At 35.3% G+C, this 144,179-nt stretch overlaps 8 protein-coding genes across 12 annotated transcripts; 4 read left to right on the plus strand and 4 right to left on the minus strand.

The window, feature by feature from the left end:
• Positions 1-1,819: 1,819 nt before the first annotated feature.
• Positions 1,820-5,696, plus strand: LOC128866628 (probable protein phosphatase CG10417). Of its 5 annotated transcripts, none has more exons than XM_054107506.1 (8): positions 1,820-2,262; positions 2,318-2,668; positions 2,731-3,874; positions 3,941-4,009; positions 4,071-4,121; positions 4,182-4,498; positions 4,560-4,757; positions 4,833-5,696. In XM_054107506.1, exons 2-8 carry the CDS (start codon positions 2,558-2,560, stop codon positions 5,325-5,327), a joined length of 2,385 nt encoding a protein of 794 aa, XP_053963481.1. In that variant the 5' UTR covers positions 1,820-2,262; positions 2,318-2,557; the 3' UTR covers positions 5,328-5,696. The 5 variants fall into 5 exon arrangements, with proteins under 5 accessions (XP_053963481.1, XP_053963485.1, XP_053963482.1 ...); XM_054107510.1 differs by having other exon boundaries at positions 4,185-4,498; XM_054107507.1 differs by having other exon boundaries at positions 2,365-2,668.
• A 4,815-nt stretch (positions 5,697-10,511) lies between these two features.
• Positions 10,512-12,761, plus strand: LOC128867564 (BTB/POZ domain-containing adapter for CUL3-mediated RhoA degradation protein 3). Its single transcript, XM_054108925.1, has 2 exons — positions 10,512-11,109; positions 11,243-12,761. The coding sequence occupies exons 1-2, from the start codon at positions 10,944-10,946 to the stop codon at positions 11,962-11,964; spliced, it is 888 nt and encodes a 295-aa protein (XP_053964900.1). The 5' UTR covers positions 10,512-10,943; the 3' UTR covers positions 11,965-12,761.
• A 6,129-nt stretch (positions 12,762-18,890) lies between these two features.
• LOC128865968 (intraflagellar transport protein 20 homolog) lies at positions 18,891-19,573 on the plus strand. Its single transcript, XM_054106415.1, has 2 exons — positions 18,891-19,313; positions 19,378-19,573. Exons 1-2 carry the CDS (start codon positions 19,035-19,037, stop codon positions 19,492-19,494), a joined length of 396 nt encoding a protein of 131 aa, XP_053962390.1. The 5' UTR covers positions 18,891-19,034; the 3' UTR covers positions 19,495-19,573.
• LOC128865967 (INO80 complex subunit B) lies at positions 19,509-20,813 on the minus strand. Its single transcript, XM_054106414.1, has 2 exons — positions 20,623-20,813; positions 19,509-20,573 (listed from the first exon to the last, which is right to left on the minus strand). The coding sequence occupies exons 1-2, from the start codon at positions 20,636-20,638 to the stop codon at positions 19,579-19,581; spliced, it is 1,011 nt and encodes a 336-aa protein (XP_053962389.1). The 5' UTR covers positions 20,639-20,813; the 3' UTR covers positions 19,509-19,578.
• A 776-nt stretch (positions 20,814-21,589) lies between these two features.
• Positions 21,590-22,734, plus strand: LOC128867657 (60S ribosomal protein L18a). Its single transcript, XM_054109078.1, has 2 exons — positions 21,590-21,698; positions 22,120-22,734. The coding sequence occupies exons 1-2, from the start codon at positions 21,681-21,683 to the stop codon at positions 22,633-22,635; spliced, it is 534 nt and encodes a 177-aa protein (XP_053965053.1). The 5' UTR covers positions 21,590-21,680; the 3' UTR covers positions 22,636-22,734.
• Positions 22,735-33,831: 11,097 nt separating this feature from the next.
• Positions 33,832-35,637, minus strand: LOC128868878 (uncharacterized). Its single transcript, XM_054111437.1, has one exon. The coding sequence runs from the start codon at positions 34,759-34,761 to the stop codon at positions 34,081-34,083; it is 681 nt and encodes a 226-aa protein (XP_053967412.1). The 5' UTR covers positions 34,762-35,637; the 3' UTR covers positions 33,832-34,080.
• LOC128867062 (uncharacterized) lies at positions 35,634-42,298 on the minus strand. Its single transcript, XM_054108157.1, has 2 exons — positions 42,106-42,298; positions 35,634-36,226 (listed from the first exon to the last, which is right to left on the minus strand). The coding sequence occupies exons 1-2, from the start codon at positions 42,296-42,298 to the stop codon at positions 35,634-35,636; spliced, it is 786 nt and encodes a 261-aa protein (XP_053964132.1).
• A 4,049-nt stretch (positions 42,299-46,347) lies between these two features.
• On the minus strand, positions 46,348-93,205 carry LOC128867063 (uncharacterized). Its single transcript, XM_054108158.1, has 9 exons — positions 93,196-93,205; positions 89,184-89,631; positions 78,154-78,438; positions 77,511-77,986; positions 64,330-64,514; positions 57,236-57,431; positions 56,936-57,148; positions 50,401-50,631; positions 46,348-48,263 (listed from the first exon to the last, which is right to left on the minus strand). The coding sequence occupies exons 1-9, from the start codon at positions 93,203-93,205 to the stop codon at positions 48,115-48,117; spliced, it is 2,193 nt and encodes a 730-aa protein (XP_053964133.1). The 3' UTR covers positions 46,348-48,114.
• Between the last annotated feature and the right edge of the window lie 50,974 nt (positions 93,206-144,179).

Genomic DNA, 144,179 nt, shown 5'->3' on the forward strand with positions numbered 1-144,179 from the left:
CTCAGACCCATTGTGATACCACTCGCGGACTTAACATTTTCTCTCCTAAAACCATTGTGAATCGTTTAGAAACTTTAGAAAATCTCTGATTTTCATCGTGCTGATATCTCCTAACTCAATTAAAAATTGTCTATCTAAAATGGCGAATCTAAGTCTGGACAGAGTAGGATAATAGCACAGAAGGTGAAAAATCGTCACTTCCCCTTCCTCAACTAGAGAACTTCTGCAAAAGTCATATGTTTGCGCCCCCAAAAGTGATTTGTTTGCATATTAGACGGTGCCTGGTTATAACGGAAATTAGTTTGCTAAGACTATGTTCATGTCTGTAAAGGCCATTGTCTGTGTACTCATTAGTCAGTTTGGTGCCAAGTATCACTAGTTCATCTGCCCTACAGTTCCCAGCGAAGTCGAAATGGCCACGAACCCATGTAAATTTTGGATGAAAGGACTCAGCTACCTTGTTAAGTGATTTCATACTGGCTTTAAAAAATTTCTTGTTGGTGTCAGAGTGGTTTGTGAATGCGAGCTAATCAAGGTTTTTTACGCATAGGGACGTTGTATCTCAATAATATTTATGTCGAATCTAAATGGTATATTTACGTATAGTATATGTATGTCTATAAAACCCTTGTGTACAAATGCGCACGGAAATCATGCAAAGCGAATTTAAACACTGTGATACCTATTCAACGGTATACAGAATCTAAAGGTGGCGCCTTCCAAAAACCACTGCTTTATTTTTCGCGCCATGAGTTGGAATAATACAAAACAACGAAAAGAAGAGAAATTACTTTGTAAATTTTTGACTTTTAAATTAAATTGACGTGTTAAAATGTGAAAGGACAAGTTATAAAAATGGAAGTATTTTGCAGGCTTTTTGCGTTTTTATGCCAATGACGACATGGCGGCAAGAGAATGTTTTTTTTTTTAACCTCAAGGTACACTTCATTTGAGACCACGCACAGTCAGTATTGTCTTAATAAACTGGACTAGCGAAACAACACGCCTTTTTATTAAATTTGCCCTGTGGTAACGTCGTTTATTATACGGCGTTGCCATTCTTTTTTTAGTCTCAGAGACTCAGTAGATTTTGCTCTTGCCCTTTTAGAATTTATTACTTAATATGTTTAATGAATTAAAATGTGTAAGCGCGAAATTCTTAAATGTACTCTAAAAATAATGTTTTAATATTCGATTCACACGATTTTTTTCGAAACGTATTACGTGTATGTATATATGGATGAGTCCAGTTATAATTTTTAATTTAAAGATAAGCAAACAAAGTACCAAATATGTATAACAGAGCTACATCTGCCACTGGAAGAATTTCTCTGTTAAAAATATCGCAACTGTTTATTTATTAAACTTATATAAATTTTACTTTTCAATGCTAACATATTTTTTTTCTTTTAAGAAGCCAGTCGGTCATACTCAATTCAAAAATGGTATAATCCGCACTTTTAACGAATGCTTTCTCCCTCAGCGCCGTTGCACAATACCAGCGGCGTAGCCCTTTGTAATTTTGTAGCGTTACCAGATGAATAAATTATTGCTCGCATAACAATGCCATTTTTTTTATTTGACTACAACTTGATGTATTAAATTATGTATTAAAATGTATTAAATTAGTTAAAATAAACAAAAAAAATATTTCTAATCTACCGTGACCAACTACAGTTATTTGTGAAGCTTGTTGTCGATTTCATTTAGCCAATAAAGCTGGCTACACTAGTACCTCTGGCAACAACATTTATTTTCCACGCTTTTTATGTTTTTTTGATTCGTTTTTCGGGTTGCGGTTCTCTTTCATACTCTTCAATTTTGCCAATTTCATATTCGCCGCCGCCGCTGCCTGCCACTAGTACGTCTGCGTCTGCAGGTCAACGCCTGGAAAAACTTTTAAATATTGTAGAAAAGTACCGAAAATAATTAAAAAAGTAAAGAATTACGTGCCGTGAAGTGCAGATAGTGTTGGTGACAACAAATAACCAGTAAGTTTGACGCTAAATCTTGGAGTGTTTGTGCAATTGGTTGGTGCGAAAAAATAAGAAAAAAACGCCAAAGCAATAAAAAAGAAGAAGAGTGGCTGCAATAAGCATCACAAGGGGACAGCATTGCAAGCGTTGTTGCCAAAAGAAGGCGTTGGATACACACAACGAGGAAAGCAGTCCAAAGCCAAAGGTGAGGAAAGCAAAAAGCCAAGAGCTGGGGCGAAGTAAAGGCGAGAAATAAAATCAATTATTTTGGGAAGGGGTAAAACTGGTAAGTATTTGGTGAAGAAATCGCTCGTAAATTCAGTTTATTAATTAATCGATAGTTATAACAATTTGTTTTCCTTCACATTATATCCACGTGCTATATAAGTTATACCTAGCTGCGTATTTTGTTCCCGCTTTTATTTCGCAACATACCGGTGTTGATAGCTTGTGCACCGACAACTTACATCCGCACCGGCGTTTCAACATTGATTTTTCGAAGCGTTTTTTAGAAAATTTGTATTATTTCGTGTTAGGAAAATTTTGCCGCTAAACTGTTTTGACGAGTTGAGTATTGCAATATGGGTGCGTACCTATCCGAACCGAAAACGGACAAGGTGTCTACGGACGAGTCCAATGATATATTGACTATAGGAGCCAGCTCTATGCAAGGTTGGCGCAATAATCAGGAGGTAAGACAGAAAAAATAACATTTGAAGTTCAAACGTGCCAATATTATTGTATTATATCATAGGATGCTCACAATTCCATTTTAAACTTTGATGTAAATACCTCATTTTTTGCCGTTTACGATGGTCATGGAGGGGCCGAAGTGGCCACCTATTGCGCAGATAAACTACCACAATTTCTCAAAGAGTTATCTTCTTATAAAGATAGTAAATTTGAAGAAGCATTGAAAGAGGCATTTCTGGGTTTTGATAAAACACTGTTAGAACCGCAAGTGGTTGAAATATTAAAAGTACTTGCCGGAGAAAAAGGATTTGATGGCGATGATAGTGATGCCCATGACGATGATGAAGATTTTGAAGACTTGGCTGAATTGCATGAAGAAAGTCATTTACCGTTAGATGAAGTATTGGAAAAGTATAAAGGCGGGCCATCTATGCCATCTTTAAAGAGATTAAAAGATGGTGCATCTGGCGCAAAGCCACAATCACCATATTTACGTGGGAGGCGAGCAGCAGCAGTAATAGCCGATGCCACAAATAAAGCTGTATTGGATCCAGATTCTAAGCCACAAGGCTCATCTACATCAGCTGCGGCTGCAGCATTATCCACTGCAACCGGACCGAGTTCTTCACACAAACTTAGTGCATGCGCTTCTGGAGCTTCATCATCGAAGACAATTTCTATCACTCCAGAATCAGGCCCAAGTCCTTCGATTAGTGGCAATATATCTAAAATGGACACCGAAGAACCGGAAGAAGACTCTACAGTTAGTAGCAGCAGTTCTAGTGGAAGTAAACCCCATAATAATAATAATACAACAGATATAGAAATAAGCAAATCTGAAGACAATGTGGAGAAAACTTCAGCAAACGGACCTATGGCTTCGGCAGCAACCAATATTGATGTTTGCCCAGATTCGTCTCACACCAAAGAGGTTGAGCAGAATGGTAGTGTATCATCCTCAGAGAAAAAAGCAATCAAAAAACAAAATTCTCCCTTTGCTGATATGGACACAACCGTTTCTGGTTCAAATGATGCTGCAAGACGAATACAAAATGGTACCATTGGAAGTACATCATCATCTGCGGGAAACAAACAAATTGCTGGCAGCGCTACAATTACATCCACCAGCAAGGATCCGAAAAAGTCTAAGAAAACGGATGTTAGTGGCGAAGACGAATCCACCGATGATGATGCTGACTATGAAGGTAGTTTAGGTTATTTTGATTAGCCTTAAATATCATAATTTTAATTTATATACTTCATTTCATCAGAAAGTGCAGAAGAAGGTGAAACTAGACATGGCTGGGTTTACTCTTCAGAAGACGAAGAAATTGAAGAAGGTGCACAACATATATATATCTTACAATATAGAGATTACTATTGCTTTTTTATCTTTTTTAGCTGAAAATTCGAGTGCATTTTCGTCGGATGAAGAAAATGAGGAAGAAGAGGGTATGTTATTTAATTGTAGAAAAAAATGTTTAATTCTTTATATATCTTGCCTTCGTTTAGCAGAGGAGGATGAGGAAAGCGCACTTGCCAACGATCAATTCTGTGCAGATATGATAGAGGAACCTGGCAAAGATAGTGGCTGTACTGCTGTAGTTGCACTATTAAACGGTAGGGACCTATATGTAGCGAATGCGGGTGATTCCCGTTGTGTAGTGTGTCGCAATGGAAAGGCAATAGACATGAGCTTGGATCACAAACCAGAAGATGAAGAAGAGTCGGCACGTATCATAAAAGCTGGTGGTCGTGTTACTTTAGACGGACGTGTTAACGGTGGCTTGAATCTTTCACGAGCTATTGGCGATCATGCCTACAAAATGGTAAATTAAAAAATTGGTTTCAGTGGAAATTTTAAATGAATAGCATTCAAAAATTAAATAGAATCTGGAACTGTCCGCGGAAGATCAAATGATATCTGCTTTGCCAGATGTGCGAAAACTTATTATCACACCAGAGGACGAATTTATGGTATTGGCTTGTGATGGCATTTGGAATTATTTATCCAGCGAGGAAGTAGTCGATTTTATTCGTCAACGTTTGAAGGACGATTCCAAAAAGATTTCACAAATATGTGAGGAGGTAAATTGCTAAGAGTTTTCATTTACACATTGTACAGGAACAATTTCTTTAACACTAATTTGTTTAACCCTTTAGCTCTTCGATACATGTTTAGCTCCTAATACCATTGGCGATGGCACGGGCTGTGACAATATGACAGCAGTCATTGTTCGTTTTGAATCTAAAATACTAGACATGCCAACTAAAATTAATCCTGACGAAATAGTGCTTATTAAGGATATTGTCGCTAAAACCTCTCCCATCGATGCCAGTGCACAGCAGAAAGAACAGCAATGTCTTAAACGCGCGGCTTCTCCAACATCCGATGAAAACTCCAGCGAAGCCGATAATGCAAACAAAACCAAACGCTTGAAGACTGACGAGGAAACTTCCTCAACAACAAATGCTATAAACAAGGTCACAGTTGAGACATCCACATCCAGTAATAATGATACCGCAGCTAGCAGCAGCACTTCAGAAGCTGCGGCAGCGGTTGCGAGCATTACGGAGCAAAAGGATTGCGATAGCAACACTACTGCAAGCACCAATGAAGAAGTGGATTCCGACAATATCGCAGAGTCGTCGACGTAAATCTGTAGTATTGCGTTTATTTACAAATGAAATTTGTCAACAACAACAACAAGCAGCAAAAAATTGGACTGTGTAGATCCAATTTTCAATTGGCTCCAATTATTAATATAAAGAAAGAAATTGTATGTTCTATTTTTAAGAAAATCACAAAGCCTCGTCTACAAGAAAGTTCATATATTTCACAATGGCTAATAGTAAGATTTTAAAACGATTTAAGGAAGATTCAATATCCCGTTTACAGTGAATGCGCGTAATACCTTTTGTACGAAAAAATTTACCAATCTCATAGGAACAAGAAAGAGCTGCAACATTTTCTTTCAGCGAAGGATTATTATAATTTATCATAAAAATAGAATATTAATAAACTAAGTTCTCATTAGTGGAATTTCTTTCAGCTCTTAGAGTGAGAAACTTAGTTACGGAAACCGCGTATATTTGATTTGGCATTTTGCACACCTACGAAACCACCGGTAAATAGACCAACAAAACGTCATTACCGCGCTTTGTTGTTGCATATCCGTAAGCAAGGAAAGAATGCACGGACAAGTGTATTTTAGTATGGGTAAAATAAAAACGATGTCGATGCAGCAATGGTTTTCATGAAATACACATATGGCATATTTTGTAAAGCAAACTACAGATAACTCGTACATACATATATACAAGAAGGCATAATTTTAATTAATTTACAAAATTCTATATACAATGAAATGGTAAATAAAATGAAATAAAATATCTAGTATTTAAATAAAGTAAGGTCCCAACAGTTATAATAAAATGTGTATTCCTATAAGTGTTCACTTGGGTTGGAAAGTATTTAAAAGTCTAGAATTTATTAAAACTTGATTTAGGTAAAAACACTTAAAAACTTCTAAATTCAAGTTGTAATGGTACAAGAATTTGTGTTCATGTTGATCTTTGAATTTGTGGTCATTTGATGCTAAATTCAATAGCGGAATGTGCTCTCAACATTTTTAAAAATAATGATTTGAGGTATCAACAGTATAATGCAAATATGAAATTTCGAATTGTGACTACAACACCCGATTCCGAGTGTCTTGGCAACCCAAGACATTGCAAAGTTTTTCTTTTGATAGAACCTCTCAATAATTCCTCTGACTTCGATCACTGGATTGCTAATAAAAGTCACAAACTAATGGCAACACTACTTGCTTGCTTTATTGACTCACACTAAATTTGAGACTGATTACTTTTCGCGCATGCAACTTATAACGGGTGATTTTTTAGCTATTATCTTTTTAAACAGTTGGTTTAAACAGCTGACGCATGTTTCGTGTTTTCTTTCACTGTCAAACATCTTCAGTTTGGTCTATAATTTAACCATGAATCGTCTTACAAACGAACAACGCTTGCAAATCATTGAATTTTATTATAAAAATGCGTGTTCTGTTAAGAAAGTTTAAGATCCACTTTTTTATCGAAAAATTGTTTTCAGCGACGAAACTCATTTTTGGATCAATGGGTATGTAAATATGCAGAATTGCCGATTTTGGAGTGAAGATCAGCCAGAAGAATTACAAGAGCTTCCAATGTATCCAGAAAAAGTCACAGTTTGGTGCGGTTTATGGGCTGGAGGTATCATTGGACCGTACTTCTTCAAAGATGCTGCGAATCGTAACGTAACTGTGAATGGTGAGCGCTACCGTGAAATAATATAAAACTTTCTTTTGCTTTTTATTTTTTGTGGGGCTATGTTAAAGCTTATGTCTATTCAGACAAGCCTGCTTCAATTAACGCATTGAAAGACAACATTAAAGCATTTATACGTGAGGTACCGGCCGAAACATTGGAAAGAGTATGCGAAAATTGGACTAAGCGGGTGGACCATTTGAAGCGCAGTCGCGGTCAACATTTGCATGAAATAATCTTCAGACATTAAATTATACGGACTGTACTATCGATTTAAATAAAAATTTCAGGCATTTTTCTGAACTTTACGTGTGTTTTTTTGAAAAACTTTCATATAGCTCTTAAAAAATCACCTTTTATAACTGTTATTACTCATTAGATGGGTATGTTGTCCCATCAAGTAGCTCATTTCTTAAAATACTGCGGACTTGAAAGTCCTTCCTTGGAATGAATGCAATTCAATAGGTACTCCAAACTTAATCACCCAGCTCTGCACAAAAACCTCACGAATGGTTTTGGCCTGTTGGTTCTGTAGAGCGTACACTTCTGAAGTAGTATTGGGCCACTTGCTGAAGTAGTATTGGGAGAGTAGTTGTAGTATCTTTTGAAAATATCTGAAAAACAGGCAGATCCATTAAAGGTAATTTCTTTTGAACTTTATGTAAAATAATTTAATTATATTTGTCCATTGGCATTTGTCGAGTGCAGAAACCGTAGAAGTCGCGAAACAACAAACAGATTCTTTAAAGGTAAATTATTAATTGTTTTTGCTATTTTATAGTAGATCCTAGCCGAAAGCAGCTCTGAAAGTGCCCAGGCGAATAAAATAATGGCGGAAGCATTAGCCATATTGGGGGTGGAATAAAAACTACCGCGGAAGCATTCAACAATCGAATTAATTCCGCAGCTCCATTTTTTTTATGTGCAAACAAACCAAATGTTTATCTTAGTACCTGGAGTTACTTTAATGTTAAGTAACGTTAACTAAGCCAATTAAAATTTATTGTTTTCGTTTTTAATTATTATTATTATTGAAATACTGAAGTTAAAGACTGAGTTATTATTATTGAATCTGTAGGTAGTTTTATTCTGTAAAAGGTTTTAACAATAAATATGAAAATTTCTTAATTTTATATCCGAGTTTACATAAATGTGTATGAGACAGGATTATAAGCACTAATTGTGTTTATGTCGTTCATAACATTCAACATAAAGGCAAAATTGAGAATTTAATTAACTTCGCTTTTCAGCCGAAATCGCTGTTATTCTGGAACCTCTAAAACGACTGCGAAGCTGAGAAATTAGGTCCTCAGTCAAGTCTGGAATTAAACGAAACTTTCCTGCAGCCGAATGGAAGGGTTTGTTGACATCCCGGAGCCAAGGTCGATCCACTCTTTGAGGGTTCGCTACCTCCCTTCCACGCAATATCCCATTAGCCAAATACTCAAAGGACATATTCGCGTTTTTTAATAAGTTTTTAAGTCGCGTTTTTTTCATTTCAAAATTTTCATTTAAACTACTAATTCTTGTTTTCTCGTTTATTTAACCACAACAAAATTGTTGTCGTTTAGTTTGCGATAATCGGCATGTTAACCAAACACTTGATTTTGACTTATCGATTTTTGTTATGAAATGGGTTGCTGATCGGTAAAATTGTACGTTCCCATAATAAAGTACGTTCACATATGCATTAATCAGCAATAAATCCACAAAATTAATCTACCCGTTCACATATGGCAAATAAGCTGCAAAATTGACAATCAGCTGTCAATACTGTTGTGAAATTGTTTTTCATTGAAATTGCTGAAGTTGCGAAAAATTCTGACAGCAATACGCATTCGAAATTCGATATTACATTTTATAATTAGCAATAACAGGTCAAAGCGTTTATGGACACACGCTTTTTCCTGTGATATGAATGCATAATTAATAATATTTAAGAAACATTTTATTAGAATTAAGTCTACAAACCTGTTTTCTTTGCCGGCGTCAATTTTATTTAGTTTTAACTTAAAGTTTCTCCTTACATTCGTAATAGTGATTATCGATAATACAGGGCTTTATGTAAAAAACTATGGTTATAATCTAAGACTATTTTATAATCTCAGATTTTGGGAGAAAAATTTAGAGAAATACGAAATCCCGTTGGTAGTCACGCACCAACTCATTCGGCTACGGAGGGCGCAAATAGCGAATTAGATTTAGATTTCAGGACCGTGTGATTTACTTTCTTTCTGAAAATTTTATGAACTGAGAATCATGGCTATTATTATATATTTAAAAAATTAAATAAATTAAAAATTTCAGTTTCAAGCACTAGCAGTTGAAGGCCTAAACAATTTTTGTTGTTGAGATATAAAATTCTATCTTACCAAGACCAATTTAGATCAGTATCCCAGTTCATGTTATTATTGAGTATGATCGTAGATGGAGATTCCTTCCTCTTTTGAGGTTAATTCTTAATTCAGTAACTGAAATAAAACAGGATTTGCAACATATTGGGTCACATACTGAAAATTTTTCCGGTCTTCAATCAGCTAATCAAGAATGGATACCGCTAAGCCGCTTTCAATACTTACTTGCAATAGGAAAAGCTGACATTAACTTGTTTGACCAGATGGCAGTCGGTTATATGTACTCAAAAAAATATTAAAAATTCCTCATTTAGATTTAACATAAGTATTATTAAGATCGGATGAAAATCATGCTCACTTATAGCCCAGACAGACGGTGGCATTAATCGTTTTAACAACTTAATTCGGAATTCAATGTGTAAAAGCGAAACGACTCCTCACTTTTCGTTGACTTCTTTAGTCTCTCTAAATATAATATATTTAAAAAATTTATTTGATACATCTGGCAACTACGAAGGAAAAAAGAAACTGACTTAGGGCTATCGTTGCCACTTCAGAATTTTTTTTCTGCCAAAATTGGTCCAGCCTATCAAAATTTGATTTGTATTAAAAGTTTGAGTTAAATAAAAGAAAACATTTTATTAAAACAAAAATTAAATAAACAATCAATTTCATTGACTACATTATTATGGACCTTCAAATGTATTAAATAAGTTTATATTGTATTTGTACAGTATTTGCATAATATTTTAGATATCAAGTTTAAAAACAATTCATTACATTTAATTACCTGTCCATAATTCGCCTTCATTCGCTCCTGGCTGACTTAAGAACGTTTAAAAACGTGCGAACGCCACGAATTCTCGCAGAATTGTAATATTGGGCTTGCCAAATTTCCGTCTTACAAATTATCTTACTTACTTTGACATTTTGTTTTCTTTTTATTACATTTCTTTAAACACAGGACTGTTACATACATAGATATGTTAGAAATTTTCGTGGAGAAAATTCTTAGATTTTAAAAAATAATAATTAATGGCTTTGCCTACCAAAAAAGAAAAAAACAACACAATAAACCAACCAACCTACCAAAACTTAGTTTTAAGAAACCCTTGGTAATGAAACCGAATGGCAACGCAGGCAACGGGACCAATGCGAATTCATTAAGCGAACACATGTGGCAACTACGTACAGGAAGATTTATCAACTTGGTGAATTTTTGGTGTTTTTTTGTACTCCTCGCGGATAAATATTTTAGTTTTCAGCTAAGCAGAAGCATATATTTGAGAGGTGTACGTGTTCCATATCACAAAAGCCTCTATAAGAAGTACCTGCGTGTTAACCAGTGGATGAGTGTAGATTGAAAGCGCTTAAAGAAGTACATGCTAAGCCTTATTCGTTCTTAGATTTCAGTGAGAAGTGTCGCCAGCTCATTTCTCCGGTTTAAACAGTCGCCAAAATTGATTCAGTCGCAATATTAACGTCGAGCACCTGCAACGCCAAAGATAGCGTTTGCAAAAGCTCTAGTGGCGTTAGTTTAGTGCCAAGTGGCAGTGGGGCAGTTGGAAAAGTTCATTTAGTTCCTGGGCCAGGACTAGTAGCAACAAGTAAAATGTCGGGCGATCAGAAAACTATTTTAAAGGGACACTCATCACAGTATGTAAAGCTGAACGTGGGTGGACGATTGTATTACACCACAATCGGAACGTTGACGAAACACGATACGATGCTAAGTGCCATGTTCAGCGGCCGTATGGAAGTGCTTACTGATTCCGAGGGTAAGTGCGAAAAAGGAACAAATGACTCGGTTGAAAGCAAATTTATCTCCCTCTCAATCGAAACTAAATGCTTTGCTTGAGCTTATTCCAACAGTTGTAATTTTAACTACGATTTTAATATCTTCAACTATAGGCTGGATTCTAATCGATCGCTGTGGCAATCATTTTGGTACAATACTGAACTATTTGCGCGACGGATCTGTTCCACTACCAGAATCCCATAAGGAAACATCAGAATTGCTAGCCGAAGCTAAATATTATTGCATTACTGAATTGGCCATGTCATGTGAGCGAGCACTGCTGGCACACCAGGAACCAAAACCTATCTGCCGCATACCCCTAATCACATCGCAAAAAGAGGAGCAACTCCTGATAAGTTCATCGTCAAAACCTGCTGTCATATTGGTAGTGCAGCGTCAAAACAATAAATATTCTTATACAAGCACATCAGACGATAATTTGCTAAAAAATATCGAACTTTTCGACAAATTGTCTTTACGTTTTAATGAACGCATACTATTCATTAAAGATGTCATTGGACCTAGTGAAATTTGTTGCTGGTCATTTTATGGTCATGGCAAAAAAGTAGCTGAGGTGTGTTGCACCTCCATTGTTTACGCCCCAGATCGCAAGCACACTAAAGTAGAATTTCCAGAAGCGCGCATATATGAAGAGACACTACAAGTACTTTTGTATGAAAATCGTAATGCACCCGATCAAGAATTGCTACAAGCAACATCATCAGTACGCGGTGCGGTGGCTGCGCCCGGTATGCAACAGTACACCAGTGACGAAGAAGAAGAACGCACAAGCTTAGCGCGCTTACGTTCAAACAAACGCAATAATCCCACATGATTCATGAAGCAATATGTGGGATGACAACGCGCCGCGCTTCCCTAACTTTGGAGAGATGTAAGCGGTAGTAGTGTGTAAATCGCCAAAGAAAGATAATGTTGTGAGGATCGAAAACATCCCAGCGCTATTAAATGGTTAAAGGCAATGTTAATGAAGATTAGGAAAGTGTGATCACAATAAGATCGCAAGTCAAAAACACAAAAAAAAAAACTGATGCTAAATATGATTTGCATTGCACATATTCTTAAAATATCCAAATTATGTGCTTGTCATGTTTGGCTTGTTATATACAAACATTTTTTTATAAGACAATATTCCGTCACTTATCTCACCACATAAAAACACATTTAGAAATGATGATGTGCTTCTTAACTGTCGTGCACGCTATAGTATTAAATGCATACATAAACATTCTTTAATCAGTTTGTAATTTATAATGATTTTTTTTTTTAATTTCTTATTTATGCAGTTGTTTGATTCCAGTGCAAAATTGTTAAGTTGCTTGGATCAAATGTGAAATAAAACACTTTGTAGATTGTAAAGCATTGCTATTTACGTGCAAATAAATAAATATAGAAGCAACAATGTAACAAAAACAAAAATTATTAATATTTTAATACATCGTTAAATGCAAAAGCGTTAAAGACTATAATGCAATAGATCAAGTGCGAACGAAACTGAAATTATTCTTCGTTGAAGTCTAACCACCATACATACTTAATGTATGGGTTGGTTGAGTCGTGCATGTTTTATTCAATAGCAAAAATTAAATTAACGAAAAAACAATTTGTAATCTGCTACATGTATTAATTATAAATAAAATAAATATACACTATTCAAAAAAAAAAATCTAAATTTTTAAAAATAGTACATCTTGTGGCAAATGTTTCGTATTAATAAATATTCGACTACATGATACTCTAATTTATCATTGCCCATGTCTTTCAAACGTTTGGAAATGGTTTTTTGGGTCACTCCCAACTGCTCTGCCATCATTTCTTGCGTTTGACCATCATCTTCATCCAACAATGCTTGCAATTCGGCGTCCTCAAACTTTTCCGGTGGCCGGTCACGGTCCTCGTTCTCTACGCTAAAATCACCACTTCGGAATTTTTCAAACCACCTGAAGCACTGTGCTCTACTTAGAGCATGTCCACCATAAGCTTCTATAAGCATTTGATGAGCCTGAGAAGCGTTTTTCTTCAGTTGATAACAGAAAATCAACGATGTCCGCAAATCGTAGTTTGAAGACACGAAATTCGATATTTTTAAGAGCGACAAAAATGCATTGCTTTATGAAACGTAACAAACAATGAACTGAATATTGTTGACAGATGACAGACGAAAAAAAATAAGACATTTGGGAAGGTTTAAAAATACTCCCAGCGACATCAATGGACTAATAGCTGAAAGTCTCATTTCATAGGTATCTACCTGGTATATTCGACTACAAACTACTCTAATTTATCAATGAATTTCTAGAAATATTATTTGGGATTGTGATCACATCTGTTTCGATGAATTTAATCGATTCATTATGATTTTCTTTAATCGTCAAATGCAGTTTCAAGGCGCAAAAATGATTTTGAGTTATGGAAATCTATACTTTGACCTTTACGCGCTCTATAGTATCCATTGACTTTTGTTTGTATGCTCCAGCTGGCTACTTCACAAGTTCCAAACGTTGACGTATGACATCATTTGCAAGAATAAATACATATATAATTGGCACTTACACCCTTTGGGCTGTTTGACTGGTCATTGGGCCTGCTCTTTAGCATCGCCTACCGAGGGGCAGCCGCTATTAGAAAAAACTTCCCATCAATTGGTGTTTCATGCACGGGGTTTCATGTAGTCACGCACCAACCCTTTCGGCTTCGGCGGTCGCAAATCTTCCGATAGTGTGATTAATTTCCTACCATCTAGGGTGTCACCTTAGTTGAATTTATCGTGAATGGTGCTACGCAACAATTTCAACTTTTTTGTATGACCTTCTGTTGGTCAAGAAGAAAAAGTCGATTAGCAGATTAGTTTTTTGTTTCTTGTTCTTTTCAATGTCAAAGTGATCTGTTCTTTTGTAGGATTGAAATTGTGGCATTCGAACTACTAAATTGCGAAATCAAAATGTAATACATATGTTCGTGCAACTTTTGTTTTTGTGCTACAGCTATCACCTTGTTCAAATTCGCCTTGATTTTTGGTGTATTCTCATGTATGTGAGAGTAAAGTAAAAAAACATGTATTTGAATTATATTTTGTCATTCGTTTTTGTAAATAATATTAAATAGGCGTAAAAAATTATTTTTGGGGTTTTTAGCGATGGCTGAAAATAAAAAAACAATAGGAGGAAGAAAAGGAACATTGCCAAAAATTTAATTTTTTTGCGAAAGTGTTGTATGACCATTTAATGGAAAAATTTAAAATAAGAATGAATTCTTCTGAAAAGGAGTCTGTTATTATCACTTTAGACGGTTTTATTCCTGAAAAAATAAAGACTTTAGTAGGACACAGTGGTGATAAATGAAATTTAACCTAGCGTTCGCTTGGCTGTGACATTTTTTTAAATTAGATTCTAGTTATTAGAATACGTTGGCCAATTCTAGAACGGGTTTAGCTTGAAAACACTCGTGTTTGGGAGGTTTCCGATGCGCAAATTAAAAAAAAAAATTAATACTCTCAATACAATTTTTTTAAAGTGTCACTTCAATTCAAGATCAAGCGTAATTTTGTAATTTATTTTTCCGACCCGTCTCAAAATTGCGGCCAAGCCCGCTCCGAGTTCATCGTATTCATCTTGGAGAAATTTGTTTGAGACGGCATCTTTTTCGTTATTATCGTTTTCATTTCGCTTCCCAGTGGCGGTTAATGTCGATGCTATTGTATTTTCAATACGAACTTGTGCATTTAGATCCATTTGTTGCTGCAAAACAAAAATATATATTTTTTTCCTTTCCAGACACCATACGCACCACTGTTACAGAATGGATTGATATCGCAACTGCATTTGAATTTTACATGAGATGCAAGTCGCTATTAAAAAAAAAGTAGCTCTGATTACTATGATATAATGGGATATTAGCCAGTGCCAATTATAACTTCATCTACTATATATATTAATACGGAGAGCAAATTTTTGTCGTACCTTTTTTAGTATTTATAGTCAGAGAAAGAAGTTGAAACATATACCAATGGATAGCATATGTGGAGAAGGTTTGCACAATGTATTAAAATAGATATATAAGTGAATAGGTTCAGGTAAAATTAATAATTATAATTCGAAGGTATTGAGGTAAGCCGGTGCGTATGAGTACTGCCCAGAGGTGAGTGCAACTTGCTGAGATGTTACGTATACCACAAGGCAGATTTACATGAGTATGTTTTGGCATAAATTAATAGTTGTTAATGATATCCCAGATTTCATTTTAGAATTATAATGCAAATTCTGCGCGTATTAAGAGACTTACCCGCGCACCAAGAGATTTCAATGAGATATCGAGTTCTATTCCGCTTGACTTTTTGGTGTGAGGAAAGGAGGTTTTGAATTTTTAGATTCACTTTTCGCTTAATACAGGTAAAATGGGATATTTTTCACATTATTTTACTACATCTATTCACATATATCATGTACAAAGTTTCAACATAAGCTATCCATTTATATATGTTTCAACTTTTTTCTATGACTGAAAATACTAAAAAAAGGAATGACTAAATTTTGTTCTCCGTATTTATATAACTTCGAATAACGTCGAAATTTCGACGTACGGGCGATCCTAGTTTATATAAACATAGGCGTTAAAGGATTAGCTTCAAGTGGTGGTATATTTTATGCTTGCAAATTAAATGAATAACTGCAGAATAATCAACTGAATATTCCACATGATCGTGATTATTGATTACAGTTGCTGACGCATTTCCATTATAAACGCATATGCAACAAGAAATTTAAAAAGACTGGAAGTAGATTTTACAATAATTATCGTTTATCTCGATTTAGACGAATTATTGAAAATGTCTTCGTATAGCCTCTGCCAAGGCGAATTGAGTACTATCTTTGAACGTCTGGTAGACTCAGATATTTGAGCCGAACTTTCGAAATTGCTCGAAACAAGTACAAACTATAGTTTCGTATGCGTATATACATATGTTCATAATCTTATCCTTTACCTTGTATATTGATTCAGAACAAATGGAGTCTTTAGACCTGGCGAATAGCATCTTGATTCGCCTGATGTAGGGCCCTTCTCTAAAGTTGAAGCGCATGAACAAATCCATTATTATAAGTAAATGGGTTATGAAAGAAGAACAGAATTTTTCGTTGCTATAGTGGTTTCGTGCAACTATTCATACCAATACTTACAACTTTCATGTTTTCGATGAATGCACATTGTGTCAGTCCACTGGACAAAAAGGACAAATTTTTAGCAAAACGCCACGGCTTCACAGTACATCCAGCACTACCACTTTTCTGTATTTTTCGGATGTTCTTTTGGTATGTTTGCTTCATTGAGCGAAATCTCAACTTTACTTCTTCAGCGGAACAACCAAGCTACTTCGATTAATGTACGTTTCTTCTTTTTGTTGTTCATGTAATCGGCATCACATTTTTTCCACAATAGTGGATAAGCCTGGTGGAGTTCGAATAATATGATATATTTTTTGTCGGTCCATTTCTACTGATATTAATTTTTAAATATTCATACCAATTCGTTTTCATGAACAATAAGTATGTGTATGTACATACATATGTGAGAATACTTACGCCCAACGCGTCTAATTTTTTTTTTCTTTTCCAACATCCATTACAATATTTCACTTGAGTCAAACATAAAATAAAATTTTTTTTTTAAAAATAGACAAAAAATTTAATTTCAATGCTTGAGAGTGAAACTTGAAGCATATGAGAGCTAAGAATACTAGAGAGTATGTAAGAAAACTCTCACACATTGTTAGTATACTCCAACGAAGACGAATTGATACAAAGTGATAGCAGTAGAACAGCTTGCATGTTTTTGTTTTTGTTGTGATTTAGTGGTTTGAATTTCAAATGATCTGTTGTTTTATGTGTTTCTTTTCATTCTGATTGAAAGTTTGATACTCAAACAACCAACTTAATAAACAAAATGCATGTAAATTTTGTATGTATATGTTCTACTGCTATCACCTTGTATGATTCCAATCATGAGGTATGTGAGGTGAGAATGACACTGAATTTCTATTTTCATAGAAATTATTGTCATTTTTATAATACACATATGCATTAATCGCCTATAAATCCACCAAATTAATCTACCCGTTCACATATGGCAGATTACCTGCAAAATCTTCAATCAGCTGTCAATACTGCTTTGAAAGGTTTTTCTTCATAGAAATTATTTTGGTGGAATATATCGGTGTTTTTGGTTTCTTTAATTATTATTAATGATATGAAGAAAATACAAGTAGAAGGAATAGTTAATTTAATTGCGCAATTGGCTGCTAATAATAAACAGTTGAAGGAAATCCGTATGCGACGTTTACTGGGGTTGCAAAAAATTATGCCAGTAATACGCATTCGAAATTCGATATTACATTTTATAGTAAGTAATAAGAGGACAAAACGATTATGGGCACACGCTTTTTTCTGTAAAATTAATCCCTAATTAATAATATTTAACAAAAATTTTATTAGAATTATGTTTACAGACCTGTTTGCTTTGTCGGCATCCATTTCATTTAGTTTTTATTTTGATGTTTCTCCTTACATTCGTAATAATAATTATCGATAACTCAGAAAACACAGGGTTGTATGTCAATAAGTATCGTTATTATCTAGGATTATTTTATAATCTCAGATTTTATGATTTTTTTTTTGTGGATTTTGAGTTAAGCGCGAAGAAGTAGATCATCTACTTATATGTGAACGTATTATTACTCACTTTACGGGAATCAAACAAAGTCCAAGAAATATGTCAAAGTAAACATAACTGTGTACAAACAATTTGACGACGGCAGGCGTCGGTAATATTATATAAAAAAAATGTATAATTAATAGGAATAAATGAAAACCAGCAACAGTAAAAGAATGACTATAGAACAAGAATATGTATACATATGCTCATTCAATATCTTAAGAAACACCAGGTGTTTGCTGATGATAAATGTGGAAAAAGTTTTCAGGTAAAATATATTATTTAATCTTTTTCTTAAGATTCTTCAATGACATTGAACAGCGATATTTTAAATGACTTGTTAATTTTTATTAAATGTATGTATAACAATTTTTACTGAGGTTGGAGACTCATTTAATTTTAAACCCGTAAAGGTTTTACATTGCTTAAATCCATGAAAGAACATTGAATTACGTTTATTTAACATATTTCATTAAAGAACTCAAAGAAAATTGAAAATTTAAGGTACGAATGACGTCACGGTTAGCAGCTATTTTCGGAGACAAGTGGTGGTCACAAAGTGCCACAATTAAATTTTTTCTCTTTGCTGACTAGTATATGTTAACAATAATTTATTTATCAATAATAATTCATTTTAATATTTCTTATGATACTCGCTTTTGTATTTTATTGTAGTGTAGTTAGAACACAATTGCTATTGTAATTTAAATAAAAGTTAGTTTTTATTATATGAAGCTTTAATTTTTTGTTTGATTTTGCTTGAAAGAGTTGGTTATGTATGTAATGGTTTTCACTTCTCTTTTATTTAATAAAATACATTTTAATAAATTAGTTATATATGTATATATTTTATTTAAAATTATATTTTATGTATGAAATAATTTTTAACTGAACATTTTCCCATATTTTTAAATTACATTATTAAAAATAAATAAAAGGTAAATACTATAATTGTACAACTTAATTAAAAACTTCACTTCAAGAGGTGAATGTTGCCATTTCTAGTTGGTAACTGATTTACTAGATTTTACCGCAAGTTCGTAAATGTTCTGTTGCTATGGTAATTAAAGAGAGTAAACAAATGAAAATTAATCGCAAATGAAAAAATATATAAAAAATTAAATAACTCTCCTGCTTCGCAATATGAACAATAACCATTTTTAACAAGAAAAAAAAAAAAAAATGACGGACGAATTACAGAAAGCTGGACTCTACATTGACGATATCTATCGCCTGCGAGTGCAAGATCCAGCCATTGCCAATGAAACTAACGAATTGCGCGAGGAGTGTTTGGAATATGCTAACAAATTGCAAGATTTCAAGAAATATGCTGAAGATTTTCACAAACTCATAAGCGATTTCGCTAAAGATGTGGAAAAAGAGAAATTGAGAGCTATAGGCACACAAAATCTTCTCAAAACAATTGCCAAGGAACGACAGGCCGAGCAGCTGGTCTACCAGGTGAGCAAAATATAATATTTGTGTAGTGCAACGTCTATATGTACTAATATTACTTCTATTTTAGAGTAAAATTCATGAGAAAAACATTGAATTGGAACGACTGCGTAACGAATATCAGTATCTACAACGCATCGAGTCTGAGCAGCAAGAAATTATCAATAATTTTTTATTGAATCAGTGAACGTCATAAATATGTTATTTTTAATTCAAAACTTATTTATTAAATATAAAATAAAATCTTACAATTTGAAGTATTCCTAATCCCCTAACACATTATTTGTCTTATGTTTTGAACGTTCTTGCGATAACAAACGAAACTACATAGCGGCAGATTTGTTTTGGAGCAATTATACACCTTCGGTTTGCCACATCCCACTATTCCGCACAGCTGCACCTTGGGTGGTGAGCGTGCCACTTGTGCTGCCAGTGGAAAATCATGTTCGGCAGGCAACAATATGTATGCACCGTCTAATGTGTTGCGGTATGTAACCATTGGTTGTGTCACTTTAGTTGATTTGTTACGTGTTGCATTGCGCTGTTTACTCTCTTGTTTTTTCAGCAACCTTTCCATGGTTTTCTTCTTATCTTTTTCACGTTTTTCATCTGCCAGTTGTTTCCGTTTCTGTGACTTAAGCTGTGCCTTCTGTATATCCTCTGCTGTTTGTGGTTTTTCTTTCTCTCGATAACCATTCGGCAAGGACATTAGCAGTTCACCGCCTGGTGAGGGCTCTTTGTCCGTATTACGTTCATACATGGCTCGTTGACGTGCCGTCATCAACTTGGGATCTTTCATTTTTTTCAGTTCGTCGTCCATTTCCTCCAATTTGCCGGACTCAATTGCTGTCAACCAGCGCTCTTCTTCGCTGGATGTACTGCTATCGCGTCGTTTCTTCGATTTCTTATTATTCGTAGCATTTGCGCTAGTGTTTGCACTTGTTGATGCTGTTGGTGAACTATTACAACTGGGAACGGTTGTGGCTGGTTGTTTGGATGTAGATTTCTTACCGCTGCTTGAGACGTTTCTACTGCTACTTGTTTTAGGTGGAGAAAGGACAGGAGAGGTAGGTGTAGGAGTGTTCGAAACTTCTTGTTCATGGTCAACAACATCGACTACATCAATCATTTCAGTGTCATATACAATTTCTTCCTTTAGTATGACAGGCGTTGTAGATGGAGAAGACGCCACAGCTGAAGTGTTTGGCGTTTGCGGAGGCTGGATGGCAAGTTTAGGTTTTTTGGCTCGCCTATGCTCTCTGTGGTCTGTAAAAATTTAATGTATTGTAGGAAAAATACAATATTAAAGTACTACCTTCACGTTTCCCCATTTTAAGATAAACAACTCTTTCCTAAAAAATGTACAATTTTTTTTAAGATCACAATGAGCATGCTCGACAGTTGTTTTTTGGAAAAATAAACAGTTTAACAAGGCGAATTTACACAAGGTGATTTCGGTCCATTGACAGCAACATTTTCGTGTATATTTTTATGTAATTTGTTACTTTGAATGTCAATATTACCATGAAATTATTTATAAACAAGCAAGGCAACAATAAAGAAGCAGGGCACTTTGACACTCAAAATAGCAAAAAAAAATAAACAAAACAAAAAAAAACAGCTTATATACCGTGGTCACCTTGTATGGATGCGCCATGCAAACAGCTGTTTGCAGCGCAATCTGCAACGCAGAATGATAATACTCAATTCGCCTTGATCTGTAACCGAGTCGGATTTATTACAAGTGATGAATAACGTACAAAAGATTTGAAGATTTGTCCTGTTTACATTCGTTTGCTTACCTAGCCATATGTGTGCAATTCATAATTTATTGTTGGTTATTCAAATAATATCTAAAGTGAAATATAACAAAAAACATGAAATGTGCGTGTTGGGCTTGAAGTTAAAAGTTAAGCGGGGACGCCTTGCTTTTTGGAGAATCTGATGGGGAACTGGAACAATGTATGCTGATTTTGACGTGATGGAATTCAAAACGCAGAAACAAAACGAACGTACGCTTTTACTTATATACGGATATCATCACAATTTCGTAATGACTGTAACATAATAAATACAATGGCGCAAAATCTGTTTATTGCTCATAATTACGAAAGGAAACATGTAATGATTATAATTATTATTTTACATGCCTTGATAGCAATGGAAAAATGATCAAAAGAAAGTTATATTTTAAAATGAAATAATATATAATTAAAAGAAATATTTTTATTTTGAAGATTGCATTTCTAAATGCAACCCTGGGATTACGCTCTCATGCAACCGTGTGTAGCTATGTGCAACGGTTGCAACCCTACAACTTAAGGCGTGAAGTTGGCTGCGATTTTCTTTTCCTTTTCTCTGAACGCTGCTAAAATGAAAGCCAAGGGACAGGTAAATTTTCCCGAAATTTGTTTAATTTTCGTTGAATAATTAACATTTTGCTTAAAACAAGACACCATAAAACGAAGTTTAAAGTGCTGTGCAAAAGTGCTAACTTGTTAGCGAAATAATAGTTTTTAAAAATGCAATTTTTCTGTTTTGACTTCCAACGTGCTCATACGAGCGGTGAGAAGTGTCAGTTCCAATTCGACACGATACTTTGTAAAATGAATAGTGCAGGTTTTGCAGTAAATTTACTAAGTTGTAAGCGTTAGCAATGTTCAATATTTGTGACTTTAACTCGTTGACAAGAAATCTTACTAAATGAATTTTTATTAGCATTTTAAATTTGGCTGTCAAAAATTCTGATCTAACCTCATTTTTTGTTTATTTCCATAACCAATGTTTGATATTTCTTATTTGTTCATTTCAGTTGAAAGAATACGAAGTGATTGGCCGCAAGTTGCCAACCGAGAAGGAGCCACAAACTCCTCTATACAAAATGCGTATCTTTGCCCCGGATAACATCGTGGCCAAGTCGCGTTTCTGGTATTTCTTGCGCCAACTGAAGAAGTTCAAGAAAACTACTGGTGAAATTGTGTCGCTTAAACAAGTATATGAAACTTCCCCAACCAAAATCAAGAATTTTGGCATTTGGTTGCGTTACGACTCGCGTTCCGGTACACACAACATGTACCGCGAGTACCGTGATTTGACCGTTGGCGGTGCAGTGACACAGTGCTATCGTGATATGGGTGCCCGTCATCGTGCTCGTGCCCATTCAATTCAAATCATAAAGGTTGACTCAATCCGAGCCAGCAAGACTCGTCGTGTGCACGTCAAGCAATTCCACGACTCGAAGATCAAGTTCCCATTGGTGCAAAGAGTACACCACAAGGGCAACAGGAAATTGTTCTCATACAGAAAGCCAAGAACCTACTTCCTGTAAACTATGGGTGACTTATTTTTTAGCTTTTTGATTTAAAATAAAAAGAGAGTCATTAATATCTTGACTGGTGTAAAATAAAGTGAACTTGTTTGTACTGAATATTGTAAGATAGTGTTATTTAAGTAATGCAACGAGGAATACGGTGAACATTCTACGCGTATTTGCATGTTTGCATATTTATAAGAATAGTTGTTGGCTAATTGTAAACATATTATGTATGTAGCGGCATATAATGCATTTGGTTTAAGGGATGGAAGAAGTAGATTTGTCGCGAGCATTTGAAATATTCCTTATAATTGAAATGATACCTGATCTTTAAGGGGTTATACGAAGTTATGAAGCAAATAAAAGACAGGTTGTCAAGGATTTATCCTGAAGAAACTTCAGAATATTTTAATTTGAAAATTTTTGGCGGTTATAAAAGCATCCTTCAAGAACGTAACAAAATTTTTTATTTATGAAAATGTTGATTATAGAGCCCGCTGCAGGCGATTTCTGGAACCTCCTTTTAAAAAAGACGATTTACGGTGTACATCGTAACTCAGGATTGGATTATCTGAAATCAAAAAACCAAACAAATTTTGTTAATATATTAGATTATCTAGTAATTAATCGTTCGGCTAATCAAAATAGTGAATTTTCACAAAATGGCAGCTTTTAAAAGAAATGATTTCGATTTTTACGTTAAAATTTGGCCGTAAATTGATTATAAAATGGAAAATAAGTATCAGATTTACAAAAGGAACGATTAATTACTAGAAAATGTATCTTTAAAGTTTGAGTTCAAACGGTTGACCGACCAAACAAGCCGTTTTCGAGATATCGTGTACACCGACTTGAAAAATGCAGTTTTGAAAAAAACACGTTTAAAGTTTCAATACCTACAGTATCGGACAAAACATTTACAGCTGCAATGATGCCTTCAATTTATTTTTTGTCATAATGTCATTCTTCACTCAATTGCAATTCAATTTCACGCTATGGATACTAGAGCATCTGAGTAATATTTTCCAAAAAATCTTTTCAAGATCCTTTCCTTTTTGTAGCTGTATTTAAAAAAAAAATTAAATTATCTGGCAACTATGAGCAACAAAACAATTGCAACCTTGTGAGCTTAGCTATATAACGGTAAAAATGCTTGAGCTTGGTTTTGTTTTCTAACTGTTCTGAGTTTAGTTTAATCGTGTCAATTTGTGAACATCAGTTTTGTGCAGAATTTGTGGCGATAACACAATTTTTTTGTAAAGTTGAGTTAAATGAAGTAATGGCTCGAAATAAGTTCGGTGAAGTATTACGCGCGCGTGTTGGAGATGAATATAACAAAGGAATGACCCAGAAAGATATATCCATAAAATATAATATTCATAAGTCATCAATTTTTCGAATTATTGCGAACTTTATAAAAAACAAAACTATTGCGGTGGTGCATCGAGGAGGCCGACCAAGAAAAACGGATGAAAGAACTGACAAACTGATAGCGAGAGAGGTAAAAAAATATCCATTTAGAAGTGCCCCCCAATTGGTAAAGGAGCTTGGGTTACCAATCAGCTCAAAAACTGCCAGTCGTCGCCTGGCTGAAGCTGATTTACGGACGTACCGACCAGCAAAGAAGCCGCTTATTAGTAAGCGTAACCAACAAAAACGATTGCAGTTCGCAAGGGATCGCATAGATTGGCCATTAAGCAAGTGGAAAGCTGTTCTTTTCAGCGACGAATCCAAATTTAATTTGGTCGGAAGTGATGGCGTATCCTACGTTCGACGTCCACGTAACAAGCGTCTTCAAAAATCATACTGTGTAAAGACTCTTAAGTATAGTGCTTACATTATGGTCTGGGGATGCTTTTCTGCTGCTGGTTTGGGACCACTCCATCGTATTATGGGCATAATGGACCAGTACGTTTACAGGGACATTATGGAATCGGTAATGCTGCCACATGCTGAGTGGGAAATGCCTTTGAAGTGGGTCTTCCAACAGGATAATGACCCGAAGCATACGGCGAAGGTCCTGAAATCATGGTTCCAGAGGAATAAAGTGGACGTAATGGAGTGGCCCCAACAATCCCCAGATCTTAACCCCATAGAAAACCTATGGGAAATAGTAAAAAAGAGAATTGATCGGACTAATGTGGCAAATACTGACCAATTTTTCCAAAGAATCCTGGAGGCATGGAGAAATATACCAAAAACGATAGTTGACAATTTCCGCGACGATGCAGAGCTGTTATTCAGAGCAGTGATTTTGCCACGAAATACTAAGTTTAATAAAAATAGTTTACTGGTTTCCTTTAGTTGCAATTGTTTTGTCTTATTAGATACAGGTGTTGGACACATTTGATTTTTAAATTTAAGATATGAACTGTTGAATTTGAATAAATTTGTTTTATTTACGTAAATCAACATCTTTTATTACAAATAAAGTGAAATTAACAGGTTCCAAACAAATAACGGCTGAGCAATCGAAAGTTTTCATTGCCCACATTTTAGTTGCAAATGTTTCGTCCGATACTGTACCTTAAAACGTGCCGAGGCATCTCTACATATTTAGGTATAACTCCGAAAGTATTGCTTAGATCTACTTCAAATTTCGTGCGTATACTTTTGAATATATGTACATTACAAAAATGCAATAAAAAAAATCGATTTTTTTTAAAGTCATAACTGCGTATAACCCCTTAAGTGAATACCACTAAAAAACCGCACACTTGGGGTTTTCTTTTCTTGGATCTGAAATTTCATTTATAAAGAAGCTGAGTCAAAACTGCGGGCATTTAGGCAATTGAAAATAACCCTCCTTTAATTTTAAGCTTTTGGGAACCTATAAACTGGTTTCGCCAAGGAAAAGCCGAAGTGCTTATCTGGAAGATTGAAGAAGAAAATAATAACGTAAATTTTTCGAGACTAAATGAAGTTAAAAGCTAAACATTTTGATGTACTAGCTAAAGGGCAATCGGTTGACTGGTGTGGGATGGCTACTTCAAATGCACCGAATAACGTCGTTACCATCTAAAACATTGTGGAACTGGGAGATAATGGAGCCCGTTAAACTCACTGGTAGGCAAATTATATTGCTCCCTACATTTTTCAGCTTTTATTATACCGTAGATACAAAGTACTGACATTGGCAAAACTACTTGTTGAATATTGTAACTCTTACCTAACCAGACATCGCTTCCGACATTCTGTTCTCAGCATATGTCTCTCTTAAATCTAACATCGATTTTCCTTCGGTCCAAACCCCTCCAAATCGTTCGTTTTTTGCTACCGTTGCAGGATATACAGTAACAGCGACTACCGATGGGCTAATTGATCCTATTGGGTTTGAAAAGCTGATACAACAAAACCAAGCTTTTGTTCGAGAGTGAGCTAATGTTGAAGCTGAAGTTTATGTTTGTTGCGGTTGCCAAAGACGACTCACTCCCATGGCAGCCGGTTCTACGTTACCGGAATGACTCGAGTTTTTCCCGACCACGGAGCTAACCAGAGCAATACCACTTCCTCCAGCTTCTTTCATTCAAGCCGTTCATTGGTATTCAAGCTTGCCAAATGATATTAGGGCACAATTTGTGACAGAGCAAATAGGTGGTTCGACACTAAGAGGACAGCTGGTATGATTAATAAGATACTTTGGCGACCGATGCTATTTCATTTTCGCGAATTAGTGCTCGTATATTAACTTTAATGTTGTAGTTGTTGTTGTAGCAGTAACTTTGCCCTGTCAGTGTAGTGTAAATCACCGGTCGTCTTCGTCTAGCTCATCTGACCGTAGGCCCAGGAAAATTGCTTTTTCGACAGTTTGGGTCCAGAGGGAGAGGGGTGTTAGATGAGTAGGTTTGATAGGACATGTGAAAAGGTGGTTAGTGTCGTGCTGGATGCCTTCACATGCCCCAGTAAACTAGCCCTGTCTAGTGTACCGTACCCCATTAACTTGAATAAAGCTGATTGGGTTGGCTCCGCGGAATTCACTGAGGACAACTTAGCCACTCTTCCCCTTCCCACTGATATGGGTGTAAGCGAACACGCTTTCCCTAAAGTGATCGCTGCAACTGCGGTTCGCTTCATTACTGCTGGAAGACTTCAAGACATACGTCCTAATTTCCCAGCGGAGCAGGCGTTTTAGCAAACGAGCGTGACCAACTACGCCAGACCGATCCTGGGGATATATTATATATACATATATATATATAATTGGCGCTTACACCCTTTTTGGGTGTTTTATCGAGATCCTCCTCCTATTTGTGGTGTGCGTCTTGATGTTGTTTCACAAATGGGGGGACTTACAGCTTTACGGAGCTTTTTCGTGGCAGAAATACATTCGGAGGTTGATATTGGCTGTCGAGGGGCGACCGCTTTTTTTCATTGTGATGTTTCACAGAGATTCGAACCAACGTTCTCTGAATTCCGAATGGTAGTCACGCACCAACCCATTCGGTTGCGGCGGTCGCTCGAATGAAGGGTCTTAATTTGGATATTCGGCAACTGGTAATCCAACATAAGCGAACTAAAAAGGTAGAGTGACCTGTAATTTCATCTCTGGTGTGACTAGGCTTTGGATCCTCGCAAGGTTCTTGTCGAACCCGACCAAGCAAAATGACAGAGTGGCAAACACTTTTGCAGTGCACCGCTTGCTTTCTCCAGCGATGAAGTACAGGTAGAAAACTAAAGCCACTGGCCCCAACGATATCAACATACTGATGTTGAAAAATTTGGGCCCGAAGGGAGTCTCTATTACGAGACCCGCATACAGACGCAATTGTAGTGCAAAAATGCTAGCCGTAGCATTTGGTCAAAAGACAAGGAAATGTTGCTTGCGACATTAAAGCAATTGGTTGGCCGGATGCGAATTATGCAACGCAAACTTGGTAGTCGTCTGGTACTAGTGATTGGAGTAAACTCCAAATCTGTCAGAATACTACCATCAGGACAACCACGGGATGCCTCCTGATGTCTCCTATGCAACGTTTCCACAACGAGGCTACTATGCTTGCGGTAAGATGCCCAGTAAGCAATTCTGGCTGAATTACAATTCTTACTGTGTTAAACTCCATCTCTTTCTTCTTCTTATTGATTGGCGCGATAATCGCTTTCCCAACTTTGCCCGAGTTTAACAAAGCGCAACAGGCGTTTCTTTCTAGGGCTAACCGGCGCTAGTTGGACCCGCCAAGAGAAGCCAAGTCCTTATCCACCTGCTCTTTCCATTCAGACGACATGGCCCAGCCAACGTAGCCGCTGGATATTTATTCGCTGCGATAATCGCTTTCCCCGACTTTTACCGAGTTTCACAAAGCGCGCCAGGCGTTTCTTTCTAGGGCTAACCGACGCCAGTTGGACCCACCAAGAGAAGCCAAGTCCTTATCCACCTGCTCTTTCCATTCGGGCGACATGGCCGAGCTAACGAAGCCGCTGGATATTTATTCGCTGCGCTGTGTCTATGTCGTCGTAAATTTCATACAGCTCATCCCACCATCGCCTACGATACTCACCGTCACCAATGTGCAAATGGCCAAAAATCTTCCGCATAATTTTTCTCTCAAACACTCCAAGGGACGCCCTCTCGGATATTGCTAGAATTGGCCATGATATATTCATATATTCATGCCCCCTTGCCTTTGCACCCAACCCATTGAAACGGCATGTTGTCTGCGCCTACTGTTAGATGAGATAGACGATGACGACCGTTCGTTACACCGTACTGGCAGGGCTTGATGAACTGTTACAGCAACAACAAAAAGAACATGGATTGAAACTGATTGACTAAATTTGCAAAATTCTTTCCCAGCTTCCCCATACACACGTCTTTGCAAGCTAATCAGTTACATTTTTTCTTGGGTTCAACGGGGAACTTTCATCCAGATCGAAGCGAAATTCCTGCTACTACATTTATACTTACAGTTTGCCTAATAATTGAAGAAATCTATTTGGATATTTTCCGTAACAATTTGAAGCGAAGTGTGCAAAAATTTTAACTCACTGATCCAGAAAATCCAAATGAATTGTTATTCCAATTATACCAACGCTGGGAGAGGTATAGTTACGTATTCAAACTTTAGACGCGTTTTTCTCAAAACTATATTTTTCGAATTGGCGTACACGATAACTCGAAAAGTTATTGACCGATCTCCCTGAAATATTGCACATATCTTTTTCGAAAAACTAATTATTTTCGAAGCAAAAATAGTAGGAAAATTCCCCCCAAAATTCATTGTTTTTTAAGCATTTTATTCCCGGATTTTTTTTTCCATTTTAATAAAAAAAAATTTCACTGACGCCGATGCTACAATGCCCGCAGATTGAGAAGCCCCGCTGGGACCTTCCTGGAAGAATTGAGTGTACATCCGCCATTTTAAATGATTAAAAAAAAAAAAAAAAAATTATATTATTTTAATGTATAAATAAACTGTGTGCCAATTTTGAAAAAAATGTATTGACTTCTTCATTTTAAACAATTTTAATGAAAATCAGGGAAAATATAGGCGTTTACAGTTATCTGTACCCTTAAATTAATATTAATATTTAACAACTTTAATAACAAATTCTTTTAAAGGCAAAACATAAGAATTCTACTCGGGAGGCGATCTTTTGTAAATTTATGGAAAATTGTAAGTTACTGCGTGTGAGTTCGTAAATGGCGAAAGTGGATGCTCTGTGGAGGAATATTATATTAAAAGCTGTGATCCTCCGCGAAAGGATGTGTACGGCTGGCAAAAAGTAAAAACAGTTTGAAGAAAACTTCCTTTTGATTTTTTTATCTCGTACTACGCCATCTTTAGCTTTATTCAACGAGAGAAAATATATTTTTCTAAAAGAATTAGGATGCGTACAATAACTTTTGTAAACGAGCTACATTCCCATGACTATATAACTACCACATTTTTTCCGACAGCCTTTTGAAAGCCATTAGTTGTGCATGTATAGATTTTTCCTTTAAATGGGAAGGAACAACGTCTAATAACATTTAAAAGCACGCGGCAGGTAGGTAGGTGAAATGGTGGCACTCCTAAAGTAGATCTGATTGAGGGGATTTAGGTTGGCGTACTGCCTCAGGCTGTCAAAGAAAGGAGTACCCAGTGACCTTAATCATCTGGCTGCCCCACTTGGACATTTATAGAGAAAACGCTCAACAGTCTCGTCCACTGAAAGGTCACCACAGCCTCTGTAATGGGAGTTAAATGGTTAACCTAGCTTTTCTGCGTGTGAGCCTGTCGGGAATGGCGTGAAGTCCCCAGGACTTTCAGCGTCCTCCATCTATTGAACTGGGGCCACAGGGTTTTCCAAATAGCACATGAAGAAATTAAGCTCCATCTTTTCTGCTTGCTTTGCACAATTGAATCATAAATGCGATTTCTATAAGTTCCTCGCCCATGCGTCAGTAAGCGGGGCCAAACATATTCGTAAACCTTTCTAGTCATGCTTAAAATAAAGGATGATCAATTTAGAGGTATCGGATTTTAAATTGAAATAAAACAACGAAAATTCAAATTGATTGGGCAATCTTTATTATTTCTGTATAGAACCATTCAAGATATATAACTCCTTTTAAATGTTGGCTTCAACTGCGGTGTAATTCGGCCATCTGTAAGCGCCAATTTTGAATTTTATTTCGCCAATAACTTTAGTAATTTTGGCTTAATGACTCAATCGAAACTGCTTCATGAAAAAAACATTTAGACTTTACATACCCCACAAATAAAAGTCCAAAGGTGTGGTAACACACAATCTTGGTGGCCAATCCATTGGTCCGAGACGAGAGTTAAATTGCTCACGGAAACGACGACGCACTAAATCCATTATTTCACGGGCTGTATGGCAAGTAGCGCCGTCTTGTTGGAACCAAATTTTGTGGAGATCCCAGGTATCAGATTTCCGGTATCAAAAAGTTTTTCATGGCGCGATAGCGGTCGCCATTAACTGTTACATTGGCGCCAGTTTCGTCTTTGAAGAAATATGGGCCGATGCTCATAGGCCGCACCAAACGGTTATTTTCAATGGATGTAATGGCTGTTCTTGAATGGCTTTGGGCCACTCTTCAGTTCAAATACGGCAATTTTGCTCATTGACGTAGCCATTAGGCCAAAAATTGGGCCTTATCGCTGAATAAAATTCGGGTCCTGAGCGCGCGATGAACACTTTTCACAGATCGTCGATTTTCGTAATACATTTGTACGATTTTTAAATGTTTTTGAGGCGTAAATCTTTTTTAATAATGAAATTTCAATCAATATTGAAAAAAATATGTATTTAGTTTGACAGTAGTCACGCGTGATCTGTCAAATAAAAAACCTCCCATCTGATCAAATTTCATAATCACAATCTGATGAATGGTTCGGGCGTACATAAACTATACAGAAACAAACAAAATTTAACATTTCTATATAAGATGATGACTTAGGTTAGGTTACGACCAACTCACTTAGACCTTACAGCTCCATTGTGATACCACTGTGCTTCACGGGAACCCCATTTACTTTCCTTCGTGGAACCATTTTGTGGCTCTTATGAAGCGTAGAATTGATCTCATCCCCACGCCATCTCTGTAAGAGAGTTGAAAAAGCATTTTCCTAGACAACCTGCTCTTATTTTAGCTAGGGCTAGACAATTGCTAAGGAAGTGCTCAACTGTTTCTTTCTCTCCCTCATCTCTAAAACTTCTGCAATATTCATGGGAGAAAACTCCTAGTCTCGAGAAATGGCTGCCAAATAGCCAATGGCCGGTTATACGAGCCACGACCTTCGAGATATCATTTCTTCAGAGGCTAAGCAATTCCTTCGACCTTTTCTTGTTTATTTGCGGCCATAGTAGCCTAGCTGTTACACATGTATCTCCATCTCTCCATGACCTATTGGCCTCTTGGGTAATGTTGTTTTTGATTATTAGTTTACTCGTGGCCAAAAGTATTCCAATGGTATCACTGAGTATTTGAAGAGTAGTACTTTTTATGGCTAGCTCATCGGCTTTACAATTTCCCTTAATATCTCTGTGTCCCGGAACCCACATAAGGCTGACCTTGAATACGGCGTTAATATCATTTAGGACTGCCCGGCATTCCTGTACAACCTTCGATCTTAGTATAGCCGCATTCATTGATTAAATGGTCGCCTGACTATCCGAGAATATACTTACAGTTGGTTTTGTTGCGACATGCTTATTTAGATATGTAGTCACTTCTTTTGTAGTTAGGACCACTGCCTGATAGACGCTGCAGTAGTCTGGTAGTCGAACGGATAGTTCCAGTCCTAATTCTTTCGAAAATACTTCATAGCCAACCTTAAGCGTCTAGCTTGTAACCATCTGTATAAAAATGTAATTCCCCCCTTCTCCATGGCCTAGGTGTCTGTCACTCCCTTCTTGACGGTATACTCGTCTTGAAGAGCCTGTCGAAGGTGAATCTAGGTATAGAATAGTCTATTTCTTGTTTGTGACTATTCAGGGAGTGCAAAATAGAAGCGTGGCAAAACCACCGGTCTTTCCATAGCGCCATACTTTTTAGTCTGAGCGCCGAGGCGGCGGCCACGTGTTTCCCTACCAGATTTAGTAAACTAATTAGCAGTTCCAGCGCTCTGTTTGGGGTAGTCTTTAAAGCGCCAGAGATGCATAAAAAAGCTGTTCTTTGGACCTTAATCATGCGTAACTCGCCTTTTGAGAAGATGACCACCATAAAAATATTCCATATATTTAGTATGGCCTAACTTCAGAAGTATAGAGCCAATGTGTAAACCGAGGTGCTAGTCCCCATTTAATACCCACCGCTTTTTTGCAAGTATATAATGCAACGTTGGCCTTCTTTATTCTTTCCTCAATATTAGGGTTCCACGTGAGTTTCCTGTCTAATATGAGTCCTAAGTACTTGACATTATCTTTCTAAGGAATCTCCACACCCTTAAAAATTAGCGGGGAGATTATACGGAGCTTATGTTTCTTTGTAAAGAGAACTATTTAAGTTTTTGCGGGACTTATTCCTATTCCCCTGCTCTCAGTCCAGCTTCTAAATGTGGCCATCTTAGAGCGCAGAATATCCATAAGGGTGTTAGGATATTTGCCTTTAACGGCCATTGTTAGGTCATCTGCAAACCAGGGTCAGCAATAGGGAGTTTACCGCCAAAATCCCAAGAAGAGGGGAGAGGACTCCACCTTGCGGAGTGCCTCTGCAGATCTTGTTTTTGACGAGTATACAGGGTTTGATTAAAAGGTAATGAGCCTTTCCGCGCGAAGCGTCTGCCAAGCGATCAACCGAATCGGCAGGTGGTGGAAACCGGTCCCAGTTCGCTAGCAACAGCGGTGCAGTAGACATCGCTCCGCGCGTGAAAGCTGTGGCGAAAATGCTGCGATCGTTGGAGCAAACCGAAACCATTGGGCTACTCAAAGAGGCTTACAGGGACCAATCTCTGTCCAGTGCCCAGGTAAAACGGTGGCACAAGTCGTTCAAGGAAGGCCGGGAGGCGCATGTCGAAATCCAAGGTCAAAACCATGCCATCATCTTTTTCGACTCTCGATGCATCGTTCACAAGGAGTTTGTACCTCCAGGAAGCACTGTAAATGCGGCGTTTTACAAAGAAGTGCTCCTTCGGCTGAAAAACCGCGTCGCCCGGGCTCGGCCCGACCTCGTCAACAATTGGACCCTTCATCACGACAATGCGCCGGCGCACACCATCTTCCTCTGCACCTCTGCATTGGCCAAGATGGGGGTTCCGGTGCTTCCCCACCCCCCATACAACCCAGACCTGTCCCCTCCGGACTTCTTCTTGTTCCAGCGCCTGAAAAGAAAGCTGAAGGGGAGGCGTTTAGACTCCATCGAGGCGATCCAAAAAACTGTGACAGCCGAATTGAACGCGATTCCGGCGGATGAGTTTAAAAAATGTTTCCTGCAGTGGAAGGACCGCTACCAGCGGTGAATTGACGCTCAAGGGTCATATTTTGAAGAATATTAGTTGTATAAGCCAAAAGGTTTAATAAAACTGCTTAAAAAAATAAGGCTCATTACTTTTAAATCGAACCCTGTAGCTTCTATCAGGGCAACAACGTATGGTTAAACTCCAAAACCTTCTAAAGAATTTACTATAGCATTTGCAATTATGTTGTTGACGGAAAGTTAATGACTTACTCAAATTTATTTAAAAATTAATACAAAATCTATAATATAAAATATTTTATTTTAATTTATTCAAATCTCATACAACAATAATATCATTATGACTAAGTGTATATAGGTGTTATTCTTACAAAATTATACATTTCCAGTTGCCACAATCTTTGTACCACACATTACATTCAGTAGTAATACAAAACAAAACAATTTCCAACCCAAATACATTTTTATTTGCTTAGTAACTAAATAAAAAATACTTGGAAATCCGACAGAAATAGAACTAAATGAAAATGAATTAAAACAAGGACCATACAATTTCTGATAGAGCACTTGAAAATTAACTAGACAATGCCGCAAATTCATATTCATAACGAAATTGGTGGCATATGATGACCACAGCGTGGGAAACCGTGCGGAACTGGTGGCCAATCCTGTGGTGTGCCAACTTGGAAAACCATATTCATGCCTATGACGATGTGAAATTGAAAATGACAATGGAACAACCAAACACCGGGATTATCGGCACGAAATCGCAACACTGTATAGCCATTATTTGGTACAGCCACAGTATCCTTCAGCGCTGGCTTGAGAAAACGGCGTTCCAGCAGGCCACGTCTGTCCAAGTCTAGTGCATGCTGCAGATTCATACGTTGTAGCTGCATGTCTGGCGAACGACCCATACCCAGCACCACAAACGGCATGCCATGCAAATGAAATGGATGACTGATATTTATCTGTTGCACCTCATCGACCAGCACTATTTCGACGACAGCCCCCAGTGGTATGTCCACTTTGTGTACACACTGACAATTCTCACCGCATTTGGCAGGACGATTGTCGCTGTTGCAAAACAACTCTGGTGGTATTTCATCATATTGGGAGAGTATTGCGGATGGCGCTGGCACATAAGAGACCTCATCGATCAGCGAGACCAAGTGATCGGCATCCGAAGCAACTGTAAAGCGGATAGTATATAGTAGGCGATTAGTAAAATTATGGCTAAAGGCGTGCCGGGGTAGAGAGTGGATGGAGTTGTAGGTATTCATTTATTTATTTTCTTTGGCACGAGTATTTGAAATCTTGTACAGGAATGGATGGTAATTTTCGTGATATTCTTTTTTATTAAGTTGTGTTTTTGCTTTTGTAATTAATTTTTCTAAATCATACATGGACGCATGCTAATATGGGATTATATTTATCATGTATGTAATTGTTTTATGTAGGCATGTGGAGAAGAAGCTTCAACTTACCGGATATGTTGGCCCTGCGTTTTGCTCTTTTTTTTTGGTTTTTTTTTGTAAGTTAGTATGCGAAAATTTTCAATTTTTATATATTTTAAATAAAGAATTAAAATAATTTAGTAATTAATTACAAGTATCACTATAGAAAAGTCAATTACAGTGAATCTAGGTAATACAAATACAAATACAAGTACAAATATCTTACATGAAATATACACAAATACAGAGTGAGTAGCAAAAGTATTTCATTACAAAAATACATATTTATATCTACAAATACAATAATACAAAGTGTGACTGAGTGGGTGAGAGAGTGAACGAGTTATTACGCTAAAACTCCAAAAAAGTATAAACACTTTGAATTTTGAATACAATAAAATAAAATAAAAATGATATGAATTAGCAGTACATTGCAGCGATTTGACTAAGTACACAAATAAATTAACAAGTAAGCATATGAAACAAATATAAGTATTTATGTATGTAAGTATGCATGTAAGTATGTATGGACTCTTGCAGCTGATCCGGCGGAAATGTGCTATTTACAACAAACAACAATAGAAGTATACTGGCACGCCCCCACGCACGCTTCACGACGCTCGTTTTATCATTTCGGATGCAGTTTCTACGTAGGCACCTTTGCTACCACATCATCAGTCCCATCCATCCGTGGCCTTTCAAAAGTACTTGATTGGTGGCAAATGATCGCCGCAACGTGGAAAATTTGGCGGCACCGGTGGTAGATCCTCTTGCGTGCCTATATGAAATACTAAATTCATGCCAATCGCAACATGAAAGAGAAAATGGCAATGGAAGAGCCAAAAGCCTGGATTGCTGGCACGAAACCGCAGCACCACATAGCCGTTATTAGGCACAGCGATAGTGTCCTTGAGTGTTGGTTTGGTGAAATCGCGTTGCAGCATACCCAAACGATCTAAATCTAAGGCATGCTTTAAATTAATCTTTTTGATTGACTGATCCGGTGAGCGTCCCTGGCCGACGACATAATACGCAGAGCCATGCAAATGGAATGGATGACTTAGATTAGTTTGTTGCACTTCATCCACGAGCACCACTTCCACCACAGCGCCCAATGGTATGTCCACTTTGTGTACACACTGACAATTGTTGCCGCAATTCGCCGGACGATTATCGCCGTTGCAGAAGAGTTCCGGTGGTATGTCTTTGATTTGCGAAAGCATAGGTGACGGTGGTGAGGCGTAGGAGATTTCATCGATTAGCGATATTAGATGATCACCGCTGGGAGCAACTGTAATTTACATAGGAGGGATTTTTGTTTGTGTTTTTGGTTTTAGGTATTAAATATTGAGTTAATAAGTTTGGAAATTATTTCGATGTGGAGAGGTACATAAATGCATCTTTTGCGCTTGTTTGAAGCGCATCGATCCACAGACAGCTGAAAACTTTCAATTAACAATGTTGATTTTGATTTTGTCAAATAATTTACTGATTTTACTTTTGCATGCAAAGGATGAATGAAAATTTGGAGAATAAAAATATACTTAAGCAGCGAACAAAATACATAGTACATATTGAGGTGAAGTATCAACGATTTTTCAGCCTAAACCGACGGTGGTGTTAATCGAGATTAACAAGTTAATGCGCGGAATTACCTCAGGAACTAAGTTCAACTAATGAGGAGGTCGCTGTAAGTGCGAAGGAATTTCGAACCCTACCTCACCCAACAACAAAAAAAAAAAAACAAAAAAAAAAGGTTTAATAATCATAATTTAAACGGATTAGGGGGATTTTCGATGTCAACATTGCCCAAAAGCGAAAATTAACACCAATTGGGTATGAAAAATGATGAAAATTTTAAAGAAAAGTATTAGAAAGACTGGATGCAATGCTAGTTTGCACTAATATGTTTGAAATTACATTAATTGTTTTGATATATCCAGGCAGAGTGTGAAATTACAATTTAAATTTTTGTAAATAAATCATTATTTCGTAGTATCAGGGCAGTTAATACCCGCGTTTGTTGCTTGTGGTCCATCTTCTACTAACAAAACTATTCAATAAGCAAAGCAGCTGTTTACTAATCCGCTTAACAACCGCCTGTTACACTACAATTTTAATCAGAATTAACTGCGCCGGTAATCGCGATTAACGCCACTGTCTGCCTAGGCTATAAAACTAGCAGTAGGTGCTAAGGTTGCCGCTTTGGTAATTAGTTACCAAAACTGTTGACTTTTGTCCCTTTTGGTTTGTTGCCCAGCTAATTATTTGCAGTCAGTGAGATTACAAAATATTTTGGTATTCAGACAAAAAAATTAGCTTTCATTGTGAATATGCCAAGGTGAATGAAGAATAACATAAGTATTTGCATTTGTCGAATTAATACCCTCAGTGGCGGATTTACACTAAGTGCCAACGGTGCCTGCGCACAGGGCGGCAGATTCTAGAAGGGCGGCAAAACTAGGAGAAGAAAATTGAAAAAAAAAAAAAAATTATACTCGAGGAGCGGCGGGTATTAGGGGCTACCTTAGGGAAAACGCTTATGGAGAAAATAAGAAGCTGATCTCGGATTAGTTTCTAATAGTCAGTGAAAGTTTAGTCATTCATCTATGCGAGAAATAATTGTAAGAATAAAAAAAAAAATAAATAATTGGCGCGTACACTTCTGTTAGGTGTTTGGCCGAACTCCTCCTCCTATTTGTGGTGTGCGTCTTGATGTTGTTCCACAAATGGAGGGACCTACAGTTTCAAGCCGACTCCGAACGGCAGATATTTTTATGAGGAGCTTTTTCATGGCAGAAATACACTCGGAGGTTTGCCATTGCCTGCCGAGGGGCGACCGCTATTAGAAAAATGTTTTTATTAATTTTGCTTTCACCGAGATTCGAACCAACGACCTCTCTGTGAATTCCGAATGGTAATCACGCACCAACCCATCCGGCTACGGCAGCCGCCGTATAAGAATATAAAAGTTAATTTCTGAACGTTAATTATACGTTCCTAAAAAAAGTGTTTTGGCCCACATTATCCGACAGTGTCGGAAATTGTGGGAAACCAAACCTTTTATTGAAAAACGTTATGGTTTTAATGTATAAAATAACATTTTTACTTAAATTACGTAAAATCTCTCGAATGCATTAGTGTGTATGAAAAAATGAAGTATTTCTTTTCATATATTATAAATAAATATGATTCGAGTGACAAAAACTGTTTTTTTGAGAATTACTTATCAAACAATGTTCATTCATGATAATTGTTGTAATTAGTAGTTTGTTTGCAATTCCATCTTCAGAAACCTTCGTACACACAGAAATAATCGTTATCTATGGTTATATAATACGTGGCCCACAATACCCGCCAGAGCGATTTTATTCATTGACTTCTTTAGGCCATAAAAATTGATTTTATTCGCAATAACAAAAATATTTCGAAGTTGGAGAGAGTGCGGTTAGCTCAAATGTGGCGCAGGAAAAAATACATCACTCATTCGATTTTGTATATTAAATTGTTAAAAACTGACAGTCCTTCTAAAACAAGGTTAGAAAGCAGGTGCATACAGTAAAGGCATTCAAATACTTTTTTATTGACAAATGTTCTTAATAATACATAGATAACCGTATTGATGTAACAAAATATTTTGTCTACTATGGCAAAATCATTGAAACTCCGATCTTATTCGAGGAAGATGTAACTGGGAATGATATAACGAGACAAGAAGCTAGAGTACTGAGGATTCAACTAGAGAGACTTGAGATAACATTCATGCACATTCTTTGACATTTTTTACTATCACGATTCCACGCGGTTAGTAAAAGATCACAGAAAGTTGAAATCAACATTACTGATGTAGTTAATGACTATCGTGGACTAATAAAAGTAGCAGCAGATACAAGAATATCAGACGACTGTTTCGAGAAAAAGAAGAAGAAAGTTACAAGCTGACGAATCAAGAGATAAATACCTTCAATATCATACTAGACAACGTTGATTCAGAATTGAGAAAGAGAAACCAAGCATATGAAAGGTTATACGAGAAATTTCTAGTGATTACTAATTTTGGAGGTTTGAATTTCAAAGAGCTTCGTGAAAGATCGGAATATTTGAGAAACCTTGAGATTTCATTCACTGTCGAAATGATTCATTTTCACGCGTACTGTTCTGAACGAAAAATAGAACGTAACTCGCCATCTGACCTTCTGAAACTTCTGCGGATGAACGAGTTATACACTGAGTTTCCAAATGTGGAGATAGCATATCGAATATTTAACACATTAGCGTCAACAAACTGCAGCGCAGAACGTTCATTTTCATGTCTGAATAGAGTAAAAAATCATTTGCGTTCAACAATGTCTGAAAACCGCCTGAATAGTCTGGCTCTACTGTTCATTGAGTCTGATTTACTTGAACGCTTGAATTGTGACAATTTAATACACCAGTTTGCAGTACGAAAAGCCAGACGTGTTCGCATTTAAGCTGATGTGTAAAAATTTGATCTCATAAAAGCAATCATTCCTTTTTTTGCTCATCTAATAAAGATTGATAATATGTTTAAGTAAGTATGCTGTTATACAGATTCAATTGGATTCTATTTTTTAAGATGTACTACTATATTTTATGCTATTTATTACATTTTCCTGGCACTTAATTTATAATTAAGCAATAAAAATTTTGCTCAACAATAAAAATTGAAATATATCAAATATTATTCTATAATCTGTTAATTGATGCATAAAACTACCCAAAATTTGTTTTTTACACCTGTTTATTGTATAACGACTATTTTTTGTACTATAATACAAACACGCACACACAAATTTAAAAAATTAGGGCGGCATTCTTAATGGTGCACAGGGCGGCATTTTGTGTAAATCCGGCACTGAATACCCTATGCTTTATTAAAAAAAATAATCAATTTTTATAGGGAAACCCAAAATTATATTTTAATTTAATTAAAAAAAAATTGAAATTAATTTAATTGAGGGAAATTAAAAGAGGGGATGAAGCAATATCGATCTGTAAGCATTTTATACTAAATATACGGAAAGCAATGATTCAATGGCGGCACGGGTAAATATTAAAAAATAAAAATAAATATAAAAAATAGGAGTCTCACTGTTTTTGGCCATAGAGCAAATTTAGGAGGTAATTTCAAGAAAAAAAGTTTTTTCTGCTTCTCAATCCATTATTAATATGTAGGCATGCATACATATGTATATCGTAACTTTTGTTTTTAATAAAACATTACAATAATGTTTCGAACTTTTCGGTAACTTTTTTTAGATTATTTTTAAAGGTGTGTCACTCATTGGCGATTTGCTAACAGCTTGGAGACTTGCGAATACAACAGAAGCCTCTTATGTGGAAAACTGTCTCCGGCTATACCCAAAAGGACCACTAAGGAACCTCAAGCGCCTAGACGCCCGACCCGGACATTTGCAAAACCTCTTATTACATATGTATTTGGCAGCACTGATTTAATTCAGTGACAGTTGACAAGAAAGAGAGTTGTGAACGAGGTCGGGTAAATATATGTATATACAGGGTAACCAGTTAGCAATGATAGCTTTTCAAATTTGTATGCTTCGTTAATTGTCAAAGTTGTCAATGACTGTGAAGTTTTGCCATTTCATTAAGCATCGTTTCACGCTTGTCGAATGCGTGGAAATTATTAAAAAAATATTATTAAAATTCAAGCTCAGTGTTCACGGACAATACTAATTTTTGGCTCAACGGCTAAGACAACAAACAAAAATTGCAAGTTGTGTATTGCATGGCGACATTATCGGATCTGATTTCTTTAAAAGTGAGGAACCGTTTACGATACATCCGAGATGGCCCTGCATGCCATACAAATGATGCAACTCTCGATGTTCTTAATCAGGAATTTGAGGACTTAAGTATTAACCCATATTGTCATATATGTAGGTATGCCTGGAAGTACCGAAAGGAAATTGGTTACAAGCTAAACTATTATAAATAAACTCGACTAGGGTTACTCTCGTTCGCGTTATTTGTTGTTGCTTCCTATAAGCATATGGGAAAGACGTGAATCGAGCGGGACTATTAGTGTTTGTACAGCAAAAAAGTTCACCATATAGTAACTTGAATAAATTATTGTTGTTGTTGAGTAAATTATTGTTTGAATTAATATTGAGAATCATATTTATAATTAAATATAATGCAGGTTGAGTTTGGAGGTACGACCTAAACTTCAAATGCTTTTAGGCGATTTTAATTTATTTTTAAACTACACCTCTGGTCTCACGCAGCGATATGGGAACTCCTTATAATAAAAAAATTTAAATTTTGAATGACGATCACAAAAATTTAATGCCGAATTTAGATATCAAATTGTTAAATCCCTTTTGATAAATTCTATAATAATAACTCTGAATTTCCATTATAAAATCTACTTTAATTAAGCACTACTTAGGTTTTCTCTACAAATAATTATTTGTAAATATACCGCGAAAATCTATTCTGGTGCTTGTAAGGGCAAATGAGCAAACGAGTAGCAAAGAGCTTTCCCCAATGCATTTGGTTGGTGTTAAGTGCCAATCTGTTATTCTGTTCATTTATCAAATAATCCAATAAGGATTCTGCATGACGAATTTATATAAGTTGGTAGCAGTAGTACAAAAAAAAAAGTATTTTGTTTTTAAAATTTAGTGGTTTGAATGTCAAAATCAGCTGATACTTTTCACGAATTCCACGAATTTTCGATGAATTCCAAAAATGTCCATCGAGTTGTAAACAAAGCAGATCACTTTGACACTCAAACTGTCAAAAGGAGAAAAAAAAATCAGCTACCTTACTATATGTATATGAATTCGCCTGGAGATTCGGATTTCTCTTGGTAGAAACTTTTTTTAACTAATCGATATATACATACGTAAGAAGGCGACTAGAATATTCGTATACAAATTTGACTGCTACTAAATTTAATTTTTAGGTGACTAAGTACATACATATACATAGTACAGTATATGCACATACATATGTACATAAAATCGTATGCATTTAATTTTATTGCTGCAAATCACAAAAAATATATGAAGATAGTTTTCATTCATGCGTAAAGCTATTTAAATGCAAACATGCAATTTTTACTAAGAAAGTAACTACCTTTTTACATAATTAGGGATGAGGAAGAGGACATCCACAACTTACCTAAATATCGGTTGTATGTGTTGGCAATAAAGAGATTCTTCACATCGTAAACAAAGAACCGGAAAGGTAGAAAGATTTTCACATCAGGTCGCTCGACCAGAACGCCTTTGTCCACAGGTCGGGCATTTTTCAAATTCGATACGCACACCGCGTCGTTCCGCTTCCGATTGCAGATAGCATCTAGAGGGTTCATCACCTATACAAGGGAAGAAAAGAAAGAAAAGGAGAGAGAAAGAGATTGGGAGGAGAAGAGAAAGAAAGAAAATTAAAAATTGAGTCGAATTTTTGATAAATATTTTATTCTAAATTTTCCCAATACAAATAATTCTGCTGAAATATAATATATTAAAACTTACTAAGTGAAAAAAAAATTGGGTTTCATATTTATTTATTTTAATATGAAATTTATACTTTGTTTCGGATGTGAATTTTTCGAAGAACCGAATTGGCTTTAAGCTTTACAAAGCTAATGATCGCGTTAACACGTTGACTACTCATGCGTATCAACGGTGGTATCAAATAGCTTCTGCTCAAAAAGCACCCGAATTTTTTTATTTAAACGAAAACACAAGCACGCGAGTGGTACAAAGAGAGATATATAAATCGATTGGAAGAATATTTGGTTGGTAACCAGACCACTTTACCAAGAATATAATCATATCATCATCATAGTTCCTCGAGCACCGTTGCAGAGCATAGGCTCAAAGTAAAATTTTGCTTTTACTTGCTGTCATGTCAGCTTTTTTTGTTCACAGCTTTTACTTCACTTTCGATGCAATGATACCATAAGCTCCTAGGTCTGCCTCGGTTCCACTGACCATGGGGATTGCAGTCTAGTGCTTGCCTGCTGATCTCCGTGCCTCCCTTACCGAGCTACCTCCACTTGCGCTTTCTGATTTCTTGCGCGAGTGGTTTTTGTTGACATCGTCAGTGTAAGTCGGCGTTCGATATCCATTCGTCTGACCACCAAATGTGGACGATGTTTCACATGCTGCAGTTTACAAACATTTGCAGCTTTTGAATGGTTTCTGCAGTTTCACAAACATAGAGAAGGACAGACTTAAGATTTGAGTTAAAGATTCAAAAATTTGGTATGTACGCTAATTTGTTTGGCCAGCCACACTGGTGGGTGATTAGCAAATACGTTTCTTGCTTTCTGCAGCCTTGTGAAAACATCAACTTTTGCATCCCCTATCTGCCGTGGATTCGCTTTTAAGATATTGAAAGCCTTACAAGGTCGTTACGTTTGTTTTGTATGTTATAACTGATCTGCGCTGAGAAAGCAATACTATATCGTCGGCAAAATCTAAATCTTCAAGGTGTTCCCTTGAAATAGGGTGATATAAAAATCCCCTTCTTTCCACATTGTCAATTGAAGTGGTTAGAATTTCATCAATGACGACTAGGAAAATAAGCAGTGACTAGGCCTTGCCCCACGCTGGCTTTAGTTCTCATAGGCTTTTATAAGATTCCCTCATGCAACATTCGGCATTCAAAAATCTTGTATCGCGCCTTGATTGAATCGGCAATCTTGTCAAGGACTGCTTTCCGTAGAGAATAAAATACTCTCCCCTATTTAAGTTTGGGTACTCTCACACGTGGAGTTCGCAGGTTATAGGAATTCAAAAGTGTAGTAAACAATACATTATCTGGGACTAAAGCATTTTTTGAGAGAACAAATTCGTCAAAAAGGCCAGATCTTTGGATAAAAATCATGATTTTTCAACACAACAATGGACCACATCACAAGTCCCTCATTGTGAATGAACTTTTCGCCAAGAACTCATTAAATATCAGCAAAACAACTACTATATTCACTTCATAAGGTGTCCGCTGATATTTTTGTTTTTTCAAATCATAAATTCCATCTGCGAGGTTTCAAGCAATGGAAGACAAATAGGAGAATTCACAACGAGCACTGAGGTTGATTTCGGAAAGTGAATATGAAAAATATATAGAGCTACTCGCTGTACTTAATTTGAACAATTCGGTCGAATTCGGGCACTTCGTGAATAGAAGATATCTTTGCTCTGAGCATCACCGGAGCGTTAAAAATCAACATTTTTCAATAAAAATCCAGGCGAATCTATTAAAGGTGGTGTTTCTAAATCGGCTGAGTTGTTTTTTTTTTCTTTCGCCGTGTTCATCTGGCTGTCAGCTCAGAATGAAACCAGGCAAATTCATTATTTGTTTTCTAGTTTCTCAATACTTTGCTCCGACAATCAAACGGACAGAACATTGAACCATTTTTAATGAATGCGCCTTGATAAAAAATAAATATAAATAATGTGCAACTTGAAGATATTTGTTGCCAATATAATCGGTTCGGGCATACATGAGATCCAGTTTTCTGTAAATTTTTATTTTATTTATATTTTCTATTATTGCCATTCATATCTCTGGTCATAATTACACTGGTGGTAAAATTTATGTTACCCGAATAACTGAGCGTCGCGACGCCATGAAATTTGCTTTTGGGGACACTAAATTTATGTGTGGGACTTGCAAAGTGTGGACATTGGAAAGTTATAACCATTTATTTAATTTTTTTTAATTTTTATATACTACAACAAAAATCATATAACTTAAAATCTCAAACTTTATACAAAAGTTTAGAAAATTATTAAAATTTCATCAAACCCTGCAACTTTTTAGTTAGAATTTTTAGAAAAATTTCGAGTATACAGTTTTAGAGGTTATTAAATTTTATTATAAACAATGCAAACTTGAAGTGGCTCAAAAATCGCGTTGGTTTTAGAAATTTCTTTCGCTGGCGTGGTGTGCATTTTCTCCATGTATAAACAAAATTTCGAGCATTCGTTATAGGGGGAAAATGCATAACACCGTCAACAAAAAAACAAAATTATCAAAAATCGTATTTTGAGCTACTTTAAGTTGGCACAGTGTGCCAAAATTGTATGGGCTACAAACCTGTATACCTAGAATTTTTCTAAAAATTCCTACTAAAAAATTTGATGAAGATTTTAATTACACTAGTCTACAAGGAAAAGTATCCGAAATAATTTAAACTAATATCTGCTTCTCTGTCCTTGCAAAATTCGGATTGATAACTAAAATTAATTTATTAGTTTGAGTTTTCGAGATATCCTAACCTAAAAGTGCAAAAAACCCCATTTTTGCCCATATTTGAGGTTATGTAGCCTTGCAGATGTTTTCTTTCACCAAAATTAAAGGATGGCATCTTTAAATACAATCCTTCTTTTTTCAAATGGCGTTTTGTTTGCTCAAATATCATTTTTTTTCGCAGATATATCGCATTTTGAAATTTTCATGTTTCTAAATTTTCCTACACCTGAAAATCGATTAAGATAACATAGACATGATATATTCGATTACTAATTTTCTTGAATTGAGTCTTATTTTTCTTAAAATTTTGTCTCACACCATAAGTGTGCTGACTCACCACATCCCTACACTATCTAACCTTTGGGTACCGAGTCACACACAGCCCTAACCCCTAGAAACCACCCCTATCATACCGCGAGCAGGCTAACCCACATAACCGCAAGCAGGCTTTCCCACAAACTCCAAATTTACATACTATTAATCCATATATTTCAGGCCCTCAAACCCAAGAAAATTAGTAAGCGACTATATCATGTCTATGTTATCTTAATCGATTTTCAGGTGTAGGAAAATTTCGAAACATGAAAATTTCAAAATGCGATATCTCTGGTTAGGATATCTCGAAAACCAGAGCTGATAGAGCAATTCTGAGGCCAGATTTGGATTCAGCGCATCATAAACCTTCGGAAATATATAGTCTGGTTTCTGGGCCTAAATGTTGGTTAAATTTTGTCAGCCTGTGTTATTTTTGTTCATCAAATATATAAGCAAAAGTTAAGTTTTTGATTTTTTTTTAATTCCATACAAAATTTTAACTTTAAGTTATGTAGTTTTTAATGTAGTATGAGTTATATTTCAATAAAAAAAAATAGAAAAGAAGTAAATACATAAATAGTCAAAACATTACAATTTGTCGCGCTGTTATTATTGTGAACACAGGTGCATTGGTCGTATGGGGGCAGTCAACCTATTAATGTGAGCTGCTTGGGAAGTAGGTACATACTTACCTGTGCTAGAGTTTGAACTATTTTTTTCCACCTACAATTTGAAGTTCAAATTTACATAGTATTTACAACGTAAGTATTTACATATAAATATCTTTTTTAAAACTATTTGGTATTTTATTTAATTTTGTTACTGTTAAATAATCAAAAAAGTGCATAGATAAGCTGTGCATAACCAAGACGTTAACATTTTAACTAAAAAAATTATATTTATTTATTAATTTAATTATTTTACAAATATATTTTTATTACAATTTGATCCGTTTATACAAAGATTTTGTTGAATTCTTTTAAATTTATAATATTAAGCAAATATTTATGTAAGAATAACTTGGTGCTTTGCTGTTGTGTCATTGCTATTTTTTTTGGCGATGGTACCGGATTTAGCGATACTCCCATCTAAGCATCTCTCCAGGTACATACAGTCGGTGTAAATATTTTACAAACACGTCTATAATTATTTGGTTATATTGTATATGTGAGTATGCATGTATGTATGCCTGTTAACCTGAGTATGCGCATACTTATTTCTATAAGTATTTGCATACGCCCATAGGTTTAGGTGCATACTTTTAATACTATTTCCATATGTGTGCATGTTATTATTGCATATTTATTGGGGCCGTAGCAATGCTACGGGCGTAACTTAGATATTTACTATAGAAGTCTAGTGCGAAACTGAAATTCAAAGAAAGCACATTGTGAAAGTTTTCTGAACAATTTCGGCTCTAGTATCGCTATCAGTTTCAATGGTAGCTTTCGGTGTTCTACATACACATGAACAAACAAAATTGTAGACTTAGTTATATATAAAAAAACAAAATTTTTACATCCATATTGAATTATTTTTTCTTTTTTACATTTAAGCACTACGTTTATTAAAACAAAAGGAAACATTAAATAATTGACAACAAATCAAAGGCAAGAGAGCAGGTAAAGGATATGGAAAGAATTTGTTTAGAGAAGAAGGTACTAGAAAATACAAATAAAAAATGAAGCAACTTAATTATTTTACAGTCATCTTTAAGCTTAAAAACATATGTAAAAACTAAATAAAAACGGAAGTGGAAATAATTACAAAAAGGAGCAGCATAAGCTGGTTGTAGGATTGGTGTATAGGTATAGGAAGAAAAACAAAAACAAAAACAAAAACAAAATAATAATATTTATCATACAGTTTGTAATTATGACTGCTGCGCACAAATCATCGTCGCGCTCGCTCAAATCGCTCTCTTATCCCGCTTTCACATCCCTTCTCCGTTTTAATGCAAGGGGCCTCGTTCGTATCACTTCTCCCACTCGCGATCGCTTTTCCCCCTGGGTATGTGTGTGTGTGTGTACGTATGCCTGTCATTCAGCTCTAAAGTGTATTTGTGTGCGTGTTACGCAAGTCTTATGTTGGGAATTCTTGTGCATTAGTAAAGCTCATAAAAGCACAATATGGTTACTTTTGTTGTTGTTGCTCGTAAATGGTTGTTTGTGGATTAGAAATTTGTTGCTCGCTCAAGTACATACATAGGTACGAGGCAATTAAATTGTGCTTTTAATTTTATTCGCTTCAATTATTTGTTGATTTTTTGAGCTTTCAGAAGCTTTCTCATTGAAGTCTGTCTTTCGGTTATTACGAATTATTTTTTACCAATCTGTTCTATTTAGCTATTTTCTTCTAAAGCTTCTGTTTTTAATTATTATTATTCTTTTTCTTTTGCTGTGTTTGCTTTACATTTTTTAACGAAAACTGTGCCTTTTTCCGCTTTACTTTTCGAGGTTCTTATGCTTTGTACAAAGTACATTATTTATCATCTCTTTTGTGGCTTGTTTATACATATTAATATTTTTACTATATTTTCCTTTCATTTTCTATACGCTAGAAGAAGTCTAGAAAGAATTTGGCACCTTTTTAGGTTAGTTTATGTTGTTAGTTAATCGGTATGGGCGCCTTGTGATCGCCACACGTTGGAAAACCTGGTGGCACTGGTGGCAAATCGGCATTTGTACCAACTTGCAATATGAGATTCATGCCGATCGTTATGTGGAAGAGGAAGTGACAGTGGAAGAACCAGAAACCTGTTGGAAAGAAAGAAGATGAATTAAAAATACAAACAATTTGATGGGGAAAATCTTTCAAATATGCACAAAAGCGAGGTGAATTCGTGCACGATGCGAGCAGTAGTGTAAAAAAGTTACATTCGTAATTAAAATTTTAAAATCCGCTGACTACTTTGTACGATTCCACGAATTTCAATCAGTATGTAAACCAAATAGTTTACTTTAACATTTAAACCGAAGGGCGAAAAACAAATCAGCTGTTCTAGTAATACAAAGCTGTATGAATTCGCCGTGCTAGTTCGAAATTTTAAATAATACTTTCAAATTGTTAATTAATATCGAGAAATGTGGTTCGTCCATTCTCAGCACATCTGATCCAAAAATGTACTATCTAAGTTAAAGTGGAGCATCAGCAGAAAAAAAAATAATCTGTAGTATCTTCACACTCTAAATATGATGTACACAGTGGATAAGTATCGTACATTTTCGGGAGGTCGCTCAACTTCTTCTTTGCGACCCAATTTCCCAAATTTCTTTGCAAAAAATCCTTTTAAAGGTCCAAGTGATACACGATGTTTATGACAGAAACTGTCACAGTGTAGGCTCATAAAGTAAGGAGTTTTGTAGAGGGAAGCAGGAAGAAAGCTTATCAGCTTACTACACTAGTAAGAAAGCCTGTCGAAGTAACTGGACACTGTTATAAATATGGCACCTACAGTCATAACCGATTTCGGATAAATAAAGGTAGGCAGCATAAGGAAATGGAAGTTGATTTTGATGCTAGTTCGGATTGCATTATTAGCTGGGTACATTGCACTAAGATTTATACAAATAAATCGACTTTGAATGAGAGAATCTTGTGGATAAAATAAGCTGGAGACCTATAGATTATGTAGTCAAACCCGCTGAGAGCGATCCCAGCTGTGTTAAAAGCAATAGGATTCCAAATAGTGAAGTCCGGAATATTGTGAGTTACTGATGTAATTAGAGCACCCTAAAATCTTTGCCTGCTGTATTGTCCAAATTGGCAACATTGATAAGATGCTCAAGCAGGGCTCAAAAAGAGTTTCAGCAGACATATCACATATCACATATTCCTTCAACCCTCTTCTCCCAAAGAGCGATTTCCAATTAAGTGATCTAAGTGGTTTGGAAATGATCATAATTTTTTCAGAAAAGTGGATCATTTGTAAGCTTGAATATATTAGGAAGTAAGCGGGAGTTTCTGAGTTTTATTCAGTGTTGAAAGTTTTGGTATAGGGGCTTCTTAAGTGAAATATTTTCGGTTCTTTTTTATTATTTAAAAAAAGATTTTGGCTTGACTTTTAAGGAAAAAGTATACCTTTTTTACTAATTTTTTTATTAAAATTTTTTGGGAAAAATAATTTTGTTGGCCATTTTTAAAAGACCACCCACCTCAGAATTTTTTCTTACTTTTTTATTATTCGCTAAGATTATACTTTTTTTGGGGTGCTTTTTTTTAATTACAAACAAAATTCTTCTTCTTTCTATATGTAAAATATATAGCAAATAAGGATATTTTATTTAAAAAATTAAAAATCCAAATTAATGAAAATGTTAGAAAAAACCGAAGGTGTTTGACTTCACAAAACTGTACCATAAATTTCAACATCAAATAAATCTGAAAATTGTTTCCAGTTCATTTCTTATAATACTCAAATACACAAATAGACGAATTCTCGGAAAAATGTTGACCAAAATTCTGGGAACACTTTGGCATAGAATCGCTCAAAACCCTTTTTTGTTCTACCTCCTTTTTACGTTTAATTAAAACAGCCTTTTTTATAATTATTTTTATTTGAGGTCTGCTTGTATAGTGCACAGTTTTTCTCAACTGAATTATATCGAACGTTTGAACCTTTGCGAGAATAACAACTGGTACAGTGGTAATCAAAATTTCAATTGGGCTCTTAGTTCCTGCTTCATATCTACTGTTATAACAGAAAGCCTAGTTAAAATTATGGTTTCATTACTCTCTTCAAGTTCGATTATTTACATGAACCCCTATCAAATATTATCTCAGAGCAAGGGTTGAATGATTTTTAACGCGCTTAAATTTATGAAAGAAGAAAATCTAAAGGTCTTACTTGCCAACTGCCAAATGATCTCTTGAAAAGCTTTTTATGCAACTTACCGGGATTGTCCGCTCTGAAACGTAAAACAACATAACCATTATTTGGCACTGGTATCGTATCCTTTTGTGGAGGCAAATTATATTGACGGTGCAGCAGACCGCGTCGATCCAAGTCCAAAGCGTGTTTTAAGTTAATCTTCTTCACACTGGTGTCGGGCGAGCGACCAATACCGATGACGCTGTAACTGTAGCCGTGCAAATGGAATGGATGCGACAAGTTGGGTTGTTGAACTGTATAAATGTTTGTGGGTGTGAGTGGAAGAGAAGATTGGGAAAATGTAGTTAAGAGAAATTAATATAAATAAATTTAATATAGGTATGTATTGATATTTTTTTTCACTCTTCGTTAGGGCGAATATAGATTCTCGATGCATTGCGTATAGTTTATTTCATAGGAAGAAAGTTTTATTATTTTCTTAAGTTTTTATAGGAAGAAGAGCAAAGTAGGAGAGTAAACACAATTGTTTAATAGCTGAATATATCCTATTAGGTTTGATATCCAATATTAATATCATCGACTGACCGTAAATATTTAAAACAATTTATTAAAACTTTATTTGAAACTTAAAAGTTCGTAAAAAATAAAATCTATGGTTCCACATGCGGTCAATTACAGTTAAATTTTGGACTAAAAATATATTTTTTTTTTGGCATTTAGATCACATAGCTTTTGGTGTATTATTATTTGAGTGTGTAATTGATAAGTCGTGGAAAAAGTGAAAAAAATGCCGAACCATAAAAAATAGGCGCATATCATAAAACTAAAATTTTTATTCTATGTCACAAAAACAGCAACCTTTGCGAAATTAGTGCCAAAGTTAGATTAAATAATGTTATAATTTCTCTTGAAATTAATTTCAACTGTCAGGCATCAAAAATATTACTTTAAAAATATTCTACAATAATTAAAGGCTATTGGAAACTTTGGAAACTCATTTAAAAAATAAATTACTGTCTCTACCATACGCTTTATATTGTTTTTGGAATTTTATATTAAAATATGCTTAAAAATATTTTCGACATAGATTTAAGATGTGCAAAAATAAAATGAAAATTGTGTGGATTTTTGAGTGTCCAGATTTCAGTGTCCGCTAATGTATGTACGGTGCACAGTGTGCATCTGATTAGTAACCCGTTATTTGAACCAGTTTTTCCTACTTTTCTGTTTTGTTTTTTAATTTACATTAATTTTTTATAATATTTTAGTTCATTCTACAGCAAATATCATATAAACCAAAGTTTCAAACTTTGTGGGATTTATAAAAATTCTAACAATTTTTATCAGAATGCTAAAAAAAATTGGATACACACTTTTATAGTTCATTAAATTTTAGTGAAGAAAGTGCAAGTTTAAAGACGCTCAAATTTCCTTTTGATTTTTGCATAATTTTTTCCCCTAACAGTTTTGCGCATTTACTCCATATAAGAAATTCGCGTGCACTGGGACTATTTTATTTATGAAATAGAAAGACTCTTACTTCTCTCTTTGGGGTTATTTAAAAGAAAAGGTGTACGTAGATAAGCCAGCAATAATTCAAGAGCTAAAGAATGAGATAATTCGGCACATTAACGGCATAGACCCTCATTTATGCCTCAGCATCCTCGAAAATTTGGACCATCGGATGGAGGTGTGCCGCCGTAGCCGTGGGGGCGATTTGGCCAATATTTTTTTTTCTATACGTAATTGAGCTATACTCATATTATCGTAATAAAGAGAAATGATAATAATTTCCTAAAAAAATTGTACTTTATTCAAAATCAACACCGGCCCTTGAAACTTAATCACCCTTTATATGGAAAAGGTGAAAAACATGAGCTTAGTAGCCAATTCGGTTAAACGGAATATTCAGCTGAGCCCCGCAAGTGGATTTAACTGCATTAATCTAACTACTTTCTCGTATAATATTACATACTCATACAAGGTGAAGTAACGACACATTTCAATCGAAATTTGCGGTTATTCTGCTACAAAGTATCATAAAAACGGCGATTAGTTATTTGAATACGAATTGTTATTACCTCATATTTTTCTGCAAAAACACGGGCTAGGTTTAGTGCAGCACTGATCTAGTTTCAAGTTTTTCGCCGTTGCTTTTGTAATTAAAAACAAAAAAAACAAAACCAAACAAAACAGTTTTCTCTGCTACAAAAATAAAATTAGTGAGAGCGCTGTGCGCAGCAGTGCTTTAGTATCGGAAATGCCCGAAGGCGTTGGAGTTTACGAACGCGCGCATTAATGTTATTTTGCTTTTTTTATGTGCCGCAAGCTTTACTCACTTTTACAATTTTTTCAAGTTTTTGTTTATAAAATCATTTATTTGAAAATTTTCTCACAATTTACAATTTGATTTGCTGATATTATAATTTTACCATAAACGTTAATTTACGCTGAATATAAAATGTTGGCTCGTGGGTGCCGTTGCTGCTGAATTACAAATTATATGTACATATGTATATACATACATACATACATACATAAAGAGATACAATACTCATATACGTATATATGTATATTTTATAATATTTCCACAAACTATGCGGCACCGCAGCCTTACGATTGTTTGCATCCGGTTGGGAGGCACCTGGCATGGCTGCAAGGCACTTGGTTTTTGCTTATCATTACGATCGATTTTTAGCATTAAATTTGTAGCTACACGTATTTTAATCGTAATAATGTAAGATTTTGAAAAATATCAAGCGATCAAGGAGAGATAGAGAATAGGTGCAACAATTGGCTGGTTATTTGGCGGATGGATAATTTGAATTCGATTACTTGCACAGACTCGCGCTAAGTTTGACGTGAATATACAACTGTGCGCGAAATTATGGGTGAGACTTTGATGAAAGAAAACAAATTAGCAAAATAAATGTATACACACAATATTTTAATTCTTGTTTTGTATTTCACACTTTTTTTTATCTATTTATCTATGGTTAAATTTTTGAGCCAAATTTTCATCACTTAAGTAACTTAATTTTTCAGTAAATAAAAGTGTTTTCAATAAGTTCATAATATAACTTTTGTAGAGCTGAATTGAAAAAGTTTCGAATTTTAAAAATATCAAAATCATCTATTTATTGCGCAAAGATTCTTCCTGCTTGAGTTAATTTATTTCTAATCTATGGGCATATTCAGCGTGCATTGTTATGAGAAGCTTACAATTGCTTTGCAGATAAACTTTTTTTTGTGAAGAAATTAATTAAAGCTGCGAAATTATCAAACTTTCATAATAATTGGCACGGCGGCTGCCGTTGCCGAATGGGTTGGTGCGTGACTACCATTCGAAATGCAGAGAGAGAACGTCGGTTCGAATCTCGATGTAAGATCAAAAATTAAGAAAAAGTTTTTTCTAATAGCGGTCGCACCTCGGCAGGTACTGGCAAACCTTCGAGTGTATTTCGGCTTGAAACTGTAGGTCCCTCCGTTTGTGAAACAACGTCAACCCAAACATGGTGTACGCGCCAATTATATATATACAGTAGGTTCTGTTTTTATGCGGTAGATACGTTCCGCAAGAAACAGCATAAAAAAAAAACAGCATAAAAAAAGCTACTAGTTCTATAGCAAAACTATGGATACGTTTCAAAAGTGCTAAAACCGAATAAATCTGAAATAATGTAATTAAATCGCATAAAAAAGGGCACTAGTCCCATATTATAACTATAGATACGTTCCATAGACCGCATGAATCTGAAATAATTAAATAAAATCGCATAAACAAAATATTGTATTTTTGAAAATTATATCTTTATTTAAGAAACGTCAGAATCGAAAAATAAATTTAAGTCAGAAATAGAATCAGACAATACCCACATGTTGCGCGTTCGGTTAGGATTTGGCGTAAAATCACTTTCGTCACTTGAGGAAATGTACACGTCTGATCTAGATAGTAATGCAGGCGATTCCATACTTGTAGGGTTAGCATTTCTGATGTAATCTGTGATGAGTTTTTGCTTAGCTGGTTTAGAATCTTGTTTATATGTACAATTCCCGATAGGTCGACATGCATTTTGTAATTTAAAAAAAAAACCGCACTATTTCAAAACCGCATAAAAAAAAGCCGCATAAAAACAGAACCTACTGTATATATTCTTTATAAACTCCCATAGCTCATACAGTAATATTATTGAGACCGATTCAGTGGTAGAGCAAGGCGAATTGAGTATTTAATGTGACGCCATTAAAAAATCGTTACTTTATTTTTTGCGATTTTGACAAGTCGTCAGCTCCCTTCGCAATACAAAACAAACAAACAAAAGTAGGTGAAATTACATGTTTGTGAAAATTCAGTGAATGACTTGGTAATATTGTGATTTGTGGGATTTGAACTAATCAAACTAATGAAAACGAAGTGCCGTGTGTTAAATTGTGAATGTACAAATAAATATAAAGCCTTCAAATGCAGTTTGTTTGCATTTTTATGCGGAAGACGCCGTGGCTAGAAAGTATATGTGTGTGCGTATAGTTGCTTGTGTTTGATTGTTTCCATTGCCTTCGTCTACTCTTCTTTTTCACAAACAAGTAATTACTCTTCCTTTTGCTTCTTTATTCATGTTCACGGCGAACTCAGAAGGCGAAATCTTCTTCTCTATCATTCTAGGTGGTAGAGAACAGAAGTTAGAAGTCACAGCCAAAGTATATTAAACAAGGTATTTTATTTTCGCTTTTGGTCCCTATAATCAAAAAATCGATGAACAAAGACTGCCACCCTACTGCTGCTAACTGTTTAATGTGCCTTGACACTGGCGCATAATTCAACTAGGGATGTCTCTAAAAACCATTATTTTTCAATCTTTTTGAAGTGAAACTTCGTAGACGTCGATGGACGAGCGAGAATGAAGAGTAAAATTTCAAGGGCATGCAACGTTTTGGGCATTTTCGTTCCGCGAGAGGGGAAAAAGATGTAACGTAGAAGAAAAGGAGAGAGGGAGCTATACCTTATATATATCTTAGATACACTTTAGGCTATTTTTCCTGAGTTTTTCCTTGTGGTTGCTAATTTCTAGTGAGAAATAAAACTGCATACATCTTGGCGCTTGTTTGTTGGTGCAAACTTGTAGGAAATATATTTTTGGTGCCTACTTTTGGCGTTATATTTCCATGGTGCCTACTTTTTGGAGCTTTTTTTGGTCCCAATTTTTTTGGCCTTTTTTTTTTTGGAGCCTACTTTTTGGCGCTTATTTCCGTTTCCTGGCTAGTGCTTGTGCATATCATAAAGTGCTATCCATTCCGGCGGATTTATTGGTATTGCCTTGCGGTAATTTGCGCCGTTGCTGCGGTCCTAGAACCGCTGCGTTTGTGCGGGTGATAAACGCTCAGATTAGTGCGCGTTGTTGCCACGGTTTGTGTCCGGCGTGTACTTCCACCGGTAGACCCTTCTCCGTGTTTTGTAAATTTTGTCTATTTGTATTCTCTGCAAATGTTGTGAATTTATTTAGATATGTCTGCTTAGAAAGTTTCACTTCTGTTATATCTACTACGCTACACACACTTTTTATTTTTTTATTTTTAATTTTATGGCTTATCAAATACTACAAAATGACTACTGATGCATCTCCACATGTAATCAGTTTGTGCAGATCAGCTGTCATTTAGACTGACATATATGAAACATATCAAAGCAAATTTTAATTTAGTGTGGGAATCCGGCATAATATGTATATCAAATGATTATATGTGGGATGCCGTTGCATTGAAGAGCTAAAATAAAAAATTGTTTTTAAAAAGATGCCGAAAGAAAGTAAACAAGTAAAAAATACAACATTTTGGATTACACCGATTCTAGTACAAAAAAGGTTTCCATGATTGGAAGCAAATAAAACTCACACAAATAAAATCCGGAAAAAAACAGTTGCAAACAAACCACAATTCTGCGCCTTAAATTGTGGTGCCGCGAATAATATCAAAATTAGCTGTCAAACCATTCAACTGGCAGTTCATGCCAGACAATATTTATCAAGATATTTATTACACTTAATGTGGAATACACAGACTCCATTGACAATATATTTTCTGTTATAAGTATCAAGACATAAACCTTTGCCTGTTATGATTTGGGGTAAGTGTCGCTCGATAGCACAAATTTTGAATTCGAATTTTTTTTCTGACCAGAAGCACAATTTTTCGAAAAACTTTACCTAAAAACAATGTAGAGACCTACAGTTTTATGACGACTCCGAACGGCAAATGGTTTTTTATGAGGAGCTTTTTCATGGAGGAAATGCTCTCGGAGCCTTGTCATTGCTTGTCGAGGGGCGACCGCTATAAGAGCGCTACCAAACGGATAAATTTCTCGAAAAAAAAGTTTGTAAACGGCTTGAAACTTTGAGTTATATGGTTTTTGCTGTATTTTGAACTATAATTTTTATTGTATAAAAAAGTAAAAAAAGCTAAATAAAAAACAAATAAATAGTCAAAACCTTGCATTATGTCGCGCTGCTATTACTGTGAACACAGGAACAGAGATTTTTTACCCCCTCCTTTTCTTAACTTAATATCATATAAATTTTGAAAGAAGTTCACAATATTACTCACCTTCATCAACCAGCACAATTTCCACAATCGCATTCAATGGTATATCGATTTTATGGGTACACATACAATTTGGTCCACAATTCGCGGGACGATTATCGCCGTTACAGAATTGTTCCGGATTGATTTCATGGAATTGTGAGGTGAGTGGCGCTGGTGGCGACAAATACGAAATCTCATCGATCAGCGAGATGACATGATCACCAGTTGGAGCAACTGCATTGGTAAAATAAAAGCGGTATTTATTTTTCTGTTCTTGCAAGCAAATGTGCCAAAATACGTGTGAGAATCTTTGAAACATACCCAAATAACGATTGTAGGTGTTTGGCTGGAACAACTCTTCGGGACGGTAAACGTAGAAACGGAATGGCAAGAAGATCTTGACGTCGGGCTTCTCTGCCAAAATGCCACGATCGATTTCCACAGCGCTTTTCAGTTGACTAACACAAACAGCATCGTTTCTTGGCGCATTGCATTGGGCGTCCAATGGGTTCATGACCTTTGGTTTCGTTGCATATGTGTGTGTTGTATCCAATTTGCACGCGTTTAATTTGTTTTTGTTTTTATTTCACGCATTGTTTTTTTTGCATAATTCCATTTAGGGTAAGCATTGAGGGGTGCATTTATTTACATTTGTGCCATTTTTGTAATTCAATTTTTTGGGGGTTTTTTTGCCGGGAGGTTGGTTTTTATATATGTATATACAAAATTTCACATCAAATCGAGTATGGTTTTACAAAAATTTTTAAAGTTGGTTCCAAACGTTTTGTTTATATTGTTTTAAATTTTGGTTGACGATTTAAGATGTGAAGTCATATTGGAGTTTATGCATTTTTGTTTGGGATGGTTGATTGGTTGGTTGAATGGTTCATTGTAAAGAAAAATATTGGTAAGAAAAATTTATTAGCAAATTCACTATACAGCTTAAGCAAGAAAAATCAGTAAATTTTAATTATATACAATATAAAAATAGAAAAAAAATAATAATAATATAAATTTTGCAGCATTACAAGAACTCAAAATTGTGCGCTTTAGGTTAGGCTTCAAATCAGAGATGGTAAAAATATAAGGTAAAAAAACAAGTCTAAAATCAATAATTCTTTTCTGACATTTATTTTTGCTAATGATTTTGACATTCTTTCATTATTTTGCTGGAACAAGGTAGAATAGCTGATTGATTTTTTTTCAAATTGCATCAAAATTATCAAATTTTGTTTATTCATTTTGACATTTTAATGACCCAAATGACAAAAAATATGCAATTTTTTTTTTGTTTTAGCACTAGTGCCTGCTAAAAAGTAAGTATTTTTAGAAGAAATAAAATTATATTATACTTGGCAACTAAATTAAAAAAAAATCGCGCGCAGCTACTATTTTGTTTTTAACCACGAAAGAAAAAATATTTTTTTTGCGGTAAAATTTTTTGCCTAGATTTTTTTTGTAGTTTCTTCAATTTTCTATAAATGTAATAAACAGCGCATTTACTAACTATAGTGCAGAGAGTTATTAAAAAGTCGTGCCGAACTCTTAATTTTTGTATTACAAATATACTTCAATCCACTTTAAAAATCATCTTGTATAAATTTAAGTTTTAGGCTTTATGGGAATAAAAAAATGAAATAAAAAAATTTTCCTTAAAATTTTGAACTTTTTAATCAGAAGCTTTAGAAAAATTTGCAAGCATGCTGATTTATATTGAATTGAGTTTTGGCGCAACTTCCAGGTGCAATAAAGAGCAAATTCCAGTTGGCTCAAAAGAGACCTTGCTTTTTGACAATTTTCTTTGTTGCCTGTCTTGTGCATCTTCTCCATATAACGAATGCTCGACATTTTGTTTTACATGGAAGAGGACGTCCAACATCGTCAGCAAAAAAAATTGCTCAAAAATTAAATTAATTTTTTAGCTCCTCTTACTTGCACTTTATTCAATTAAAATTCAATGGGATATAAAACTGCATGCTACAAATGTTTCTAAAAATTCTGATTTGAAAGTGTGAAACTTAAATGCAAATTTGTTGAATTCTTTTTTTGATTTTTATAAATTTTGAAAATTGGTTGTGCGTGGGATTTGTAGTAGAATGAAATGTATTTTCCTAAAAAAACCTATTAAAATTAAACAAGAAACGAATTAATTGTCAAAACTTGTCAATCAATTTTTTTTATCAACAAATTTGCTAATAAATGCATCCAAACAACTACATACAGACATTACCACTCGTCCGGCCTTCTAAGAATCCCTTGTCAAATAGCAGTACTTTGCAAACAGCAGTACTACTCAAAAAATATAATAAATAACCTCCAACTTGCAAACCTATATAAAATCATGATCTTCAAGTATTTGATGCAGCGCTGCAAATCATATATTAATACTATTTTTCATACACATACATATATACAATACAATATTTACAAATAAACGTACAAAACACACCTGCGCTTAGCCATAAACCAAAATTATAAATTGATTATAAATTTGTTTATATATAAAGTGCTACATATATGCGACCAGCTACGTACTATTTATATGCATTTGGCATTTGTCTTTATACCAAGCCGTTGCAAATGCCACAATTTTCACAATTGCAAATGCTGTACACATATTTTTTTGTTGCAATTTTTCCATCTATCTTTTTACAATATTTGTTTAAATAAATGTTATTGAATTTATTTTTTGCAACTCACGTTTTTTGTGTGTGATTGCAGGCACAAATTGGTGCGTGATCTTATGCATTTCGAGTAAGCCAATGTGGCTGACTGGTTGGCAGGAAGGGGCAGTGAAGGGCGGGTGGTTGTGAAACACAGTCACACAGGCACCAAGCGTTGGTGGTGGTGGTGGTGGTGGTGGGGAATTGCAATGTCTTCGACTTACCAGGCAAACAGGCGAATAGACGATAGGCGTATAAACAATAGCAGGCGCATTTTCTTGGCTTTAGAGTATTTTCAAATATTTTCGGTTTTTTTCTTTACATTTTTACGCTTTTGTATTAAGGCACTTTTTTTATTTTTTTTATTTTTTGTTTTATTAATTTTTTTTTATTCTAGCACTTGCTTTTATGCGCTTACCAATTTTGGTCCATTATGTGTATATTTACCATACGAATACAAAACAGTGGCAGCAATTGTTCTTGAGAACTATTTACTAATACCTTTGCATTATTTTATGTATCGTATTTACAAATTGATTGGCATAAATCAATTATATGCACGTTTACAGATATATGGACATACTGGAGTTGTACTATACATATTTTGCGTTTTTTCATGTATATTTTCAAGTAATCATAGAATTCCATTTTGCTGAATGTCGTTTGTACTTTGAGGGCCACAGTTCGTATTTTGGTTCTTTGGTGATTTATGGTTTTACCTTTACCATTGAACTAATTTAACTTAATTGCTTAAGCAAAGATATTTGCTAGGTAATTTTCTCTTCATGTAAAATTAGTTGGTGGGAGTAACATGTGCTGATTTATGGGCTATTTCGTCAAACACATTTTATAGTTATATATTTTCTAATACGTGGACTGGCAGTTGAGTTCCGGGTACTGTCAACACTATGTCACTCAAAAGCATATGTCTGGAATGGCATTGCCTTGCTTGAGTTTCAATCGAATTTTGATGTATAGGGTGGCCTATCTAGCGTTTGGAATTTGAATTACTGATCTATTTTTTACTTTTACAGCCAATTAAAATTCGTGATGTTTCACAAACCTAGTTTATGCCTAGATTATTACATAATACGCCGCTTCTAGCCTGAACAAAAAGCACGCTCAATGAACTGGTTGAAGATAAGTATTTTTATCGAAAACTATGTTTTTAGCAGAAGTTTGTTTTCCTCTCGGAGGCTATGTTAATAAACAGAATTGTCATATTTCAGTGCCGGAAAGTCCACATCTTATCATAAATAAGCTGATTCATCCACTAAGCACTAAGAGTTACTTTTTGGTGCAGATTTTGGGTGGGCGTCATTTTTGGAGCATTTTTTTTAGGAATTGAGCAAAAAACCGTCGTTACAGTCATTATCGAGCATTACTGCGTTATCGTAACCAATTTTTTATCTCTTCAAATTGAAGGGAATGGTACGTAGATGGTATTTGCCTGCAACAAAAAGACGCTAAGTGCTCTACAGTTAACCTTAAATCGGATTATTTGCGCACTGCCTTCGAAGTCGAAGTCAATTGGTCGACTAGAGGGCTGCAATTTCACTCCATTGGATTATGTCTTGTGTATGACCATTAAGAATAAATATTATGCCAATAATCCATACACGATTCAAGTGTTGAAATATGAAATCAAAAGAGCCGTCGTTGGGATAAGTGCAGAAATGAGAATCTACTGAAAAATTAGGTTGATCGAATGTGTTACTGTAAGGTCGTCCGTTGGAGATATTTGAATGAAAGTGTGTTCCTTGTTTTATAATAAGGCCTTTTCTCTCTATTAAACAAAATATTGAAAAATATTCATTAGCCTTTTTTTCATTTATAGCTGAATTAAATTACATTGCACTCTCTCTTAAGAGGACACCTAAGGGACCGAAAAATGTGTCCACTTATAGGAGGTGTACGCTTATGAGAAAATTGTAAAAAAAGTTAATGAAATGTTATGGGAGGGTTAAAATGTTTTGGGGGAGTTGTCCGCAAAAGATTAACAATTTTAAACATTTCATAAGGATTTGTGGTATGTACTGAAAAAAAATGTTCATTTGTGGAAGGTGTCCGCTTAAGAGTGGTGTCCGTTAGGAGAGAGTAGACTGTATAATTTAAACGCTAGATATACCCTGTGCAAAGTGGGAAGGTCAGTGATATTAAAAATTCTATCATACAAAATTCACTTTTGCTTAAGTCTAGCGAAAAATAAGCCATGAATGTCAGTTTTGAGTACAAAATGTTTCTACTAGCCCTAACCTCTACTGATTTGTACTCCCGCTATTCCTTCTCATACATGTACACCCTGTTGCAAAATTATAAACATACCACTACTTTATTACAAAAAATATAGTTCATACTACAACAAAAAAAATGTAATGCAAAGTTTGTAAAAATATTAAATTTTTTTTCAAAATTCCATCAACTCTTTAACTAGAATTTTCAGATTTTTTTTTGGTATGTAGTTTATAGTCTATTAAATTTTAGTACCATAAAGTATAATTTCTCAAGTGATTACAGAATAGCGTTGATTTTTGACAATTTTTTTTCGCTAATGTGCCACGAATTTTCTTTTATACAAAGTAAATGCTCGAGTTTTTTTTATATGAAAGAAAAGACTTAGCACCATCGAAAATAAATTGCCAAAACCCACCGCTATTTAGTAGTCATTTGAAACTAACTGTAAAATTCAATCAACTATAAAATTGCATACCTTGATAGTTTTTAAAAATTCTGGTTAAAAAGTAGAAAGCTTTGATGAAAATTTAAAAAATTTTGAAAAATATTTTACAGAATTTGAAACTTTGCGTTATATGGTTTTGATTGTAGTATAAATTATATTTTTATACACAAAACAAAAAAAAAAATAGAGGTGTATTTATAATTTTGAAACGGGGTGTATATGAGAAGAATTTGAAGGGTATGAATTAATAGTGATAAGCAAAAGTTTATTAAGAAAACCCCCCACATAACAGTTGTCAATGTGTGTTCACACCTTTCTGGTTTTGTCCGAGATGGTGAATTGTTAGAAATAGCTTTGACTCAAAACTGTCAACGAAAAGGAATTTGAATACAAGCACAAAACAATTACAGAATTCTTTCTATATCTCTAAAAAATAAAGGGAGCAGCAGCACAACTTTTTGAATATCACTTAAGTATCATAGGAATGACACAAAAAAGACTAACATTTACCCAGCCTTGAAGACGCCAAATTTCTGCATGATTATCCGTTCGGAAACTCAAGCGAACTGCCACATATCTCTTAACTCGATGACAGAGTTATTCGCTTTTTATGTGATTTTAAAGTACCTAAGATTGTAAAATACCAGATAGCGAAAAGACAACTGCGCTTGTAAGAACGGGCTGGCTTTCAGTGACTGGCAAGGAAGGAGGTAAAACATGCCGGGTGCCTACCGCAAGCTGAGGGCAACACAGTTTTCGAATGTTCTGCGGACTTATTTATATCATCTTTTGGGGCTGGTATGAACCGCAACTCGGATTTTAGTAACAAATTCACTGTAAATTTAGAACATTACCCAGCCATGTTGAGAGGATGTTTTTATGAAAAAAAAAAATAACTAGAAAATAGTAGATTGGCTGATATTTGGCATGCTACTTCAAGGCACGTTCGCAATTATTGACTTATTTTAAATGTTAATAAAATGTTAAATAAAAAAAATTATATTTTTCCTCTTGAAAAACTTTGTATGCCATTAGGTACGGCATGTGGCACCATTTAAGTGTCTTCCAGGATTTCACACGATGCAACAAATTTAAGAGGTCCACTTTTCAAAGACTCTGTTGCACGGATACCGGCTGGAGTTAAGCCATGACCTTGATTATACGAGTATTGTCATTGGTATAGATTTGTGACTTTAGAAAGCTTTACAAGGAAATTATTGCAGTGTCAAGTAGTGCAATCTCAGTGACTAATTCTGTGCTACGGTGGCACTGCTCAATTGTTTAACATGACGTCAGCTTGTCAATATCGCAACAGCTTGACAACATCGACCCACTCTTATTGGATACCCCTATACATAAGAATATTAAAAAGTGTATATAGAAAAACAAAATTTAGTTAGCTGACTCAAGCTTTAATTGGCCTTTTGTTAATCTTTCTGAATATTTATCTTTATGAATATTTGTTATTAGCTCAAATGATCATTGGAAATTAGTTGTTGGTAACCTATGATTTGCTCAGTCTTACTCCTATTAGTCCAATTTTGTTATAAAAATTATAACAATAAAATATGTGCTAACCATTGTTACGATACGGATACTCAAGCCCACCATTATTTTACATTCACACTCGTTTACTTATTCTTTCAAAATGCTTTTTTAGTTACTTTCAGCGCCGAGCCGGCTGGCATTCAGACCTAGACACATATATACGTATGTTAGCCAGCGTAGATGACGATCGGAATTGTGTGAAATCATAGTTATCTGAGTTGAAAAACAATCACTTAGTACAAAATACACACTCACACACACATACGCACATAAGGCACGCTTTGAGTCACGCTGTCTTTCATAAGCGCACACAGTCAGTTATCTGCTATATAAGCACATATTTGCATGTATGCCGTCGCAATGGGAACAAAAATATGCAAATAAATTGTTAAAGGCTATGCCCTGAATGGACACTACATTCGTGAAATATTTGTTGTTATAGTTTTTATGATTTTCGTATCTTTTGTTTTTTGCTTTGGTTTCGTATCGCAGAATATGTAATAATACAAAAGCCGTTTACTTACCACACCCTGTGGTATGCCGACATCATAGGTTGGTGGAGCCGATGCTGGTTGATAGGGGCCACGAGCATAACGCAAAATACCCAACTGTTGAGCGCGACGAATGCCACATTCACCCAGACCGCGCACCTGTATCCAGTAAGCGCCGACAGGTTGATTGGCATTGATAATGAAGTCATAGCGTTCGCCTGCAATGCGGGGGTTAGCAAAAATGAATAAAATGAGTAAGATTTGAAAGCAATTGTATGCATAGGAAAAATTTTGAAACTGCAAAATACAATAGAAGCTAAACTTTTTAAAGAATAAACTAATGTGAATTAAGTAGAAGATCATACTTGACAAACTAGGAAATATAAAATAGATATTTTCAACTGAGGAATTATTTAATTAAAGTTCTTAAATTAGATTAAATTAAACGTTGGTTTTTTCTCGAATACTATTAAATTGCCTTTGCATTCTTTTGCTGCTAGTTGACTGTTGTTGTTGTGGTTATTGTTATTTATTGCTTGTGCTTACTGAAATAGTTTGACCCTGATATACTTCATTTAAAATGACTGCGAATTTTAAATTCTTACAAATTAGCAGTTGATCACATCCAAAGATTTCTGATACATAAATAATTACACCCGCTCAATAGTGGTTCGATTGCTGGCACCTGCTCATGTAAAAATTGCGGTTTTTGTTGACGTAGTAATACAATAATTAAGAAAGACAATAATAATGACAAATTGAGCGGAGTTGCTTGGCAAGTGAATGATAAAATAATCGATTTGACGATAAGTTGCATTGCTCTTATTGACTTACAATATTTCATAGAATACAATGGATGATGTCTAACCTAAGCGCATTTGTTTTGGCACGCATTGCTGTGTAGATCTGAGTAGAAAGAAATGAATTGTTTATGAATTTTTAAAATGAGGACTCTGGGTGTTTAAACGTTTCAAGTAGTAAATTACATGAAATTAATTAATTAAATCAAAATTATGTAATAGGACTATGAATAAGTTCGTGCGGTTTTACAACAGATGGCGTAACTTGATTATTATTCCATCGATCCACATTTCCAAACATTCATTGGAGAGCTACTGTCGTAAGGCACAAACGTCAGTATAAGTTTTTTATTTGAAGCGTAAACAACAATATTTTTACCACACTTGAAAATGTCGAATTTCGTGCCAAATAATGTGTTTTTGCGGGGAATTCTTCTTCATTATTTTAATATGAAGAAAAAAGCAGCCGAAAGTCATCGTATCTTGGTGGAAGTTTATGGTGAGCATGCTCTATCTGAGCGAACGTGCCAGAAGTGGTTTGCACGCTTTAAAAGTGGTGATTTTGGCTTGGAAGACGAAGAACGCGAGGGTGCGCCGCCAAAGTTCATGGATACCGAATTGGAGGAATTGCTCGATCAAGATCCGGCTCAAGCGCAAGAAGAGGTTGCAAAAACTTTGGGAGTTGATCAATCAACCATTTCCAAACGTTTAAAAGCCATGGGAATGATCCGAAAGGTAGGCCATTGGGTGCCGTATGAATTGAAGCCAAGAGACGTTGAACGCCGTTTTATGGCATGCGAACAACTGCTTCAACGGCACAAAAGAAAGGGTTTTTTGCATCGAATTGTGACTGGCGATGAAAAGTGGGTCCATTACGACAATCCAAAACGTCGGGCAACGTATGGATACCCTGGCCATGCTTCAACATCGACGTCGGCGCAGAATATTCATGGCCTGAAGGTTATGCTGTGTATCTGGTGGGACCAGCTGGGTGTTGTGTATTATGAGCTACTGAAACCGAATGAAACGATTACGGGGGATGTCTACCGACGACAATTGATGCGTTTGAGCCGAGCACTGCGAGAAAAACGGCCGCAATACGCCGATAGACACGACAAAGTTATTTTGCAACATGACAATGCTCGGCCACATGTTGCACAAGTGGTCAAAACATACTTAGAAACGCTCAAATGGGATGTCCTACCCCACCCGCCGTATAGTCCAGACCTTGCGCCATCCGATTACTATCTCTTCCGATCGATGCAACATGGCCTGGCTGACCAGCACTTCCGTAATTACGATGAAGTCAAAAAATGGATCGATTCGTGGATTGCGGCAAAACCGACCGAATTTTTCACAAAGGGAATCCGTGAATTGCCAGAAAGATGGGAAAAAGTAGTAGTAAGCGATGGACAATATTTTGAATATTAAATTTGTAACCATTTTACGTCAATAAAGTTTCAAATTTCGAAAAAAAACCGCACGAACTTATTCATAGTCCTATTAGTTTCTAAAAAAAGTGAAATAAACGCTGCAAAATTATAAACACAACACAATTTTTTTTTATATTTTATAAAAATATAGTTTTTGCAATAACAAAAGTAATCCAACGCAAATTATAAAGTTGTTTACAATATTTTAAATGCTTTTTCAAAATTTCACCAAAACTTTAAATTTTTTAACCAGTATTTTTATAATTTTTTTAATCTTCTTCTGGAGCATTTCTTTCGCTTGTAGTTAACCATTGTTGTGCTTCGCCAAAAAAGTCTATACATACATTCTGCTGATACTCGTATAGTTTTTTTGTACTTTTGAAATATCTAAAAATTTCAGATTATTAATAGGTACCTTGCCAATATAAACTAGCGCAGCTTGACTTGGTAAATTTCTGCAAGTACCTTTTGCATTAGAAGGAACGAACATTTAATTAGAGGCCCCATTATTTATATAATTTTTTGGAGGTTGTTCCACCAAATTCATAATACACCGAAACTAAAAATTTATTTTTTTGGATTTTTAGGTAATTCTTTTCCGTAATTTCTTACTGATAGAGGTTCAGTTTAAAAATTTAGTTGAGCTCATTTCCTATAAGAAATGGTGTCTTCTGTATGTTCTTTTTCAACAATAATTTTCTCAGCAATGGTAATTTTAAAAAATGTGACAAATAAAAAAAAATTTCCCAAATTCGCTTCACATGATAAGATAAAAATAATTTTGATTTATATTCGTCCTTTCGCTTATGTACGAGAATATATTTGTATATGAGGCATGGGGTGATTTTAAAAAATGTGACAAATAAAAAAAAAATTCCCAAATTCGCTTCACATGATAAGATAAAAATAATTTTGATTTATATTCGTCCTTTCGCTTATGTACGAGAATATATTTATATGCAAAGAACGTCCAGTGTACCAGGTTAAAAACTTCATTGCTTCAATGCTTTTGACGAAATTTTGTGAAAATGGTCTATTATACAGTAGAATGAATTTTGAAAAATGGGGACGGAATATTTACTGGTTGCTGAAATAAAGGTTCAACATTTTAATTTTTTGGCAAAAGCCTTTCTTATTTGAATTGTAAGTCAAATAGTGGTCAATATAATAGAAAGCAAAAGAAATGTTCAAAATTTAAGAAAGAGAATTTAAAAATTTTTCTAGTAAAAAATATTTTAAAATTTATTTTCAAATTGTTTTGAATTTTTAAGAGAAAATAAAGTATCTGTTTTCTAAAAGTAGTTTTTCGTACTTTTCAATTGAAAAGTTAAAAAGAAAAAAAATTTTTTTTGTAGTAAAAGTTATTTCATTTCCTTTTTTCCTTCCTTTCCAAAGTTTATTATTTCTGATTACTTTTAATCATGCGAAAAAGTAAGCGTGAAATTGCTCTTTTAAAATGATATCGAACTTTTTATAGAGCGACAAAAATATGATTGATTTTGGTGGCCAATAATGATGTGAATAAAAAGTATGATTAAGTAAAATTAAAAGTTTTTTTATCCAAAGATAATATCTTCTTTTAGAAAAATTTAGATGAAGTTACTATATAAAATAGATAAAATTTTTCATACGTTGCAATTATGTATACTCGTATATGGTGGTCGGAAGTGCGCAGGTTCGAATATACGTGCATAAAACACCAAAATGATAAATAATAGTGAAAACAATTTTTTATAATAGCTGTCGCCTCTCGGCAGGCAATGAATTTCCGCCATGAAAAAACTCGTCATAAAAAATATATCTGCAGTTCGGAGTTGTCTTAAAACTGTAGGTCACTCCATTTGTGAAACAACAAGACGCACACCACAAAAAGGGGGAGGAGCTCGGTCAAACACCCGTATATTTTATATAGAAGAGACACAACGCTTATGCCGATACATCTAAAACCACGCAGTCCTTTTTCTATTTTCGACAGAACCAGTTTCACGAAATTTTTTTACCAACCTTTGAATTGTCAACTCATTTGGATGATTATTTCCACCAGAAAATCACAAATTTTGCAATATGTGCTTTTTAAAGATCGATCATTTTCATAATAAGTTTCAATAATTTTAACGCATTGTTCTATTGCGTAAAATTACACATCTGTCCACTTGACAAATTTCACAGATGAAATCTATGCGACACTTTTGAAAGACCTTTATACTGAATATAATAGTGTGCCCAAAGAGTGAACCTTGAGGAACACCATGCGGGAAAGACTTTTTTTGGGGTTCCCTCCTCATACATTTTCACCTTAAACTTTTTTGGTTCGAGATAACTTTGAAACAATTTGAGGCAGTCTCCTTTATTCCAACATGGCTCATTTATTTCAACAGGGCTGCGCTGTGCTGAGTTTTTTTGAGACAGTTATGTAACGGGCTTATGAATTTTGCAGGAGTTTATTAATAGCTCAACTTTTTTGGTGATTGAATTACGTCATATTTTTGTACTATCACCTTTTCTAACTATCATTTCATTATTATTTTTAATATAGTTATTTTTTGCTATTGCACGGTAACTTTCAGGGTTAGATTTATTTTCCATATTATAGATATTTTAAAGCTTTCCGGTACGTAAGATAGTTGTAGAATAAGGTTTATAAGTGTCGGGATTACAGGTATTAGCTCAGTTATGTCATTTTTTAAATCTTTAGATATTATTCCATCGGATACAGGAATTTTTCTTTCCTTTAAGACCGCTAATATATGAGGATATTTCACTCTCATTAGTTTTAACTGGAAAGCAGTGTAACCTACCAAACATCCTAATGGTTGTATTGCCTTGAATCATATAATACTTTATACTTGCAGTTACTTTTTCATATACCGCTTTATTTTGGAAACATTTTCATATTCTTCCTATCCTCATAATCTGTCTTACAGTTGTACTGGCAGACCAACAACTCTTTGGTATCTCTCAGTGTATATGATTTCTGCCTGCTTTTGCAATTTCTTAATTTTTTTGTTTTTTTATCAACTAAACTACTAAGGTATTAATTGACTTTGCGCAATTAGCACATAATTATCCACTAAGTTGTTAAGTTTACAAAAATAATAAAGTTCAAGAATTAGTTAACCCTGTGCAACTTAACACAGTAGTAAAACAAACTACTTTAACAAGTTTTCTGTACCAAAGTAGTTCTGTAGCTGTGAACAAGTTTTGTTGTTGTTAAATTATTAGATTACAAGTGACACTACTCATTAATGCTTTGTTAACCTTAAACACATTTGCTTAAACGAAAACAGCATTAAATTTAGTTAGCAAGTTTTTTACTAAAAAAAAATTAATCGTTGTTGCCCTGAGCTACCTTCGAAGGATAATTGATATTTTTAACTAACTCTTTAGTACAGCAATATTTCAGGTGCAACCATTCTTGACTCTTAATAATTGGCGAACAAGAGTGCCAATATTTTATGACGAACGCGTATCAAATTTTTATGTTATCAGCATCTACATATTCATCTTCTTCTTCTTAATTGGCGCGATAACCGCTTACGCGATTTTGGCCGAGCTTAACAAAGCGTGCCAGTCGTTTCTCTCTCGTGCTAACCGGCGCCAATTGGACACACCAAGTGAAGCCAAGTCTTTCTCCACCTGATCTTTCCAACGCAGAGGAGGCCTTCCTCTTCCTCTGCTACCACCAGCTGGTACCGCATCGAATACTTTCAAAGCCGGAGCGTTTGAATCCATTCGGACGACATGACCCAGCCAACGAAGCCGCTGGATCTTTATTCGCTGCGCTATGTCTATGTCGTCGTAAAGCTCATACAGCTCATCGATGGCGATGGCCTGCGATATTCGCCGTTGCCAACGTGCAAAGGTCCAAAAACCTTACGCAGAATCTTTCTCTCGAACACTCCAAGCGTCGCTTCATAGTTTGATGAAATATTTTTGGGACGGTATAGTAGTAAGCTCCACGATGGCTGTAGTATGGAGCCAATAGGAATTTTACTTGCATGATTTTCATGCCATAATCACATAAGCACAATAAACGGTAACAAAAGGACGAGAAAATTGGGAAAGAGTGGAGGTTTCCTTAACAGATCCGTTGCAGTGATACTTTCCCGTCCGTTTGGAGTAGTAATTAAAAGTGAACTACAGAGAGTGCTGAATGAAGATGAAATCCGCTAGCACCTACGAAAATTGGAGACAAGTTTGGCTCTACTATGGCAGGTCAAACTTAAAAGAACTTCAATAAAAAATATTTTAAGACTAACAAACACAATTGGCAGGGCGTTTTCGTTCCCGCAACATTCCGCTTTACATTACCGAAAACGATCCGGATTTACACCAAAGAACATCTCTGTCTAAAATTGTCACTTCCTACAATAGCCGGCCTTTATTATCTCTGTGCGTGTGCAGGCACACAATAAACACCAGGCATAAGGCTGGTTCTCCAAGTTGATTCTAAAGATTTTAACAGCATTAGTGCCCTCTAATTATTTAGTTTGTCTTTTTTATTTTGTGAGCTCATCATCGGTTTAACAATAAAACAAAAAATCAAATTATGGCTTTTATTTATTTGTCTGTTGATATTTGAACCTCAACTAGAAGTCATCACCTAGAACTCTTTACTTTGCTTGGTTTGTTCTTAAGGAGATTTCCAAGTTCTCCTTGACTTAGATAAGTATATTCGTCAATAAGTCGCGGAGATAATAGTGAATTTGAGGTAGATAATAATGAACGAAAACATCTAAAAAGGCACTTTATGCGATTTACTGATATCTATACGATATATTTAGTTGACGTTGCTACCAACTAGCCAACCAACAGCAGTAAATATTTTATCTGAATTCCGCTGCTGCAAGAAAAAGCTGTTTGACTTAAATGAGCGCTTATTCCTTAATAACTCAATTAAAATATGTATGGCTAATAATTTATTAACCAGCTTAATTAATTTTTCTGCAGTTAAGTTAGTTAGTGGCCTCAATTAATGATATTTATAAAAGTATGCACTTAATTATAAATTATAATTTAATAATTGATAAGTTGTAAAACTCAAAAGACTTAAGAAGCGAACCTGCAGTATATTAACTCCGACAGCATAATTTAACACACAGACATGTGAGGCTTTCAAAACCAATTCATGAATTGAGAGGCACAAATAACATAAAATCCTATTTTAGGTATGAAAAAGTACGCATTCAGAGGAGGCGGGAAATAGTAATGTAATTTATGTGTGATTAATTTGCCATATCGGCACACCATTAGTAAGTTGGTTTCTTAATGAAAACTTTTGATAACTATTTAACATTTTTAATATCACATTTTGTTTTTTCCAATTTAAAAGCTATACAAGAAATATTTAACCAATTTATTGGATTGCTTAGAGCTAGTATTGTGCAATTGTCCTGCTAATGATTACTACTAAGACTTCTCTGGTGGAGTTGGCATGCGCAAGCAGGGAGTCACTGGCTTTTTAAGGCTTCTAGGCATTAATAGCTAAAAGCTCTGAGGCTATAGCTATATAATTAGGAAAGCAACCAAAAAAATCTCTTGTGCGTAGCAGACCCTCAAAAATGATATTTTGTGCTGAGTTTGAACATAAATCTCACTCAAATAAAACTGGCAGCTCCTCAAAATAATATTTTTTATATGAAAAAACTAAAACTCCGAAAACTTTATAGCAATCGAAAGTAATGAATAAATTTAATTTAAGCAGAGTGAGTAAATATTTTAAGGTTTTATAGCAAAAAAAAAAAAAAAAAAAACAGTACACCAATCGGTTGCACCGTTTTTGATTTGTTGATGTTTGAAAATTAATTTCATGATTTTTCAACACTTCTTCTTTGGGACTTAATGCAATTTATTATAAAAACAAACCTCCAAAGAGTTGAGCTTCAAAAGTCGGGGCATTATCTGCATAATTACCAGGGAATATATATATTTAGAAGAATTAAATTCATGCTCAACAACAATTCTTCCTCCTCAAATAAAATATCAAAAAATATTATCTAACGCTACATTAGATGACTTCTGCTAATCTACGTTCAAAAATTTGCTTAGTATTAGCAATTCGTGCTAAATGTCAACACAGGCTTTATTTGCTATTAAATCTAAAAACGTAGAGAGATGAAGAATATCTCTTCCTAACTATGGGCTAAGTACGCAATTGAATAATAAAATCAACTCTTGACGAACAAAAATCACATTTTCCAAATGGTTTTGTATGGCGCAGAAATTTGGGCTGGGATGACAGCTCCCTCACGCGATGGCACTGAGTGTGGTAGATGAGTTGTGTGAGTTGTACGCAGCCATGTGCATTGTGCAGCGAATTAAGATTCAACGGCTTCACTGGGTAGGTGATGTTGTACGATACGGATATAAACGAAGCGCCTCTGAAATTATTTCATATGATAACCGAGCATGGTAGCAGAGGAAGAGGAAGGCATCCAGTACTCAGTGGAGAAGGACTTGCCTTTACTTGACATTTCTACTTGTCCTTGGCTAGCACGTGAAAGAAACAACTGGCGCGCTCTATTGAACTTGGACAAAATCGCTAAGTTCTGTACCAATAAAGATGAAGAAGACCACGAAATCGGAATATTGCATTTCTTTGTGTGTTCTAAATTTTTCTTGTCACAAATAGTATCCATTTCTGCCTTCTTTGATAAGTTGTAGAAATAATATTGCTTGCACGTTTATTCAAATTTGGCAACCACCTCTTCTTATACTTAAATTCTAAAAATGATGTGGCTTCTTTATGTTCTCACAATTTTTAAATAACAATAATTTTGTTAAATATTATTTTACTAAAACTATTTTCAAAGCTTTCGAATGAAAGTCTACATATATACTTTTTTTATATAGTGCAATAACACCTGCTTTAATTATTCGACCATTAGAGCATCTGAATACTGGCATAGTGTGAAAAATAATCACACAATTTGCCCAAACCAGAGCATGGTTTCCTATTACTCGACTATCACTGCAACCTAAGCAACCAAAAAGTAGTAAAATCAATTTGCTATTAACCCATGATATCGCATAGACTAAATGCGCATGCAGTTTAATTACGAGCCACTTAATTACGATTAATAATATGCAGTATATGGAAAAGTATAATACTTTCAGGTTCATAAAAAGTCATTACGAGTATGCACTTTTCATTGCGGCTATGTGGAGCACAATACAAGTAGCGGTCGTGGCTGATCAGATGATTGGTTAGAAAGTAATCAACCATTTCTTTTCAAAAATCCCACTACAAAAAAAAAAAACATTTGTGGAAAAAAATTATATAGCAGATAAGATAAAAACCATAAGAAAGCAAGCCTGGCATGATAAACGCCTGCTGTATTATTCAAAAATTCGATTTGCGTTTGGGATTTCAACAACTGATACAGTGGATAATTGTTAAAGCGATTATGGGCTTAAAAAGCAAAAATTTAGAAAAATGAGATATTAAGAAAATTTAGAGCTAGTAAAGGCCTGTGTGTGCATATTCACGATTACGTGAATGCGTTTGAATGCGCATTTGTGGTAAGCTAAAACAGTTGCCTTTAGCGGGGTTTTTATTTCAATCTACTTAAAGTGTATGAAGGTGACTTAGAGAAAGTAAATTTTAAACAATTATTATAATAATAAAACATAGTTGTATAAGAGGCTTTGTCAGATTTAAAAAAAAAGAGTTAATTTCATAACTTTGTGATCTCTGAAATCTTCAATATACTCTTTTTTTGAGAGTTTGTTAGCAATCTCAATGGCAAACAGGGCCGGTACGCAGAGTATTCTAATTTGACTGATCTTTCCAAGTATGTTCCACTTACTAAAAATGTCTATCACAAGTTTAGAGGAACTGATGAGATCTTAAATTCTCATTCGAGGCATTGTTGTTCTTTTTATTGGGATTGTTTTTACGTGGCGAGATCCAAAGGTAGTGAACAACCAGAGATACTGGCTAATTTCACCATCTCACAATAGCTCGCTCCCAAATGGCTGTTCGGAAGCTAGCCAGAGCAGACTTGAGTGAAAACTGGAAGTTGCTGAATCATATATGTAAACAGTCAATTAAAATACAGAATCCATGTTCTACAAGAGCGTGTAATTACTGACGTATGGCAATCAAATCCACATCATTGGCCTTTACTACGACGCTGTTCTTTGGTTCTTTAGTTCCTTTTTCAATTTGTTTAGAGAAGCGAGCCGAGTCTGGGTTGCGCAAAAAATCAGCGCTTTCACGCCTTTGCAACCTCGTCACCCTTGACGATTATACTAAATCTAAAAAAGTAGAAGACTTCATCTACTTGGGAACCGTCATCAACAGCGATAATCCGTGGAGAGTACCTCTTCCAAACTATGGACTAAGTAGTCAATTGAATAGTAAAGTCAACTCCCGACGAACAACAATCACACTTTTCAAATGCTCTTGTATGGCGCAGAAGCTTGAGCGATGTCCACAAAGAGTGTGTTCAAGAGCAGGATTTATGGGGCTTTGCGTGTAGGCGATACATGTTGAATCGAATTTCCATTTGTGAAGCTTTGGACAAACGGTATAAAATCGACTCATTTTTTAAACGGATAGTGACTGGGGATGAGAAATGGGTTACCTACCATAATATTGTGATGAAGGAGCAGGCAGGTACTACTACGTATTTGGTGAGACTTGAAAGGAATCATTTATTATGAGTTGACTCCGTATGGCCAAGCATTAAATTCAGATCTCTACTGCGGACAACTGGTTCGTGTGAAGCTAGCGATTACCTCCGTTTTCTCCCAATGCGAAACTTCCTGAGTGGTAGGGAATTGGCATCAGAGAGGCATTATGAATTTATCTTTAAATGGCAACAAAACGGTGAATATTTGACCGAAATAATGGATTTCTTATTCCCCAAAGTAAAATGTATGAAAGCATTAGATGAAGAAAGTACTAGATCATTTTTGTAACGCTTCCTGTATAGATCGTGATGAGAATAAGGCGCGTAATAAGTCTAATATATAAATAATTGGCTTATTAATACACATTAAGAATGTTATTATAGCTAGATTTTATTTATATATACGACTTAAGATTTTTGATAAGTCCCTTGCTATACCAACTTGAATACTCCGAAAAATTTTTGATTACTGGGACCATTCGAAAAAAGCTCATTTAAAATTTTCGCTCTACTATTATTTAGAACTTCTCTGTCTCTTGCTATTTATGACATTTAATTTAATGCTTAACTACAGTTAGGTTTTTAGAAAGGTACTAGTCTTCAACTGCTAAGCGATAGAAGTACCATTGGGATTCCTATGGCCACAAGCAAACTAATAATTAAAAACAACATGGAGAGATGAAGGCACTTGCGTAACAGCTTGGCTATTGTGGCCGCAAAAAAATAAGAAAAAGACAAAGCACCTACTCAGCCTTCAAGTGATTAGAAATTTTCTTCCATGAATATTATAGAAGTTGGCGAGATGAGGAAGAGAAAAAAACACTTGAGCATTTCCTTTGCCATTGTCGAGCCTTCGCTTAAATTAGAGCAGGTTTTCTAGGTAGATACTTTTTCAATTCTCTTACGGAACTGTTCGGCGTGGAGATTGGAACAATGCTGCTCTCCCTAACAACTACAAAATGGTTTAAGAAAGGGAAATAAGAGAGGTTCTCGTGTCGCACAGTGATATCACAATGGACCTGTAAGGTCTAAGTGAGTTGGTCGTACAGACCGACTACCACCATAACCTAACTTAGGTTTTTGGTGAAAATAGGAAAAAACAATCAATGTTGAACGACATTTTTGCAATTCTGAAGTATAAAAATAAGAACAACCCTAATGTGTGCATACTCGTATATGTATAAGTTCCATTCACCTTTATGCTGAACTCACTCTCCCGACATCTCAACGTGCACCACATCGCACTGTATTTCCATGTCTGTAGATAAACGTCACAAATATACATATAAATATGAAAAAGGTGTACCCAAGCTATTCACGCCCTGAGTGACTTTTTAGCCGATAATATTTCGAACTAATACAAAGTCAATAATACAACCCAAAACTAAGCATTTGTTTACTTCTCCTGATTCTAAGCGGCTTTTGCTGGGTTATAGTGCAAATAAATGGCATGTTTGTGTGCCCATATGCCAGTGTGTGAGTGTATGGCCCGAACTTGTCTGCGAATAATGCAGTTTCATGCTGTTATTTTAATTTATTTATTTATAAGTAGGTGTGTGTGTTAGTTTATGCTTTATTTTTTTACAGCCAATACGCTCGTATACCTATGTAAAAACTAGTGCAGAGCGCTTTTCTGCTGTTGTTGTAAATAGTTTATTGCGTCTGTGAATTTATACTTTATGCTTTAATTTATTTTTTATTTCTTTTTGTGGCAAATGTTATGCTGTATTATGCTGCTAGTTGTTTTATTCATTTTGCTTTCAGCGATTTCCTGTTTAGTTTAATTTTTATATTCTTGCTTATATTTGCTATTTAACAAGTTTCATCATTAATCGAAGTCGAAGTTATTACTCATGGAACTCACACGCTGCCAAACACTAATAGATACACACACTGGTGATGCGGAGTTCAAGTACAGGGTGCTGCATATATGCACCCATATTTAATTGTGAATTTTTAAGTGTTCACCACCTTAAATGGCCAGCGAGAGCGAAATTACGCATTGCACTATTTATGATTAATGATTTATATTCATTAAAAATGAGTTTCGTGCATTGTAATGCCCATAGAACTATTGAGATTCAGCCCAAAATAGGCGCCGCCGTGCGGCATGACTGACCAATCATTCTGACAGCCAATTATTATGAGCATACATTTGTTGGTAAGACAAAAGCAACTAATTTTATGCAGAAAATCGTAACAACAAATAAACAGCAGTCAACTAGCGACACTAAAAATACGCAGTAATGACTTAAGTAATCAAACTCGTACATTTTGCTCAATTATTTTTGTTTTTCTTAATGTATTGCTTTTCTTTCAGCCTACCCTCAACTGTTGCCGCTTACCTGAGAATGAAATAATCGTATTCACATCAACCGGTTGCACTGGTTCACCATCGGTGGAAATCACTGTCATTGTATGACCTTCAATCGTCACTTGCGCCGGACACACGGATGCGAATGCGTTAATCATACGGAAACGATAGCGACGTCCTGGTGTGATGGTGAATATTTCCAATGGTGTATTTGTCATGAAACCAGTATTGGGATCACGGAATTGGCCCTTGCCGTTGATGAGCACCGATTCGGGATCTTGACCAGTGTTGACAGCCAAGCGACCGGGATAACGTTCGGCAGCATCCTCATGCAACCAATCGCTAATTAGCATTATGTGGGTGGTCAAATCGAAGTCGTACAAATGTGAGTTGGGATCCCGTGACGGCGGCTGACGTACCACAATGCTGCCATAGATACCATCTAATTTCTGCAGACCGTGATGAGAATGCCAGAAGTGAGTGCCTGCATTGCCGGTCCATTGGTATCTGTAAGTGAAATTTGTTAAAATTTGTGTTTTATATTTTTACCTTTAAGTGAGGAAGATTTTTTATTGATTTTGTTCTTTGGTTTGTTGTGTTACTTTTTTTGGTGTTTTTTTTTTTTTGTTTTTGTATAGTTAATTTGTTTTTTGGCTTTAGATTTTCGTACTCACCTGAAAGTGTTGCCCTGCTGTATGGGACATTGTGTTACGAATGGTACACCATCGTAATATTGTGAACCTCGCTGCCAGATGCCGTGCCAATGTATTGTGGTCTCCATGCCCTCCATATGATTTTCCACATCGATAACAACTTTGTCATTTTCACACACTTGTATACTGGGGCCGGGTATCATACGATTCACAGTGAGTATACCACGTTCAACACCATCGGCGAGAACGCATTGACAGTGACTCCAGACGGTGTTGGTGGCATTGGGTGTGCACACCTGGCAGGCGCTGTAAAATATAAATAAAAAAAAACAGGTAAGTTTGAATTTATTTGCTGTGAGCACAAACGACTTAAGGCACGAACCTGTGAAGGGAGGTAAAAAAAAGTGCGTGGAATAAGAGAGAGAAAGGCATGAGATATAAAAAAAAATATATATTTTTGTTTTTATTTTCGATGTATTCTACTTGAAGCAGGATTCTTGAGTCATATTATTCATAAGGATTATTTTTAAAAATGAAAGAAATAATAAAAAACTAAATAGAAAATAATAAAGTTTACAAAGGAAATGTGTGCGTGGACACTTGAAATAGGCACAAATAATCAATGTAATTTCGTCATCATCATTCTACTTTAAACATAATGCGCATCTCATATTTTAATAAGGTTTATTTAAAAAAAAAAATATAATAATAAAAAAAGATTATCATGTTTTAATAAGGATTATTTACCATATATAAAAATAGTAATAAGAAAATAATACAATAATTTTTTTAATTAAGAAATGTATGTGAAAATAGATTTATGCCTATTCGATTGCATTTCATCAACATTATTATACTTCAAAACGTAATACGTGTCTCATATTTTAATAAGGATTATTTATAAAAAAAAAATTTTAAGCCATAAAAATTTTAAAATAAAAGAAAAGTAGAATAAAAAGCCAGAAAAATGAAATGTGTTTAGACAAAAACCGAAATAACCGATTTTATTTTATCATCATAATTAAATCGGGCGCTTTTTTATTCTGTGAAGAAAAGAAAAAAACAAAAAAAAAAAAATATAAAGCGTTTTCCCATAAGAGGTGTTATTTTGATAATCAAAGAAAAATAATGCTATTTTTTAATATAAATGACCGGATGTTTATTTCATTATAAAGAGGAAGGTATGCCGTTAATAGTGGAAAATAACATTAGGCAAATTACCATCATGACCACACCTACAGAACAATATCCTTTTCATGAAATTTTCCATAACCGAATTGCAAAGTGGCTGCCCTATGTTCTCGATAGCCTCAAGAATTTCGTCTTTGAGGTCTTGAATCGGCCCTGGGCTCTTGGCGTAGACCTTCTCTTTCAAGTGGCCCCAAAGAAAAAAAGCCTCAAGGTGTTGAATCACAAGATATCGGAGGCCAATTGTGATCACCTCTTCGAGAGGTAACTCGGTCCGGAAACTTTTCCCGTAATAGATTAATGGTTTCGTTGCTTGTGTGGCACGTAGCGCCGCCTTGTTGGAAATGAAAGTTGTCCAGATCAATACCATCCAATCCCGGTCATAAAAAATTGTTAATCATCTCTCGATAGCGCAATCCATTCAGCCTTAACACCTGTTTTTGGAAACCCTTGTATAAGTGCTAAATTTGAACTATAACAGGAGAGCAAGTGGTTAAGGGTTTCATAGTTACATTTGTGTAAAAGGAGCATACTTCGAGTACATTTTCCCCTGCACAAAGTAAAGTGCAGTACTTTGCCAATCTACGCGTAAATGATAGATAATAGACGACGATGCCTTCTGAATTCCAAAAAAAAAACATTTTTCAATTCGTTTGCAATACATACATCGAACTTCATAGGAGGTGCATTACCCTGCGTGGTAGTTGTAGTTGTATTGAGTCACTAAGTAGTGCAAAATATTTAATATAAAATGCCCAGTTCCATTTATCTACCTCAATGCTTCATTCTCCGAAGTTTTTTCTTTCCATTTAGAATTGTATCCTTAACCTATCGGTCTCTCATTTGGCTTTGCGTAAGTTTCAATTAAAATTTTAGTTTTGTTTGGCCTTAAAAGCTTTGTTTCTTATGGAATTCCTGACCTACATAGATGCAATAATACGTATATGTCTATATAAAATAAGTATGTGAGTACAACAACAAGCTTACAACTGAGTTATACATTTTATTATCGCTTCTTTTGCTACTAATTTGCTTCGCCAATAACTCGGTTAAAATTTGGTTTGCATAATCAAAAATAGTATTACATTTAATGAAATAACTGAAGTAAATAACACCTCGAATTTCTTTAATAAATTATTATTTTTACTGGCACTTTTCCGTATTTTTTGTGCACAAATAATGGTAATTAAATTGTTGAAAAACTACCAGACACATAATTATGGCGTTTCATGCACTACCGCACAACAAAGTTGCTGAGCGATTTATATCAAAAATTTAATTGAAAGTGGCGAAACTTGTTGGTGCACAAAGGAGGGAAAATCGACTAGCTCATTCAGCAAATTTCAAGCAAAAAAATGAGCTACATAAAATGTTAATATAAGGAAAAGACATTATTTGTTTTGTACTTCTTTACACGGCTAATGGCTTACAGTTCCAAAATGAAGTTGTGTTTCTGTATAAATAATTTTAAAAACAAAAAAAAAAAAAATATTTAGTTTGTGTTTGAAATATTTAACTGGAATGCTGTACACAAATTGGACGCATAGTTTTAAAGTTGTTTTTGAGTTTTCTTATTTTTTATTTCATTTTTAATCCGCATACGTGAAGTAAAGGCTTGAATGATGAGATGTATTCGGGAGATTTTTGATTTCGATGGTGTTTATTTTGCTCTAAAATTTCCACGTAAAGTGAAATCCTTAGAACACAAATTTTCTCCTAAGAAGTAACTTTTCGAAATTTGGAGTTTTTAATAAAAATACAAAAATATATTTAGTTAATACTTTGAAATATTTTATTTATACTTTAGTCTCATAGGGTAGAAGGTAGAGATAGCATCTTAACCCGTAAGCAGTCGGACTTCGTATTGCACGCGTTAGCTGAAAGGACCTGGTTCTCACCCAAAGCCTAACTTTTCGCCTCGGTCTCCGACTCCAAGCGCCACATCCTGGATAACCGTGTCGAGTCATGGGCTAAACCTGATGGAGGGTATCTGTTCTTAGCCACCACAACCTACTTGTGGTCTTGGGTCAGACAGAGAAACTGCACGATTGATGTAGTACAATTGTGTAAGACGAATTGCAGCAAATGAACCGACAGGCCGACGGTGTAAGCTTCATAAACTGCGACAACTCTAAGTCCTGGAGCCGTTTTGTTAGGCGAAAAGGCTACAGGTAGGCGTGTGTCTCTAGGTTAGGAGCGGCCTTTAAAACACTACGACCGATACACAGGCCTAAGCTGGCAGCCCCAGCAGAGGACTCGGTTGCGTGGCCAAATCAGCTGCCTATTTAAAATTTACTGATTATTGAGTTGTTATAGGAGTTGACTAAAAGGGAGCTTCAATATGGCGACGACAGGGCCTTGATTGTAGCTTGACTTATGACTTACTCTCAACAGAGGAAACCCCGCTCGAACTCCATTTTCCCTCTTCAATCCGTCGGTGAAAACAGAGGTATCTATGTCTGTGAGGACTCTCTCATTCTTCCAATCCAATCTGTTTAGAAATACTATATAGCCCTAGCACAACCCTCAAAATCCAGTTTGCTGATGGAAATATCTGTACGATCCTCCAGAGGCCAACCTCCTTCAACCTGATAGTGGTCAGAGCGGCTAATGGATTGAACTGGGAGGTTAACGGGAAGTAAGCGCAGAATGACATTAAAGGCGGCAGTGGGACATTTTTTCCACGCCCCTGTGATGGCAATACATGCAGTTCGCTGCATCTGTCTCGCTCCTCTTTAAATTTACTAGTGAATAAATTTGAACTGTGCCTTGGAGAAGTCCCTAAAACTAGAGTCTAAAAATAAATATTGCTTAAACAAAGTTAAGTAAAAAAGGTCGAAAATTTAATGCGTATAGGCAAGTTCATTTTTATTGTTGTATCCATATAGAAATATGTATGCATATTTTGAAATTGCTACTCTGTTAGATTTTATGAGTATTAAAATGGGCAAATGGAGGTGGCTAACGACTGACTTTATATGCAGGCTCAATAAGACATGTGCCGATAAAATTTTGTTGATATACCTTGGTAGGTGTAAGAATCTGTCTTGCTTTACATTCAATGTTCACCACGAATGCAGAAATAGAATGGGGAGAGAGGAAATTATAAGGGGAAATAGGCAAAGCTCATGTAAATCTTTCCAAAATATTTTTGCTGGAGTCTTAAAATATAATAAATTGTATAATTCAAGTCGAAAAAGGGGCAACTCTTTTGGAGATAAATCCTAATATGTATAAATCTATCAAATTTTAAGAAAATGCTTCTTATTTGTTTGGCTGCATAAGGAAATTTGCCTACGATGTCACACATGTAAATACCGCAAATTAGTTAGAAATTTTATTCATTGTTTAGATGTCATCGCAAAATTGATGGAAATACTTTGAATGAAATTAAAAGTTAATGCAAAAAAATGAATTATCGTATGACTGATATAATAAAAACAAATCATAAATTCTCTCAACAGTGGCTGCTTCAGCAGTTTTGCCACCATCTGCGGCCTCAGGCATCATGTATGTAACCACCATCAATTGTCGTATTGGTATTGTATAAACAATCGTGGGAATTTCTATGGCCTTTTATCACAGAAGTCTTCATAGTACAGCACATGTCCATATAAATTTACGTACTACAGATACATACCCTGTAGGGAAAATGTAAATTAAAAAGAAAATTATCTAGCTTTTATGTCAATTTCTCTTGTGAACTAATAGGACTATGAATAAGTTCGTTACGGTTTTACAACAGATGGCGTAACTTGATTATTATTCCATCGATCCACATTTCCAAACATTCATTGGAGAGCTACTGTCGTAAGGCACAAACGTCAGTATAAGTTTTTTATTTGAAGCGTAAACAACAATATTTTTACCACACTTGAAAATGTCGAATTTCGTGCCAAATAATGTGTTTTTGCGGGGAATTCTTCTTCATTATTTTAATATGAAGAAAAAAGCAGCCGAAAGTCATCGTATCTTGGTGGAAGTTTATGGTGAGCATGCTCTATCTGAGCGAACGTGCCAGAAGTGGTTTGCACGCTTTAAAAGTGGTGATTTTGGCTTGGAAGACGAAGAACGCGAGGGTGCGCCGCCAAAGTTCATGGATACCGAATTGGAGGAATTGCTCGATCAAGATCCGGCTCAAACGCAAGAAGAGGTTGCAAAAACTTTGGGAGTTGATCAATCAACCATTTCCAAACGTTTAAAAGCCATGGGAATGATCCGAAAGGTAGGCCATTGGGTGCCGTATGAATTGAAGCCAAGAGACGTTGAACGCCGTTTTATGGCATGCGAACAACTGCTTCAACGGCACAAAAGAAAGGGTTTTTTGCATCGAATTGTGACTGGCGATGAAAAGTGGGTCCATTACGACAATCCAAAACGTCGGGCAACGTATGGATACCCTGGCCATGCTTCAACATCGACGTCGGCGCAGAATATTCATGGCCTGAAGGTTATGCTGTGTATCTGGTGGGACCAGCTGGGTGTTGTGTATTATGAGCTACTGAAACCGAATGAAACGATTACGGGGGATGTCTACCGACGACAATTGATGCGTTTGAGCCGAGCACTGCGAGAAAAACGGCCGCAATACGCCGATAGACACGACAAAGTTATTTTGCAACATGACAATGCTCGGCCACATGTTGCACAAGTGGTCAAAACATACTTAGAAACGCTCAAATGTTTTTTTTTTAATTTTTTTTTTAATTTTTTAAATAAATGCTTACTGCTTCAGTAATTATTTGCCATAATTTCAAGTCGATCACTGTAAAACTGACAAAATTATGGGTGTCTGTTGCTCCAGGGCGGAGCAAACAATTTATTTATTACTTATCTAATTTAATATTTTTATGTTAATTCTAGTTCCAAGTTTAAAACTTGTATCAATTAAAACAAAAAACTTACAAATTTTGAAATTTTTAATCGGAATATTTAGAAGTAAAAACCTACGTTCATTTTTGACAATTTTCATTACTGATGCTCTGGAGAGTTTTCTTCCACATCCACAAAAATGGCCAGCACTCGTTTGAGTTTTTTAGCGAAAATCATTTGCATGACGTTCAAGTGCTTCGAAAAATTGTATAATCGAAAAAAATGTCAGGGATACCTCGAAAAATACCTACTTTAACAAATGATGTTGATGGTTTTGTTTCAAATGATTCTGCTGCGAGTTATGATGTATAACGCAGAACAACTTTTATTCGAGACGCGTCCGGCGATTCATCGTCACTCGGCCAATTTCCAGTATTTTGCAATGAAAATTCAGCAAAGTATTGCTCAAATGTTGCAATACTGAAAACTGACTGAATAAATAGCACTCGCTGTATCGCAAAGAAAAAAAAAAACAAAAAAAACATGAATTTTTAGAGAGTAATCTGTTATTATGCGCGCAGTAACTGAAAGGAATTTTGCAAGTCTCTAAAAAATTTTGAGGAATGATTGATTTTTCCAAAGCTTATTTAAAGTTTTTGGAAAAGCTCGTAACAAATTTGAAGTAAATTCCATGCTTTCTGAAACTATGAAATTCACAATTCGGAAATACTTTAATACTTTTGAGGATTTCTGAAATACCACTCAATATTGGCCATACTTCAAGCTTCCGAAGTATTATACTATTGGAAAAGCAGTACAATCATTTAATATAAGTCACTTCTCATCAACTGCTATTTCAGAACCACTAATTTTTCCTGCGGTGCCCACACCTCGTGGCAAATAACTAAACACTCTCACTTTTTACGATTTCATACGCTCACTTAGTTGCGGCTGATGTGAATTTCTATGCGGCGCCATGTAAATGCGATTATCGCGACATGCAACCAAGCATGTACCCATGTTTATATGTAGGTATGTATGTATTTTGCTTCTCAGCGATTTTTCTTGCTTATTTACATACCTTTGCTTTTCATTTTTTCTTTTCTACTTTTCTATTTATGCTCTTCTGCAGTGCTGAAATCAATGTGCCATAGCCTAAGTTGTCGCGTTGAGATAGTGTCTGAGGTGATTAGTTTCGATTCTGCCACAAGTGGCGACAACTAAAAAATGTTGATATTTGCTATTGCTAAAGCTGCTGCCACGTTGTTGGTACTGTGCGTTAACGGCTTATTATGTCTGTTGCTTATTTGATTGCATGGCTCATTTTGCTTGGCGCTTCAATATGCCATTCATTATTCTGTAGTCATGCATTGTGTTAGTGGCTTTGGTTAGAAATGGTATAAGAAAAAAAATAATAATAAAAAGCCACAAAAAAAAAAAACAATAAACTAACATTAAATATAAATCTAGCTGCAACTTCAACATTTGAATAGTTTTCGTTGCTGTCTAACTATTGTTTATTGTCTTTGCTTACTTTGCCGGCTATGCTGATTGTTTGCATGCACTTTCTGTGCTACGCTCGCGAATTGTTATGCAGCTAACTTTGTAATTTTATTTTCTCGCGGTATGTCAAGTATTCATCATTGTTGTGACAGCATTGTATCAAATGCCGGCAAAAATTTTCCTTGCGTCTGCAAATTGTGTGATAATCATCAAAGGATTATTAGGGTTGTAATTTTTATCGGCAACTTTTTCACTACTCACGTTAAAGTCTGCACTTTTTGCTTACAAAAGAAGAAAGTTAAACTATAGAATTGAATTGAATTATAGAATTGAAGCAAAACAAAACTATTAGATTAAAATGAAGTGGTGCGAACACTGTTTCCGCTAAACGAAAGTAGAGAGCAGAAATCATAGTAGGTATGAACTTGGATGTCTACCATGACTAGATTTTCACATACAAGTATACGAGTATGAGCGATTCCATATTAAGTGATTAAAGTATTTAAGGTATTGTCGTCAATTCTTCCAAAAATGGTTTTATTTGTAGGCTCTATACTCTAGCCTACAAAGAACAAAACTGAATAAATTTTTTTTAATTTGATATTTTTGAGATTTATTCAATGTTGAAAATTTTGGTTTAGAGTTCGTAAAACATCTTCGTTTTTTTATATTTTAATATTTTTTTTAAATTTCTTTGTATTGAAGGTACTTTAAAAAAAATTATGGGAAAAACATTTTTTTTTAATATATAAAATTTTTAAAAGCTATTTAAATTTTTTTTAAATAAGATGCAAGTTAAAGCAAAAAAAATTAAAAAATATTAAAAATTGAAATTGTATTTTATAATTTCCGGACTTATTTAATATTGAAAATTTAGGTACCGACTTTTTTAAAGTGAAATATCTTCGTTCCTTTTTAAAATTTTTAAATGTACTTTTTCAATATTTTTGAATAAAACAGCTTTCGCACTCAAAAAAAAAAATATGGGATAGAAATTATTTTTGTTGTTTAATATTTTTAAAAATAAAGGATGGTCAACTTAGAGGCATCGTATTTTAAATTGAAATAAGCAACGAAACTTCAAATTTCATAAAAAATTATGTATTTAGTTTGACAGTAGTCACGCGTGATCTGATCAAATTTCATAAAAAATCATGTATTTAGTTTGACACGCGTGATCTGGCAAAAAAAAAGCTATTTGAAAAAATACTTCCAACCTGAACACCCTTTACCTCTATCTGTATTTTAATGTTCGTAGCGACGTTTTTCTTTCACTTGTTTGCTCTAGGTATTTGAATATAAATAATTCGAAAACTTAGGCGAGTCCCGTTGTGAAGCTTTCAGCGATTACTGAGAATAGTCAGCTATGAATGAAAAAATAAGACGAAAAATCTGTGTGTTTTTCAAAAATTACAAAAACTTAAAAAAAAAAAATTAAAAGAACCGAAGGTATTTCACTTTAAAATGCATCGTAGTTTTCAAAAATAATAATTCTCAACAGTTTTTAATTGTTTTCAGTTTAATTCCTATTATACTCAAGCTTGAAAACAGACCAATTTTTAGAAGAATTGACAAAAGTCCGACATACTTGGATGACTTGACATGGAATCCCAAATATCAATGATGAAATGAATCTCATTTACATATTGTTCCAAACGAAAAAAGCATATGGTGCATGTATACTTTTTGCTCTTAAGAGCTGAGAAGATTGAAACAGGCGATTGAACAGAAGAAGTCAGAGACTCCCGTAAAGGGAAAACAAATGCAACTTATTCTAAGTTTTTTCAGAATTCTTTGGACTTTATACAATATTAAGACAATATGGAGTTGAGAAGTCTTTGTTTGCACATTTACATATGTATGTATTTACAGATTGAACAAAATTAGTGATGAATTTTGTTTCGGAATAACTTCTTCTGCTTTGTTTTTTTATTTTTTGAGTGATTCAAGCTTTATTTTGACCTTTACGCACTCCATTGCTTGCCTGTTTATCTACTGCAGTTGTCTAGTTCAAGTCTCAAGAGCCAAAAATGATTGATGTGCGATGCCATTTGCAAAAATTACAAATCTTGTACATTAGATTGAGCCGAAAGTCCTCCGATATTGAAAACTTATGTTGAGAGGATTTCAGCATCATACAAAATGTTTTTTTATCCTTCTAAAAACCGCCGAAATGGGGTTTTCATTAAAACTTGGTTATTTGGTATTCGATTTTCATTATTCTAGTCTTAAGGAGTTCTATATTTCATTTTTACGTAATTTTGAGCTCTGAATGGGTTGGTGCGTGACTACCATTCGAAAGTACGTAGCTTCGAATCTCCTGCATAAAACACCAAAATGAGAGCAAAAGTTTTTACTAACAGCGGTCGCTCATAGGCAGACAATCCCTAACCCGCGGTTGTATTTCTGCCATAAAAAAGCTCTTCATACGATTAAATATAAATGCCGCTCGGAGTCGAGTTAAAACTGTAGACCACTCCATTTGTGGAAAAACATCAAGACACATGCCATAAATAGAAGGAGGAGCTCGGCCAAACACACAAAAAGGTCGTAAGCACCAATTATGTCTATTTATGTATATGTACAAGATATCCTCTTGGCTTCATCAATTTCTAGTACTTTAAAAACCATCACAAGTTTTCTGTGAAACTGTTTTGCTAAATCCATAAGCCAAAAAGGTTTATTTAATGCGTCTTTATGGTAATGGTAATAGTTGTTCGGGTTAGGCTAAGGCCTGAATGCACTGCGACCAGATTGATCTATTGTGCGCCCCTAATTACTTGATTATAATTATGATATTTAGTATACCGAGGAATCGAACTAGCTCCTTAGGAAGGAGCAATTGCAGGTGTTCCTCCTCTAGTAGGTACGAGCTCAGGATTCTGTGTCTCCTGTGGCCTAATGCCTCACAGCTGGTGATTAAGTGTTCCATAGACTCCTCTTCATCAGAGTAGAACTTGCATAATCTTGTACTAGATAACCCTATTGTGCTCCACAGAGTAATCTGAGGCCCTTTTTATCTAGGGTTAGAACAGATTTTGCTCTGTTGGCATTGAAGTTCAAAAACTTTTTGGAGTGATTAAGGCCGATTGTGCCGTTCCAGTGTTCCCTGATTTTAGTTTGGATCCATTTTTTGGTTTCCTCTTATACATTATTTTTCTTAAAGCCGATAAATGGGGTTGGCCCAATAAATAGCCCTTCTGCCCCTTTTTTGGCATATAAGTCTGCCTTCTCGTTTCCCAATACGCCATTATTAAAGACTCTTAAAGGCAATATTCATGATAAAATTTCATACAATTTTTCTTTTCAAATAATTTAGATCAACTTAAGCTTACATTAAGAAAGCGCAATATGTCATAAAAGATACATTATGACATTTAGAAATAAAACAGCAGGTGGTCCAATATTTTGTAGCCACCTATATTTCTTCACAATGGCTCTACCACACTCCTGTCTTTTTTCATTCCAGTTGGGAGCCCAGTGCTATTTATCTTCACATATGTATATGTATGTATGTATATAATAGCATGCAGCTGTAGTATACTTACGCGCCAAGTACGGTATAGAATTCCATTGTAAAGTGATAGTAGCAAATACGTGGCGGTTCACCTTCACGACAGGCGCGCGCACACTCATCTGGTGCCGATAATGTTGGATTGCGTCTCAGTTCGGCGGTGGCACTGGTGGAGAAATCTAAATGACGGAATGGGGACTGTGGATTTGGATCGACTACGGTGTTCGAAATGGTCGGATAGCGTGCCGTATTGAATTTGGGCAAATTGCCACGCGAATTAAGATAACCACTGCCAACGCTGAGCGTATTCACCACTCCACCGCTACCTAAACTGTTGCCATTCAACGGAAGCGGGCTGGGTATGCTGGCGCCCAGTGAGGGATGTGTTTGTACGACGCCATGTGAGGCCGAGTAGAAGGGTGAATCCAATGGCGATGAGGTGACAATGCGTGGTGTAAATAGCGAAGCGGCGGGTGTTTGATCTGGAAGAAGAGTAAAAAATAATAATTACTTAAAAGTTTTTAAAATGTGGCTATTTAAGCTTATTGTTATTAACCATATCAAAATCGAAAAAACAAAACTAAACAAATGGCTTCAAAATATTCAATCATAGTAATATCTCTAAGTAAAAGTAAAGTGATCTTTTCATCTAATGAAATATTTTTAATAGAAATCACCATTAATTTTTTGCACTGCTTAAAAGAAGAGATTGTGGTCATTTCTGTATACTTTTGCAGTAAATCAGCGCTATAATAAATGAAATGACGGGAGTAAGTGGTTACCTATTGGATATATAAATATTTAAGGAAAATATGGGATGCCTACATAAGATAGTATACATGTTTTGAAATTTCAAAACCAAAAAAAAAAACAATATTATAACATTTTTTTATGTGTTCGTTTGTTTCTCATAAAATGCATGGAGAGAAGTGACCTTCCTATTTTGTGGCCTATATTCATTTTTTGGCTTAGGAAAGGGTAAGTTCTGCTCTCTTATTCAAAAAGTAGTGGAAAGACAAAGAAGATCATACTGCTACAGTCTGCAGGGTTCATTGCAATCAAACTCAGTAATGGCAAGCTTTAACCTAAAACTATTTAAAGATTGAATGGTTTTAAATAAGAATTATTTGGAAATCGTTATAGGAATCGTATATTTAATTATCATCTTTTTAACCTGGGAATATACTCCAATGTGTAGGCTCTGTAGGGCGGAAAATGAAACCACCAAACGGGTGCTGACATCGTGCTCAGTACTGGTGCATAAGCAAAAAACAACAGTTTGTGCCAGAGGCAGAAATAAAATATTAAAATTTGTTGAGGAAACTGGACTCAGAAATACTTTGAGTCCATGAAGAGCGCACAATAGATCTATCAGGTCGCAGTGTTCAGTCACCTCATAACAATAATACCAAAATACAATGATTTATATAACACAAAAAGTATTTTTTTTTTTAATTTTTAACATCGAATCAATATTTGTAGGGAGTTTGAGTGTTTTCTGTTAAAATGTATTAACAAAAAGAAAAAGAATACTCCAGGATAAATTTTGAAATTGGGGCTTTGGGTAACAACAATAATATTTTTAGGACTGCTCCATGAAAACTATCTCTTTGGAAATTTAAAAAAAAGTATTACAGTACTCATATTTGTGAAAAGTGTTTCTTTGTTTATATTTTAAGAAAATACATGATTTATATTTTATAAAAAGTAATCTTTAATTTTTAACATCGAATCAATGTTTGAATGGTGTTTGACTTTGTGCTGTTAAAATGCCTGCAAGGGTACTCGAGATTATATTTAAAATTTGGTCCCATTGAGAATGCCTCTTTTGAAACTCGGGAAAACCTAGTATTTTTTAAGTGTTTACGGTTTTATATAAAATGTATGAAAGTATAAAATGTATATAAATGAATTATAATTCACGCAGATACTTTACTTCTAGGGGTGGTGTCCCTGAATGGTATATTTTGGTTTCCATTGCCAATTCACCTTTGTGGTCATAAACGAAGGTCTAAGTATATCTCAACTTCAGTCATTATGTATCTAATCATCGCCCGTTAGTCAAATCATCTCTTTAAACTTAGGAACGCGATCTGTTTTTGCTTCTCAATAGCTTTGAAATCAAATGAGGTAAGACGTGACCGAGGCCCAAATGGTATTTTAAAATTGTTGGAATTGATCGACGCCTAGCGATATCACAGGAATGATGAACTGGCTTAATAGAACACCCATGAGGCGGTGTCTTTGGTAAAATAATGTGAGAGTTTCCTTTATTGGCTGTGTTCTACTCTTAAATAGGTGAATCTCGAGGCAGCTCAGCGACCGCCGACACGCGAAAGTTTGAAAACACTTTCGGTCACGTTTGGATCGGAGTTAGTCGATAGAATGTCTAGGGCTATTTAAGCCGTAAGTCCTTCAATGGTTAGAGGCGCAAAAGAACATTGCATGATCAGCAATTACGAGGTGAGACAGGGATGGTTATGGTGGAGAATGTTCCGGGCGAATTATCTTAGCAGCTGTTACTTCTCCGCATCTAGACTTTCGGCTAACGCTGCTTTTTACTTCTTTGTCTGTAGAGCTAAATATAGCTTGCTGCTCTGCTTTTTCTTTCCGAGTTCTAAATTAGATATGACCGAATACCATACCAAGCCTTTGGAGTAGCACCAACCAAACTCCAATGCAAACGGAGGTTCTGAAAAGAAAAAGGGGCTCTTAGAAGAGAATGGTAGACCTTCGCTGACCTGAAGAAGGAGTATAGAAACGGATATAAAGAAAATCCACAAAAGCTGGAACGAGTTGAAGAAGATTACCTCTGATAGAGTCGAATGGAGGAAGATTGTTGTGGCCCTTTGCTTCTTCGCGGAACGGTAGGAAATTATATGGATATTTGGGCTCTTACTTTTTAACTCCGCCTTTGTTGCTATCAGCCTTCAATATTAGCTGACTGCAGAATTATGTTTTTGTTAGCATGCACCATTTTTTATTTGCTCTCTCTTTCTAATCGACATCATGCGAATATCTACTGTGTTTGCTTCTTCTTTTCCTAACCTCTCTTGCGATTTAATTATGATATAATAAACGATCTTTTTGCTTGTCCAAGTGAGTCTTTCATCTCTTCTGGGCTATCATATCATCTGAACGGTTGATGCGGCATGAAAAAAATTGGAGCCAGGCTACTGATTATCAACGGATGATTTTGAGCGCTTTTGCCTTAATTTTCTTGATGTGTTGTTCAGTTAATGCTTTGGAAATCAGTTATTATTTTGGAACAGGTTTGTAGCACAAGCAAGTTCTTTTATATCAAAGCGTTTTTGGTCCAAGCCTGGTCACGAAATGTCTTTTGCAATAACTTCAATATTTGTGCAGCAGAAAACTCATTTCACAGCAAACTTTAATGTAGCTTTTTTTAGCTTTCAAGATTGCTAATAAATAATCTAAATCTTGAATTTGAAAAATTGACACAGTATTCGACATCAGAAATGCTTCGAAAACTCCTAGGTGTACGTTTTAAGCTGGAAATATTAAATTAAAAAAAGTTGCCGCCATTTTGAAATTTCCGATGTTGACCACATTATGGATTAAGGATCTTTAAAAACAAAATCATTGATATTAATTTATATGTGAAACTGCTTTATTCTCTCGAGACTTTACCATTTCTTCATAGTTGCAATTATTGAAAATTATTAAAAAATTGCCCGTTTATATTAGGTTCCCAAGTTCCTAAAGCTTTTTACAAAAAATATACATCAGAATAGAATATAATACAGCCTGATTTGATAAATTTGGGACTACTTTTGCAGTTGGGTCAAATAGGCCCCAGGGCATATACTGAAGGGTTAAATTGTAAAAATTATGTTCTATTACTTTTGTAATCTTCGATAATGTTTTTTTATAATTTTATTTTACGAAATTATTCAATACAAAAGTTTCCAATAATTGAATTATTCTTACCATTTTAATCTGGTATGCCTTCATGCAACAAGGCAATTAAATTTTTTGAAAACCGAAACTATGCAAATAGCAAACAATTGCTCATTGTTCGTTACTTCCTAGCATTTTGGCTTTAGACCATGCTAGTCAATATTAAAATTTTTATTTTTAATTTGCGTGTCATTGCCGGCGTGAAAATCAGCACGAGGCAGTTTACATAATTCCGTTTGTTTTTGGAGCATAAAATTAAACGTACAAAACTTTGGCAATGTGGAAAAAGAAAACGCAACAATCGAACTGAATATAACAAATAATGCAACAATAAAAATTACTAATAATTAGATATTCTAAATTTAGAAAAAAATATGTATGTTAAATAAGAAAAAAAAATCGCCTTGAAAATTTAGACATAACTAAGCAAGAAAGTATTTTTAAAGTGGTGGTACCAGCTGGGCAGAACAGGGCCAGGCCGAGCAGTGCTGAGGTTGAGCTATTTTGGGTTGGGCTGCATTTGCTTCGTTGTACAATTCAGTCACTGATTAAGCTTAATGAGCTAAACTCTAATTATAATTGAAACTATTGAGGCGGCGATTCTTTTGATATTCTTTCTGCAGTTGAAAAAAAAAAACTTATTGAAAAAAAAAAAGATCTAATACTAATACAAGAATGCATAGATTTTAACGAGTGAATGCCAACATTTTTGTTTTGAAGACGAATGCGTAGTCTAGAATTAATTTATTATGTCAGATTTTTCAATAAAATGTGATTAAAACTCCTAATAAAAATATTTTTCGCAGAAGTCTTTTACATGTTTTAAATTTCAGACCTGTGTATGCACCCTTAGAAAGCTTTTTTTATTTGGAAATTTTGAAATATTACTGTCGAAATGCTGAGCCCACCACACGGGCGATGTATTTATGTATACTTGAAAAAAAAGAAGAAAACCGACCTCATTCGATTACTTCATACGACAAAAATCAATTTTTTTGTTATCCAATAAATAAAGCATCCAATAAAAAATAATTAAGTATATAATTTTTAATTTTCTCTTTCTTTAATGTTTAAAAAAACCTTAAGGAACATTCAGAACAAATTCTATCCTGTATCATTGTCGAACGTATTCTTCGTATTCTCAACACCTTGCTAAGAGCTAGAGCAAAATTCTTTTTGTGGACTTTGAGCGCGGATGGTTCCATGTGTAGAAGTCCACGCAAGTGGGGAAAGTTACTGATCGCCATTCACCTGGGAGTGGCCAGGACGATTCTTCTACATATGGTCCAAGCAGCTCACAACGTCCGGGATTAGCCCACGTATCCTCTGGGTAGCTTCCGAACACCCGTTCGGGAGTGAGCTAACGTGAGAAGGCGAAGCATCCCAGCATAGCTGGTTGTGCGCTGGGTTTGGGACCCGCCACTTAAAAAGCCCCCCCCAATGAAAACAGCAACAAAGCCTCGCATGAGATCTTCCAACACTGATGACGACCCCTGCAAACGAAATAAGGAATACGATTTGAGGGCATGCACCTGGAATGTCCGGTCCCTTAATGGGGAAGGTGCCCCTGCCCGGCTGGTTGATGTCCTCGTGAGAGTAAAGGCTGACATCACTGCCATCCAAGAGATGCGATGGATGGGGCAAGGTAAGAAAAACATAGGACCTTGCGACGTCTACTACAGCTGCCATGTAAAGGAGCGCAAATTCGGTGTCGGATTTGTTGTGGGAGAGAAACTTTGTCGCCAAGTACTGTCGTTCACTCCGGTGGACGAGCGTCTCGCAGTAATCCGCATCAAAGCGCGATTTTTTTAACATCTCGCTAATTTGCGCTCACGCCCCGACGGAAGAGAAGGACGATGCGACCAAGGATTCTTTCTATGAGCGCTTGGAACGTTCCTATGAGCGCTGCCCCCGTCACGACATAAAACTCGTGCTTGGTGACTTCAACGCCAGGGTGGGCAAGGAGGGAATTTTTGGTCCCACAGTCGGAAAATTCAGCCTGCACAACGAAACATCCGGTAACGGACAGAGGCTGATCGACTTCGCCGGGGCCCGAAACATGGTAGTCTGCAGCACCAGATTCCAGCATAAAAAGATACACCAAGCTACCTGGCTGTCTCCTGATCGAAAAAAGCGAAACCAGATCGATCATGTTGTGATAGATGGAAGACACGCTTCTAGTGTATTAGATGTACGTACGATCCGAGGAGCCAACATCGACTCGGATCATTACCTTGTTGCAGCCAAACTGCGTACACGCCTCTGTGCAGCAAAAAACGTACATCTACCTACGCAAAGAATGTTCGACATCGAAAAGCTGCAATCACAACAGACAGCCAGAAGATTCGCCACTCGACTCTCACTCCTGCTCTCGGAGAGCACTGCCCAACACACCGGCATGCGCGAGCAATGGAGCAACATTTCTCGTTCCCTACGTACCGCCGCCGAAGAAGAAATCGGATTCCGGCGAGCCCGAAAAAACAATTGGTACGACGAGGAATGTCATGCTGCCGCCGAAAGAAAAGATGCCGCCTATAGAGCCACGCTGCGATCGGGCGCAACGCGAGCCATGTGGGATCGCTACAGAGAGCTGAAAAAGGAAGAGAGACGTATTATCCGACAGAAGAAACGAGAGGCCGAAATACGTGAGTGCGAGGAGCTTGAGATGCTGGCCAATAGGAACAACGCCCGAAAATTCTACCAAAAAGTTCGGCGGCTTACAGAAGGTTTTAAGACCGGGGCGTTTTCCTGTAAGAACAAAGACGGCGATCTGGTGACTGACGTACAAAGCAATCTTAAATTATGGAGGGAACACTTCTCGAGCCTGTTAAACGGTGACAGCTGCGCATGTCATAGAGAATGTGAAGATCCCGATACCCCAATCGTTGACGACGGAATTGTCGTTCCGTTACCCGACCATGACGAGGTGGGAATAGCAATATCACGGCTAAAGAACAACAAAGCCGCGGGCGCCGACGGACTGCTTGCTGAGCTATTCAAACATGGCGGCGAGGAGCTGGTAAGGTGCATGCATCAGCTCCTATGCAAAATATGGTCGGATGAAAGCATGCCTGCCGATTGGAATTTAAGTGTGCTCTGTCCAATCCATAAGAAGGGCGATCCTGCAATTTGTGCCATTTACCGCGGGATTAGTCTTCTAAATATCGCCTATAAGGTTCTAGCGAGCGTATTGTGTGGAAGGCTGAAGCCCAATGTCAACCAACTGATTGGACCTTATCAGTGTGGCTTCAGACCTGGAAAGTCTACCATCGACCAAATATTCACAATACGCCAAATCTTGGAAAAGACCCATGAAAAGAGAATCGACACACACCATCTTTTCGTCGACTTCAAAGCTGCATTCGACAGTACGGAAAGGAGTTACCTGTATGCCGCTATGTCTGAATTTGGTATCCCCGCAGAACTAATACGGCTATGTAAGATGACGTTGCTCAACACCAGCAGCGCCGTCAGAATTGGGAAGGACCTCTCCGAGCCGTTTGATACCAAACGAGGTTTCAGACAGGGTGACTCGCTGTCGTGTGACTTCTTTAACCTGATGTTGGAGAGCATCGTATGAGCCGCAGAACTTAATCGCTCAGGCTCAATATTTTATAAGAGCGTACAATTGTTGGCGTATGCCGATGATATTGATATCATCGGCCTTAACAACCACGCTGTTAGTTCTGCCTTCTCCAAACTGGATAAAGAGGCAAAGCGAATAGGTTTGGTGGTGAACGAGGACAAAACGAAGTACCTCCTGTCTTCAAACAAACAGTCGGCGCATTCGCGTATCGGCACCTACGTCACTGTTGACAGTTATAATTTCGAGGTTGTAAAAGACTTCGTTTATTTAGGAACCAGCATTAACACCGATAAAAATGTCAGCCTTGAAATCCAACGTAGAATCTCTCTTGCCAACAAGTGCTACTTTGGACTAAGTAGGCAACTGAGCAGTAAAGTCCTCTCTCGACGAACAAAACTAACACTCTACAAGACTCTCATCATGCCCGTCCTAACGTATGGCGCAGAAGCGTGGACGATGACAACATCCGATGAAGCGACGCTTGGAGTGTTCGAGAGAAAGATTCGGCGTAAGATTTTTGGACCTTTGCACGTTGGCAACGGCGAATATCGCAGGCGATGGAACGATGAGCTGTATGAGCTTTACGGCGCCATAGACATAGCGCAGCGAATAAAGATCCAGCGGCTTCGTTGGCTGGGTCATGTCGTTCGAATGGATACAAACGCTCCGTCTTTGAAAGTATTCGATGCGGTACCAGCTGGTGGTAGCAGAGGAAGAGGAAGGCCTCCTCTGCGTTGGAAAGATCAGGTGGAGAAGGACTTGGCTTCACTTGGTGTGTCCAATTGGCGCCGGTTAGCACGAGAAAGAAACGACTGGCGCGCTTTGTTAAGCTCGGCCAAAATCGCGTAAGCGGTTATCGCGCCAATTAAGAAGAAGAAGAAGGACTTTGAGCGCGCATTTGATAACATAAATAGAAATCACTACAAAATAACGAAAACTCTATACTGATGCAGAGAGCTGCGTCTGTTTTAAAGGAAAGGATAGCGAGAAATTAGGAATAGCAGAAAGAGTACGTCAAGAGTCTCGTTTTTCAGTCTTCAAGAAAACTGATCGCGAAACCCTGGATGGAATTCAATGGAATCCCTTTCAAAACTTTGGCAACTTGGACAATCAAGATGCCACTTATTCCCTATCTCACTGACTGCATGGCACTAAGAAGAAAGTAGAAGCCCTTGTTGATAATCCGGGGTTTGTGGGCGTAAATGTGAACATGGCAAAAACACAACATGGAGGCACCGTTGATAGAGTCTTTAACCATTCGGCTGTATGACAGCACTGCGTTAATGGCTGAAGTTGAGCAGTTCACATATCTGGGAAGTGTCATAGTGAAGGACGGAGGTGTGCAGCTTTCATGATTTTGTAAAAGATTTGGTACTCCCATGTTTTATCCCGGAAGACTAAACTCAGAGTCTTTAATACAACCATGAAACCTGTTCTCCTGTAGAGATCAGAAACTTGGGAGGTGACTGATGTGATCTGCAAGAAACTACAAGCTTGCATGAGCAAATGCCTCCGAAAAATCTTTCGGATTCTTTAGCCCATTACCATGACAAATGAGAATTTTCACGGTTTCACAAACAAGAACGTAGCCCAATAATCAGTAAAGAAAAGTTACGTTAGTACTATAGCAACATAGCACACATTTGAATGGAGTCCACAAGGGAAGAGAGTTTCTGGTCGCCCAAAGATGAAGTGGGTGAGGACGATACGGGCTAAAAGCGAGCGATTCGGTGGAATCAAATTAAGAACTATGCGTATGATAGAAGCAGTTGGAAGAGATTTGTTTTCGCCCTATGTTCCATGCATTTTTGTAATGACCAACTGTAATGACGTTTGAGGAATGCCTAATTCCAAAGAACGACGAGGAATGGACAAATCTGGGTTTTTTCAAAACACTTTCGGCTACAACTGCAATATTTTCGACTGTTCTTGAGCGACGTGCACAGGTTTTATTCTTCGCATCACTAACTTGTCCCAACAGCTCGAATTTTTTCACCAATTTCTGTATTCCGATCCGGCAAGGTGCTTCACGATGACCCAAAAATGTATTAAATTATTGCTTTTATTTATTTGCTGATGTTTTGATCAGAATGAGGAACAAATGGCTGTGTCTGATCGTCTGAAGATTCCTGAAGCATTTGTTTATTAAGTCTTTCCTTTTTTAAGGCGTATGCACAAATTTAAAGCTGCAAATCCTGAAGAATTTCATGAAAAAATAAATTTATGCATTCTTTAAATGGAGAAAATACGCAATACGTTCAAAGGAAATACATATAAAAAATCTAGAGAATTCTAAGTTACTTAAAACCAAAATTTGATAAGCTAAGCTATAAAACTGCATACCAACATTTGTTTTTAAATACTAATTAGAAAATAATTACTAATTGTATATATTTTGAGACCCGGATTTATATGTTTTTTGCTAGTTTGTTCTAATGAGTTATACATTTTTATGAAACAATAAAGAACATTCTAAAATGTAAAAGAAGTTAGCCAAAACTGGTCGAGATGTTGATGTGCTATCAATTTATGTGGATTGTAGCTTAACTGCCGCATTTCATTATAAGCCTAATAAGTTTTATTTCACGTCTCTCACAGAAATTGTGAAACTTTCAGTCCACATTATGGGGAATTTAGGTAAAAATCTCGCTATACACTCTAGTACGATCAATTTACCGCAAGAAGTGAAGTCTCCTGAACATTTCAATCGGCGGAGCTTTATCGATTGGGCAGTGCAAGAGCTCTATGTTATGCCACTATGTCATGGGCCTAAGGAAGTAAAGAAGAAGCAAATGTTATGCAAATGACTTTTACTTCCTTAACCATTTCATCATGTATTGATACCTTATAGTCGTTCATCGACAATCTCTTCCCATAAAAACCGCAGGGAAAGGCGGCACTCCCCTCGTTGTGTTTTTATATGTTGCAAAGAAATGTGGAACTATCACTTTTTTAAAAGTTGTAGTTATGAATAGGTATAAGTATTATTTATAAATGAATATAGTTTTGCTTTCACGCAGAATAAAGCGAGCCTATACAGCTTAGAAAGTAGTGACATAAGTGTCAAACAAAAGGAAAAAACAAACGAAATGAAAATTTTACACAAATAGGTTTAACAGCAAGGCGATCAAGAAAAAGAAACAAGGCACTAAAGCCTTAACTTATTACCCGCAGCGTACACACATACATACACACACACTGTTGCTGCTTGTGCAAACACCGTTTGACGAATTGCATGATAGCCAACATTAAATCCTTGACATTGACTGATGAAAATAACTATCAGTAAACACTTACGACTTAAAGTGTTATGCTAGTGCCGCTTTTGTTGTTGTTTTTTCAGCGCCTGCTGTTGCTGCATGCGGTTTAGAGAAAATGTTACACAGCGACTCATGCCAACCACTGTACCACAACAACACTAATACATATTATGTTTTCTAGATTTTGCCACAAGAAAACAAAAAATGTAAAAGAAAAAAACACTTTCCAATTTGTCTACAGAGCAGCTCTACCAGCTCAGCAAATATGTTGCTAACGTTTGTTTGAGTTTAATGTCAGTCAGCAAACAATTTACATGTACCATTAAATCGCACCCCCTTCCGCCACATCAAGGCAAACAATCGTTGGCTGCTGCTTAACTGTCTATTATTTACAACTGACTGACCTTTATGGTGCATGCCAGTACTAAGTGTTGTTGTTCGTGGTGGTATCACTTTTAGTTGTGCTTGTTGATGTGGCAACAAACAGAAGAATGCAGATCTTTTATGCTAATGTTGTTTTTATTTTGTTGTTGCTACTGTTGTTATCCGAAAACCTTAAGATGGGTGCGCCTTTTCTAGCCCAACTTAAGATAAATGCCGAGTGTAGCAGAACAATTGCCAATCGATTGCCTTTGCACTTAGCAAACTTTAAAAGCAAATAGTACAGCTAATTTAATGTCACGGCAATACATATGCATATACATAGTATGAAGTATGTATGTATGCACGAATGTAACTGAAGCTAGTGTTATTATTGTTGTTTATAATTTTTATGGCAGAACTTTTCAAGCATAACCTGGCATAGCACCTTACCGCATATGACCGCCGTTTAGCTGCTTCGGAGGAACCGTGGCAGCCTCTGCGGACAATAATGGCTCGTTAAGTGTTCGCATGAGTGCATAACAAAAGAAGAAGTAACAAAAAAAAAGAAAATAAATAAATAATGGCAAAATCAAAGTTCGGGCGAAACCGAAATTTGTACTTATACCCGGTGCACATTTTAACTTCAAATAAACCTTTTTTTAAGGAGGGCAACTACAGGAGCTGGTAGTAAAACGAATTTTTCACTGCAAAGCTAGTTAGTTTTATTAGTTAATAATAAAAATTAATAGTTGGTTATTCAAGTGTATGCTTAAAGCTTCTTAAAGCGAAATTCAAAGTATCTATTTTCTTCGCTACAGGCGTTAAGGTCAACTCTTTCTGATTATTGACAGTTTACGTAGCAGTTAGGAAAGTGCGTCACCAGATAGTTTCTTTTAATGGTTCTTTTTTCACTTATCGCACAATGTAACCCGTCAGCTTATCGTGGGTAACGAGAGCTCTGACTCCTTAGCTAAGATGGGCTCTGAGGCCAACTTCTTTGACCCAGAGCCCGTTTTGCCACTCCCTTCTGCGGCTATGGCAAATGGGTTACTACAATCCACAAGCGAGCTTGGCAGGCTGAGAGAGGCTCCAAATCTACTAAACATGACAGGTAACATGTCCGATCGATTGTCGCAAACCCTCCTGTCATTAAGCAGAAGGGAGTGCAGACGGCTGGTTGGACTGATGCCGGCCACTTTCTGTGGGCGAAGCACATGGAAAGGGTGAGCATCTCAGGCAGTGCACTCTGCCCAGCTTGTGAAGAGGAGGATGAGACGGCGGACCACTTGCTGTGCGTCTGCCCCACCTTCGCTCGCATTAGGTTTGAGGTCTTTGGCACTGATGTGATAAGAAGCGACCATCTTGGCTCCTCGGCACCACAAGATCTACGCAGATTTGTTCGGAGATCGGGTAGATTTAAAGAAACTTGAAAGGGATTCCAGTGTAGTACAATGGACTTAATTAACAAACTAACTAAAAAAACAAAACCTCACAGATTTGACAAAAAAAAATATTTTTAAATTACATAAATTCTGGAAATAAATAAATAAAAATGTTCAATCTTAATTTACTTGAGAAGAAAACTCAGTTTTCAAAATTAGAAACAAAAATAGAAAAAAAATTGTTTTATTTTTTCAGTAAAAAGAAATAAAAAAATACTATTTTTTTTTTAAGTAAAAATAAATTCTTCATGATTGAATTAAATTTTGGAAATTAAAAAAAATCGTTCTTAAATTACTTACAAAGTAACTGAATTTTGGGAGTTAAAAAAAAATTTAATAAAAAAACTTGATCGTCCTTAATTTACTGCAAAAGAAAACTGAGGTTGGTAAGTTAAAAAAAAAAAATTGAAAAAATTTCTTTTTTAAATAAAAAATTAAAATTAAAAATAAATTTAATTTAAATTTGGAAATAAAAAAAAAATAATTTTAAATAAAAAAAAACAAAAAACAGTAAATTTTATTTTTTTTATATAAATTTATTTAAAATTAAATTTAAAAATAAATGTTTCGTCATTAAATTACTTACAAAGTAAACTCAATTTTGGAAATTAAAAAAAAAATTTAGTTAATATAAAAAAATTATTAGTTTTTTAGTTACTTACAAAGTAAACTAAACTTTGGGACTTAAACATTTTTTTTTTTTTTAAATTGCTTACTGGATTTTTTGCAGAAACACAACACATCAGCAGAACTTCTTGTTTCAAACTTCTATAAATTTTTAAATTTTCAGTTTAAAATTAGTTTATTTATTTATTAGCAAAATATTTACAAATATTAAGACGAAAAATGTAATTACGTGCTAATCCTGAACTTCGCTAGCGCTGCTAGATAAACAACAGCTCAAAGTTTAAAGTTTCGACAAAAAAAATTAAACCAAGTTATGAGATGTATATAGCAAACAGAGTATAAATGGTGGGCTATCTAAGAAATAACCGTTATGTGAAAAAAGTTATAACCCCCTGCGCACTAATGCGCCCGGGTATAAAAATCAGCAGCGGTAAAATATCAGTGAAGGCAAAAGCAAATAATCCATGCAAGAAAATAATGAACATACATATAAATATGCACACACAGATAGAAGAAGAGGAAAAATGAAGTCTATGTAAAAAAACGCAAACAAATACAGGTAAAAAAACTATTATAGTAAATTGTTAAATCGCACCTTTCAACGCAATTAATAAAGTGGATACTCATAATATCATACTAATTAAGTGGCAGTCATAAAAGATTGGTTTAAAAAAAGTTTTAAAAGAAACAAAATTCGTACTTTGTAGTGTAACATAGCTACATAGCACACTCATACACATATATAATATGTGCAGCACATCAATATACATACATACAAGTGGTAAGGAAGCTTTTAAGTGAAGCGCTCTATAAAAGAACTATTAGTTTCATGATGCGATTAACTTTTGTGCTTTAAAATGTTACGGTATTTCTTTGGATTACAACTTTTGTTGCTAATCTATGAAAAAGTGTTATATTGATTAACACTATTTAGTAAAATAAAAGTAATAGAACGCGAACTTTTCGAAAACTCTCAGATTCTCGGCCCTTATAAAAACTATGGAAAATAATATTTCAGAACACGAATATCAACAGAAAAGGTAATATATTAAAAAAAATTTGATTAAATTAACGTGCCGAAAAGTATATATTCCCTAGCTTACTTAGAACAAAATTGTGTAATTAAAATACTTATCCAAACACACACGAGAGTTGCTGCTCTCTATTTCATCATTTAGTAATGGAATTTTCAATAAGAGTAACCTTGCCCTCCATGCCCATGCAACAGTTGTATGCAACAGCGCAGCAATTTGAAATCGTTATAGCTATTTATGTTATACATTCAAATGTTCATACTAACAAGAGAAATGTGCGATTCCATGTCAAGTGATTGAATTATTTTAGGCTTATGTTACAAATAGTAACTTCAAAAAGTTTTGAAAAAAGTTTAATAACTTTAAGAATTGTACAATGAAAATGTTGGTATGGGGTTGTTTTTAGATCCAATAGCGTGAGTTATTTTTAACGTTTCTACAAATATGTTTTTTTTTAATTTTTTAGAATAAAGTAAACTTTTTTGGTTTACAATTTTTGGGAAAAATATTTGTTTTTACGTTTTGAAAACAGCCCCTCAGATTTTTTTTAAGTTTTTCATTAATAGCTGAAATTATGCTCGGTAATACCTGAAAGTGGCAGAGGGGTGTTATGCTTCACTGTACATATTTGAATATACCTGTAACTTAAAACGTTATGGGAATCTCACAATGAAACACTTAGTCTATTGATGAAAAAAATGGAAAAATATCAAGTGGTGGATGTTTTTCACAAATGATAAAAAAATTTTGTAAAAAAATGTATAACAATTTTTTCTATTTTTTTCCAAAAATATTTGAGAAAAATTTAATTTTTTTCCCAAAACAATTATAAAAACGTTCAAAGCGTTTGTGCACAGTTAATATTGAATTTAAGGGGGGAAACCAGTTTAGACTGATACAAAAAACGACTTTTTTTTACATAAATTGTTAGTATAACTACTCAAGATTATGTGGTAAAAATTTTAAAGCAAAATACGCATTATTCCCGATTCTATGAGCACTTAAGTGTTAGCGCGCGGTAGTTAGAACGGAGCTTTTTTCTTGAAACGACTTTTTTTAAACTGGTGGACAGCTCAAAAAGTTATCGACCAATCGTTTTGAAATTTTTTCGGAGTATTTCTTATTCAATTGTAATTCATAATTCTGGGATTAGGTTATCATTAATTATATTTTTTTAAAATTGATGAAAAAATATGTTATGAAAAAATTATATTCTGTTCAAGCGCCTCAAAAACATGCACACATTTATTTTATCACTATTAGGTTCATATTCTTAGGAAAAATGTTGTAAACGAGAAAAAAATTGTTGTTGATTACTGAGAAAAATTGCAACTTCACGAATGCCCACCAGAAAGATACTCGGATGGCGATCGTCCATGGACAGCACGCTCTAACGCCACTATTTCCGGCGAAAATGGCTTGAACAAATTTAAAAGTGTACTTAAAAATATAAATAAAATACCCTCCGAGTTTAAACGATTTCTGATTGTTCCTTCCTTGCGCAAAAAACTCACGACAAACACCAAAACTTCGGCCTTCTAAACCAGTTTCCCCCTTAAGAAACTCCATACCAATATTTTCAACATCTAGAAACATGAAATTTTTTCCAACGATTTTTAAGTTTACTTCTTTTTATACACAGAACTAAAAGTAAATAAGTTTTCAGGAAAATTTAAGTCCATGTTCGAAATATTTGCATTATTTCACATGGGATTTCTAAAATAGACTAAGCAATATCTGCTCATCCGAGCTCCTTCTCCATAAATATAGGGCCTACAGTTTCATGCCGTCTCCGAACGGCAGATGGTGGCTTGTTAAGCTTTTCTCGTGACAAAAATACAACCAGATTAATTTGAGTGAAAATTGAGATGTCCGAATGGACTGAAATACTCGCCTGCCCATAAAAATATGAAGCATGTAAAAGCAGACATGTTCTTATTTATTTGAATGATGGATTTTGCATATCAAGTAAGGTCAGGCTCATAGTTCATTGTGATACCATAAGAGGAACTTACTCTAAACTACTTAAACCCCATGTGAACTTTTCAAAAATTCAAAAACTCAAATAATATTCTTTATGGGTAGAATAAATATTATTTTTCGTTCGAATATTCTTTTTGGCTTGGCAACTATTTTGAAATTTTCTGGCAAAAATTTTAGTAGTACATCTTAGTCCGCAAATGGCTTAGTTGAAAGAACTTTTGAGCTTAGCAAAAACTTGGCTCAAATTGATCTACGAGTATAAAAAGCAAATGTAGAGGGTTAAAATGTTCTACTAAAATTATTCTCGTCAAATTATTCTCTGATAATCCTCAAGGATATTCAAAGATAAGAACTTTAAAGCACATTTTCGAGATATTTTACCACAGAATGACTCGAAAAAGTAGATTTTTCATTTGTTATGTCTGTACCTAATGACTATTTTTTAAATTTTGTTGAAATTTTAATTCATTACTTTTATTAAATTAACTCAGACGTTCTGAGGGAAAAACTAAAAATGCAAATTTATTATGTTTGAGCTCAAGTTTCGTATGAGCATCGATTTGGTTGGCGAACGGTGTTAACTCTTTTAAAAATCTTGTTTTTATGGATTTTCAATACACAGCTAGGACAGTCCTACAGTTTTCTTATAGTAAAGAATATAGCACACTGTTTCTTTAGTAGCCTCATGTTGATATGGGGTTTTCTAATAACAGGTGTTATTTTGAATAGGATTGCGCTATTGAGAGATGATTGACGAGTTTTTATGGCCGGAATTGGATGGTGTTGATCTGGACAACATTTATTTTCAACAAGACGGCGCTACGTGCCACACAAGCAACGAGACCATTGATATTTTACGGGAAAAGTCTCCGGACCGAGTTATCTCTCGAAGAGGTGGTCGCAATTGGCCACCGAGATCTTGTGATTTAACACCTTGTGACTTTTTACTTTGGCGCCAGGGTCGATTTAAGACCTCAAAGATGGAACTCCTGAGGCTATCGAGGACATAGGGCAACCACTTTGCAATTCGGTTATGGAAAATTTCTTGAATTTCAAATTGTCCTGTAAGCGTCATCATTTGCCTGATGTTATTTTCCACTATTAACGGCATACTTTCCTATTTATAGTGAAATAAAAATCCGATCATTTATATTAAAAAAATGGCATTTTTCGTTGAGTATCAAAATAACACCTCTTATTGGAAAACCCTTTATATTTCCAAATTGTTATTGTCAATAAACACCGAATGATAGAAAAATTGGTTTTTTTGATTAGTCAATGGCTAAGTTTATTGCTGAAATGAAACGGCATCTTATAAAAACCGTATCCCGTACATGGGCGAAATAAAATTGCAAGTGCTCCATTTGTGGTACAAGATCAATACACATACGACAAATTGGTGGAGAAGTTCGGCCAAGCCCTTTACAAAAGAATGTCCCCGCTAATTATACACACTTGCATGAAAGCCCCATAAAAAGCAAAACAAGTGTAACCCAAATAAGACGCCCAATGCCACTTTTACCACAACTGTCAAAACTCATTAATAATTGATTACAAATTCAAGTTCATTTCAATTGAAATGTACTCAACTTGCAAATCAAAGCCTTTGAACACTTTCCCTTTCAAAATGACTATGCCAATGCTAAGCAGTTTTTCAAATCATAGACAAAAGTTACTCAAACAAAAATGAATATTTACATTACACTATTTGCAGCAACTATTTACATACAAACAACAACGCCTACATATAAAAATGTCAAGAAGTGAAAAATTAAAAACTCAGAGGAAAATTTAGAGAAATTATTACAAGTAGAGCGAAAAGTGCAAAATGCGGTATTTTCCAGCATTGATTTCGCACAAATACATTGGTAGATGATTTTTGTATGCACTCGCATGTAAGTGCTTTAGTCCTGTAAAAATTCACAGAGTTTGTTTGCTCAGCCGTGACCACCGAATACTGACCAAGCTCTAATGCCAACACAATGGCATGTCAAAAAAAAAAGCGATAAAGGTAGTCGTGCAATACAGTTGTAGGCTATGAAATCAGTGAAGTGTTGGAAAAGCAGCGGCAAGAAGTAATTGGTTTGACAAACAAGTGCAACTGTGCGCTTTACAGATTTTGTGATATTTGTTTATTTCGATTTATAATCAAATTCTCCAACTCTTGCTTTTGCTCATTGCGACCTACGTACATTTTACATTGTATTTTACATCATTTTATTACTTCAGTGTTTTCTTTCTCTTAGTTGTACTTCACATAATATTTCAGCCATAATTTGTTTTTTGTTTTTGTCGTTCACCACCCTCTCACTTTATGGCTGCGAAATGTTGAGGAAACATGCAAATATTGCCGTATTGTCAAGTACCTAAACCGCTATGCTGTGACCAATTCGAGTTGCACTCAACGCTGACAAGGTTAATGTTGTTATTATTATTATTATTGTTATTTGTTGTCTACATTGTGTGCCTAACAGCTTTGTCATACCTTTGCAATGTGTGCTGGAACAAAACCGTTGATTACCGTATTTACCACTTTCAATTTGAACACCACAAATGCCAATACATTTACAGCAACGAGAGTGAGTAAGCATTCGAGTCAGAGAGTGAAGTGAGCGAATGAGCGATTAAGTTAACTCACGGTTATAACTGCATATACGGCATGCAATGAGGGGCGGGATTTATTTTGCATCAATTATTTGTGCAATAAATGTGTTTGTCACTATTTAAGTATGTGTAAATTTCATAGCTGACAGTTGCATTTATGTACAATATTATTATTATGTATTTGTATGTGACGGCGCTGTACTTTCTTTGTCCATCCCTTCGCACAGTAAGTTCTGGTCGCTTTGCATGACGCTTCGCAACTGACTCTGTTTTCAAACAGTTCTACCTAATTTTACAATTTGGGCGAATATATTGCCATCTCTGTTCCTCATATTCACTTAACGTCCTACGACCAGACCTTACTCAACAGTAGAGCCCTTCTCTTTCGCTCAACTGCAGTGCATTATGAAACACTAGCGACAACAGGTCGCCACAGAAAACCGTACGCTATTGTACAGTGGTCAAGTTAGCTCAATCTACGACACGGCCTTCCTGACAAATCACACGTCCTCGTGTGTTGGCTTTTTACTATAATGCTCCAACCAAAACGATAGAATTTAATTATCCGCTACACATTTGGGAACAGGTATTTTTATTTAATTCACTGCTTCACGGCTTACAAAATACACGTCTAATCAACTACAAGTCTCAAATATCTTCTTATTACTTTCATAACAATACTTTATCATATTGAGTTTAGTCTTCTTACCGAAAAGCTTTTTTTTTTTGTTCTTTCTTTTTTTTTCATTAACAAAATGTTTTCAACTCCTTTACATTGTCAATATATTGTTGAACTTAACATTTGTGTAATTCCTTTTACACATTTTAAAACATATTTCAAAGCATTTGTGTAATTTCTCTTATACTTTATAAAACATATTTCAAAGCATTTGTGTAGTTCCGTTTACACATTATAAAACATATTTCAAAGCATTTGTGTAGTTCCTTTTACACATTGCCGTCTCGACCCCCGCCATAACACTTCTCTTCTGTTATGGTGCGGTCTTCATTTTCCCTCTTGGGCATCAGGCACTTCTTCAATCGTGCTGTCTTCATCTTCACCTAATTCTTTAGTTATATGATTATTTGGCAAAGCTCTTAAAAATTCATGAGAATATTTATACGTTCGGTTACTTGTCAGTGATTTTAGCAGATATCTATCTCCTTCTAATACTTCTATTACCTCAAACGGACCTTTAAATTTTGGGTCAAGCTTAGTTTGGTGACGTTCTTCATTCTTTAACAATACATGGTCACCTACTTTATGTTTCTTAATCTTTGCTTTGTTTCTATCAAATCTATGTTTTTCATATCGCGCATTATCATCCATATTTTGTTTAGCTTGTTTTCTCAAATTTTCTCTGTCTACCTTACCATCGTCTTCTTCATTTATCGGCAATAAGCCAAACGGTCTAGCTTCCTTACCAATTAGTAACTCTAATGGGCTAAACTTAGTCACTCGATTTGCCGTGCAATTCATTGCCAGTTGAACGTCAGCTAACGCATCCTGCCACGATCTCTGACTGGTTTCGACAGCGGTCAACATATTTTTGAGCGTACTCATCACCCGTTCGACCTGTCCATTTGCCCTACTCGCGCCGGTAGCGATCAAATGTAAATTAATTTTTTTGAGACAAACAGAATTCGCGAAAGCCTGCACTCGCAAAACTGCGACCTTGGTCCGCTATTATCCGAGTGGGCAAGCCAAATAATGATACGATCGATTTAAGGGCTTTAATACAACTTTCAGTATCTATATTTAACGTATGGTAGAAAAAAACAAACTTCGTGTACGCATCTATTAAGACGATGACATATTCTTTCAGGTCATTTTTGCCGCTCATTTTACCAGTTATGTCAATATGTATTGTGTGCCATGGTATATCTATCTTGGGAATAGGATGCAACTCTGCCTGCACTTTTCCAACAGGCGGCTTTGATAATTTACACGTAATACAATTTTCTACAAATCTACGCACGTATTTGGACATGTTTTCGAACCAATAGTAACCATAAACCTTATCCAAAGTCTTTTCCCATCCCAGATGCATGATTGATTCGTGAACGTGATTTATAACTGCCCACCTAAAGGCTCTAGGAATTACCGGCAAACATTTAGTTTTACCGTTTCGTTGTATTTTTCTATGCAATATTCCTTTTCGCAGTTCATATGTTCTCAATAGATTTTCTGGCAATGCATTATTTCTCAATTTCGTTGCTATTTCCAGTATCTCAGAATCACGCTGTTGTTCCGAAACCAACCAATTGTCGGTTACCTCAGTTAAATTAATACGCATTTCAGGTATTTTATTCAGACCCTTATTTTTCTCAGGCACTGGATTCCGGGAAAGAAAATCAACGTGAGCCATTCGTTCGCCTTTTCTGTATTCCAAATCAAAATTAAATGATTGTAAAAACGCCCACCACCTATGCACTCTCGGCGTTAAATCCAATTTGGTACGACTAGCTTTCAAAGAGTTGCAGTCAGTATATACAACAAATTCACGTCCCTGCAAATAATGACGAAAATGTTTGATAGCGTTAACAACTGCTAACGTCTCCAGTTCATACGAATGATATCTTGATTCGGCCGGAGACGTGCATTTGCTGTAATACTCTACAACATGGGGTTTATTGTCAATTTTATGAAGCAATATCGCTCCATAGCCAATCGAGCTAGCATCTGTATGCAACTCTATTGAGTACCGCGGATCAAATATGGTCAACACTGGCGCCTGGGTCAATACAGTTATTATTTTTGATCGTATCCGCTCATGCTCTGGTAACCAGACAAAATCTGAGTTTTTCTTTGATAAAAGGAGATACAAGGGCTTTAGCGTTTCCGAAAATTTTGGAACAAACTGCCGGAAGTAGGAAGCCAAACCTATAAATTGTCTTAATTGCGATACAGTTAAGGGAGGCGGCAATCCGATTAATGCTTGAATTTTACGTGCATTTGGCCTGATTTCTCCGTTTCTTATTTCAAACCCGAGATACTCTATACTAACTTTGAGAAAGGAACATTTAGTGATGTTGAATGAAAATCCCGCCTTACTTAATGTTTCTAGCACTGTCCGCAACCGATCTAACGCTTCTTCCTTGGTTTCAGCTATCACCAATACATCATCGATATAAACGATTGCATAGGTGTGCGCTAAACCTCCTAACGCTTTTATTATAGCCCGCTGAAACACAGAAGGGGCATTTTTCAAACCAAAGGGCATGGTCAAAAACTCGTACTGGCCTTCAGGCGTTACGAAAGCAGTTCACTCGATTGAATTTGCGTGTACGGGAATCTGGTAGAAGCCACTTGCCATATCTATACACGAAAAATATCTAGCACCGCGAAGCCTGGCAATCTGGTCCGAAATAAGAGGCAACGGATACCTATCAGCAATTGTATTCTCATTCAATACACGATAATCTACGCAAAGACGATCGGTGCCATTTTTCTTTTTAACTAACATCATGGGGCTGGCGAACGGTGAGCAGCTTGGGCGAATAATATTTGAATTTAGTAATTCGTTAATTTTACGGCGCACGTGACCTTTCTCTTCCTCACTAAGCCTATAAGGGCGGCGTTGTACTGTCTTTTGTGGATCTATTAGTTTAATTTCCAACTGCCCTGTGGAAACTCGAGTCTTGGGAATTCCGTCAATAAACCAATCAGAGTAACGCTTTAGAATATTCGTCAAAGCCGTCTTATCAGACTCATTTAGATCGCTATCAAATTTTATAGCGTCTTCATAATCAACTAAACTTAAAATGTTCACTCTCTTTGTTTTATGAATTTTAAATTTATCAGCGTCTATTGTTACGCCGAATCCCTGACTAAGAATTTCACGACCAATCAACACATCATATTTCAGAAACTTATCCATAATTACATGCAACAAAATCTCAAAGCAATATTGTTCAACATTTATATTACATAAAACTTGCTGTGTACTACAAATTGAACCGTTATTTATACCGTTCAGTTTTACAATATTATTAATTCTCTTTCCTTTAAATTTACCAACAACACTTTCCTTGACCAAAGAACATTCGGCTCCTGAGTCGAAACAAAATGGAATAGACTCACCGGATAGAGTTATCATTCCTGATGGTGGTGCCACTGTGCAAATATCTACACGCTTCTCATAGCTTCTGTCGTTTCCACTCGATCGGCCTTTTGGACAAACGGATGCGAAATGGCCAATTTCTTCGCACTTAAAACACTTAACATTTGATCGCTCCTTCACTCCAGATGTACCGCTGCCGCTGTGACTCTTTCCTTTGCTCTGTCCTCTTTCCAAACGCTCACGACACTCAGCATATTTGTGGCCAATCTTTCCACAGTGGTTGCATTTCACCCGTGGCAGAAACTTGAACTTCTTACGTTCCGGACCCGTTGGGTACACATCGTCATCTGAATTACGCTTCGTAAAAGCGTGAGCTTGTAGTTCTTGCTGTAGCTCATTACGAGTTTTCACATTATTAGTAAAAACCCAGCGTAACAGTTTCTTATCAACTTGCGCCATGTGAGCTAACGTTACAGATACAGCGATCTCTTCCAAATCTTTTGTTTTCCATTTTGACATAAGCAGCGTGACGATGCGGCTGCCATATTCTGCGAAGCCTTCTCCCATTTTTGGTCGACCGTTCAAAACGTTTAGTAGAGTAGCAGCAGACGTCTCAACTCCAACAAAGCGTTGAATAAACAGCTCCTTAAACTGAGTCCAAGTGATACCGGCAAAGCATATCTGTGAAAGCCATTGTGAAGCGCTGCCTTCTAGCGCCTTGCTTAATGCTATCACTAGGCCACTACCCTCGAGCACATTATCCGCAAAAATGAGATCAACTGTTGTACACCAAGCTGTGGCGTCCGCTCCAACACTATCGGGATTGAATTTTGGCAAGGTTACACGTGCTGCTTTTTCATCAGTTGCCGGTGCCCTTTGTGTCTGCAAGGTTTTGATTATTTCCAGGAGATTATGGTTTTGCAATTCCAACGCTGTTAAATATGAACCACCAGCATGATCTGTAGGCAAAGCAGATCCCACTTCTGATGACGGCGCTGTACTTTCTTTGTCCATCCCTTCGCACAGTAAGTTCTGGTCGCTTTGCATGACGCTTCGCAACTGACTCTGTTTTCAAACAGTTCTACCTAATTTTACAATTTGGGCGAATATATTGCCATCTCTGTTCCTCATATTCACTTAACGTCCTACGACCAGACCTTACTCAACAGTAGAGCCCTTCTCTTTCGCTCAACTGCAGTGCATTATGAAACACTAGCGACAACAGGTCGCCACAGAAAACCGTACGCTATTGTACAGTGGTCAAGTTAGCTCAATCTACGACATATGCATAAAGACTTAAAGTGCTTTCCCTAATGTATGTGCGAAAATACTATTATCCTTTTTTACAATATTTTATTGGCGCTCGTTAAATAAAGTTAGGCATTAGAAAGACGTTTCGGATTTTAGTCTCGGCACTTGATACTTTTACACAACTTTCAGTTGGTTCAATGCGTTGTGCAATTTAATCCTTGCAGTATCGGATTCTGAAGTTTACAAGGTCACTGAACTCAAATTTGGGTTTAGAATTGCAAACATTTTAAGGGGGGAGCCTGGTTTATGAGGTCTAAAAATTGCATCTCTTAGCGATTTTTGTTTTAAGGAAAAAATTAATTTAGCACTGCAAAGTTTTTTCTATCTTTTAATGAACATTTAAAAAGTATAAAAAATTTTTGTACTAGTTAAAATAAGTTGAAAAAAATGTTTAACATAGAAATTAGTAGAGCGCTGCAACGCTGGAGTCTCCAACTGGGATGGATTTCTAATTATCATGATTTTTTATTCTAGATGAACTAAGAAAACTGAGATAAATTCCCAAATTTCAACTTTTTGGAGGTTTTAAAGAAAAAAATGCCTTTCTATAAAAAAAATTCACTTCAACTTGGTATAGAAATCTTGAAAAATTTTTTTTAATCTATTTTCTTAGTTCAAATAGAAGAGAATTTAAAACTGAAGGGAACAAGCTATGATAAATTTCAAAAGGTTCATTACTTTTTTTTTCATTCATGTACGCCAATTCAAAGAAATCGTAAAAATGAAAAGTCGAGAAAAGAAGATAAAGTTTGTACTATAGCTGTCCGGTCACAGCGTAACTACCTAACGCTCGCCTACCTTTGGCTTTGTACCTACGGAAATATTGAGAATTAGGCTCTGTAACTTTGTGTGAATATTCTGAAATATATTAGGAATCGCTTAAAACGAAAAAAAAAAATGATTTTTTTTACCTTATAAACCAGGCTCCCCCTTAAATGGCGCTTGCAATATGGGTATGGTAAATCTTTTAAATGAAACCAATCTCTATGTTTGTTAGTTGAAAAGTTTTTCAGGTATCAATTATTAAGAATTTGAAACTCAAATCACAAAATTCTAAATGGCGCATTCCATATGGGGTACGGTGAAAATATTAGTATAGCCTCTCTGGAGGAAAATTGCTATTAAAAAAGTTATTCAGCTCACCTTTCACGAATTTAAGACTCGAATTCTATAACCCTAAATGGTGAATCTCTATTTGCATAATCCAGAACTAGTAATTTCAAGGCATAGCAAAGATTGTAAATAATTCTCAAACAAAAGCATAATTCGGGGTTTTATAGAAAAAAAAGCAAAAAAAAAAACCAAATAAAAATATTTGTCGCAGCTAAAGCACATTAAATATGTAGTAGCACCAAAATATATAAACAAAGATTAGCAGTTTAAAGCAACTTTAAAAAACTCGAAAATTTAGAGAATAAATAAATTTAAAAAATGAAATAAAATCAGTTATTCTATTCCTACTATCTATTAAGCCTACCTTGGTCAGGGCCAAGAATTTCCAACAGAAGTTTTGTTTTTGAACTTTAAGTGAGAGAAATATTTCATTTTCAACGTGAATTACATTGATTGAGCAATAAGAAATACAGATATTTGAGGAGGCTTTCTTTGAAACTGTTTAATGCTGTCACTGGACTTGTTAATATTTTCTGTTGAAAACAAATCTCAGTGAACAACGGAAAAAACCTAACGGCAAAAAAAAAATAGTTTTGTTTCAAAATTTTGGTCTTTAAGTAATTGTTTGAATATTTCCCTTAGAACTGTCGTTATTTTAAAAACCTTTAAAAATGTTGATAAACATTTTCTAACTCTAAGGCGAAGTGCAGCTAATTCCGTTCTTTATTTTTTCCTTTTTTCTTGACTCTTGTCTATAATGGTTATATTTAAATGTAATTCCAGTCACAGATTTGAGTTCAAAAATCGTATAAACTTCAGGAATTGGGATATCAAAATCATCTGAACTACTAAAAAATTTTACTGCAAAGAGCTAAAGTTTTTGGTCCGCCATATTTGTATGCCACGTTGAATTACGCTGATGGCTTATAAAGTTGGCTTCATCAATCTAGTTGAAAATGTTTTTTAAACTATCATTCATTTTCAAGACAAGAAGTGCCTGTTTACCGATTCAGCTTTAAATCAATAGCCCTGAACTCTTCGTGCTGTTAAAATGACAACCTACAAAGATGTCAACGGCAATGAAATTTAATTGTAATAGGAAATTTGAAGGTTAAGTGTTTGACACATATTTATTGATTTTTTCTTTAAAAAAAATATTTTCTAATAAATTTGAAAAATTTTAGCGCCAAACCTCATTATTTAAATGCCTTGGGAAGCGAAAGAATGTCAATTAAGGCCAAGTCTCTAAATAATGCCAAAAACGTGCGTTGAGTTAACAACTTAAATGAGTTCAGAACTTTTCTCTAAGTCTCGTTTCGCTACGCGTTTGGTAGTGCTGGAAAATAGCTGCCAAAAATTGCATTTGTTTGTGAAAATAGTGAGTTATGCTATAATAGTTTAATGAGGTATAACCATAGCAGGGAGTCTTGCTTTGTTGTTGCTTTCACATGCAAATGTTTCGTCAAGTGAACAGCGCCTAAAGGTAGCGAGGAGAGAAACTGCGAATCGAAGGCGCCTCTTCTTACTGTTACAACAACCATCATATGAAAGAAAAGTCCTTAACTAGAGTATGATGAATTCGTCTTAAACCTTATAAAGACACTTGTTTTATACAAGAACAATAACATTCTGCTTCCAAATTCAGTCGGCAATAAGCAAATAACGCTTGGCTGTGGGACGTATGCTGCTGTAGTATTTCCTTTCAGTCATGAATTTTTTATTTTTAATTTATATAATAATATTAATAATATATAATTTATATATATTTTTTACCTGCAGCAAAATTAAAATTGTGAGTGCTTGACTATTAAATAAGCTTTAAGGAAACATTTTACCAAATCTCACTTCAAAAAAATGAAAAGAAAATTCTAACAATTTATTATATATTTACAGTTAAATTATTAAAGTAAGATATAAAAAGGTAAATTAAGTATTTATATACAAGGTGGCACACAATTAATCACTTATTTAGTTTTGGAATAACTTTTTTACTAAATAAATAAAAACAAAACCAAAAACGGTTTTTTGTGATGGTTTTTTATTTCGACCTTTAGGTCTTAGGTGTTTGATGCACAAAGCCATTTGTAAGAATTATAAATTTTTAATATTTAGCCTTGCAATCAGTGATTTGAGAATTACTATTGAATTAGTATAGGAAAAAATTAATTTTTTTGTAAATTTGGTATGCAATTTTTACAAATCGATATTATTTTACCTCCTCTTTTAATTTTCATTCACAGATGTAAAAAAAGTACATGCCTTATTAAAAAAACTAACCGCTAAAAACTCTCAAAACCTAAAAAAGGTTGAAATGTAAAAATATAATTTTTTGCTGGGCGCAAACGTGCGCTAAGCTCGGAGTAGCGGCTAAGAAGGTCATCATTTTGAAACAGGCAAACGACCAGTAGTAGTTAAAAATAGTAAGAATTGCCGACTAGTACGCATGCTAAATTCCAACAAGACAACGTTAGGCTGCAAATAACTTTAACGACGCACCAGAAGCTCCGAGAGCTTGAACGAGAGGTTCTGTCTATCATATTCTGTATGTAGGACAGATCTAGCACTAAGCGATTGCTGTCTTTTTAAGCATGCGCCAAATGTTTCTTGAGAGTGCAAAACTGACCTCAAGACAGGCAAAAATGAGAAAATGAGCTGGTAAAGTTTTTAGCAAAAGGAATGAGAAGATTTTCAAAATCATAAAAATTATTGAACAAAATTGCGCATATTTAATCCAATTTGTTGCGCATTTTATGTAAAACTATGATAAGTTCATCGCCAAAATAAAACGAAAAAATGGTCAGACTTTTTATCTTGACCTAATACAAAAACAAAAAAAAAAAAATTGAATCAAATTTCAGTCTGAAAATGTTTGCACTGCCCTACCACTTTCACTGAGAAAGTTAAGGTTTTCTTTTACTTTTAACTTAAAAAAGCAAAACACAGCTAAAGAAAAGAACTCAAACGTACATACATACCTAAGTTCTCACGTGATTGTTAAATTATACGCGTTGAATGCAAAGTTCTCTCACGGCGTTGAGAAATGATTTACCTACAGTACATTTTTTACAATCGCATAATTTTATCTTTGAAACGGAAGCAGATTTGTGACAGAGCAATAAAAAATTCTTTTAATAATAGCAATGAAAATAGTTAAATAACGGTTTCAGCAAAAACACGAGATCTTACATTTACTTATACAATTAGCAAGAAGACAGCTGTTTTACTCCAATTTACGCGCAACTATGTATGTAAGTACGAATGTGTGTTTAAATATGTGCGAACATATTTCAAGCACAGCTGCATTGAAGCTTTGCTTTTTGTGACCAATTTGTAGGCCGGTCACGTTTGCCAGCACAGCTGATGCGCTTTCGTTGTAAAAACCGACCTCCGCCAAATACTTACTCGCGTTCATCTGTATGCTTGTGTGTTTACACGCTTGTGTCAAGTTTAATTTACGAGCTTGTACAACTGAAATTTACGAGTGTTTTTTTTATTATCATTCGGAAGCGATGTTAGATTATAATAGGTATTTTGCTGCTGTTGTTTGGCAATGTAAATGTCCACGATTTGATTGCTTTCAAATTAGCGTAAAATGTAGAGCGACGTGTGCGCGTTTGGAGCACAATTAAAATTTTAATGGAGATTGCGTGGTTAAGATGGGAAATCAAAGAGGAAGATTTTTTTTGTTGGTTTGTTTTGCTTATTTTATGTGAATTTTGAAGAATTTCTAAAAAAAAAATACGCAAAAAAGTTTAAAAGCGCAAATGAGCGGCAGTTCAAGAGCTAAGGTTTATTATAAAAATGAAAAATGTTGCTTAGAGACATAAAATCTATGACAGTACATGAATTGTCTGTATAACAAATCCAACGTGAAAATATTTGTCTAGTTGTGGTAGTTATTACTAAAAGAAAGATCAGCTATGTGAGCAAGTCATTATTCTGCAACTGAAAACATGATACATTTATATCCGGCAATCTAACGGTGGGGGCCGTCATAGTGGAAAGGGTTTATGCGTGATTGCCATTCAGTAGGGTCTGTGCTTGAAATCCGCTGTTGACATGAAACATGAAATGATAGGAAAGATTTATTTCTAATAGCGCTCGCCTCTCGACAGATAATGTAAAACCACTGAGTGTTTTTCTGCCACGAATAAGCCCCAAAAAAAAAAGCCAACTTCCGCTCGGAGGCGGTATAAAAATGTTAGTAGTCTTCAAAATTTTCTAGCGGTTTCAAACTTGCACTTTATTATAATATATGGCATATAAAACTGCATTTTCGAAACTTTTTTTTAAATTTGCTTTAACAAGTGTAAAATTTTCTCGAATTTTTGTAAATTTTGTAGGAAGTTTTTCAAACTATGGCGTTTATTAAAGAAAATAATTTTATTTAAAAGATGAAAAAATAAAAAGTCAAATCTTGTTAAAATGTTGAGGTGATGATATTTTTTTCGCGTACTGTACATGTGAATATAAGATTGAAATATTAAATTCTTATATTCTTCTTAATTTTTTTGCTTTATTTCAACACTTAATAGCTTAATTAACGCACTTAAAACTATTAGAAAATTTATTTCAAATATGTTTTAATAATTCCTTAATTAAAGAAATCTTTAACTGAGTTGATAAAAAACTTCACCAGCTAATTCTCAAAAGTCTCTCTTGAAGTGAGTTTTGTGCTATCAAGAAAACTTTGCAAATGAGTGAAAAGTTGATAATTGCTTGACGCTAGCACAGGACTTTACAGTGAATGTGTTAGAACTTCCAAGTGCACAGGGACTTCCGGTGTTTCGCTTAAGATGTGTGCTGCTTCGACATTGTCTTGATGAAACGAAGTTCACCTGCTGCAAAATGGTCTTTTACTGACTTTTGGTAGAAGGGAACAGCTCTTAAAGGGTGATACCCTCAAATTTTTACGGCTGTTTTTCTCCAATGGGAAAAATTGATCGAATTCAATAAGTTTCAGCAAAGAATCGCAAGCGTCAATTCGGTGCGAAATGTTCTTTTGCGTGAATTCGTGTCGGACCCATACACTGAACTTCTTCTTGAGACGAGTCTAATGTAGATATACCCAATCAATTAACTGGCTAATCTTCACTTTCTAGGCGATGGAGTTAATGTTCACCGAATCCACGATTCTCACGATTTTATTTATGGTATAGACCAAATCGCTCCTATCAGAGTGTGTGTCATCTTCAACATTCAACTTAGTTACTAGAACGAAATAGATGGAATCACAGTTTTGCTACTGTGGTCGATATTATATTGGTTCTTTAAACAGCACAAATGTTTTTTGGTTGTCTGCTCCGATTTATCTTATGTGTATGTATGAAATTTTCTCTTTTTTATCTCTATTTTTGAACTCTATTACATACATACAACTGGTTTAATATACCTGCCCAAATTACTCGTAGATTTGTTATCATAAATCGTTTTTTTATTGTTTTATGCAGAGAAGAGTGACCTCCCATATGAGATATGACAAATAACTTCTTCCGCTAAGTCAACATTGAAGAATAATTGAAATGAAAAAGCTCTAAATACCTTCATACTGCTTACTTTCGAATTAAATATACGTAAAAAAAGTTTTTGTGCACTTCAAAAAAGTGAAAGCCTGACAAAAGCTATTGCACTTTGTAATTTAGCTAAAAAGTATAAATAAAAATAAAGAATGGCTAAAGTAGAAATTTTTATTTCAAACTTAAATCAAAAGCACTTTCAATATCATCTACGTGGTGTGCACAAGTTAAGTTTTTGTTGCTTTTGTCTATGTATAAGTATGTATATGTGATCAAGCGACCACCAGGCAGTCAGCAGGTCACAAACGAGCTATGTCAAGCAGGGCAGCTAATAGACAATTACGGCGCTAATGGACAACGAAATTGGCGAAAAAAGCGTGTGGAAATGTAAAATGAGTAATCAACTGAATTTCTATCAATCAAGTCGACGAAAAGAGTTTACAATGTTATATTTACAAATGCATATACATACTCGTATATAAATATGTATGTATATGGGAGAGTGTACTCATATCCAATAGACCGCTATCAACTGCATTTCCATCGTTGATCCATTAACTCCATACACACTTCAGAAAACCGAAATTTCACATCAGCACCACGTCTACCCTATCAGATAATTGAGCCACAACTAATGATTAATTTGGGGAAAATTGTAAAAAAGCCGAAAAAAGAAAATTTCTGCTTTCAAAAAGCCCCTTTTGTGAAGCTATTAAAAGTATTTTTTTTTATAATTTTTAAAGTGTATTATTAGTTTGAATCACCGTCCGCCTTCTAACCTGTCAAGGTTAAAAATGTGCATTCACAATAAACCTCGTTTTTTGTTATTTCACTGAAGGCATGAAAGTGAAAATTATTTCGAATACTTATTCCACCGCTTGCTTTCTTTTTATTACAGCCTGAACTTGACCGTTTTCGTCCACTTGCGGCCACTAAACGCTAAAGTGGTCAATTAGGGCTTAATTCGAAACTCATTTTGCGTAGACATTTTTTTAGTATGGCCAATCAATCAGCTGTGAAATTAGTGTAAATCGATTTGCCGTGAAAATATCTATACACGAGGGTGTAAGCTACTAATTTGAAGGCTAAGGAAACTCTCGAATTAATTGCAAGTTAAAAGTTAAAAATTTGAAGAGTGGGTGTTTGGAGTTTTGGATTGGGTTTTTTAATTATATTTTATGGTGTGTAGCAGATATTTATTTTAATACCATATTTTGCATATCAAACTGGTAAATATGCAATTCTTGCTTCAAAGGCTACTGAAAATTGTTTTTTTTTTCAATATACACATTTTTATTTCAATATAGCCTTCATTATTCATACATAGGCAGGTATTTGTAGCAATTACAAGTAAAGGCTTGCTTTGATAGCTCTTGCGTGTTGGGTGGCTTACAACAAAATTTTCTGATAAATATTGTGGTAAAGCATTTTAGTACTCAAATGCCTTATTTAGAAGGAACTTTTTTTTGTAAAGGAAGTTAGTAAATTCTAGTTTGGAACATTAAAAATAATATTTTTATCTAAATTCGCCTTTTAACACTTTTGATGCACAATAAGTGAATTCTATGATCAAAATAAGGAAATTTTTACTAATTGCAATATGAAAAAAAACTGTGGGACGTGCTGGGCTACAACTTGGTTATACCAAAAGGGTCTAGTCATGATGTAGTTTTAGGACTAAACGTTCGCTTTTCACTTTCAATAAAAATATTTATTTATTTTTTACTGGGTAATTGTGGATTTTTCATTACAACAGTAAAATAAGGTAAACTTTTTTTTGCTTTTTAAATTTGGGTGGGATAGTGTTAATAGTTAGATGGTCCAAAAAAGGGTTTTTGGTTTTCTTAAGCACCCCTTCAATTGGTTTTATGACCAAAAATGAGTCTCCTATATTTTAATTTTTATTTAATATTTACCCGTTTCGCAAACGCTTTAAAAATCACAATGTTTTAATTTTCCTTCACAACCTCCAAAAATGATGCCAAATATGAAAAAAATCTTAAACACTTTTTTACCAAATTTACGGAAAACTGCGTTATTTACTATGCACTAATAATTTTTGAAGCGTTTGTGGCACGTGTAAATATTACAATAAAGAAAACAAAATATATTACAAATTAATTTGTTTGTCCCTAGAACAAATTTTTAATTGATGGCATTAAACAATGCAAAAGATGTCTCTTTAATTTGTACTGAGCTCATTAAAGTTTTCTGATCCCAGCTCATCTTACACATCCCGTTCGCTATTCACCAACTTGAAGCCCTTAGAGAGCAGAAGATCGATACTTGACCTCTCGTTTGTTTTCAACGTCAATAAGGGTGACATTAATTGCTCATTTCTGCTTCGAAGTGTTAAATTTCTTACGCAAATCATTTTAAAATCCAAATACTTTACTTTATTGGGAATAAATTTGCATTTTAATTTCAACTAGCATCAAAAATAGATGACTTCTTAGAGATATGAATTAAAATTTTGTGGAAAATATTATAAGTATTGAGCACACTATTTTTTATATTCTCCTTACAAGCTGCAAAAACGACCCAAATGTCAAGGAGGTTATATTTTATTACTATATTTTCGGGCGAGTTTATTCTCGCAGTATTTCACATGAAATTACTAAACATGCGGAGCGTGCACGTAAAAGATGGTGCGAATAAAGTAAAATTGTGTACAGAAAAAATACGCGAAACATTTGTATGTATATTTTTTGTTTTACTTCACTATTGAACACAAGAAAGAAATTTAGATTCAAAAATATGTTCGGTACTTCCCTGCGACGCCTGTCATCATCACTTGCATAGTTAATGCAGTCACTTTCTCGGCTGATGGTTTCCATTTTTATGGAACTGATTTTTGATTTTTAACAAAGCCTCTTATGGATTCAACATAAGATGTATTTTAATCATTACCCCATAACGCTTTATGGGGCGTAGCTCTGGACAATTTGATGGATTACTCAGTTTGGAAATGATTTTGACGAGTTGTCTTTTATACCAAGTAATTGCTTTTTTGGTGTTTTGCGAGGTATAAAGATTCGGCCAAAATAATACAGAACCTCAATGCGGCTTTGAAAATAGTAGAAAACGTTTCTCTAAGCATTCGTTTACGTACATCTTCTGATTTAGCGAACAAGTGGGAACAAAAATTTCACTTCGTTCTCCATATGAGCAAATTTGGTTCTTTTTATATTATTAACTTCTCTGCATCTTCCCTTTACTATCCGCTACACAGAACTGCTACCCGGTAATTGCTTACAGTCACCCTTCATATTTTGTAAGCAATTATTTGTTTAATCAGCGCGCTCGACTTTTTGCTTCTCTTTGCTTCACTTCATTTCTGTTTGGCGCTTTTCGTACCTTAATTGACTTTAGCTGAGCATCTTTTTTGTATTTTCGAACATGAGGTAGTGAAGTGGAGAACTTTTGAGTCATATCTCGCCTAAGGGCTTTCGATTTTTACTTCAAATGGGCTTTCACTGATATCGCAAGATTTTTGTTCACTGTAAGAGTTTTTTGCCCAGAACCCTTTACCCGTTTTTGTATCATTGAAGTACTAACTCCGAAAATGGTTTGATACACGTTTTCATGCCCATGTTGGATTTTCTCATAAGGTGCGCAAACCTTTGTTTCTTCTAGAGAAACATTTTTTGATAATATTCTTCTAGATACTTTTCAGCCAGTAAATGCCAAATGGTAACATACACTGAAAATTATTTAACAAAAGTATGTAAATATTTATTGAAAAATCAATAAAAAAGAGAAGCTTTGCAGCTACTTTTTATACCACTACTCAAATTACAGTAACTCTAATGCCTTTTCTGGCATCGAAGAAATGGTCCGTCGCCATATTTATCAGATGTGATTTCTGGTTATATCCAAAAATTAGGAAAAATTCCAAACTCACCAGCCGCCCCATAAATCCGGTTCAATTTATGTATAACTTTTTTCGCATTTTCCCAAATGAAGCCTTCACTTTCAATTGACCTATAAAAAGGAACAACAGCTCCGATTTCAGCTGGACACAATTGCAGTTTACAACGGTATCACTTTCGCCATGCCGCTGCGCTGGTTAACTGGCTGTTGAAAGAGTAACAAAGGCCTTCAGCGACTTGCTAAATTGCAATTGAATCACTCAGTGGGGAGTTAGAGATAAGCTAATGAAGTTACAATGGTCAGTACCCACCCCACTGTTACTTCACTGCCGCAACGCGCACTTTGTAAGTACATTAAACTTTTCGCTGTAATTTTATTCATTCCTACCATTTATCCTGCCGCTTTGACTCATTTCATTTTCATACTTATTATAAGCGCTTAGTTCCATTAGGCATGGTGAGCCAATACGCAGGTTACGAAGAGAAGAAATAAACAAAAAAACTCAATTGCTTATTTTTAATAACATTCGCTACTTTTTCGGCCGCATTTGCTGCTGCTGCTGTTGCAGCTATTGCGGCCGCTGTTTATCTACTTAGGAGCCATAATGCTTTTCAGAGTCTAACAGGGCTCATAAAATTCATCGAAGTATGTATTTGTCTTTTTATTAGGCTGGCACTTTCCTGGCGTGCGCCACAATTGTTTCGATGATTGGCCGCTGTCGTCGCTTACTCTGCGATTCCTGCTTGTTGCCCTGTAACCGTATACATACTTTCGCATATGCATGTGTGTGTGAGCGCGTAATTGCGTTTTTGCCTATATTTGGCGTTAGCGCAAGCGCAGCTGGTGCCCACAGTGGTCAAACGCATGTACATACTCTGCCACGTTCCCTTTACCCTTCATTCTCCGGTAGCAATGCGAATTATGTCATTGCCTCAGCTGTGGCTTTTATAGGTACGTTTTGGATTTTCAGTTTTTTCTCTTTTTTTTCTTATTTTTATTTGAATGAACTTTTTCAATAGTGTAAAGTTATGGTAAAGGTTGATTGAGTTTCATTGTTTAGTTACACTTGCTGTTATTTTTATTGCTGCCACTTCTGTTATACGAAATTTATTTGTGCTCTTGTTTTGGCGTCCAGTAGCCCAACTTTTGCTCTCCTTATATCATAAAATAACGATGAAAGCTGAGTGGGAAGTGTGTATGTGGTTATTGCTTTATGGTTTCTTTTTTTGTTTTGCTTAACTTTCAACTTTGCGCATTTGTTACGTTTGCAAAATGTTTGCTCTAATTCTTGCATTTTACTGCTTTGCTTTCGTTTTTTCCTCTTAATTTGCTAATTTTGTTGCTTATTTTATGTCTTATGTGCATGTTATATAAGTGCTTTGTTTCATTTATGAATTTGAAAGCGTGAATGGCCTTTGCAATTATTGAAATTTGGTGTTTTGTGCACAATCAACGTATTATTTTATTGCCATGTTTGTGCCTCAAGTCTTTGGTTTATTGATGCGGATCTTGAAGTGCTGGTTAAAGCATTCAATTTCAAATTTGTTTCTTTATCATTGGCAGGAAGTAGAAGGAGGTATGCTTGGTATAGAAGCCGTTCAACTAATTTTTGTTTTTTTGGTGGGTGAGGTAGGGTGTAAAATGCCTTGGCACTTACAGCGACCTGCGTTAGCTGCGTCGAGTGGTATCGCCAAAAACAATCTCTCGTTTCCTTCAAGGAAGACTATTATTGTCTTTCAGTAGTTGATATATTTAATAGGCTACTTCTTCGTAGTTAATATGTTTAAATAAACAATGGCTTGTGAATGTATTATCATAATATAAATTTACTAAAAATCAGTGGCGACTGTTTTTACATAGGTAAATTGGCAGGTTTTCTGTAACTGTACTAGAAAACTTAAATATTCATTCCTCTTCGTTTTTTTATATCTTATTATTCTTCAGCAAAGAACATTATTAATTTCTTTCTCATGCAAACTAGCATACATTTTGACGCATTAGTCAATCAAAATTCTGCTTTACTTAATATTTTCAATATCTTCGACCTTCCTCTGCTGCCACCAGCAGGCATCACATCGAATACTTTTAGAACTATTCGGCAATGCCATAGCCAGCTTGGCCACTGGCTCTTATTCGTTATCTAAGTCTATGTCACCGTAAAGCTCATACAGCTAATTACTTCATCGTCTGCGATATTGACTGTAGGTTTTTAAATACTCGCATTTCACTGAACCTTTCTTTGGAGCACTTCTCAGCTGGACAATAGGATGGGAATGATGAAATACTTAAAATTGGGGTGCTAGTTAATTAGGAGGAACGATATCAATACCGAGTTCCCTGAATTCTGGTATTTTACTGATCCTGAAAACTCCGGTATTACCTATATTAGCTCTGGTATCCCGAAAAATTTTAGTAAAGTAAAACTAATAGAACTGGAAGCTTTTCAATTTCCAAAAACCCTGTTTTAATTTAATTTATTTGCTTTGAAAGTCTAGTTTTAAAGTTTTCATAAAAAATCAGGAATGTTTGATGAGTTTTATGGAAAAAAATAAAAATTATTCCTGAACGTAATTTTTTTTTCACAGAAACGAACATAGTTTTTTTGTTTTATTTTATTTTTTTGCGCAGACTCATTGCACCAGACCTCAACTCAACTCAGCCCCTCGCCATTTTATACAGCTAATTGAGAAGTTCTAACAATTTTTTGGGTTCTTAGCTAATTTCAATACCTTTTTTATGAAATCATTCATTCACGTTTATTTTACTACGAAAATTGTATAAATTAAATAAATCATAAATCTCAAAATTTGGGTATGATTTATGAAAGAATTCAAATAATTGTCTTCGATTTCTTGAACATTTTAATGAGAGTTTCAAGTTTGCAGTATTGTAGCTGATTTAATTTGAATGAAGTATAAATTTGAAGGGGCTTAAGAATGTGAGTGAGTTCTTTCAGATACAGAGTATTGATTGTTTTCTTCCATAAAAAGAAAGCTCCGAATTTTTTTATTAGTCTTTGTGCCATAGTTCGGTGAAGTTGAGGTGTGGCTCAAAAACTTATTTTTATTTCACAGCGAAAGAATAGAACTCGAAAACAAGTTTTATTTTTGATCAAAAAAATTTATATAATTTATATTTTCTGAGCAATATAATAAAAGTCAGAAATTTATTGTTCCCTTTGATCGTAAGCGTTAAAACCTCAAAATAATGATTACATAATGTATTTTCCCTTGAACTTTATACAATAATTTTGAGCCATCTCTTCGGTAATTCTTAACACTAAGGAATAGTCAAACTGCGAAATAAACGTTATAAAAGGACATTTAAGATGCATTTGCACGAATAATGCGTTGAGGGCGTAGATAATCTGAGCACAAACATCGAATTGTATGGGTAACGAAAAATTATTAGAATTTTGTTGAAAATTACACAGACGACTGATTGGCTTCTGCTTCAGGTGTGATGGAAGTTATTTCTATTGCATTTTTGCTCGTAATGTAAAATGCTCTTCTATGAATGGAAGATCTTTAGTGCAACCTTAACATATACAAAGTGGCGCAAAATTAATCACCGTATCGGAAGGTTTAACAACATCAAGACGCACGCCAAAAAACGGAGGAGGAGCTCGGCCAAACACCTAAAAAGGGTGTACGCGCAAGTTATATATATATATATGTATCGGAAGGTTTATAATTTTTTTAAATGGCACGGTAGCTCAATGATATTTGATATTTTGTACATCAATGATATTTGACATTTGTGAACTAGACTGCTGCAGTATACAAAGCACTGAAGCACATAAAGATCAAAATAAAAATGTTCGTCACTCAAAATTAAGTTTTTATCAACGAAGAAGTTAGTAAAAAAACAAAATTGCATGATTAATTTTGCGCCACCTTTTATGTAGATCGTACCCAGTATTTTACTTAACCTTTTCCTTTTGTACACTGACCTTTCAGAGTAAGTAAGAGCTTCTTGAAAATACCAAACAGAGGGATAGCGAAATTCCTAATCAAACTGAGATGGAAGGAATTGACTATAATTGCTAGTTGCTTGATCACGGGGCACAAAACATAAGGCCATTCTACTGGTACAAACTACCCTTGCACCTTTCCTCCAAAGCCCATTCCCTACAATTCTTTCATTGCAAATGTTATATATCACTTGAAAATAGTTATCCTTAAGAGGACGAAAGTGTTAAATATCTTTTTAAGTACATTCATCCAAGCAGTAAAAGTATGAGAACTCGACAGCAGGTGCAAGCACAGGTATAGTCATCATTTAGAACAATAAATTTCAATCAAATTGGGTAAACCAAAAATAAAACTAATAATTATAACACTAAACAGATTGCGCCCACGCCCAATAGCGTATTTTAAAACTATTGCTTAACATGCTACTATTCTTAGAACAGCTGAAGACAAAGCGTTGAAAAAGAATGTCGGAAATCGATGTCCGTACCGCACCTTCAAAATGGTTTACTACATGCAGGCATCAGTATACATACGTCAATACAACTCTTTATGTGACTAAACATAATTTTTCTGGCATTGTGTTGGCCATATGAGCTCAATAATGAATATCATACGGGTGTGTGTGTGTATGTGTTTGTCAGGGCTATGCACAATGTTTGTTCTTTACATGCAGATATTGCCATTTCGACATGACTAGGGCAATCGTGTGAAAAAATTATTAAATATAATTATTGTCACATATGTATATGCACATACATGCATACATATATACATACATTTAAGTGCAAAATCCCCCAACTGGAAATTTTGGACGATTTTCATAGTCTTACTAATGTAAGTATGCCTTCGGAAAGCACGAAGAATCCGCGTTTTAGAAAAAACTTGGACAAGACGGTATACATTTTTTTTGCTTAGGAGATAACCAACTTTAGGTAACACACAAAATTAAATCCTTCATTTCATAAAATATTACTAAATCAAAAATATATTTCTAAATTTCTGAGTGGCTAAGTTAGGGTCTGCTTTTAAGGGCCACAAAATTCTAAGTGATAATTTTTGTTTAGAAATTTGATCAATTAAGCTTAATTAATGTTCATTATTTTTCATATAAGTCCATATATATCTACTTTTAAACCTTATATAAAAATTGGAAAAATGTTTTACCAAATGACAAAGTTTTCATGCCAATTCTACGGTTACAGGCTGCAACCTGTAGTTGAGGACATGCTCTAACTTGCCGAAACCATTATGTATTTTACTTTTTGCTCTTTTCCAGATAAGACATGGACAACTTCAATTTAACTCAAGAAATGAAGAGTCATTCAGTTATCGTCGTCATATATGCAATTTGCACCGATTTAGAAATCTCTAAAGTGTGCCCAAATATGTCCAAAATCTTTTGCAAAACACCAAAAACACACGGAACATTCTATTATTGTCCAACATGCAGAATTTATTTATTTTACTTATTTATGAGGGTCTCATCTGTCGAGTTGTCTATAAGGATCTCCGTTATAAGTCTGACGTTATGGGCAGAAGGCTCTTTATGTCGGAGCAAACACGAGAACAGTGAGTTAAAAGATATTCTAAACAAAATAAAATACCCTGAGGCGCCCGAGCTGTTATGCTTTTTTGCGACGGAAAATATTTTGACCAATACCAAAAACTCAACCGCAGAAATAACAGATGGCTATGTTGCAATCCTACAGACGTTCTTGTTGTTATTCACAAGAAGTTTCCAGCTACTGCATAATTGACGCTGAAAACAATAAGCATCATCATAAGACCATTTCTCCTCTGAGTTGTGATAATTATGAATTTCGAGCACTTATAACTGCATACCATACATTTTTTGTAAATTATAATTAAAAACCATACAACTGGGATGGAAAATTTGTAGAATTGTTGGACCTTGTTCATAAAATTTTAAAATTGAATTTATGAGGTTTTTATTAGAGAATGAGCTATACTTCTATAAGAAACAATAAACGTTGGGAAAAGGATGCAAATAGTCAAAACTGTTCAATATTTTAAGGTGCTGTCACTTGACCCGGCGTGCAAATCTGCAGCATTTGTATTTATCTTAAAGCTTTTTGACTGCAAACAGATACAGAAAATCTGTTCTTGAAGCCCCTTTAAAAATTCAACTCTGAATTGCTTCGAGTCGAATTGGATTTAAGCACTTTGTGAGAATGAGAAGCTTTAAAAATTAACCATGTGTCTTAACATACGACGGGGCAAATACGATTTTGCACGCTTACTTCTGGCATTCAGAACCAACTAACTGCAAGTTTGGCAACAGCGATTTTTACCATTTATTTAATTTGTACTTAATTTTTTTTATTAAAATATAAGCCACACTACAACGAAAGTTAGATAATTCAAAGTTTCAAACATAAAAAAATTAAAAAAAAATCATCTAATTTTGAATTTTTTAGACCAAATTTTTTGTGTACATATGGTGGGAAATACGCAAATCGAACTTTCAGCCACTTCAAACATGCATAGTATTATCCAAAACTGCATACTCGGGATTTTTTTGGAAAATTCTAACTAAAAAGTCTGAAATTTCGCTGAATTTTTTTTTAATTTTTTTAAATTTTGAGTAAAGCTTGAGACTGTGAATTATCTGATTTTTGTTGCAATGTGATCTATATTTTTGTAAAAAAAAGCTAAAACATATAAATAAATACCTAAATGGTCCCAACTTTGTAATACGTTGCACTCTTATTATTCTAAGTGCCTCGATATATGCATATACATTAGGGTGGCATGAATATATATATTTGTTGTAATATGAGATATATTTTTATAGAAAATTTAACAAAAATTAAATATATACTAGACATTTTTCAATATGTTGAGTAGTTATTATTTTGAGCGCCACCGTATTCAAGAAATTATTTTGATATTAAGACTTGGTGTGGGTTATTTCACCCCCTTTTCGCATAGCGAAATTAGTGTTCACATCTAATTACTGACTTTGATACTCCACTTTGTTAGGTATTCTTCTATCAAGTTTTGCTCCATTTGAAGTAATACTCGTATGAAGATACTGCCGGAAATTCAACAGCATGCGTCACCACTAATATGCCATTTGATACTCCCAATTCCACTGTGAATGAACCCAGCACAATATAACGCCTTGCGGAGCTTCAGAATTGTAGGAACTTATGGCAGAGGCAGCACCTTGTTATACCACTTAGATACGCCAGTATTGGGGTATGCTTTCAGAGGGGAATAATGAGTGTCCCGAGTGCACCCAAACAAGCGACCTCCTCTTCTGTTGTACCTCATGAATTGTTCTAGCCGTGGAATTCATACGCCTCACCGCTAAAATGTCAACTTAAGATTAGAGTCTGTGCTCACGTTGAAAATTATCTTTTTAGAATTTCTACATAGCTTTAAAAGTCACTTAAAGTTTTATTATTTTCTTCAACTTGATAATTCTTTTCTGTTGGGAAGCCAATTTATCTTTTAGCATTAATTATTAACGTTGCACTGTTGTAATTTAATTGTCCAAAAATCAGTTTAAGGTTGCGCCTAATAATGTGTGCTTGTACCCACACTTATTGCACACATGCATGCCTACACACATATACCATATACATATAAATAAAAAACAATGGGTAATCAGCGCAATGGAAACAAGAATATAATCATTTGTCTATTGCTAAAGGGCGCCACTCTCAAATTAGTACGTTGCACGTGTGATTTCCGTTGCCGCATACGTCGTCGTTGCATTCGGGTACATAATAAGTTTGATTGTTATTGCCAACACCGATGGACGGATGGGAAGTATAGACAAACGGATGGGTGAGGGGCACATGCCCTGCACTGCATAGTGTGTGATCTGTGTCGCAATGTGAACTGCAGCAGTGCTGCTGACAAATATACAAACATAAAATTAAGAAGAAAAAAAGAAAACAAGCGCACTTAACGGTGTATGCAGACAAAGCACCAAAAAGTAGCAAAAGCATTAGATTTGCATGTGAACTCGAACTCATTGCATAATTTGCAAAATATAAATACCTGTGTATGTTTGCATACCAGCTTGTTTTGTGTGGCATGCAATGAAGTCGAGAGATCTTTAACCACTGATAAACAAATTACTTTAAGCTTCTGTGAATTTTATAGCTTACATCACATTGTTGTTGTTGTTTAAGAGTGTTTTGTTTATTACTAAACATATTTATATATGCACGGTACATGTAATGTGTATGCCCATTTGCATATGTATTGAATACAGGGTACCTCAAAGGGGGTCAATTGCGACAGATTCTGTTGACTAAATATGTTGGTCAATTAAAGGAATGCGCGTAAAATAGCATTACTTGTGGCCTCTAAAGTGATTGCACGGAAAATTGGTAAGGAGTGATCGACTCGGAGGTTATTGATTTTATGATTGTACTGTTATACGACTTAGCTAATTCGGTGGTTCTGAAAGACCCAGTGGTTTACCTAATTTTACCCAAATATTATTGTAATTTATCTCGAGGTGTTCTAAACTGCAAAGATTCAGCTCATATGTGAAGTTAGTATTGTTGTACGAATGTGAAACATGGCTGGTTACTAACACCATCACACAGAGGCTACAATTTTTCGTCAACAAATGCCTCCGCACCATTCGTAGAATATTCTGGTCCAACACGAGGAACTCATCCTATGGCAAATCAAACGCAGAAAGTGGCGAATACCCATCACACGCTCAGAAAACCCCCAGATAGCATCACGGCAATGGCACTGGTCTGGAACTCGCAAGGCAGCAGAGGTCGCGGTTGGCCAAAAAACAATTTACGAGCTAGCAGATGCCGACATTAAATGAGACGGCGCAAAAGCAGTAGCCTGCATTTGATTTACATCCCCTAACTAAGTTGTTTAAACCACTTAGATCTTTTTAAAAAGATAAATAGTCGCTCCAGTGAGATATTTGGCACGGCTACTTTAAAATACAGGACCTTCACATATTCATGTTACTCCCCAATTTCTTCTTCATCGGTGGAAGTTACTCTCAAGGTAAAAAGATAAGTTTAGTTTTGGTACAGCCTTATTTTTTTCTTTCAAGTTACGCCAAGAACAAACACTTGGCGCACTCACTTTTGCTGTCCATTCATTCTGGCTTCTTTGCAGAATCTATTTAACCACCACATTTACATCTCGTGTATAGGGTGTTCTTAGTACTTTCTCACATTCGTCACAAAATTTATCCCAGTAAAAATTCCGTTTCACAACTTGTATATTATATCTGGGCATTCTCACAAGAGCTCAATAACAACAACAAGACAAAACAGTAAACAATACCTTTCAAACCTAATAAATTGAGTGCAAAACTTTGAGCGTCTTAAAAGCTGGTCATTTGTAGAAAAAACTGAAAAAACTTAGCTTAACGTACTTGAGGGCCTATTTTAGTAATTCGGGTAAGAAATGTGCAATGAAGATGATATTTAACTGACCTGAAACTTGCAGGTTAAAATTTCTTTCCATAGTTAAAATCCATTTTTCATTATTAAAATTTCTATGTTTGCCCATTAAGGTTAACGTTCCATGCACTCATTTTTATTTAACAAAATTTGTCTAATTTCTTGTAATAATGAGAAATTTAATTTAAATAAAATTTGGAAAATTTCTATTTTTATTTTTAATTCACATTTGCTCATACAGCTCTTAACTTTCCACATTGTCTGCAAACAACTTTTACACGCAACCTACCGAAGCAGTTAATTTGCTCAGCCAAAACAACCACATCAAATCGCATTTTACACTTTTGGATATTTAATTGATTAGTTACATTGCGTTGAAGTCAACGATTACTTGCTCACCATCAATGGAAACTAGAGTGGAGTGACAGCTGTCAGACTGAAAAAGTGTTTATGGTAAAATCGTGCGAAAATAAACAGGGCAAAACAGAAAACTTCTATGCCAACCCAGCGGGTGTGAAGGCTTATGGAAAGAAACTTATTTTGCACTGCTAACGAGTATAATTGGAAAAATACTTAAGTGGATAAAGTTGACAAAATAATTAATATTTATAAATAAAAAACTGCTGAGGCAAAAGAAAAAATGTGTTTAAAAATTAAGTAAACAGGTAGAAAAAGACAGCGCAGATTTGACAGGAAATATTTCAAAGATTTATAGCAAACAAAGAGTGCCTTAATCGGTTGAGCCATTTGTGATTTGTTACAAGTTCAAAATTAATTCTATGATTTTTCCACACTTCTCGCTTACAAACAGTTTATGTAATTTATGTCAAGAAAATCTTCGATGGGCGACTAGTTTCAAAATATGATAATCGTGTGCAAACCGGATCATTTTGTGGTGTGACACGAGAAAATAAAGCCTAAAAACTTCCTGGTGGAAGGGTTTCTTTCAAATCGTAGTCATACCTAGCAAATTATTTTATTTATAATTGGCACGTATACGGGTGTTTCGCCGAGCTCCTCCTCCATTTGTGGTGTGCGTCTTGATGTTGGTCCACATCATTTTCATGGCAGAAATACACTCGGAGGTTTGCTATTGCCTGCCGAGGGGCGACCGCTATTAGAAACATGTTTTTTTTAATTTTGGTATTTCGCCGAGATTCGAGCCGACGTTCTCTCTGTGAAATGCGAATGGTAGTCACGCACCAACCCATTCGGCTACGGCGGCCGCCGTAAATGCTTGGTGTAATATTTTTATACACCGGCTATCGCTTTACACTTTTCAAAGTCATCGATGTGAAAAACTTTGGCTCTCAGATTCGACTTAATTTGCTTAGGTTTGGATTCCGTACGGGGATCCCACTACCTTGACTGCTCTTGTGTCTCTGGTGTGCCTTGATGAATTTATTTTTCATTTAGGCACTTACGCCTATTATATTTCGGAAAAGTACGACCCTCTTGTCAAGTAAACTATCCAGATAGGCGTACGATCTACATCGCTGACAAACCGCTTCTGCAGCTTCACCTTCGTGAAACGAAGAAGATTCGTAAGGTTGAGTTCATCTCATATTCTGATCATCATCACACTGTTGTGCATGGCCGCCAAGGGAAAATCAGAGTTGAATACGTTGAGAGTTGTACTCTGCCAGAGATTCGTCGGTATTCACCATGATAATATAGGAACATGCTGAGATTAAGCTGCAAGCTTCGATGAGAGATGACGCAAATATGCTACTGCCGGAGCATTAGCTTTGAAAGTTGGGCATTAGAAGCTCAGTGTCTTTTAGTCGGCAGGTTCCTACCACCATCGATCCTCTCTACAGAAATGCGAACTTGGAACTTTTAGATCCAGTTTAGTACAAAGCTTATCAGAAGCACTTGCAAGAAAAAGAAGTGGACGTATAATGCGTGGTTACTCCGCATCCAGAATTATATAAACTGTTAGAGATACAAAATATAAGAGTTTGCCAATGTTTTATTAAACCAAGAAAATGGTAAAAGTGTAATCAATTAACTACTTACGAACAACTGGTATTTACTTAGAATGGATAGATTTACGAAATGAGATAAAACGATTGGTGCGTGCATACCTGGAAGTGGAAGAAAGTTGAGAGAATGTTGTTAATTATTGTCTGATTTATAGGATAGTAATAATAATAAAAATTAAAGCCGAAAAATTGAATAATCATAGCAATAATAATTATCATAATAATAAAAATAATAATTCACTACTTTTGGAATTTTTTCGACCAGACGAGTGCTATGAAATTCTTGTACCAAATGTTCTTACTGATGAATTCAATATTTAAGTTTAAGCTAAAATTTTTAATCAATCCTTTCATGATGTCTTGGAAAGAGTAAACCCTATTACTCAAGCAAAAGAGCCTTTTAGGAAATGTGGTAACTACCCCTGTCACCTACAGCATGCAGGCCACAGCTTTCATACCTTTGAAGCTGTAGTCCTAAGGAAAACACTGGTGACAAATAGCAATCATATAATAATTGGTAAGCTGCAAAGACTCATTGCCTTAAAACTCATATATCGAGCGAATTTCAGATGCGATTGAGGTTATTCTTTCAGTTTTCAGAAGTCTTCATTTATGGCGCAGGCAAAGCAATTTTTGGGCTATGGGAATCTAACATTCGAGAACAACCCACTTAAGCAGGGTTGTGAAGTGAACATTCGACAGCAGTTTCAGGCTGGACCTACAACGATAACGAGGCGGCACTTTTTTTTGTTGAAATCAGTAATTCGTTAAACGGTTTGAATTTCTCCCATAGCATTTGTTAGGTGTACTCGTAGAAAATGCACAAGATCGCTAGGAAAAAAAATATTTATCGTACTCGAAATTTTTTTTTCTGCTTAAAAAGTGTGAAGTTTTAATGAAAATTTCTTGATTTTTTTAATTCTCACAAAGTTTAAAACTAAGATCTACATATATGGTGTTTGTTGAAAAATGAAGAATATTTTCATAAAAAAAATTAAAGGAAAAAAATAAATTGACTAAACTTGTCAATAAGTCCTAGCGTTATAGCCATTTAATGCACAATAGATTAAAGCGCTCATCAAATATGAAAATAAGATCTGCAACAAAAAAAAATTCTCCCTAGTGAAAAATTTAAAAGCTCAAAATATGATCTGATAGAAAAGAAGGAGCTCCCTAATACCCAATAAGGGTGCAAGTGCCAATAGATATAAATATAAATATACGAGGAGGGTTCAATAAGTTAGAAATGAAGACACAATTTAAAAAAAAAAAATTTTTATTTATTTTTCAACACAGTCTCCTTTTAGAAAGATACACTTCTCCCAATGCTCTGGCTATTTTTTAACCCCTCCAAAAAATAGGACTTGTCGAACTCTCCAAAATACGCCTCTGTCTCGCCGATGACTTCTCCGTTTGAACTAAATTTTTTCCCCGCGAGCAATTTCTTCATGTTAGGGAACAAGAAACACACGCAGAGAGCCAGATCGGGTGAATACTGGGGGTGCGGAAGCAATTCAGAACCTTCTTTTTCGCCAAATGCGGCTGTGCCTCCTTCAGTTTTTTGTGAAAGCGATCAAATAACTCAATGCAGTGTTGTCCAGTAATCGTTCTTTCGTTTTTTAAAAAATCCATGAAGATGACACCGTTCGCATCCCAAAAAATCGTTGCCATGACCTTTCCGGCCGATGGGGTTGTTTTCACTTTCTTTGGAGCAGATTCACCAGGAGAAATCCATTGCTTTGATTGTTGCTTAGTTTCTGGTGCATAATAATGAATCCTGGTTTCATCAACGGTGACAACTCGACGTATCGAGCGTATCCACTTATTGTCCATCATAAGAAATCGCGGTTCTCATCGAGGCGATAATTTTTTCTTTGCCAACTTCTCATGTAAAATATTAATTGCCGTTCCGGTCGACACACTTATGGACTCTGTTACTTCGTGCACTTTTGTTCGTCGATCAGCGAGTCATGTCGTGCACTTTTTGAATGATTTCCTCGGTAAATAGCGTCCTAGTCGCTCCTCGTCAAAAACGGATGCTCGCCCACGTTAAAATTCGTTGAACCAATATCTAACGGTGGACATAGATGGCGAAGCGTCCAAATAGACAACATCCAACTTTGCTTTTATCTCCTTGCAATTTTTCCCATCCAAAACAAAAAGCAAATTACGAACGATACTTTTTCCATCTTAGCGAAAATCACGAAACACGTCTTACTCGAATAGCTACCAAATTCAAACTAACCTATAAATCAGTATGTAATTTGTTTGAAATGTTTTGCAATCGTTTGATAGATGGCAGCACAAAATGCTAATACCAAATTCCCGCAGGAACGCCTTCTGTCATCAAATATGGGTACTTAGAAGGCGGTGCACTCTTATATATATGTAATGTTATATGTCTCTAACCGAAGATAAATTTACATAAAGTGCTCACTTACTTACTGTTGTTTCGATTTTTAGTGTACGAATCTAGAAAAGAGATAAAGTTTTTTACATACTGTCACGGTGTTAAAAGAAATCTCAGGACGTTATGAAAAACATGGCTGCATCAAAAAACTTCGGAAAAGTGGAGTTTTGTGCTTGTGTCGAAATATTAGTCGGACTTTATTGACCTTTCATGCTTTTTGTATCAAAGCATCACGTTCCCCATGTAAGCTCTACTCTTTTTTTCTGAGCGCTAGGGCTTCTAGATTGCTGCTGTTGCATTTGTTCCGCTAAGCCTAGAAAATTTCATCCATTTCTGCATCGCTACTTTTTTAAAGCTTTTGCCAGATAGCGGCCCCATGCAAGCGTATACGCTTGTGATTTTGTTGCTTAAAAATTTGAATAGAATGGAAACCAGCTCAAGGAGATTGTAAATTAATGGCTTAACAAGACATTTACCAAGACAGAAAGTCATCTAGCAACCTAGCGCATGAGAATCATAACTGACCATAATGAGCGTATTCTACAAAATAGTTACGAGTATTTGTATATTAAAGCAACAAAATACGTGTATACAAAACCATTTTGTTGCGCAGACCAGAACTTTACTAAAATTTAGCCAAATGCGTACGCTTCCATTGTGTGAGACCATGAATATGTCAGCCAAGCCAATTTCAATTCACGATGTGTTGTTTCAAAATCGTATGGCCCTGTGATCAGATAATGCCATAATCAAGATCATCATCACGTAAACTTGAAATGATATTCCGGCATCTAAAGAGATTAGTGATGTTGTTAAAAGCACAACAACAAAAGTAGTAAATTAATTTATGGCATTATAGAATTTTATTGCGATTTACTAGCAAGAATTTATTAAATAAAAATGATTACTATAAGCATATTAAGTGTGCTTTATTAGCCATAATTATACCAAATATCGTGAGTGTTGAAATCTCCCACCATCACCACCATCTTCGGTATGGGTGATATAATTCTGCATTTACTTTGCATTCTTTTTGCTGACTGTGTGCACTACCTTGCCGTGGTAATAAAACCATTTCAATGGGTAGCTAATTGCTGGAAAATAGCACAATCAACAAAGTGAGCAAAACAAAAGAACTTGCAGCCATATGCACACATACATACCCATATATTGAAAGAATTGCAGATAGAAGGAGTCTTTTGATCAAACTGCAACGGAATTAATTCTCAACAATGTTTTGGACCGATTTGCCATGGGAGAAGCGTTGAAAATAGTCAATCACGCGAACTAATACAAAAGCAAATGCTAATCGCATAACAAGGTGCTACCAAGCAAGTGAAATAATATTCATGTAAAGTTGGGTAATCAGAATCAGAATTATTGTATCTATTACCTAGTTGGAAATTTTGTGCTTAATGTTAGATCAGGCGCAATAAGAAAAAACTGATATACTTGATAACACGACCTTAGCGAAATGAGCTTACAGTCTTGTAGTGACTGTTGTGTGGCTGAATGGTTGAACGATATTATTGTTGTTGTAGCAGCTTACTAAACTCTGTTTAGAGTGAACAAATTATCAGTCGTCGGTCGTTGATATCATCGCAGGGCAGACACATTTAAAGTGGCACAAGAGGAAGAGGGATGTTCGTGGATTTAAGGTGATTAATGTCAAGAGAGAGCAAGAGACTGGGCACCATGCAATGAAGGTTATGATGGCAAGGAATGCGTTACTTTTAAATTCTATGCACCAGAGCAATTTGGTGGGCTCTCCAAAGCTTAGATGAAGGAAGTTATCAACGATTGGAATGACATGGAATTCATACGACACTGGATGGAAGAAAATAATTTATCCTTCCTTCTAGAAAAACATTGAGTAGGCTGTGAATCTGAATGGAAAGGACTTACGAAGAGTTCTCTTACTGGATACTATACAAGACATTATAATCTCCTTTCTCATTTCAGGCACGATGTTCTGGACATCTGCCGTTTTTGCGAACTGAATAAATAGAACTCCAAAGAAGCTATAAAAATGAAACGCCGAAGCACAATTTACGCTCATCTGCAGCTCTGGCAAGGCGAAGATTCTTACTTAGGTGGTGCAAATCTAAATTCATTGATGAATGTAGCCTCAAGCCAAAAAGCATGAAGAGGTACTCAAGTTCATAAGAAGCCTCCAATTACACGATTCAGTTCAATCATAATAAAACACAATAGAAGCGCAGCGCATTAAAAAAAAAATAAATAATTGGCGCGTACACTTCTGTTAGGTGTTTGGCCGAGCTCCTCCTCCTATTTGTGGTGTGCGTCTTGATGTTGTTCCACAAATGGAGGGACCTACAGTTTCAAGCCGATTCCGAACGGCAGATATTTTTATGAGGAGCTTTTTCATGGCAGAAATACATTCGGAGGTTTGCTATTGCCTGCCGAGGGGCGACCGCTATTAGAAAAATGTTTTTTTTTTATTTTTTTTTTTTTATTTAATTTTGCTTTCACCGAGATTCGAACCAACGACCTCTCTGTGAATTCCGAATGGTAATCACGCACCAACCATTCGGCTACGGCGGCCGCCGCAGCGCATTGTGGACAGATAATACGAAATAATAACAGTAATGATAAGGTCGATTCGTGATAGGTAAGTGCTTAACCTGCTTCTGAATGTAGTTGAGCATGAGTTTGGGGGTTTCACGTGGGCAGCTCAGCTACCTATATGTGCTTTTTGAGCGGTAATCCCTCTTTGAATATCGAATTTGCTATACAAATTAAATTAATTTTTATAAAAATGTTTGGAAAATAGATTTTCTTCAGGCATATTAAAAAACTAGAAAAGGGTTTTCAGTAGGGGCATAACAAACTTACGCAGCGTTCGATAGGCGAATATTTGACTCTTCAAATAATGAAGAACAATGTGCTGGGAGATCTCTTTCATGACTAATAAAGTAAAATGGTGTTGGTCATTTTGTTATGTGATTCAAGATTTAAGTATTTTGGACATTGTTGTACATTTTCCTGAAAGTTGGTTTAATTGTGTATTTCAGTGAAATAGGAAGAAAATTGAAACAATTTTGATATTTATTCAACGACGGTAATTCTTGTTTAGATTTTTAACATTTTTATAAGTTTTTGAGCATTTTACGTTTACTTACTAAAAACATTGTTTTGTTCCAGATTGTTAAGAAAAAAATTTGTTTTTTTCCCCATTTTTGAAAAATATCTACCATCAGATTTTTTTAATTTTTAGCTATGACTATGCTCAGTGATTTCTGAATGATTCGTAGTGCGATTCCCATAACTTTTCAAATTATTTTAAAATGTGTACTGCGAACCAGTAAAAGATCAATGCAAAATACCGCTCCAGCGAAGCGCTAGCTTTGATTGAAGAGTCTTTGGGGACATTCATTTTTAAGCATAAATGTACACAGAATGTCATTTCGTTTCTACTACTTATTGTCATACTGCTGTGTAGAAAATCGGATCCGATTAGAGATTTATGAAATGTGTCGTTTTTCGTTTGACCAAAAAAAATCAAAATTGGCTGCCTAAAGCTGTTATTTGACTATTTTAGACTATTTTGGGTATTATACCGTTAGAGAGGAATGTGATGCGAACCTTCTAGAGACGGACCTTCTATGAGGCGAAATATGTAATCAAAGTTGCCACTGAAAAGTTGGGTTGACAGAATATGCTACCGTAAAGCAAGCCTTGGAAGTTATTTACTTAAAGAAAAAAGAACATAACTACATACATCTCTGGTATATGATCTAGTCATAGACTGAATAAAGTGAAATTAAAATTGGAATTCAAAGTCGATAGAATAAAATTCTATTCTTAGCATGAAAAGTTTATGTTTCATGGCTATTTCGAAAAAAAAAAACACATTTATATATAAACATATATATTTATATAATTGTTATACCCTATATCGGTTGTTAAGCAAAGCTCCTTCTCCTATTTGTGGCGTGTGCTTTGATCTTATTCCACAAATGGAGTAACCTACAGTTTTGGGTCGACTCCGAAGGTAAAATAGATGTTTTTATGAGGATCTTTTTCATGAGCTTTTTTTACACTCGGAGGTTTGCCATTGCCTGCCTATTAGAAACAAGTTTCTCTGCCATTTGTTGTTTCATGTCCGGAGATTCAAAACCGCGTACTTCCGAATGGTCGTCACGCACCAACTCATTCGGCTGCGGCGGCCGACACATTTACTATATATGCCAATTAAATTAAGTTGCTAGATGTAACACCCTGTTTGAAAATAAAAATGAAATACTAATTATTTTCTAAAGCGTTTACTCTGAAACTTCATTTGTTATAATAAATCCTATTCTTCGGCGACTTTGAACTATGGCCATCTTCATTTGCATCAAAAACTTGAATCACAATTCGGAGTAAATGGGAATAATCTAAACCCATAAAGGTTGCATGCGTCAGAGTATTACCGTGGTTAGACAAGTTTCATTCATTTACTTACTCATAATACTAATTAATCAGATTCGGGGAAAAAGAATGACGCATACAATTTTTGATTGATTGGAATTAACAAATTTAAATTATTGATAATGCTTTTTTACAATAAATAGTCTTAAAACTAAAGATTTTTCTGAATTGCGGTCACTTCGTTAGTACACAAATATATTCTTCTTCTTCTGTCAAAATTGAAAATATAGCAATGGCCGTCAATATTAGAGCACCTATGGGCAAAGCCGCACTTTATCTGAAGAAGCTGACTATGAAGATGACTATGAAATAGAACTTTCTGACTGTCGACTAAAGCAACCCACTCCCGCATGGGTATATTTTTCTGTGTATTCTTGTATGTGTTGGTCACATTTTTATGTGCATATGGGTGTGTTGGTATAGTTTAAATGCATAAACTCATAATTAAGTCCGTTACGAATCGTATTAGTGTCGCGTGTTTGAGAGTATTTCAATGAAATTAAGGCAGTCAGCGACTATACAAATACAACTAAGTACTTATAAGATTGCTCGCAATGTCAATCTATGAGATTACGCTTATAAAATGCGCCAACATGGAAGCTATATTCGTATGTGGATGCAACTATGCAATAGATTTGGCTTCTTGAGCTTTGATTTATGATTATATGTAATTTTTATTTCAATGCATATTTAGGATGGGCTTGATTTTTTAGACACTCAAATAACTTTTAATCATATGAGTATTGCTAACAAGCCAAATATATGAATAACCGAGAAAAGCTTGAAAATACGATTACATGCAATAATATACCTAACATGCCTACAAGTAGATATACAGTTGCGGATGTAAGTCTTTGACCACCAAAAATATTGATTTTACTGAGCTACATTTTTGTTTGTGAAAGTTTTAATAACCTGTTTTTTTATTTTTTTTTATTGGAATAAAAAGCAATGGATTAGTGAATGGCTGGAGTATTTCCTAGCACTAAGGCAATATTTATCGCTCATTGCATTTAATGGTAAGAGAGAGAATTTAAAGGAGAGGAAGAGGCAGTTGTTGTGGAATTCATTACTTTTCTGCAAACTTCGCAGATTTTGTAAGAATCTTATCAGCTTGTCAAGAAAAAAATAATGTAGCTCATCTATTCTCAATACATCCTATCTAAAAATTCACCATCTAAGTCTGGCGACAGTCGAACAGCGGTATAAAAATGTTCTGTATTATCCTTATTCGCTAAACAAGAACTACACCGTGGTTCGTTGAGGGTGAAGAAGCTACCAATAAAATCAATGGCTAGCATTTTTGCGCGATGCTAACCGATTTTTGTTTCCCCAAATTTAAGAGGATGCCCTAAACGACATTTGAATCGAATACACGGACTAGGATATGTATCCCATAGTCAATCTAACATTCTATCTTTCATGCCCTATCTTTTTCTTCTACTCAATTGGCCGCGTAGAAGCTGCGAACTAACTATACTGAACTATTTTTGTATGATCGTTATGAATAAATGGTACACCAACCATCTAGAAATGATTCAAGAGTTGAAAAATGAAATCGAAATTGGCATTGGTGAGTTAAGCGCAGGAATTCGTGGAAATGTACTGAATAATTTTGTTGATAGAATCGGGTACGTTGCGGACAGCTGTGGAAGTGCTTCAGACGACTGCGGTTTTTAATTAAAATTTTATTTAAAGCTATATTAAATTAGATGTCCAAGCGCTATATGTATCTTCCTGGCTTCAGAAAGTACCTAGAATTGCTCAAATAAATGGAATTTTTCTTTCTGGCACTTGTGCGCATAAATTTCGTCGAGCCGAATTTAATCCGTATTAAATTTTTATCATTTCCATTAAAAAAATTAGCATGGATAAAATTATCGTTGGCTTATGAGGACTTAACTATGCCGAAAACATAAGCACACGCACGATTGAAGTATCATAACAAAAATCGCACTTCATCGATGTGATCAAACTTTTAAAAGTAAAGCCTGAGTAAGTTGGGTGTGAAAGTAAGCCTGAGGCTGTTACTGTTCCATTTAGTAGTGCTCGCTCTCCAACACAACAATAGGAAACGCACCAGCCAATCATTCGCCTATTACGTTGCATA

The sequence above is a fragment of the Anastrepha ludens genome, chromosome 6 (genome assembly GCF_028408465.1).
Source record: "Anastrepha ludens isolate Willacy chromosome 6, idAnaLude1.1, whole genome shotgun sequence".
Lineage (NCBI taxonomy): Eukaryota > Metazoa > Arthropoda > Insecta > Diptera > Tephritidae > Anastrepha > Anastrepha ludens.

Coding starts and splice junctions, on each gene's coding strand:
- LOC128866628 (XM_054107506.1), top strand. CDS start 2,558: ATGGGTGCGTACCTATCCGAACCGAAAACGGACAAGGTGTCTACGGAC. Junction 3,875..3,940: donor TGATGATGCTGACTATGAAG/GTAGTTTAGGTT, acceptor TCATTTCATCAG/AAAGTGCAGAAGAAGGTGAA. Junction 4,758..4,832: donor TTTCACAAATATGTGAGGAG/GTAAATTGCTAA, acceptor TTAACCCTTTAG/CTCTTCGATACATGTTTAGC.
- LOC128867564 (XM_054108925.1), top strand. CDS start 10,944: ATGTCGGGCGATCAGAAAACTATTTTAAAGGGACACTCATCACAGTAT. Junction 11,110..11,242: donor AGTGCTTACTGATTCCGAGG/GTAAGTGCGAAA, acceptor CTTCAACTATAG/GCTGGATTCTAATCGATCGC.
- LOC128865968 (XM_054106415.1), top strand. CDS start 19,035: ATGACGGACGAATTACAGAAAGCTGGACTCTACATTGACGATATCTAT. Junction 19,314..19,377: donor CCGAGCAGCTGGTCTACCAG/GTGAGCAAAATA, acceptor CTTCTATTTTAG/AGTAAAATTCATGAGAAAAA.
- LOC128868878 (XM_054111437.1), bottom strand. CDS start 34,761: ATGAATACCTACAACTCCATCCACTCTCTACCCCGGCACGCCTTTAGC.
- LOC128867062 (XM_054108157.1), bottom strand. CDS start 42,298: ATGAACCCTCTAGATGCTATCTGCAATCGGAAGCGGAACGACGCGGTG. Junction 36,227..42,105: donor CACATACAACCGATATTTAG/GTAAGTTGTGGA, acceptor TGTAAATTACAG/TTGCTCCCAGCGGTGATCAT.
- LOC128867063 (XM_054108158.1), bottom strand. Junction 64,515..77,510: donor TACGATTATTTCATTCTCAG/GTAAGCGGCAAC, acceptor CCCGCATTGCAG/GCGAACGCTATGACTTCATT. Junction 57,432..64,329: donor TCGGCATACCACAGGGTGTG/GTAAGTAAACGG, acceptor ACGAAACCAAAG/GTCATGAACCCATTGGACGC.